Below are 116,535 nucleotides of genomic sequence, written 5' to 3'. Positions count from 1 at the left end.
GGTTCCATTCCCAGCTTTCCAAGAAATCTCCATACTGCTTTCCAAATTGGCTGCACCAATTTGCAGTCCCACCAGCAATGAACAAGAGTGCCCTTTTCCCCGCATCCTCTCCAGCACTTATTGTTGTTTGACTTCCTAATGGCTGCCAGTCTTACTGGAGTGAGATGGTATCTTAGGGTAGTTTTGATTTGCATTTCTCTGACTACTAGCGATGGTGAGCATTTTTTCATGTACTTGCTGATTGATTGTATGTCCTCCTCTGAGAAGTGTCTGTTCAGGTCCTTGGCCCATTTATTGATTGGGTTATTTGTTATCTTATTGTCTAATTTTTTGAGTTCTTTGTATATTCTGGTTATTAGGGCTCTATCTGAAGTGTGTGGAGTAAAGATTTGTTCCCAGGATGTAGGCTCCCTGTTTATCTCTCTTATTGTTTCTTTTGCTGAGAAAAAACTTTTTAGTTTGAGTAAGTCCCATTTGTTGATTCTATTTGTTAACTCTAGTGCTATGGGTGTCCTATTGAGGAATTTGGAGCCCGATCCCACCGCGTGTAGATCATAACCAACTTTTTCTTCTATCAGATGCCATGTCTCTGATTTAATATCAAGCTCCTTGATCCATTTTGAGTTAACTTTTGTGCACGGCGAGAGATAGGGATTCAGATTCATTTTGGTACAAATGGATTTCCAGTTTTCCCAGCACCATTTGTTGAAGATGCTATCCTTCCTCCATTGCATGCTTTTAGCCCCTTTATCAAAAATAAGATAGTTGTAGTTTTGTGGATTGGTTACTGTGTCCTCTATTCTGTACCATTGGTCCACCCGCCTGTTTTGGTACCAGTACCATGCTGTTTTTGTTACTATTGCTCTGTAGTATAGTTTGAAGTCTGGTATCGCTATACCGCCTGATTCACACTTCCTGCTTAGTATTGTTTTTGCTATTCTGGGTCTCTTATTGTTCCATATGAATTTCATGATTCTTTTATCGATTTCTACAAGATATGCTGTTGGGATTTTGATTGGCATTGCATTGAACTTATATAGGACTTTTGGTAATATCGCCATTTTGATGATGTTAGTTCTGCCTATCCATGAGCAGGGTATATTTTTCCATCTTCTAAGGTCTTCTTCTATGTCTTTCTTTAGGGTTCTGTAATTTTCATTGTATAAATCTTTCACCTCTTTTGTTAGGTTGATTCCCAAGTATTTTATTTTTGGGGGGGATATTGTGAATGGAGTAGTTGTCCTCATTTCCGTTTCAGAGGCTCTGTCGCTGATATACAGGAACGCCTTTGATTTATGCGTGTTGATCTTATATCCTGCCACTTTGCTGAATTCATTTATTAGCTCTAATAGCTTCTTTGTAGACCCTTTTGGGTCTGCTAGGTATAGAATCATATCATCTGCAAATAGTGATAATTTAAATTCTTCTTTTCCTATTTTTATGCCTTTAATTTCTTTCGTCTGCCTAATTGCTCTGGCCAGTATTTCGAGGACTATGTTGAACAGAAGTGGTGAGAGAGGGCATCCCTGTCTTGTACCAGATCTTAGAGGGAATGCCTTCAATTTTTCTCCATTCAGAATGATGCTGGCCTGTGGCTTATCATAGATTGCTTTTACAATGTTGAGGTATGATCCAGTTATCCCTAATTTTTCTAGAGTTTTGAACATAAAGGGATGCTGTACTTTGTCGAAAGCTTTTTCTGCATCTATCGATATGATCATATGGTTCTTATTTTTAAGTCTATTGATGTGGTGGATAACATTTATTGTTTTCCGTATATTGAACCAACCTTGCATACCAGGGATGAATCCTACTTGATCATGGTGTATAATTTTTTTGATATGTATTTGAATCCGATTCGCCAGAATTTTATTGAGGATTTTTGCATCAAGGTTCATTAGAGATATTGGTCTGTAGTTTTCTTTCTTTGAAGTGTCTTTGTCTGGTTTCGGAATCAGGGTGATGTTGGCCTCGTAGAACGAATTTGGAAGTTCTCCCTCCTTTTCTATTTCCTGAAATAGCTTGAAAAGTATTGGTGTTAGTTCCTCTTTAAAGGTTTTGTAAAACTCTGCTGTATATCCATCCGGTCCTGGGCTTTTCTTAGTTGGTAGTCTTTTGATGGTTTCTTCTATTTCCTCTATTGTTATTGGTCTGTTTAGGTTGTCTATATCCTCCTGGCTCAATCTAGGCAGATCATAAGACTCAAGGAATTTATCTATGCCTTCACTATCTTCTATTTTATTGGAGTATAAGGATTCAAAGTAGTTTCTGATTATCTTCTGTATTTCTGAAGTGTCTGTTGTGATATTGCCTTTTTCATCCCGTATGCTAGTAATTTGGGTTCTCTCTCTTCTTCTCTTCGTTAGCATGGCTAAGGGTCTGTCAATTTTATTTATTTTTTCAAAGAACCAGCTTTTAGTTTTGTCAATTTTTTCAATTGTTTCTTTTGTTTCAATTTCATTAATTTCAGCTCTGATTTTAATTATTTCTTGCCTTCTACTTCTTTTGCTGTTGTTTTGCTCTTCTTTTTCTAGGATTTTGAGATGAAGTATGAGATCATTTATTTGTTGGTTTTTTTCTTTTTTTGAGGAATGAACTCCAAGCAATGAATTTTCCTCTTAGAACTGCTTTCAATGTGTCCCATAGATTCCGATATGTTGTGTCTGTGTTTTCATTTAACTCTAGGAATTTTTTAATTTCCTCCTTGATGTCTTCTAAAACCCATTGATCACTCAGCAACCTATTGTTCATTCTCCAGGTGATGTTTGATTTTTCCTTTCTTCTTTTATCATTGATTTTCAGTTTCATTCCATTATGATCAGACAAGATGCATGGTATTATCTCTACCTCTTTGTATTGTCTAAGAGTTGCCCTGTGACATAGTATATGGTCTATTTTTGAGAAGGTTCCATGTGCTGCTGAGAAAAAAGTGTAGCTACTTGATGTTGGGTGGTATAGTCTATATATGTCAATTAAGTCTAGGTTGTTAATTGTGTTATTGAGTTCTATAGTTTCCTTATTTAACTTTTGTTTGGAAGATCTGTCCAGTGGTGAGAGAGGTGTGTTGAAGTCTCCCATGATTACTGTATGGTGGTCTATTAGACTCTTGAACTTGAGAAGAGTTTGCTTGATGAACATGGCTGCTCCATTATTTGGGGCATATATATTTATGATTGTTATGTCTTGTTGGTGTATGGTTCCCTTGAGCAGTATGAAGTGTCCTTCTTTATCCCTTTTGATTAGCTTTGGCTTGAAATCTATTTTATTAGATATGAGTATGGACACTCCTGCTTGTTTCCGTGGTCCATATGAGTGATATGATTTTTCCCAACCTTTCACCTTCAGTCTATGTACATCTTTTCCTATCAAATGCGTCTCCTGTAGACAGCATATTGTTGGGTCTTGTTTTGTGATCCATTCTACTAGCCTGTGTCTCTTAATTGGTGAGTTTAAGCCATTAACATTTAGGGTTATTATTGAGATATGGTTTGTTCTTCTATCCATATTTGTTTATTGATGTTACTAAACCTGATTTGTTATCCTCTTTGACTACTTTCCCCCCTTTACTGTCCTACCTCCCATTGTTGGTTATCAATGTTATTTTCCATTTCCTCTTCCTGTAATGTTTTGCCAAGGATTTTTTGAAGAGATGGTTTTCTAGCTGCGAATTCTTTTAACTTTTGTTTATCGTGGAAGGTTTTAATTTCATCTTCTAACCTGAAGCTTAATTTCGCCGGATACAAGATTCTTGGTTGGAATCCATTTTCTTTAAGCGTTTGAAATATGTTATTCCAGGATCTTCTAGCTTTTAGAGTCTGTGTTGAGAGATCAGCTGTTATTCTGATTGGTTTACCCCTAAATGTAATCTGCTTCCTTTCCCTTGTAGCTTTTAAAATTCTCTCCTTGTTCTGTATGTTGGACATCTTCATTATAATGTGTCTTGGTGTGGATCTCTTATGATTTTGCACATTCGGCGTCCTGTAGGCTTCTAGGATTTGGGATTCTGTCTCATTCTTCAAGTCTGGGAAGTTTTCTTGTATTATTTCACTGAATAGATTGCTTAATCCTTTGGTTTGGAGCTCTGTGCCTTCCTGTATCCCAATGACTCTTAAGTTAGGTCTTTTGATATTATCCCATAGCTCTTGAATGTTCTGCTCATGGTTTCTTAGTAGACTTGCTGAGCTATCTATGTTCTTTTCAAGTTGAAATACTCTGTCTTCATTATCTGATGTTCTATCTTCTAAGTGATCCACTCTGCTGGTAGTATTCTCAATTGAGTTTTTAAGTTGGTTTATTGTTTCCTGCATTCCTAGTATTTCTATTTGTTTGTTTTTTATTACCTCTATCTCCCTGTGAAATTGATCTTTAACTTCCTGGATTTGTTTGTCAATGTGATCTTTCATTATCTGATTTTGCTGTCTCATGTCTTCCTTGAGACTCCAGATCATCTGAAGCATGTATGTCCTGAGCTCTCTATCTGACATTCCATCTGTTGCAGCTATTACCTCTTCTAAAGTTGAGTTGACCTGCATTGCCTGTGGTCCTTTCTTTCCTTGTCGTTTCATACTGCTGGCGTTTCTTCCTGCTTGGTGAAATTGTTGTGTCTTTGATATTTTCCCCCTCTATTTATTTATATTGCTCTTGTATAGTTGAAAAATCACCCTTGCAGGGCAGGTAGTGGCTGTGATCCTCCTCCAATTAGTGTGATCCGTCTACCATGCTGGCAGGCCCTAGGTCTGCTTTGCTGGTCGGTCAAAGGTCTACCTACCCAGCAGGCGCCAGGGGCACCTGTGTCACTCCATAGGTTGCTGGGCCTAACCTCCCGATGGGTTGCAGGTTCGCCTCGCTTGCAGGCACTGGGGGAGAGGCCGGTTCCGCCCCTCAGCAGGCTTTGGGCCCGCTCTGCTCCTGTTCACAGTCCCGCCTACCTGCAGACACTGGGGGAGGGGACGGGCCTAGCCCTCAGCCGTCCGCCGCCGGACCTGTCCTAGTGGGTCCGGTCCGCGTTCCCCGCCGGCACGTGTAGCTGCAGTCCCTTGGCTGGTTGCTGGGCCTGACCCGCCCGCCCGTGGCTTGCAGGTGCGCCTCGCTTGCAGGCACTGGGGGAGGGGCCGGTTCCGCCCCTCAGCAGGCTTTGGGCTGGCTCTGCTGCTGTTCTCAATCCCTCCTACCTGCAGACACTGGGGGAGGGGACGGGCCTAGCCCTCAGCTGTCCGCCGCCGGACCTGTCCTAGTGGGTCCGGTCCGCGTTCCCCGCCGGCGCGTGTAGCTGCAGTCCCTTGGCTGGTTGCTGGGCCTGACCCGCCCGCCCGTGGCTTGCAGGTGCGCCTCGCTTGCAGGCACTGGGGGAGGGGCCGGTTCCGCCCCTCAGCAGGCTTTGGGCTGGCTCTGCTGCTGTTCTCAGTCCCTCCTACCTGCAGACACTGGGGGAGGGGACGGGCCTAGCCCTCAGCTGTCCGCCGCCGGACCTGTCCTAGTGGGTCCGGTCCGCGTTCCCCGCCGGCGCGTGTAGCTGCAGTCCCTTGGCTGGTTGCTGGGCCTGACCCGCCCGCCCGTGGCTTGCAGGTGCGCCTCGCTTGCAGGCACTGGGGGAGGGGCCGGTTCCGCCCCTCAGCAGGCTTTGGGCTGGCTCTGCTGCTGTTCTCAATCCCTCCTACCTGCAGACACTGGGGGAGGGGACGGGCCTAGCCCTCAGCCGTCCGCCGCCGGACCTGTCCTAGTGGGTCCGGTCCGCGTTCCCCGCCGGCGCGTGTAGCTGCAGTCCCTTGGCTGGTTGCTGGGCCTGACCCGCCCGCCCGTGGCTTGCAGGTGCGCCTCGCTTGCAGGCACTGGGGGAGGGGCCGGTTCCGCCCCTCAGCAGGCTTTGGGCTGGCTCTGCTGCTGTTCTCAGTCCCTCCTACCTGCAGACACTGGGGGAGGGGACGGGCCTAGCCCTCAGCCGTCCGCCGCCGGACCTGTCCTAGTGGGTCCGGTCCGCGTTCCCCGCCGGCGCGTGTAGCTGCAGTCCCTTGGCTGGTTGCTGGGCTTGACCCGCCCGCCCGTGGCTTGCAGGTGCGCCTCGCTTGCAGGCACTGGGGGAGGGGCCGGTTCCGCCCCTCAGCAGGCTTTGGGCTGGCTCTGCTGCTGTTCTCAGTCCCTCCTACCTGCAGACACTGGGGGAGGGGACGGGCCTAGCCCTCAGCTGTCCGCCGCCGGACCTGTCCTAGTGGGTCCGGTCCGCGTTCCCCGCCGGCGCCTGAAGCTGCAGTCCCTTGGCTGGTTGCTGGGCCTGACCCGCCCGCCCGTGGCTTGCAGGTGCGCCTCGCTTGCAGGCACTCGATTAAAGATTCTTATAGTGCTATTTTTTTAAAAACCTGTATTCCATGCTCTCTTTTAATAAGTGTAATCATCTCCTGAATGTTTGATGTCTAACAAAATCACTTTCTACATCAACCTTACTTTCCCTTGGCTTTAAACCCAAACAAAATTCTTTGACCCAGAAACTCCTGCTTTTCACAATGGCCTGAAAGACATTCTATAGAGCTTTAAACCCAAACAAAATTCCAATAGGGCCCAGACTGACTTTCAAGCCACAGATTTACAGAAATATTCTACGTTGAATTTTTAACGAGTCTTTTTAAATTTAAAAAGTCCTATATGCTATTAAGTAAAATAACTAAAACAAATATAATGATCAAAAATGAAAGAGAAATGTCTGTTGGACTTACTCTCCATTATTAAGTATTTATTTTATCCCTTCCTAGAAATGAATATCCTAAACATACATATATGAACATAAACATCCTACATACATGTTCATGTATTGCTTGACAATAGGAGTACATCCTAAGAGATGTGTCATTAGATGGTTTTGTTATATCATAGAGTTAATTTACATAAGATGGCTATGACATCAGTAGGTGTTAAAATCTTTTGGGACCACTATCATGTATACTGTTTGTCATTAACCAAAACACCCTATGTAGCAAATGACTATATAAGCATGAACATATAAACACAATCAAGCACATCTCTAATCTCTGATTATTTCTTTCTCACTCAAGATATATATGAACATATGTTAAACATTTACGGTATGTCAAGCACCATTCTGTTTTTTTATTAAATCATTTCACCTAAACATCAACTCTGTTAGTCCTATTATTTATTTCACTGTCCAAACGAGAATGCTAAGGTATGGAATGGTCAATGAATTGCCAAGATCATGACCAGTAGGTGATGCTGCTGGCATTTGAACCAGACAATCTGCTCACTTATCCATAATGCCATTGCCCCTTCAAACTGCTGTATTCTTTTACCTAATACATAATGTAATATATGAATTCCTTTACCTATTGGTTCATATGCAAAAAAGTTTTACTACAGAAGGGTAAGAACTTACTACCAATAAACACCATTCATGTCCGTTAGCGAGAGTTAACTGTACTTGGTGAGAAAAGTCTATTCATTTCAACAAATATTGCCAGACTGCCTGGGCCTCAGCTCGGTTGAGCAATTGGTTTTTACTCTAGCCTCATGCTGCATTATTGTAATGATTACATAATATTCTAATAAATGTATATAATGTAACGTTGTATAATATATTGACAAATAGCTTGCTTCCAGTTGCAAAATCAATCTTATATGCCTTTGTTAGGAGGAGTTTCTGGGTCAAAGAACAAGTAGAGCATATATTAACACGATACTTTTGTTCCTAGAGAGTTGCATTCATCTATAGTCCCATCCACAGTCTAAAAACAAATATAAAACTATTTCTCCATAATGTCATTAACACAGGGTATTAACAAACCTTTTTTTGTTTGGCTATTAGGTTTAAAAAAAGTCTCTTTTAATTTGAAATTCTCTGATTGAGATTCTACATATTTTTTGTGTCCTTATTAGCTCTGCTGATTTATTTTTCTACAAAGTATCTCTGTCTGATGCATTTTTTTTTCTCCCTATGGAGCTGCTTAAAATTTTCCTAATGATTTTTAAGAACATTTTGTCCAATAAGATACTTAATTTTGGTTAAAATGTGTCCCAATATATATATATATATTTTGCCTATTATCTAACTTGTAATGGTATTTTGGTATGCTTAATATTTTTTTAAAATGTAGATACTTAGTTTATCCTCTATGGCTCCTAGAACTATTCATATGTATTCTTTCACCTGCTTTTCACAATGGCCTGGAAGACATTCATTATTATCCCATTTCACCTTGGAGTTAACTAAGGCTCAAAGGGGTTAAGGGACTTGACCCAAATGACACAACAAATAATGTGTGACACTTGAGGTTCCCCAATTCTTTATCCAGGCCCTCCTCAGAAGCGGCAGCCCTTCAGGTCTTCCAAACTGTTCTTTCAAACCTTAAAAAATGAGTATGCAATAAAGAAAAATAACATAAATAGGTCTCAGTGATAGTGCTAGTTATCTGTGACAGTTCTCTGAACAATAGAGAAGCACACAGAGACTTTGCCTGGGAGGGAGAGGGAGGGCCATAACTGGTATATGAAGAAGCAAGGCGTTCTGCCCTTTCTATAATTTCCTAGGCTTCCTTTGTTCTCCTGCTCTCTTCCTCTTATCTCTCTCCTTCCTGCATAGGTGACTAGGCCCAGGAATTCTTGTGGGAGGGCCAAAAGGTGGGAAACAGGTGGGTGAAGGGGGAAGGGCGGGATGGAGCAGCCCAGAACACATTAATTAACAACCTTATAGCTCCCTGTAGGGAGGGGAAATTTCTGGGACAGGGAGGTTGGAGCAGGGGCAGGTTCTTGATGAGAGTGGAGGAAGGGCTCTGAAGGAATTGACATTTCAATCCCTCAGGAGACAGTCTCCAACTTCTCAGACTCACTCAAAATTGACCTCCTTGATCTGACCTGACTCGATTTACCTCTCTATACTGACTGCCTGTATAATTCTGGCTTCATCAGCAACAACCTTTTAAAAAATTTAGTTGGACATAACCTTGAGGAAGAAACAGGTTGCCCTTTTAGTTCTCCCTGTGGGGCTGTGACTCCAACCCAACCTCAGACCTCACTCCCAGTGCCTCCTTGCCCCCTGGCCAGGCCACCTGGATGCAAAAATTCCTGATAAGATCCCTTATATAAAGCCAGAGCCTCTCTCACATGACAGCACATCACATCACACTAGATATCTCCATTCAGAGGCCCCTCCGGCATCTAAACATGTCCAGAACTAATTTCACCATCTTCTTCCTAGAGTCTACCTCTTTCCCCATGTCACTTAAGCCACCAGCTATGCAAGCCAAGTGGGAATTGTGATGCTTCTTCCTTTTTCCCCATCCCTCACAATCATGATTAATAAGGTTAATCATCTCCTGAATGTTTGATGTCTAACAAAATCACTTTCTACATCAACCTTACTTTTCCTTGGCTTTAAACCCAAACAAAATTCTTTGACCCAGAAACTCCTGCTTTTCACAATGGCCTGAAAGACATTCCATAGAGCTTTAAACCCAAACAAAACTCTAATAGGGCCCAGACTGACTTTCAAGCCACAGATTTATAGAAATATTCTACATTGAATTTTTAATCAGTGGCAGAGAGCTCTATATTGTACCTCCTAATCACTTCAACCTGGATCGGTCTTCTTTTCTGCACCTCCTGCTCCTGACTCCTACCCGGCCCTCCTCACTCTTCTCCAGACCCTGCTCCAGGCCACTAATTTTCTTTCACCTTCTCGGCTGCTCCTTAAAGGGCCTCCAAGCCTCCAGGCATATTCCCTCTCCCTCCCTTAGAGCAGTACCCGGAACACCCTTGTTAAACCACCCTAGGAGTTTGTCCAGACTTGGCCATCATCGACCTCTTCTGGTGCGGGTGCTACTGGGCGCAACACAGCGCCCCAACCGCACCAAGGCTCTGGGCGGGTCTGCAAAACTGCGGAACCAGCCCGGGAGTGGTGAGCCCACCCAGGCGGTGGTGCGACCTGCGGCGCCTGGCCGTCAGTCTCCCGACCTGCCAATCTCGGTGTGGGGCGTGATCTTCTGTGGGTCCGGACCAATCCTGGAGCAGGAGGCCGGAGGCGGGGCTCCAAGCTCCGCCTAGGGCTTGGCTTCCGGCCTCCCAATCAGGGCACCACCCTTCTCGCTTCACGTCTCTGGTGGTGATGGACCCGGCCGAAGCTGCTCACGTGAGCGAGACCGTGGCAGAGAAGGTGCTCCAGTACCGGCGAGACGCCTCGGGCTGGAAGATTTGCCGGGAGAGCGTGAGTGAAAAGCTGGGCGGCAAGGGGTCGCGGAGACTGCTCCCTGGGGCCTGGACCCCAGAGTCCCCAGACTCCTCTCCCGGTTGCTTATCGCACTCCAAGCCCCCGTGGCAGGATTGAGGGGGATCCCTTAGGGGGTTGTTTCCTTAATAAATAGTGGACTTGTGCTCACAATGACTCTAGAAAGCAAGAATCTGCCCCTTTTTCTGAGTGACTTACCCAAGGTCACCCTAAATGGTGGTTAGATTTGGAACCCGAAACTCCAAGCTCTAAGCCTTTATTCCGTTTTTTAGCATGAGCATCTTTGTCCCAGAGGTGGTATGGGAATCGTTTTTCTTACTTAACACTTGTGAATTTTAACAAACACCCCCAAATTACTTACTTAAAAGCATTTAAGATGATTTGAAAACCACCCTCAGCATTTAAGACTTCCCTCCCCATCCCCTGCGGTGGGGACAGCTTTACTAGTCTCAACTCTGCCTGAATGGGTTGGGTCACCTTGGAGAGTACATCCCCTCTTCTAAAGAACATGGGACCGAGCCAGGTGTTCTTCCAGAGCCCTTCTAGCTCTAAAATTCTATGATTCTGTGCCTTTTCACAGAATGGAGTGTCAGTTTCCTGGAGGCCATCTGTGGAGTTTCCAGGGAACCTGTAAGTGCACACTTGCTCAAAGCTTGTCAGAGAGTTTGCTTCTCAAAAGATTCCAATCGACCCTAACACACTGTGATCAACTAACCAATTATCTTCCCCAAAAGCACTAGCTTCTGTTTATATCTAAATAATTTCCAGCAAGCCACATTCCTGTACAACAAAATAAAAACAAAAACACAGCACCTGTTTCTGCAGGCCAAAGGGGGGGTGGGCTAACATATTTCAGCCCCTTCTCTGCCAGCCTGTCCTAAGGAAATATGATGGCTTTGGCATGGTCCACCTTCCATTCCTTAAATATAATCCCAAGATAAACAAGTTTGATTGATGCTTTGGGATCAAATTCCTTTTTGTGCTTCAGGTATCGAGGAGAAGGGATTCTGTGTGCGACACCAGAGGAAGTATGGGACTGTGTAAAGCCAGCTGCTGGGGGCCTTCGAGAGAAGTGGGATGAGAATGTGACCAGTTTTGAAATAATCCAAAGCATCACGGATGTAAGTTTTTCCAAACATGTTATCCATTGACATTGTCTGGGCCCTGCTGCAGTAACCTGGCCCCATCTCCTCTGGAGGGTGTCTGTGACACTTTTTGGTAAAGAGCATGTTCTGTACATACTGGCTGCCCACTGCTTGAAACACTCTAAGCCAGCCTTGGCCCAGATATAGGGAGGAAACCATGACTTTGAGAGGCAGAGAAGACCTTAACAGAACCAAGAAAATATAGATGGCAGTAGTTGATGAAGTACCAAATGAGTCTAGGCTCCAAGGACACCAAGGCAGTGCCTGGATTTGTTAGTTTGCAATAGTGCCCCTTGATGGGGCCAAGAGAATGAGTGGAGAGACCTTTGGCATGGAGTCAGAATTCTCTGCCAGCTGTGGAGCTGTGCCAAGTGGCAGTTTCTGGATTACAGTCTTTCCTTTAGGAATATGTATACCATTCAGATTAGCCCTGCCTAGTAGAACTTTCTACAACGATAGAAATATTCTGTAATCCACTTTGCCCAATAAGTTATTCACAAGTCCCCTGTGGCCACAGAGAATTAGAAGGTGGCTAGTTTGAGAAAATGAATTAAGTTTATTTAATTAATCTTAATGTAAGCTTAAATAGCCACATGGAGCTGGTGGCTATCAGAGTAGAATTCAGATGTTGATAAGTCTGCCCTGTGTTGTGTTAATTCTGCCTTGTGTTAATTCTTCTTTAATTTTAATCTCTTTGATGATTTAAAGGGGACTGTCTCTGGTGCTGATGTGCCCTTGAAACCTGTGTCACATTTGTTGATCTCCTTTATAACAATATAGATAGCTGGTCCCAGGGTCAGAATTACCAACTTTGCATTGCTTTTCATTTATAGCAAGTGTTTTTTTTTTTTTTTTTCATTTCTGATAACTTCCTTTTAAAATCAAGTGATCTAAGTTTTTAAAAGGCAGCACATTTAGACAGCAATATTAAGTGAATTAACATGATGGGTGATACCAGAAATAGCAAAAAAATTAAGAGAGTATTCAAATAATCATGCAAATGATTGAAGCTGAGGAAACTTGTGTTAATGTCCTTTAAAGAATAATACAACTGGGCATGATGGTGCATGCCTGTAATCCCAGCAACTCAAGAGGCTGAGGCAGGAGGCTAGCAAGTTTGAATCCAGCCTGGGCAACTTAATGAGACTCTGTTTCAAAATTTTTAAAAAATGGTAATTATTTTAAGAAGGGCTGAGGATGTAGCTCAGTGGTAAAATGGGACAGGGTTCAGTCCCCAGTAAAAAAAAAAAAAAAAAAAAGTAATATATGGAATTTTTTTAAAAAATAGTTTTTATATTATATATTTTATATATTTTTAAATATTTTTTATATTTTTAGCATGTTTGCAGTTCTTTGGCTTCACACAGTGACTGGTGGGAGTGAGAATAAAAGGCTTCAAAAGTTAGAGGATAATACTAAAATGCCATAACAATGATTAAAGGCTAAGCTGTCATTTACAAACTCAGAGTGCTTTAACTGAAACCTTGAAGAAGGGAAATAGTTTGACAGAGGTAAAGAGAAGCACCCAAGTTCACACAGATAAGAAGCTGACCTGGGACCTGAGAGCCACCTGATAGCTCCAGCTTTCCTGCCTCTCAGCCACCACAGGTGCCAACTATCTTCCAGAGGAGCCCAAGAACCTCTTTCTACCCCACTGCCTTTTCCCCAGCTCCAGTTCTGGGTTCTGGTGACCTCATCCCTCAGAGGCCCACAGAGTTCTGTTTTCCTCATTGTTATTACACTGTAAGCTCCTTACTTTTCCCATCTTGCCAGAACCATACAAGATAGCCAGCTGTTCACCTATGCTGAATTCTACATTGGTGCAAGTTGCTATTGCCTTCTTGATCATCTTGCTAATGGGTCATGCTGGCAGGTCTTCCTGCTCCTCTTGTACCCTGGTTTGTGCCTGTGATGCCTGCTTCCCGATATGGGGCTGCTGCTCCAGGCAACACAGGGCACTTCATCCCTGGCTGGGCCACAATTTGCCCATGTATCCTGCCTGATCCCAGTTAGTCTCTGATGCAAGGGTCTTCAACTTTTTTGCTTACATACCTCTGACAAATTTTTGAGAAATTTTTCATGACCCCACAAATCTAGTTGACAGCTAAATTTTTGTAAGTTGCAAAGCCTGGCATTTCTGACATATTAATAAGTTTGTCAATTTTGAACAAAGTATTGGTATCATTCTTTTAGTTGTATCTAAATAGCATATGAATTTGTATTTACTGTCACCCATTTTAAAAATATGAGTAAGTTTTTCTTTAAATAGTCAGAAATCGTATATAATTGTTTTCCTTGAACTCAAATTTCCATTTCATGCAACTCAATGAATTTTATCTTAATATACTGCATGTTATTCTTGGAAGTCATCATCTTACATCATAGATACGCATATAAGTTGAAATTATTTTTTAATTGTATCTTTCCTTTGACTATAAGACTAATTGTATTTTTTTAATCTGGATTGAGGTATGAGTATAATTTATTAAAATGACAAGATTACATTACAACTTTTGATGGGGAATTATTAAACACACACAAAAAAATATTGTGCATCTCTGGATGAGATAAATGGAATTCTTTGTTTTAATTAATTCATGTGTCCATGAAAAGATATAATTTCTTGCCAGAGAGATACAGTCTTCAGTAGACATTAACTGAAAATAGCAGAGGCTACTACATGCTACTGGTTTACAAATAAGCAGAGAAGAGCTGACAATTGGTAGCTCTTAACAATTTAGTGAAAATAACAAAATATGGAGAAAAGGCCCTTTCTTATAGATTGGCATTTCTTGGCATCATTTTGACAAATTTTAAATGTTCTAATTCTGAAATAGACATCAGATCAATGGATGGGTTGAAGAAACATACCATGAATATGTTGACATCTGTGACTTGCTATGGACCTCGTCTTGGTCTCCAGACACTTTCTCTCAGAAATGATATATTTGAGACTAATAATCAGAAGTATATAATTATTTTCCTTGAACTCAAATTTCCATTTCATGCAACTCAATGAATTGCATGGAAGCAGTGAGGCTATTTTTTAAAAAAGTATTGAATTATATTGTTATATTGTGTGTATGTACAAGTATGTAACAACCAATCCTACTATTATGTATAATTATAATGCACCAATTTAAAAAAAAAAAAAAAAACTCTTTTGCTATTCTTTTCTTCTATGAAATACCAGAATTCAGAAATATCGAAATCGCCTTGTTTCTGACCCCACACTTTCAACTATGTTTAAGAAAGGGAAAAACATGAAATTCTAACCCCAGTGTATATGACACCTTGATTAAATATTTAAATCAGTGTTCCTGATTGTCTTTGGTACCCTAGGGATACACCCAGAGAGAATTCATGATAGGGTGATTCTACGTGAGGGAAGATGGGAGAATGCTCTTTTTGTGTGTGGGGGGGTGGGTTTTTTGTTTGTTTGTTTGTTTGTTTGTTTTTAAGCAGGAAAAGAGACCCTATCTGCAGATGCAGCCAATTTAGGAAGTGAAGTCATCTGGAAGTTCATCCCCAGTATACCTAGTGGAAAGTTCTTTAGCATCACCAGGGCCTCCCTCTGGGCCCTCATGTGCACAGTGCCATGCTTTCCTTTTCCCCAGACCCTGGTAGACAGGGGAGAGCTAGGAGAAGATCTCTGACCTTCAGACACAGCTAGGCTCCCTTTTTCTTTGGCAGACACTTTGCATAAGCAGAACCTCCACCCCCTCAGCTGCCATGAAGCTCATTTCTCCCAGGGACTTTGTGGACTTGGTGCTAGTCAAGAGATATGAGGATGGGACCATCAGTTCCAATGGTGAGTGACAACCAGGTGCTGTCAGGCCTGCCCAGGAGGCTGGGCTCTCTCCTCCACTCCTCAGATTCTTAAGGAAAGCCAAGCAGCTGGAAACCAAGCAGTAGCGGGGTATGACCATCCCTACTGCACATTCTAAACAATGATCATCTCAATAACAGTATGTGCCTTGCCTTCACAGTTTGGGGGGATTCCATGCCATGAGGGTCTGAGGTGGGATAATCCTTGTGCCAGTAATTTTATTTATATAGATATATTTATTTAGTCCCAGATCTTGTCAGCACCCCTTCTTGTTCCTGCTGAGACTCGTAGTTTGAGCTGTGGACATGCAGGTTACAGTTGGGTATCACAAAACCTTGATATGCAGTGACTCACTGAGTTCATGGATGTGTCCTCCTGAGAGGGTTGGGCACAGTCCACTCCCTTCCTGCTCAACAAAGAGCAGAGCTGCTACCACACAGCCCATACTGTTCCTCTGAATCTGCCTCATGGAGGAGATTATAGATACATCCCCGCTTCTGTCAGCTGAGATTTAAGAAAGGCACCTTCCTCCTTCCACCCCCAAACCTTGTATTATAGAATATTCTTTGTTCCAATATTCTTATCGGCTTGGGGAAGCTGCATGTGGGAGTGTAATATTTGTGTGTGTGGATTTGCGTGTGTGCGCATGTACGGGAATGTAAGTGGGTGTACAGGGTGGGGAAGAAATTTGAGGCCATGTAGCAAGAGTCTCTTGCCCTCTCGCCAGCTCTCAGTAACTGGTTCTGCTCACATTGTAGCACTTAAGTGGCTAGGTCTGACTGAAGCTGTAGATCACTGTTTGTCTGAACTGTCTTCCAGCTACCCATGTGGAACATCCACTATGCCCCCCGAAGCCAGGTTTTGTGAGAGGATTCAACCATCCTTGTGGTTGCTTCTGTGAACCTCTGCCAGGGTAAGAATAATGAAGAGGGAGGCCATGTTTCAGACCTGACTGACTTCACTCTGGACACTCTAAGAATAGGTACTTTGACTAGGATTCATAAGAACAAAATGTCTTAGGCTCTTTAGGCTTTGATGTTACAAAGCACTATTACACACAAACACATGAGTGACATAATATGCTAAAGCATCTCATACATGGGGGATGCTGTTATAATTTAAATTTTTGATATGTAAAATCCTTACTCCCACCCATAAGTCAGGTTGAATAAATGCCATGGTCCCATTTAGAAGATGAAACAGTTTTGGGTGGTTAAGTATGTATCTATGATCAGTCTAGGAGGTTGGCAGAGTCTGAGCTCTGGCAAATTTCTCCTGCACTCCCTGGGAACCATCCACCAGCCTGGAGCAGCTGGGAGTATGACCATCCCTACTGCACATTCTAAACAATGATCATCTCAACAAGGATTGGGGTGGTCTTGGGAGCTGAAGGGCAATCAGAGACCACACTGTGAGTCAATCACGGAACTGAGCCCGGGATCCCTTCCTGTTTACCCACAGCTCACAAGGCCAGATTTTTACAAGGAACTTTATATGTAATGAATAACCTGAAGGTCACTAGTGTATTCTGGGTGCCACCCAAATTGACAATAAAAGAGATTACACCTGCCAGTGTGTTCTTGTGTTCCTGTAGACTCCAAGAGGGGAGGGGCTTGAGCTTTCTCAGCCCCAGGAGGCAGGCCTGATGCCATAGGACCTTACTAGAAACCAGACCTGGACCTCCACCTAACACTGTTTGCTAAGCTGGCTTTTCAAACATCTTTCAAAGGACTTTTCTTAAATGTAACAACATTTTAAGTCTGAAAATAGCATAGCCATGCTTTAACACACACTAGGATTTTTAGTCCCCTCAGTACAGAGGTGCCCTAGATCCAGGGCTCTAACCTCTGCTTCATTTCCTTATTGTCCCCACTTGGCTGTCAGTGCTGAGAACTACCTTTCCATGGTGCCGTGTCTGCTGGAAAGGAATTTTTCAGAGTAAGAGTCCTCATATAAGATAGCAAAGGTTATTGCACAAATTTTGCAGATGGCCTGGTTGGGACCAGAAAGTCCCCACAAAACCCAGCTAGTATGCAGGTTTTAAACCAAGCATTGACTTGCCCAGCTCTTGTCCACTCAACAAAGTTCTGAGTTTTCAATTCTGCTATTATTTCAATGAAACTGACAAAGGTACATTGAGGTGGGTTGGAAGTCATAATATAGAGCTTGTTATATAATTTATCATTTATTTAATAATTGAGTGATTAATAAGTTATTTGATCAATTATTATGAAACTTACTGTATTAATGAAAATCATCACTAATCATTCACCTATTATTTTTTCAAAAGAATAGAACTCTAAAAACAAATTATTTCATTTACTGCAAGTGTTTTGTTGCTCAATTGTTTCATCAATGGGATGATGGGACATAATGTGTTAAAGATGCAAGTGTGAAAAGGGCAAATCATATATTTGTATTGTTATGAAAACAGTTTTGACCTTGTAAACCCCTGGAAAGGGTGCCATGGTCCCCCAGGAGCTCCTGACGTTTTGAGAATTGCCGCCTGAGCAGAGAGACAAAACCAGCTTCTGTGTTCACTCCTCCCAGGGCCTCAAACAGAGAAGGTTCTTGAAAGCATCTACAAACAAATCTGTCAGAGGGAATCTCTCTTCTTAGAAAGGAGGGACCCCCCCCACACCCATCAACCCCCGAGGGCCTGATGGGACTATAGGATATGTTCACTAGAGGCCATGTTCCCATCTTAAACAAGAAAGTACAAAGTGGCCCCCTGGGCAGTGAATCCTGCAAGGGATTGAATGTGGTCGCTGTGTAACAGCCGTTTCTGCTGGGCCAGGCTCTCTTTGCCTGATCTGGTACTGTGCCAGCCCCTCTGTGACAGATGCCTAACACAGCTCTGCTGTTGCTTTCACAGAGAGCCCAATAAGACCAACCTGGTCACATTCTTCCAGACTGACCTCAGCGGTTACCTCCCACAGAGTGTAGTGGACTCCTTCTTCCCTCGGAGCATGACCAGTTTTTATGCCAACCTTCAGAAAGCAGTGAAGAAATTCCATGACTGATGCCCTCAGTTGTTGGCAAAGAACATCTGTGACTCATTGAGGAGCTCCACTTGCTGGAATACCTCAGATCTAGGAGAACCCAAGCCTGCTTTTACTCTTGGGCAGTGAGTCTCTAAGAATGCCAGCCAAGGGCGATAGCCCTCCCACTCCTACTTCCTCTGCCCTCTCAGGATTGGCAGGAGAGGAACCATTCACATACTTGTAATTCTACCTGTGATCCAAACTCACTTGAGGCAGGGTGGACCCAAACTTCTGGCTACCTGACAAGAACTCAGCTCAGCACTGTGTGATGCACTGTGGTTCCAATCCTGTATGTACCTCACTGTCAGAGGCCATGTCTCCATGTTTGTCCTAGAGAATCATGATGAACACTGAAACCAAGTCCTGAGTGCATTTTTTGGAAACCCTCATACATGTTTTGACACCATGTAAGATTTTCCCCTTAAAAACATGTCAACTTGGAAAAATAATTGTTTTGAACAATTGAATAAGCCTTAAGAAAAAATTCTTTCCATTTGGATCAATACTTTCCGTGGTTCTTCTGTTGGAATTCGTCTTCTGCCTTCTTTCCTTTGAGTGAGTTATATCACCAGTAACACCAGGGAGTTTGAATCTGCCCCAAACCAAATCTGCAGTCTTTGAGATTAGTTTTCTTTGAGAGTGACTCTAAATGAAGTAAACTTCTCCTGTCTGTGAGTAGAACTCTGGGGATAAGCGTCTCCTTCCCTAGGGTATCTACCTCTTCTTGCCCTCTATTAAGAAGGTCATAGCTGGAGTGCTCTGGCCTCCAGGGCCCCATCAGGTCACACTGCTACCGAGAAGGAGGGCAGAGCAGGCCTCCCTCTAGCATCCCTGGCTGGAATCTTTCCTCTAAGAGTCTGCTACTGGACTGTACAACCCTGCAGTGTCCATACCCACCTGTACATCTTCAGAGCCAGGGAGCACAGCTTTATCACCCAGAGAGACTCAGCAGGAAGTCAACGCACAACTTCTTTTACCTGTGTCCAGTCAAGGCTTCACAGCCAGAGTGATCCTCTAGCATTCCTTTGAAACCATGTCTGGCTTCCACCTTTGTAAGGAAGACCCCTCCTTTGTCTGATCAGAGGCCCTTCATGTGGCAGCTTCTGTTACTATTGCCCATGCAGGAAATTTCCATGGCATTCCACCTTTGCTACTCCAAACATAAGTCACTAAGTCTTGGATGACCAGTCACTTAAGGACTTGTCTCTGGCCCATATGATATTCTGTGCTGACCTTACATGATTCATTTGGCATCAGGTTAAACTGGTTTGAGCCCAGAAGACTCAGAACAACTGTTACAGAAAACATCACCATGCCACATGATGAGATTGTGCAGGCACAGGGAGTGTGCGCAGGCCCACAGGAAGACCCGGGGGAGAAAGTAGGTCTGCTTTGACTTTCTAATGTATGGAGGCATACTGCTTCTTGAATTTTGACACAGTGAGATAATGTATTAACCAGTAAAATGCCATACAAAGCAAAGAACTAGGACTGCCAGGGAGGGGCCCTTGAGAGGATTCCTTCTCATGGAGAGTACTAGGTCCAGGATTATTAACTGTAATGTCTGCAGTGTTGGAGAGTAACTGGAAATATTGTTTCTAAGCCACTGTTTTCCAAGCCTCTGTCAGCTGGCCAAGGACAGTGAAACCTCATAATGAAATCCTCACACGATGGAACTCAGATGGATGAGCTTTAGTTTCAGGGCCCTCTTGCCCATAACTGCCCTGAATTCTCTTGACTTGGAGACCAGGAACCTGAGCAAGAGAAGGGGACCTTCTAAAAGAGGGCAGAGACAGAAGGAGTACTGGGAGAGCCATGAACTCACCATATTCATGCCCTTGTCCTCAGACAACCTCTTCCTACCCACCTGCTTGCTTTGCCCCATTTCCAAGGAGTCTCAGGATCACAGGCCCATAATAGCTCCATGCTCCTACCTTTCCCCACCTTCCTTTCTCTTTCCCTGGGCTGGTCCCACTATCACTTGGCTGCTTGAGAAGACTCAGAACAATTCCCGGTCACATGGGTGCCCAGATGATGAGATTGTGCAGGCAGGGAGTGTGGCCTCATTGCCCGGTCCTGGGCAGGCACACAGTAAGACCCTGGGGAGTGGGCATTGTATTGAGATACACTTTCATCAAGTTTACCTCCAGTGTTCCTATTAAATCTAAAACCTGATAACATGATATTTCAAATTTCTTATCTACTTGCTTGAAGAAATTTAGGATGGGGTGAGCAAGACAACGTGCAAGAAACAAACTAAGCCCATTATTTCTCTGAATAATAAAACACAATCAGCTGATGCCAACTGTGACAAGAACACTAAAGGGGTTTACATGAAGAGTAGGAACCCAGCTGGGTTTTCTGAGTCCAGTCTTCTGAAAGATTCTTGGCTTCCTGTGGACCCTGGAGAAGCCATCAATTACATTAGCATGGTCCCATGGATTATGGCCTGGGAATAAACTACTTTGTGTTTTATCTGTGATCCTTGTCAGGCCTTCCCCCACACATTCAGTGTGTAGGAGCAGAAGCTCAGGAGGAGCTGGTATTCTGGACTAGACCTGGTCAAAGTATGCTGGGTGATGCTAATTCAAAGTTTCATTGACTTGTCCTGAATTTGGCAATCAGGTGCTCAGCGATGACCAAAGGTAATACCCATTGGTCGGGTATTCAGAGGTATTTTCCCAAACTTACAGAAATTTTGGCCTCAAAAATCTAAGAGCCTATTATTTATCTCTCCCAAACCACCGGAGGACTCAAATCTCTCTCTGATCACTTCACAGCTGGGCAAGTTACTTACTATCCCTGAGTCTCAGTGCCCTCATCAATAGAGTGGCACAGAACCACATGCTATACAAGGTGCTGTGATTACTAAACACCATTTCATATCAAACACAGTGCTTGGCATATGATAGGAAGGTGGTAGCCATTTTTATCTTATGCTTACATACATGGTGGTACATCCTGTTGATGCACCTCTCCACACCATGAGTTTCACCTTTGCTCTGCTCACTGGCTCTATCACCTGACACCTTCCTTGCCTAGGATCACTTATTCAAAAACAAATGTTTTGTGTGAAAGACTTTATTTTCCAAATGTGGCCTTGGCCATATTTTCATATCCTATAAATCTGAGTGGATTTGTGCTAGTTCTGACAGATTACAAAGAAAGCAATGCTACGGGACTCCTGAAATGAGGGCATAAAAAAGATGCTGCTTCTACCTGGCTCTTGCACTCCCGGGATGCTCACCCAAAGAGTTCAGAAGCTGTGTTATAAGGAAGCCCAAGCCACAGGCGTTGGCCACCTGTAGATGTTCAGGCCAAAGCCCATCTGCATCCCCAGGCAGACAACTCCGAGATGTATTATGAAATGATCCTTCACACGGTCAAAGACTTCCAGCCTTTGAGTTGCTGCAGTTGATGCCAAGTGGGAGTAGGGAGAGGTGAGCTCTCTGGCCAAGGCCTGCCCACACTTCAGAATCATGATAAAAACAAATGTTGCTATTATGGGGCAGGTTGTCACAGTTATAATACTCATATAAGATTTTGCATAGCAGGACATGGGTTTCAGATCAAACTGTAATATATCCATTTTATTATGGCACCACAACATTATCATTAAACTTCATATATATACAGTATACAGTTTGTATTAGCCACCCCAGCGTGACTCTGCCTTATTTTGATGACAGTCCTCTTGCTGGATTGTTTTCCAGAAGGTCTGGACCTGAGCAGCAATCCCCAGGAAGCACACCTGTGCTTTCCCTGATCTGGGTGGGGTGGGCAGCAGAGACCCTGAGAATCAGCAGTTATGGGAGCTGTGTGCTCATGGCTTTGGCTTCAGAGTTGGTGCCCTGTCTAGGGGTCTCCAGTGGCTGTGGTCCCCTTGGACTGCAGGCTTTTCCGTTTGATAACAATAGTGACAGGTCCATCAGGCAGTGCCTTGATGACATTCCAGGCTTCAAACCGTGTGAGACCCTGCATAGCAGTGCCAGCCAGATGCAAGATTTCATCTCCTGGCTGGACCATCTCACTTTGTTCTGCAGCTGCCCCTGAAACAAGGGAGAAGAACATTATAATGGGCTCGACTGGTGATAGGACAAAACGAGAAGTTACTTCTACCCGTGATCTCCAAGGAGCCGGGACAGCTGAGAAGAGAATGACACACCCATTTCTTGGAAGTTTGGTGGTGGTTCCAAAATGAGGAATATTATAAAATGGTGGCTCAGCACTTAGACACCAGGCTCCAGCTCTCTGTGACCTTTGGAAAACTGCAGCCCTTGCTATTCCCAGAGGAAGGAGATTCTAGGCAGCGCCAAGCCAGAGCCCGGTTAGTGAGACTTCTACAGTTCACAGAAGACTCTAGGGTGCTAAGTCCTCCTCAATGCCTCCCTTGAACACTGAGCCAATATCCCACCCCCTTGCTTTTGGTCTCCCTTTCTTAGGAGAACAGTACTGGGCGGTACAGGAACAGAGCTGGTGAGATTTTCATGAGGTAGTCTTCATAGGCTTTTGGCTCTGAGCAGCATGGAGAAGGCCTCTGTGCCCATGTAAGAAAGACATAATTCTGTATGGTACCCACTTTTCAAAAGCTGCATGTGGAAACATGACTTTTTATACAGTTTATAAATTTCCCAGTTGACACCATGACCTTCACAAATAATGAAAAATAATACAAAATAATAAAATAGCTAAATTATTTTGGTTAATTGTTATGATGGGCATTGTGCTAATGGTTTGCATTGGTGACAGTAATCCTATGAGGTATATGCCTTTAGTATTCCCTTTTTATAGGTGAAGAAATCAAAGACTAAAGTGCTTCTTTCAGAGCTTCAAAACTGCTAAAGTGGTTGAACCTGCATTGAAGCCCAGAACTTCTGGCTCCAGCATCCACATCCCTTAGTACCTTGCAGCTGGTTAGTTATCCCCATAGGAGCAAATGGGGCCAGGATGGTGAATTGACTTGCTCAAGCTCATCCTACTCTAAGGAGGAGAATTAGCATTGGAACCAAGTTCATGGGTCCAAGTCTTTTGACTCTGTTGACTTTGGACCCCATGATAATTCCAAATTGACCTTTGAAAAAGTTCAAATTATCTTTCTCAAAATTGGAATTAACATGGATTCTGGGGGAATCATCATATACACCTCAGCCTACTCTCTGGGTTTTCATAGCTGCCACAGAGATTCCTCTAACAAAACCAGTTGGCCACAGGGATCCAAGTAGGACAGAGAGCAGAGTTGGATGCCTTAGGGTGCCAGTTCTAAGAGCTCTCAGACACATACCTCTACCTGTACCTCTTTGCCTCTTTTATTTTTTTTTTTCCTTTGGATGAGAAGAAGTGGTCACCCAGCAACTCAGAGGCAGAGCTGGAACTAGCTCCCAGACATCTTAGCATCCTTTCCTGTGGTCAGGTCTCACAACATCTTGCCCTGTGGTGCATAGGCTTCCAGTTGAAGAGTAGCAAAGAATTCAGGGAAGATTTATATGGCAGCTTTAGGTCATTCATGATTTTCACAGGAAAACCCAAACCCAGTGACCCCCACGTCAAATACTCTTTCACCCCCTCCCCTTGGCTTCCCCACCCTGACTTTAAGCCATCAGAGAGCACCGTCCCTGCAAGGGCATCCCTTTGTGGAAAGCCAATGCTGGGGCTGGAGACAGAGGCCGAGGCTACAGGAATGTATGGGATATTTAGTCCTCCCCAATCTATGGTGAAGAAAATATCAAAATTGTAAGTAAAAGTGGGAGCTGATGAGTTAGGACTAGGGTAAGGCCAGTAAGGTCAAGTGGAGCAGGTTCAAAGCCAGACTTTGATTGTATTTTGTTCAACATGAATTTTTTTAAATTATTTTGATTTTAAAAATATTTATATATTGCACTGAAGGCTGGGGATATAGCTCAATGACAGAGCACTTGTCTAGCATGCTCAGGGCCCTAGGTTTAATTCCCAAAGATTGCAAAATTAATTAATTAATTGAAATTTTGCATTGAGCTGGGTTTGGTGATATAGAAGGCCGAGGCACAAAGGATCATAACTTTAAGGCCGACCTCAGCAACTTAGGGAGACCCTGTCTCAAAAAGGGCCAAGAGTATAGCTCAGTGACAGAGGGTGTTTGGGTTCAATCCCCAGTACCCCAGGAAGGAAGAAAGGAAAGAAGGGAGGGAGGGAGGGAGGGAGGAAGGAAGAAAGGAAGGACTGAAATTGTATTGATCTTGATTACTGTGTATTTTGGTGCCCCATTAAATTTTGAACCTCAGGCCAGGGTTTTACCTGCCTCAGTCTAGTCTTGGCTCTGCTAAGCTGAACCAAGCCCAGGGCTCAGTTGCAAGAGGACTTTTATGGTTTAGATTTGGTATCCCCAAAAAACTCACAGGTAAGACAATGCAAAAAGATTTGGAGAAGAAGTTATTGAGTTATAACCTTAACCTAATCAGTGATCAATCTGCGATGGGATTACTGAGTGGCAACTTAAGGCAGATGTGGTGTGGCTGGAGGAAGTGGTTCATTAATGATGTGATTATGGGGTATATATTTTGTATCTGGAGAGTGGAGTCTCTTTCTTCCTCTGTTTCCTGATCATCATGTGAGCCACTTCCCTTCCGTCATACTCTTCTGCCATGTTGTTCTGTCTCACCTTGAGCCCTGAGGAATGGAGTCAGCTGTCTATGGACTGAGACATCTAAAATGGTGAGCCCTCAAATAAACTTTTCCTCCTTTAAAATCGTTCTGGTCTGATCTTTTAGTCACAGCTGTGAGAAAGTTGACTAAAACAAGGACCTAGTAAAACAGAGGGGTTAAGGGGCTATCTGAGCAAAGGGGTAAAGGTTGAAAAGCAGAACTGAGCCCTAAATGGACCTGCATGCCTCTCAAGAGGACATGGGGTTATGGGAAACCAATGTCACCAGAAAGTGCCCATGAAACTGGAGAGCATTCAAAAAGCCCATACCACACCTTTGAAAATCCTGTTGATGGTGAGAGGTTTGTCTCCATGCAGGGAGCCCTTCCCTCCTTCCAGGCTGAAGCCCAACCCTGCAGAGGTCTTCTCCAGTGTCACCGTGCAGACTGTTGCCTCTGCTGCTGAGGAAGATGCAGGGACTTGTTAGAGGCTGCTCTACTCCCAAGCTGAGGATGACCCAGCTGGTGCTGTGTTCACACACTCGTGAACACAAGACACACATCTCCACAAGATACTAGGCAGGTCACATGTGGTTGGGGCCACAAATTGCTAAGCATCCCCACCTAGACTGGCCCCAAGTGGCCAGAGGCAATATGGTCCATAAAGCTTCCACTGAGTGGGGAGAACTTACTGGATTCTACAGAAACGTCACTGGCTGCAGAAGCTGAGGCTGCAGAGTCAGTGGAGGAGTTCAAATCCAGGGTGGCCTCCAGAGTTGACCTCCTTGTGACAATCACAGCTTGCCTTGGGTCCCGAGCTTGGCGGAGGATGGCCAGAGCATCATTGTGGGTGGCCCCTTTGAGGGACTTTCCATTGATGGAAAGAACCTCATTGCCCTTCTGAATGGTCCCTTCCTGGGAGGCCAACCCGTTTGGAAACACTCTGTGAACCTGAGTAAATGAAAGGAAATCAGGAAGTCAGATCCATATTGATAGAGGATCTGAACTTGTCAGGCAGTCAACTCTATAGGGATTTTTGACGCCAAAGAAAACTAAGATAATTGTGTCCTAGATCAGAGCTACTGGCACAGGGGCTAGCTTCCCTTTGTCCTCTACCCATAGCAGAGATCACCTGCAATAACGTCCAGGTGAGCCTTCAGAATTCTTCTCAGAACCATGCCATGGACCACATCACTACAATCTTCATGGACATTCCCGGGGAAATCTTCTGCCTTACCTGTCCTAGATCAGCATTTCCCAAACTACTTCCCTTGAATTCTGATTCTATGGCATGTTAATAGGTGATGAGTAAGAAAGGGTCTCTAAGATCAAAGAAACTTGAAAAATACTGAATTAAGCAAAAAATTAAAAAAAACAACTCTGAAAACGTCTATTTCTCTAAAGGCATTAGAAATACTACAATGCAAATTTGCATAGATCTCTAAGAACAGGCAATATGATATGGTGATTGCCCAAAGTGTTCCAACAAAGAACCCTTTCTCCATAGAGAAATGCTCTCTCTGGTCCCATCTTCTGCAGGATATATTTGATATACACCATCGTAGGCAGTCTAGACATTAGTCACTTCTTGATCACTTTCAGCAAAAATATGCAGGATTAAAACAAAATGTCTTTGCCTTGCCCTCTTTAATGATGTAAATTATAATTAAAAGGACTTATGGGCACTCACTTAAAGGAGCTTCAGATTGTTTTACTTTTTATGATGTGAACAAGCACTTTAGTCTCTGAAGTGGTTTTGGTGTTAGAAAATTCTATTATGTGGTCAGATAATGCCAGAATTCGTAGGCTGTGAGCCCCCAGCATGAAGCAGAACTTCTGCTGTGAGGTTCCTCCTCTATAAAACAACTATTCAACCCAAGATGTGGGAAGATTAATTTAGACAAGAGGTCACTGAGGTGGTGAGCACACTGAGGTCACTGGGCATGCTGCTTGGTCACGCATGGTCTCATACTTGGTTCTCTTTTTACAAATCTATAAATGAAGAGAACTGTTAAACGCAGAAGGAGAAAGAGGAAATTTTGCTCACATGCTCACTCAGCGTGCTGAATTTGAGTGCTCAGGGGTGGCTAGCCAAATGGAGTGAAAAGAAATTGCTACTCAAGGACAGAGAAAAAGATCCAAAGTGCTATTTCCACAGGCAGGCTCTATTCAAACACAAGAGAGCCTTCTCTATAAATTGAAAGGGAACTAACTACAGAATCAGGAACCTGTTTATAGTGTTCAGCCAAGTGCTTAATAACAGAAATAGGTACTTTTTAGTTTTATGTGCTTTTTTGTGGTAAAGAACTTATAAATAAATCAAGGAAGTCATTGCTCACTCAGGACCAACTGAAGTAACAAATAAATGTACTACATCACCATTGCAAGGGGATATGGTGTGTTTAAAGGTGGCCGGTGCTATGGACTGGAAGATTTATTGCAGCTGGGCAAAGACATTCAAATGAGCCCACCACCATCCACATACCCTGAGACAACACAGCTGTGAGATGACAACTATATGTGCTCAGCTTTAGAGAGACACAGCAGCTATGTCATTGCCTGGTCCATGAAGATAGGAGGATCAGAAATCATCTGGGTCAAGCACACTTGGTCTGGAGCAGTGGGCTGATCAGATTGCCCAGGCCAGAATCATGGGGTCCACTGATGTGTTGCTCTCTCAGCACCATCCAGGCTTTAGCAGTTCCTCTGTGAACAGGGGCTGGACCATGGGATCTGAAGTCCTGGGATGTGCACTGCCATTTACATGCATGCACAGTAACTGTTCTTTCCTCCAGCTGTGGCCCGTTGTGCTCAACTAACCATCAGATTGGCTTCTCAGCTGCCTAAGTGAACAGTCTCACCCTCTGAGTGGGCAAAAGCAGGAAAGCCACTGTTTTTACAGGGCTCTGCCTTTTGTTCCTTCCTATGAGGTGATCTGTGTTGTACCTCAGGCCAGGTCTTCAATCCTGACTGTACAGCCTTCTAAAAAGGTGCCTGTGCTCATAAACTGAGAAACTGATGTGACTCCATTTTTGAAAAAGTAGATAACAGCAGCTTCTACCTCAAAGCCTGTCCAAGGAAGGGGGCGTGACCCTTGTCCTTGGAAAAAACCACAGAGCACTCTTAGGCACATATCCACCCTGCTGAATTGTTTGTCTGCAAACAGGAGAGATCTGCAGGGGCCAGGTGTCCCTGACTCAGTTAGGCTAGGTGAGGACCCATAGCAACCCCCTAGCAACCACCAATCAGCATGGGACAGGGAGAATACCTGGGATGCCAGATGACCCCCCCCCAATATCTGGGTGGTTGATAACATGTTAGGAAACCATGTAGTTCAACACATACACCCCTTGTGGATTAAACCAATCAGTTCAAAAGAATCCCCCTCTTACACTAACCAATCACTCCTACCCAACTTGTTCCTGCCAGTGAATGTGCTAATCAATGTTAAGAATTGTTGTTGACTTTCCCATGGTGTGAAATGATTTGCTGTGTGATGTTGTGATGCATAGAATATCCCCCAAAAAACTATAAGTCCTCACTGAACTAAGGGCCCGGCTCCCTCCTCGGGACTTCTGCGTCGAAAACGGTTGTGAGTCCAGGCTCAAGCTTGCAATAAAGACTCTTGTATGATTGCATCGGATTCGGCTCCTGGTGGTCTATTGGGGTTCCACGAATCTGGCATTACAAAACGACTCTTATCTAAATCTTAGTGATTACTAGGACTATATTTCCAAAGGAAGAGACATGACATTGAATAAAATGTAGTTTCAGTTTTTAAAGTGTCCTCTGGAACCTTAAAAAATGTAGGCAATAGAGCTTCAATCCTGCAAAATTCTGATTCAGATGTTCTGGTGTGAAAATCATAAACACACACACATACACACACACGTTTTTGAAGCTCCACAAGTGATTCAGTTTCATTTGGGTACATTGAAGTTGTTTTGGGTACCCAGAGACCTTCTTTATTAAAGTGAGGATTAGGATGAGGGTTAAATATGAAGTCCCACACAAGTAATCCGTCTGTGGTTCTTGAAAAGGAGGGTCCTGTTGGCTCTCCTTTAAGATCCTGTCCTAACTGCCTGCCCAGTGACCTGGTGTCATGCATTCCTCTGTTCCCCAGCACAGGGTCCCAACCTGGCAAGTTTGCTTCTCCCCCCAGAGACATCCCCTCAGGCTCTGAAACGCCCCCCATCTTTGGCCCACTTACCGTAATCACCTTGTTTTCTAGATCTGCTCCTCCTGCCAAGCTGAAGCCAAGGCCAACGCCTTCCTCCTTGTGTAAGATGGTGACGTGGATGCTGTCTAATTGCTGCAAATGAAAACACATCAACGCCTCAGGGCAGCAGCATGAACAATTCAATAAATGCTTTAACATCAGACTGATTTATTTTATCAAGCTCAGCTGGGCCAGGCTCCAAGTTCTGTCACTTCCTCAAACCTCACTTTCAGTTTCATCATCTATAGAGAAGACTGTATTTTCAGAGGAAGTTTAGAAGTAGAAAAAGATGTATGTAAAGCAGCAAGCACAATTCTTTTCCTCCTTTCCTTACCCCATCTGTACCCGCACTAATACATGCTGGGCTAGCTGCTGTGGAGTTAGCTAAAATCCCAGCATGATAGATAATGAAGCTCTACCATGTCTCATAGGACAAGGACTTTGGGTCAGAAAGCCCAAGATTCAGTACTGTTTTACAGAAGCTGGTTGCTCCCTCTTTCTCCCTTCTCCTCTGTGGGACACAGTAGCAGCAGTCTGGGGGCCCAGGTGACCTCTCTCTCTAGAATACATGCATAACCAGACATGTACACAAATGCAGGTACACACACAGCATTTCCCAGACTGGAAATGGGCTCCCACAGAGCCAGGACAACCTCCCTGTATAGACCAAAGCCAGCAACCCCTATTCTGGTCTAGAATTGCAGTCTTAAGCTCCGGCTCCTACAGAGGCCAGCAGGTCACTTAAATGAGCAAAATGGGTAGATGAAGGAATCACAGCCAACAAATATTTATTTCCTGCTCTAAAGGGTTGGCTACTACGTAGGAAGACAGACCCAATGCTACTAGATCATTCCCTTTAAAGAATAGAGTTAGAAATCCAGATATTGATTTAGGTTTTGTAATATCTAGAATTCAATAACAAAAAAATCATCATACAGACGAAATAAAATACACCTTCAGGTCCCAGAGCTCGGCAGTCACTGTTTTGCAACCTGTGCTAGGGAGTGAATTTATATCAACGAATTCACTTGCTCCAAGCACCATCAGAGTCCCTGACTTGCAGCTGGCTCTGTGATCCTTTGATTTGGAATCTCCAAGACCAGACATGATGAAAGGATAGTGTCCCTTACTGCTCCAGTGCCAGCCCAAATCTCTCCCCCTGGGATGCCCTATAGGTTCTTGCCAGGTTAGAATACAAATACCCTCCCAATAGCACCCTAGGTGGGACTGCTCTTTGTATTTTATGCACTTTTGCAACTACGAGCTGACTTCTCTAGCCTCAAGACCCATGGAACTTCATGAGCTGCTTCCCCTTTGTCCAAACTGTGGTAACCAAACAACCCACAATAACCTCTTGCCACTGTAAATACTTACAAAAGAAACCTACCTTTAATGTTGCTTCATCCAGAACTCTCACTTCCTCAATGAGTTTTTTTAATTCTTCTGAACTGAGCAGGGAGATGACTGACTGACCAGACTGAGAGGAACAATGGTCCCTGTCATCAGCTTCCTTGGGCTCAGTGAGACCTTCTGTATATTCTCTCAGCTCTGAAAGGCTTTCATAAGAAGAAAGAGCACAGTGCATGAATAGCAATATTATGAAGAGCTAATATTTATTGCATAATTACTCTATTTCAGGCATGATGCTAAATACTTTGGGGCATTTTAAAATTTGATGTAGCATAAGAACAATAAATAACACAAACAAATGCAGAACTGCACTGATTAAAGAGGGAGGACCAAGCTCCAGCTCTGAAGAAGCCCCCAAAATACTTCTGCCCAATTCACATTTCTGTGAAGCAGGTCTTCTCCTTCGCCTCTCAATTTCAGCTGAAGTAGAAACTAAGGATAAGCGTTGAAGGAACCTGCTCATGGTCAGGGGGTCTGTACCTGAACTGGGGCCAGAACCCAGGTGTCCTAACTTCCTGTCCAAGGGTCTGAGCCCAGGAGTAGAGTACAAGTGAATTCCTTTTGGGGAGCAGCAGGAACTCCCAAGGGATAATCTCTTAGCTTCATCTGAGTTAAGAATGGGACCTTTCAGATGTGTGCCTACCTTCCAGAATCATGGATAATCTGCCAGGGAGCCATTCTTGTGCTCCACTTTCTGAGGCTAGGTGTTGTGAAACCTTCTCCTTAATATGGAAGGGAGAGGTGTGGCACGCACATGTGCACATGTGAGCACATGCACACAAAGAGGTACTGGAGAATGAAAAAGGCTGAATTATATTATATTCATGTACAAATATGTAACAAGGAATCCCACTATTATATTTAATTATAATGTACCAACTTAAATTTTCAAAGAAGGAGGAGGAAGAGGCAGAGGCAGAGGAGGAACAGCAGCAGAAGAGGAGGAACAATTTTAAACTAATACATCTGATAGTAAATCTGAGTAATTTTTTGAAGTGGTATAGGCCAGGAGGCTAGCACATGCATGTAATACCAGCGACTCAGGAGGTTGAGGCAGTAGGCCTGCAAGTTCAAGACCAGCCTCAACAATTGAGACCTTGTCTCAAAATAAAAAAATAAAAGGACTAGGGATAATGCTTAGTGAGACAGCATCCCTGGGCTCAATCTTTGGTACCATAAAAATAAAACTAAGTAGTAAATAGAACTTTAAAAGAAAGAAAAATGAGAAAGGAAAGAAAGGTGAGGACAGTGAGAAAAACCCTGGTGTAGACACTCACTTGAGAGAAAACCCCAGGTCTGAGGAGGCTGGCTCGGAACTATTTGTAGCTGCATCTTCATTGGAGGATGACTTTGAAGATGCCCCTTCCTTGGGGATGCAGGTGGTCTGGCCACAGGAGATTGAAGATGGAAGGCACAGCAAGGACTTCATGACAGCCGAGGACACCTGGCTGCTGATGGAGTAGAGCTTACTGGTCCTTTCATCAAATGGCTTAGTCTCACAAGATTGGGTCCTGGTCAGGGGGAAGCTGCGTGCCCGCTGGCTTGGCATCTTGAGGACTGGGCCTTGAGAGTCCTTAATTTGTGTGGACAGCAGCCTTGAGAGCGGGTCAGGGTCAGGGGAGAAGGTTTTCTGATGGGGCCACTGCCCTGGGGGAGGAGACTCCGACACACCTGCATCACTGACCTTGGAGGCGGCAGGGACACCTGAGGGCAGCTGCTCCTGCTCTGGATACCTGTGCTCCACAGAGAATGGAGCCCCTCGCCCTGAGAGGCCAGGAAGCCGTCCTCCCTCTTGCTTTGCAGGAGGTTTGGAGGCTTCCCCAGAGGAGGGCTGAAGGCCTAGTCTCTGGGCTCCTCTGTCAGGCAGTTGAGAGGAGCCAAAGGTTTCAAAGGAGCTGATTCTCTGCTTAATGGAGGAGGAGGTGGCCCTTGGGTGTGGCCCCAGGGGCTCCCTGGAAGCAGGTGTTGGCTGCAGGGATGAGGCCGGATCAGGCAGCCTTCTTGGGTCTGGAGCTTGATTCCTTAGACCTTTTAAACTCTGACGAAACCAGGCTGGCTTAGGGGCCACAGGGGGCCCTTTCTTCACAGTGCTGCTGTCCACTGACTTGTAAACTTTGTGAGCACCATTGGCAGTGTCCAGCTTTGGTGAGGCCCCATCTGGGTGTCCCTGTGCCCCGTCTTCTTCACCCAGACTGACATTGTGTTGCAGTGGTACATGGCCATGGTTTTCACTCATAATGGGGCTAAATAAGTTTTTGATGCAGTCAGAAATTCTGACCCAAGGGTCTTCAGCTGTGATATCAAAGCTATAGTCCATCCGAGCCTGCCTCTTAAGCAGCGGGTGTTTAATTGGGGATGCTCGGGTCACTAGGGAGGAGAAACAAAGCCAGAGCTGGGCATTAATCTTATTATGACTTTTCTTCCTAAATTCTAGTTTCAAAGCTGAGCAGCAAAAGAGCTCTGGAGAAGATGAGCGGAAGTGGTGGACACCGAGATGGGCCAGCTCCAGTTGCTGTCACTTGACTGAGGTGCAGGACAGGAGAACCAGAAAGGGGAGTTAACTTCCTGGCATCCTAATGTTCCAGCATTGAAGATGTTCTCAAGAAATATCTGGTCTAATCTCTGGCATTTTGCACTTGAGGACTGCAGCGTTCAAGAAGAGCAAGGGGCCATCCAGTGGCAGAGCAAGGACAAGACCCCTCCCCTCCTATCTCCTCACTCACATGCCCTTTCCACTGCCCAAAGTAACCCATTTCCCAGATAACCCATTAAAGTAAAGGCCAAACTAATTTTCTTCCCTTTTGAACTTTTAGGCCAAATTGGCTCCCACATTTGGTTTGGACTGCTTATGTCCAGTGTGAATGTGCACACCTTTAAGAGCTGATCACAATGTTCCAGGTAGACAAAAACTCAGTGACACTGATTCTCAACCTTGGCTACATGTTCAGATCTAAGGGTCCACCCCTAAGTTCTGAGTTAATACAGCTGGGATGCACCCTGGGTGTTGGGGACGCAATAAACCCTACTGGGGATTTCAAAGTAACACCTGCCCTGTGCCAGCAGGGACCTGGGGCATGCCCTGACATGGTCAGCCCTTTGATCTAGGAGGCAGTGAGCATGGCACTGGCATCCCATCTACATGGGCACAGAAGACTTTGCCCCTGGCTGTCTTTCCCAGGGATAGGAGAAAGTTGGCCCCTGAGTTCTGATGGCAGGAAGTAAGTCGACATGTGGCCCTGCCATGTCTCCCACACATGCTAGATTTCTGTGGTTAAGCACATGATGCTTTGGCTGTGTGCTTCCAAGGGAGATATTTGATGCCAGAATGCAAACCAGCTTAAGAAACACTGTCCCACCCTATCCCTTGTCTTAATGCCAGATCACAAGAGCAATAATCTATGTAGAGGGCAGAACTTTGATGATATCAAGGAGAAGCTCTGCTCAATTCGGACAATCTGGGTGGGAATGAATGACCCCAGGACTTGGGCAAGTGAGTCCAGCTCTCTTGTTCTGTTTCTGCATTTATAAATTGTTCAGCAGTTAGGGGCTCTTGTGTTGAGATGTGGCAGTCAGAGGTTCTCGAGGCAAGCCCTCTTCAAGCTGGGCAGGACTAACAGTCCCCTGGTGTGTTCCTCAATTGGGATGACTAAGGGAAGGGAGTGTGGACGGGTGAAGCCTCCGTGGGCTGGGCACCTGTCTGTCTGAGATGTGCTGGATCTTTCCATTCATAATGTTCCTTAACTCTCCAGGAGCCTGTCATCTGCTTTTTTTGCAGTGTTTCTCAACCAGGCATATGGTTTATAGCCTACATGTTTATTTCTCTGTCATAACTGGCAGCTCCTTATGGCAGGAACTGGCCTGTTTCATCCTTTTCCCTATCTCTCCTCCAGCACCAAATATAGGGCCTTTGAATCCAGCACTTAGTGTGTGCTTGCTGAATTGAATCATGTATTGGGGTTCTCTGATGATGAGCCAATTGAGGCTCTCAAAGGCAAACGAGGCTATCCAGAATCACAGATAATGATGGATGATTCAGTATTTCCCAACACCAAATCCTAAGTTCTTTCTAGCAAGTCACTGAGTACTAAAGTCATGTCTTAATACTGCTCAATGTACCACGGGGGACACAAACTTGCTATCCACCTCATGGATGTGGTGACCACCAGCAAAATGATACTTATGCTTCCCTGACACTACATTCTCAGATTTGGAAAGACTGAATGCAGTACGCTAGATGTTAGCATCCCACAGGCAGCTGCTCCCATGATGGTTGAGTGAGTGTGCCTTTGGACTGCTTCCCAAAGACCCCATTCTCCTGTTGCCTTCCTGGACTGGCCTGCATTCCCACCACAATCACTACAGCATCACTGATACAATCTGGAGATTTCCTAGCCTGGACAGCACCCACTGTTCTGCTGTCCCAGAGCCCCAGACTTCTGATGGCTCATCAGCCTGAGCTACCAAACACATCAATGCAGAACACTGATCCTCAGACTAAACTCGGGCCCTTACCTTATCACTGGACCTTTCTCTACGGGGCCCTTTCACCTTCTAGAAGATCTCCATGAAAGCTTACCTGGGCTGGCTCTTCTCCTCCCTGACTCGCCCTCTGTGGAGGTCGTGATCGGAGGGTTGACTCCAGGTCCTGAGCGGCAGGCACCAGCACCCTGGGTTCTCCCCGCTGCGTCTTCCTGTGGAGGCAGTGGTGGCAGCAGCTCTCTGACTTCCTGTGGTGTAAACAGGAAGCGAGACTGTGTCAAAACGGTAGCCTTCAGCTGTGAGAAGGCAAGGCGCACTTTGATTAGGACAGGAGAGCGGATATTGAGACGCCTTTAATGGAAAATTCATCAGCAGCCTTGTAAAGAGAGTTCTTTCCTCCAAGGGGCCATCAGGGCAAAAACAGCACTGCCTGGAGGCCCCAGACAACCCTTGGCTTCCAATAACCTGGTGTCCAGAACACGGCTGTGGAAGCAGGGGTCACCAGCTCCCTTCTACTGGGGAGGAGGCTGTGCCAGAGAGGTGCTTTTAGTCTCATTCTTGAAAAAAGAGTACAATTTTACAGAGAAGCCAAATAAGAGTGTTCTGTAGAAAAAGGCCAATCCAAGAAGGCAAAGTCTCACTAAGTTGCTTAGAGCCATAAAAAAAAAAAAAAAAAGAATGAGAAGGCAGACATCATCAGAATGATTCTCCTTATATTGGTTGGTGGTGACCTCTGCATGGTTCTGGTTCCAGAGTCATGTAACAGTGGGCCATTTGACAAGGCTCCAGGCCTCCCTACAGAGAGGAAGGAAGGAAGCAGGAGCACATGCATGCATCCTTTGGGACCATAGGTGGCCCCCCATCTGAGATGTAGTATCCACATACAAAAGAAACATTTGGGGGGAAGGAAAGTTGTACTGAAGTTACAAACGTGTTCACAAGTTATTGCATCAATGTAAGTTCCTACTGTAAAACCGAGCTTAAAGGGAGCATTTTGGAAATGTCAAGTGATTAACCAATCTAAAGGAATTGTTGGGCTTCTTAAACTAGTCATCTAAAAAAGCACGGCTTGGCCATGGCATTAAACACTTAAAATATTAACCTGAAGGTCTCTAAGACTTTTGTTACTCAGGATATTTTATTCCACCCCATTCCAAGTTCTGTAAAGTGACATCTCTCCATATCCATGAATTGTTGGCACTTGTATAGGCAAATATGGTTTCTAGAAAGTACAGTCATCAAAGTAGCTTTATTTATTTATTTATTTATTTGTGGTACTGGGGATTGAACCCAGGGGTGCTTTACTACTGAGTCACATCCCCAGCCTTTTTTATTTTTTATTTTAAGACAAAGTCTCACGAAGTTGCTTAGAGCCTGAGTTGTTGAGGCTGACCTTCAATTTGTGATCGCCACCCTCAGCCTGGGATTACAAGTGGCTGGGATTATAGGCGTGCATCACCTTGCCTGGCTCATCAAAGTAGCCTGACATCTTGGAACAGACACAGATGTGTTTCGTTTGATGTTGCATCCTCTTCATGGGAGGTTTTTCAAATTAGTTTCTGAAATAAGTTTAATTGTATACAAATTATTTTTCTGACAAAAGTTTTCTGGTACAGTGCTTGGTGGATGAGGGAGGGAGAAGGAAAAGAAAGAAAAAGGTCTAGAGAGATAGAGACGGATTTAAGAAAGAAAGTAATTGTTGTTGTTGTTGTTGTTTTAACACAGATTATAATTTGTGCTGATTTTCTAAAAAGAGAAGAATTGATGTTTTTTTGAGGAAAAGATCCTGATGATCATTTTGGTTGTGGAAGTTAAGTCCCCTTGAGTTATAGTAGAAAAGAAAGATTTGGAGGATATCCACAGGTACTTGAGGAGGGCCTTGGGACTATGAATAAAAAAATCCACAAAGGGGAGTAAGGAAAGGAGGGATGGAAAAAGAAGTAGAAGGGAGAGGAAGGGAGGGAGGGAGAGATATTGTACACTGGAGCCACAGAATAACGTCCAATAAGAAGTGACCAGGATTCGTCACGACAATTTTAAGAGGATCCAAGTCAAGTAGATTGTTTCCTGTATCCTGTTGGGCTATAGTCCTTTCTTTATTAACCCCAATACCCAGCACAAGCTTGTTGTGCATGGTGGAATAGATTACAGGAGAAGACCCGGTGGGAAAACACAGAGGGGACAGAGAAGAGCAGCTACAGAATTGTATCTGTGCTGCCGGGGACGGTGCTGCTGACAGAGCTTTCAGGAAGGTGTGGTATACTGACGAGGTACCAAAGATGAGGGAACCTGCTTGTGAGAAAGCTCCTTGTGTCAGCTCTTTGCCCAGAAACCCTGCCTTCTCCTCCTGGGGCTAATCCCTGCCCTGTATATGGTCCCACCTGAGAAGGTAGCCCATGGGCATCACCCGGGCCACTATCCTCCTTCATTCCAGGAAGAGGATAAAATCATGGCCTCTCAGCCAGCCTGTTTCCAATCTGTCCTTCTCAGGCCCAAAGGAAAATGAGTTATTTGCTGAAAGGATGAAGGTGGAGGTTCAGATCTACACTGACAACTCCATCATGTGTTGGTAGCTAGCCACATCCTCCTGCTGTCTGCAAAAGAGCGCTTCCTCTTTAGCAACCCAGCCTCATTCTACCCTTCTCCACTGACTCTCTCCATCTAGATCATCTGCCTCCACCTCTACCACTAATTGGGATTTCTTATACCCTGAAGTTCATCAACCCTCATTGTAGCTCATTGTAGGGACCTTCTGAGGCTTCCTTCTACCTGCCCAGAGGAGCAACTACCTGGAGAAGACTTGTGGCACAATGGTTAACAGGGACCCACTGGCAATATGAACTTGAGCAAGTTTCTCATTTCTGTCTTCACATAACTGGGACCCTTACCCTCAGGGTGTTACAAGCAAGAGCTGAGACAATATACATGAAAGTATTTAGCATACTACCTGCACATAAAAATGATTCCCGATATAGCTGCTTCCTGTCTGTCCGTTAGTCTTCCTTTAAGGAGGTGGATGGGACTATGAGGAAGAAGGTCTCTAGGGGTATGATGGGGGAATGATCACAGCAAGGAGCTCACTGTGTCTGAGACTGTGCTAGACACTTCACTTAACTGGTAACATTGAATCCTAACAGTAGCTCTTTGAGAAAGAAACACTAAATGCAATCTCAAGCAGCAGATAAGGAAACCTAGGCTTAGAGAAGTTGAGATTTCTCCAAGGATCTCCACCTTGGAAGTCTAAGTTAACTGGGGGAGAAATAGAAGCCAATTTCTCATAATCACATCTAGCTACTTACTTAAAAAAAAAAGAGGGTAATTAACTCTTGTCCCCTTTTAGCTATTTAGGCAACTACGATCCTTGCAAGCAGAGCACCTGAGAATTTCTGTGCAGTGACCTCTGCCTCCCGCATCAGGGAGTGGCCCTCCTGAACATCTGCTTTTTGTCCATCACGAAGGGTGTAACCAACGACCCACACACAGGGAACTCAAATTCCACTGGGTTATGGATGGGAAGCCAAGAGCCAGTGCACAGGACTGGGGCTTCCAGTTTGGGTCAGCCAAGCTTCAAACTTATCTTCGCACAGTGAGACTTCACTTGACTCCTGAGCATCAGCCTTTCACTGCTGGAGCAGGAAACTGTATTGTGCCATGGCTGCTGCTTCTGCTGATACTCAGGAATTCCTGTGTATGACATCAACCAGAAGACATCCAGCCCATCCCCAGGTCCTCTTACCTGACTGCAGCTGGGCAAGGTGTGCCCAGGAGGGCATAAGGAGCTCTCTTTCCCTTCCAGACTCTGCTGAGGCTCACTGTCACTTTTAAAGTACTTTCTGGGTGGAGGCTTGGGCTTGGAGGACGTAGGTTTTCTCACCAAGATCTCGAAGGATTTCTTCAGTCTCAGAGGTGGATGGCCATCCAAGCTCTCCGGGAGGGGCGGGCTCTCCTGGGGTGGCCTGGATGAGGCCATTGGAAGCACCCCTGACTCCCTCCCCAGGGGTAGGCTGGGGCTGTGGGTGCAGCTTTCTCGGTCAGAGGGCTGCTTCTCAGCACTGCCACTGCAGGGACTGCCCCCTGGGGACCCAGACATGTAGCTGCTGTCACTGCTGGATCGGACCATGACCTTCTGAGCCCTGCGATGTGGGGGCGCTGAGTTTTTCTCTCTCTCTTTCTCCAAGGTAGGCCGCCCGTGCCAGCTGCTCTCCAGCCTTTTGACTCCTGGAAGGGAAGCACAAGGGAACCTCCACAGCTGAGCTTTGGAAGTCAGCAAACACTCCAGCCTTGCCCTGACCTCTCCAGACAGCACACGGGACTCCAGACGTCCGCTGCTCAGCCAAGACCACTTTGTACTTAGAGCCCAGCAGCCTCTGGTTTGGTCCCCAAAGAGCTGTATGCCTTTGGGTTGAGGAAATTCTGAACTGGTGATGGATACAAAGTTGTGCTGCTCAGATTACCTATCAAAAAGGACTCGGAATCCCTCTTGTGCGGTGACTGGTGGCAGGTGGCTTTCAAACATCTGTTCCTCCGGGAACTGCCTCAGCTTCAGAGAGCTGCCTTGCCAAGGGGGTGGCCTAGTTCCAGTGACTGATGGAGATGGGTGAGAATAGTCCTGCCATTGCTGCCAACACAGGCCCACCTTATTTTAGCTCTAGATTTCCAGGGGTTGGTCCATCTCAGCTCCTCTCTCCCTCTGCCCAACCCCACTTTCTCTCCTCCCTTCCACAGGTTTCAATCCTAGGAAACCCTACTAAAAATATCTTGCATGCTAAATTCTATCTCAGGATCAGCTTCCTGGGGAAACTCAGCCCACCACACTCAATTTCTGCATCTCTAAAATAGGGATGATAATTGCAAGGTTGCTAGGCTTCTTTTGAGGTTCACTATCAAAGAAAGAGAATGCAAGGAAGGCACTTTGAAACTTATATCAACAGGTTACAATTTTTTTTCCAGCTAAAGAAGTTAGCTCAGAAAACCAGTTTCTTGCTGTGGTCCTCTCTTCCCTGCCCTTTTCAGCCCAGCTACTCCTTCTAGTCCTCAAACGGCACCCCTGCCACCATAGTTTCCCGCACTAGAGCCACCCACACATCCTTGAGAGGCCCTTCTCTCTAGTGGTGAGCTGTCAAAGAGGCTACTTTCCTAGAATCACAGCTAAAGCAGGTAGATTGAAGCCTGGTTTCTTGCTCAAACCCCCACCCATTCTGTGAGGCTGAGAGAGCCAAGTTAGCCCCATGGGAGGGCACTTGAGGCTTTAGGAGAGAACCAACACCAGCCAAGCTCATAATTCAAATCCTTTTTTTAAGTTTTCTTTTTCTTTCTTTCTTTCTTTCTTTCTTTCTTTCTTTCTTTCTTTCTTTCTTTCTTTCTTTCTTTCTTCCTTCCTTCCTTCCTTCCTTCCTTCCTTTCTTTCCTTCTTCTTGTATACAAAGTAATGCATCCTCACTTAAGAAAAACCAGCCACAAAAAGAGTAAAAGATGGAAGAAAGTAAACACTCTCTTGTGTTCCAATCATCCAGAGATTACCGTGGTTAAAACGTTGGTGAATTTTTCAGGCACCTTCCCCATAGCATATATGTATCTGGGGTGGATGGAAATATTAGAACACAGTTGAAATACAATTCTGTGTCCTGTTCTTTTCTCTCATTGTTTCTTGTACCATTTATTCCCTTTCTCAACATCAGTGCTGCACATGAATGTTCCATGATGAGCTCCCTAATGTTCAACAGCTGGGCTAGGGAGTCAGCCAGCTGGGTCACTGACCCAGATCCTCTGCACAATAGCACTATGCCTTTGGGTAAGGGAGCCCCTCAGGGCCTCACTTGTTTTCTGTAAAATGTGCACAAAATTTAGATATGAAGATTCAGTAAAATAATGCATGAATTAGCACAGTGTCTGATATTATAAAAATCCAATTAGTGCTAGGTATTGTATTATTAGATATTACAGTTTCTCAAGATTTCATTATTAAAGAATAGTGGCTGCAAAATTCAATGTGTATGGGGAAATGTGTGAGAAAAGCAAACTGGCAGAAAAAAACGGAAATGGTGGGGACCACAGAGAACTGGAGAGTGCCTGCCACATTTAAAATAATTCAAATTCAGATGATTACAAAATCTTGCACTTTCCAAACAAAGCAAAAGTGTGAGCCATGTTTAGCAAGTGGAATCCTGACTTTCAGTGCTTGCCTGTGCATCACGCCTTTCTGTGATGACTGTTCTTACATATTCTTATGATAGAGGGCCATACCCTGAATTTCAAAGGAGAAGATATTTTAAATCAAAGTCCACTATTTTCCTTACCTTCCAAGCTCCATTGATGCCTCTCTTTTCCAAACTTGATGTTTTCCATAGCCTGAGTCACAGCTTCTTTGAGTTGCTGCTCAGAGACCTAGAAAACATTGGTCCCATTCTCAAACAGTGGAAACCCCTGCCCTAGGCTCCAAGTGCTGAACCAGCTGTGCCCCTGTATTCTAGCATCTTTTCTTCTAGTCCAATCTGCAAACAGTTGACAATCCCACTTCCAGAAATATCCTGGGGGTTAGTGATTCTCCAGAATCTCCCAGATTATGTCCAAAGTCTGCCGATAAAGGAGTTGGGTGGGCCCACTTGTCTCTCCAAACTTCTGCCCACTTCTTGCTGTGAAACTTAAAGCAAAGTCACTATTTCACAGTCTACCCCTGCAAGCAACTCCCTTCTTGGAGACGCTGTCATGACATTACCATCATCATTATCACCACCACCAACATTATCACCATTACCACCATCATCATCATCATTGTCACCACCACCATCACCACCACATCATCACCACTACTATCATAATCACCATCACCATGATCATCATCACCATCACCATGATCATCATCACCATCACCACCAACATCATCACCATCACCACTGTCACTCTCCCCATCATCATCACCACCCCACCATAATTGTACTCTCTGTTGTTGCCTCACAGGTCACTAATCACTTTACAGTAAAGTTAAGAATATGAATTTTGGAGTCAAACAGACTTTTTTCCATACAAGCTGAGTCTCAATGTCTTCTTCTGTAAAGTAATAACTATAATAGAACCTGCTTCACAGTATGGACAGAGATATTTAAGAAACCATTTGAAAGAAAAAGTATAGCAAACAAAGGAAAGATAAATTGGAGTATTTATCTAATTTTAGTATTATCTATTTTTTAGTATTTTTATAAAGTAAAAATTTAAAACTTCTGAGCATCACAGAACACTGATCAAGAGAATGAAAAGACAATTCACAGAATAGGAGAAATACTTGAAAATTATATATTTGATAAAGGGCTAAAATCCAGAAAATACACACACACACACACACACACACACACACACACACACACACAAAACGCACACAATTTAACAATGGTCAAATATAATTCAATTTGAAAATAGGCAAAGAAAAAGAAACAGACACTTCTCTGAAGATCTACAAATGTCCAACAAACACCTTAAAAATGTGCTAATCATTTGGAAATGCAAATTATAACTATGATGTATTATCACTCCATACTTATTAGGATGGCTACTATAAAAAAATAGAAAATAACAAGTCTTGGCAAAGATGTGGAGAAACTGGGACCTTTATACAATGTTGATGGGAATATAAAATAGTGCAGCCTCTATAGAAAACATTATGAAGTTCCTTTAAAAACTTAAAAAGAGAATTGCCACATGATCCAGCAACTCCACTTCTGGGAACATATCCAAAAGAATTAAAATCAGTGTCTCAAAGCTATATCTAAGTTCAAATCCATTGCAGCATTATCAGAGTAGTTGAAAGGTACAAGTGACCTAATTATCCATCAACAGATGAATGAATAAACACCATGTAGTACACACATAAAATGGAATCTTATTTAACCTTCAAAAAGGAAGAAAATTTTGACACAGGCTACAACATGGATGCACCTTGAAGACATCATGCTAAATGAAATAAGCCAGTCGTGAAAGGACAAACACTGTGTGGTTCCATTTACATGAGGAATGCAGAATAGTCAAAATCATGGAAACGAAAGTAGAAGGGTGGCTACCAAGGGAGGGGAAGTAGGGATTTCTTGTTTCTAGGGTACAGAGCTTCAGTTTTGCAAGATGAAACTTGGTGGTGATGTTTGCACAACAATATTGAATGTACTTAATGTCACTAAACTGTGAGCTTAAAATGTAAGTTTTGCATCGTGTGTATGACTTCCTCACTCCCAAGGCCCTCACCTCCTGTGAGATCTTGAGTGTTTGCCCCAGGTCTCCAGCCATATCTCTCAGCTTCCCTCAACCAGAGCCACAGCATCAGCCCCACATCCTGGCCCTGTCCCACAGTTCTTCCTTCACAGTCCTCAGGCAGCAAGAGGCATCATAAACTAATTGAGACTCCTTTCTTTTCTTTTATGTCCCAAAGATTTAGGTCAATTATTTGTTTATTAAGTAAGAAGTCTGATTTTCCCTGGTATGCAGTGGTAGCTTTGGTATGCAGTGGTCAAAGGGGACCAAGTTTGAACCTGCTCTACACTGTGTATGTTGATCTTCCCCATTATACCACTACCTGTCCTATTTTCACCGAGTTTGGGGATCAATTAATTAAGAGCATGGGCTTTGGTGAGTTTAAATCCTAGCTCCTCCACTTAGTAGCTCCACCATTGGTCCAGTCCCTTTTCCTTGCGGTGAGTTGGGGTGGGGGAAGCATACCAACTGCAGAGGGTGGTACAACTAAATGCAGTTGTGTGTGTCACATCTTCGACCATTAAGACTGGCACACAATAAGGATTAAATAAAAGGTGTCAGTGATCATTACCAGGTTCCCCAAAGTGATCTCACCAGGGCCATGGCTTCAACTAACTCCAACCTGAATCTCATTTACTGCCACTGTCAGCCCCAGATTTGATGTCTACTGGGCATCTCCCTCTGAACATCCCCCAGGCAACTCAACCTCAATATGTCCCGCCCTAAAGTCATTTTCTTCTCTCCCAAGCCCACTCCCCAGCCAATCGATATCATTGATTGTTCCCAAGCTTTGCCACTTGTTGCCCCCTTTACTCTAATCTCTTCCCATGTCTACTGTTCCATTTGGGCCCTCAACATCTGTGTCCACCCTCCTACAAATTTCACACACAACCCACTTTATACTGAAAAAAAATCTGAACACGTTACATCTATAGCTATCTAGCTTCTATAGCATCTCGCTACACATGGGATAAAATACAGACTCTTTGGCAATCTAATGACTTTACAAGATAACCCTAGTGCCTCACCAGCCACCCATGGTTCTTGATCACTCATGCCTAGCACACTACATCCCAGCCCCACCAAAACTGCCTACCATATTGTTTCCATGATAAGTTCTTTCATGACTCTGAACTTTGCATTCCTGCTACCTGGAATGATCTCCTTCAAATTTTTTGGAGAAAACTAGCTTCTAGGATTTCTTGCTTCACAAACCCATCTCTTCAACTTAGTACTTACCCCTCTGTATCGCACTTATTTCTCTATCAGTCTCTTTATTGAAACTGTGGGCTTCTGCTGGACTATGTACTGTGAACTTGTACAGAGTTCTGTCCTTGGTGCCGGGCTCCAGACACGCCCATAATGGGTATCTACTAGATGCATGAGGAAATGAATCTCTTGCATATACTAGCTGGGACCCCAGGTCTCTATCTTCTTGCCTCACAGCTTGTAACTCAGTTGCAAGACGTTTCCTATGTTGAAGCCATTTGCTCCTGATGTCCAGGATGTTATTAATGGACCTCTGATAAAACTATTTGGTTTACCACAGAAAGTTGGAATGGATTCTTGAAGATTCAGTTCAAACCATAGCCAGTAATGTTCTGTTTTCATTTATTTCTTGTTCCAACTTGGTACTAGAAGAGTGAGCGTGAGAAGAAGAACATAACCCAGTGGGATGTTACCTGTGGGTCTGGATGTCGGCTAACGATGATGGGCACTGGACCAGGATTACAGTGACTCAGGATCGCATAGACTTCATTGAGTGTCATGCAGTGCACAGGGGAATCATTGATTTCTACGATCTCATCACCACACCTGCAAAAGCAACAACAGGAAACCATCAGAAAGCTAATGAATATTGACATCTGGAAGGTCGCTTCTCTGGGAGACCTAAACATCATATCAATAAGTAGACCTCCCTGACTGCTTGACCAAAACTCAGAACAAGGTGGACCAAAGCACAACCACAGAGTACCCAATATTTCATACCCAGAGAGCTCCAACATGAACAAAGTTTCATCTGTAACTTTGTTCCTTCTTTTCCCATTTAATTACACTCAATAAGGATGAGGGCAGGGGTTATCTGAACTAACTGATGGACTGGTCAACCATGATGTAACCCATTGCATCTCCTCCTTGGACCTTAGTGTTCTCACACGTAGAATGATTACGAGGAAAGATTGGACAGGATGTGCTGAAGAGCAAAGAAGAAATAACTGGGTAGGAGATCAGTCAAAGTTCTTTCAAAAAAAAAATCTAAAAAGCAGGTGCTGGAACTCATGTTTAGCTTTAAGGTGGGACAGGAGTTACCAGCAACTGTTCTGGTTTAGATACGTGTCCCCCAAATGTCCTTATGGTAAAGTCTTGATCCTCAGCCTGGTGATATTGGGAGGTGATAGAACCCTTGAGAAGTGGGACGAAGTGAGAGGCCTTCTGGTTACAGGGAAGGGAAGGCAATTCCCTTCCCTGTAACCAGATGACACCCTCCCATTCCTTTCTCTCTTTTTCAAATCTCCATCCTGAGGTGAACGGTTTGCTCCACCTCATGGTCCCTGCCATGATGGGCTGCCTCACTACAGGCTCAAAAGCAATGGGGCCAATCAGACATGAACTGGAACCTCCAAACTATGAGCCAAAATAAACCTTTGCTCTTATAAATTGATTATCTCAGGCATTAGTTATAGTAACAAAAAGCTGACTAACACAGCTACCTAAACAGAAAAAGAAATGAGGTAGGAAAGATAGGGGTCATTGATTCATGGAAGATTTATGCAATCTACCTTCTTTCCCCATCATAGATGACACAGAATGTGAAATAGTCTCTGATACATCCTAGCTGGGAAATTTATACTTTATTTTTTAAATAAAGCAGCAAAGAGTGAATCCTTTAGGCTTCACAGGCCCTTCCATCTGTGTTACAGTGATACAGCTGCGCTATTGTAGGATGATAGCTGCAGCTATAGACAATTTGTAGACATATGTTTATGGCTTTCTTTCAATAAAACTTTATTTAAAAATCAAGAGGTCTGCAATTTGCATTCTCCTGGCCTCATTCCTGGACCAGGATGAGAACACAGGTTCCTGTGCTGATTTTCCTATTCCCCCTGTTGTGGTCTGCTGCTTCCTTCTCCTATATTTCTGCTGAGCAGGTGTGCTTTCACCCTTGCTAAGAAAGCACACAATTTATTTATGTGACTAAAAATTACTGTCATAGAGCCCCAAATGCCAAGGAAAATAGAAGTTTCCTGAATAATTCCACTGTAGGCCTAGGAGGGAGATACTCTCTGTTAGAGGGTATTAGGACAAAGGCTATCACCCTGACTCTGCTATTATGCCCCGTGCACCAGCACGAAGGCTCAGCAAATCAGCTGTCACCCTCCAACAGTAGCAGTGTGTCTCTAATTAGAAGTTCCATCAAGGACTTGCCTGTATACTGCAATTCTAAGAAAACTTTAAAAATAGGGCAGAAATCTCTTGATTTAGCAAAATACAAATGCAATGAAAGAAAATGTACTATATACAAATATTAGAGTGTGTATGAAGTATTATAACAAGTTGAATGAAGATCAAATATTTTGAGAAAAATCAGGTTACTTATTGAAAAGAAAATTTAGATTTATATTTCTCTTAGAATTTATCTGTTAAAAAATATGCCTGGAGTGCCTGAAAATATTTTGTTTATGCCAGCAAGAAACCATATTTATGCAACTGATTTGCTCAGAGAACTGCTTTTTCTATATAGAGTTCATGGGCAAACCTTGGAAGCTCCTATTTATGACACTATGATTTCTATGCTAGTTGAATCTGAGTTAAAGTGTGTTTAGTGCACTTTCTGTTGCAGACTGATATTCTCTGAGGTTGGCTTCTTAAACTGTCACATGCATACAAATCCCAGGGGGTCTTGTTAAAATGTAGATTGAGTCAGCTGGTTCGCTCTCTCGCTCGCTCTCTCTCTCTCTCTCTCTCTCTCTCTCTCTCTCATGCTGAGGATTGAACCCAGGGCCCAGATGATGTCTATGTCATGCTGCTGGTCCAGCCACTTTGAGAGCCATCTCTGGGCCATTCCTATATCATTCTAAGCATCAATCTCCAAATCCATCTCCTGACATTCCTAAGTAGTTCTTCCCTCTGCTGTAAGTCAGGGAGCTATTCAAAAACAGAAGTGAGGACATACCGCAGTCGTCCATCCAGATGTGCCACAGATCCTGGCGAGAGAGTGTGAACAAAAATACCCGAGATGCACTGGAAGTAGGGGACACTGCACAGGCCGATGCCCAGGCCAACGCCAGCCTCTGCAAGGCAGAACGGGGTGAGAGGCGGGAGACCGTGAGCTTCCCCAGGGCTGCACCCGTCTGTTAGGGGCCACCAGCACTGTCTGCCAGGGTCCCTTATTTATCGTGGCATCCATTCCACCCACATTTGTGGTGCATCCACTAGGAATAGGTACTGCTTAAGGTTCTAAAGTGACCAACAGCAATTTCAAGTGGAGAAACTCTAAACAGAAAGGAGGGAATGAAAAAGAAAGGGAGAAGGAAGGAAAGGAGGGAGGGAGGTATCCAATAGTGAGGAGTATTATGCAGAGAATCAATGGGGAATATGCTATAAGGTATCAGGATGGTTACTATGGGCCTCAGAGGAGACAATGTCGTTTAGGCTAAAATGTGGATGACAAGAAAGAGCTAGGAATGAGGAGACAGAGCAGAGCCTTCCAGCAAGAGAAACAGCCAATGCAAAGGGCAAAGGGTGAGAAAAAGCATGCCATGTTGCAAGTTCAGGAAGGGCATGGTCAGTCACAGGAGCGAGGCATGAGATGATGAATGACAGAATCAAGGACTGGATTAAACAAGGCTTTGTAAGCAAGGGCATCACTGAAACAATGCTACTCCATACTGCAAAGACACGCCATGGGAGAGCTGTGAGCAAGGAAGTGTCGTGACTAACGTCTTCTGTTGCAAATGTTGGAGAAAGAACTATGGTGTTCAAGAGGGGGAAACATGGAGGCCAGTGGAGTGGCACTGCTGAGCAAGACAACAGTGGCTTTGACTTCACCACTAATGAAGAAACAGAAATCTATGTGTGTGAAATATCCGTTGAAGACAAGACTTGCTGAGGGGTTTTATAAATAAAAATCAAAATAACTGAATAGATGATGATGCTGTTTTACCACAACAGGGAAGTCCAGGGAGGACAGCAATGATGAGGATGAGGACCCAGTGTTCAGTTACACCCAAGTTGCACTTGTGATGCCAGGAGGTATCTGAGCCAACCTGTGCAGCAGAGAGTGGCCCAAAACCCAGGCAGAAAGAGGGACTAAAGTTAAAAGTTTGTAGCAGCATATAGGTGGTATTAGGGCCATGGGGATCCTACAGAATACAGAAGGGGAAAAATGAGGTGGTTGCTGGAAGGTGACAGGATGGCCACTTCAGGTCTCACAGCAAAGACCTGGAGAATGAGAAGCAGTCAGCAGGAGGACTCGATGGAGTGGTCACAGAGTGGAAGGAAGACCTCCTCAGTGGTTTTTCTCATGTTTTACAAAGCACTTTCATGAATATTTTTACCTTTTTGATTCTGGTTCTCCCAAAAAGCCACCTGAAGGATGTCATGGGCCATTGTTAGTGACCCTGTTCTACAGGTAAAGAATTTGGGCTGTGACATGAGCCACCAACACAGGTCAGAACCCTGGATGAGCTTCCTGACTCCAGCAAGAGTTCTTCAGCTTAGTGGGCATCAGAATCACCTGGAGTCCTTATTTAAAATACAGATTTCTGAGCCTCAGCCCAAACATGGCTGCATCAAAATCTGTTGAGGTAGAGTCTAAGAATAAGAGGCGGCTTATTTAAATCAAGAAGGCAAAGACCCTCCATACAGGTGCTTCTGATACCAATAATCAGAGGAAACACCACTCTGAGGCCATGCCTACTCAGAAAACTCGCTGCATGAACCCTATTCACAGCACATCTGCACACACCCATATGCACCTTGCACTGATCTACAACACCGCGCCAGGCCTCGGCACACAGAGATGTCTGAGTCTTCCAGGAGCTCCCAGTACAGCAGGGGAACTAAGACATACATCAGGCAAACTCCTGTGCCATGAATTAATTCCACACCCTCTTCTCCTCTCTCTACAATTCACCTCAACCCATCTACTTCTCTCCAAAGCATTATTCCTATGCTCAGACCCAAATGGCTGGATGCCAAGTACTCTAATGTCATCACTCACTCCGTTCACCTTGCTTTGGCCATGCAGACCCTCTCTCTGTTCCTAGAACACATGACCCCTCTGCTGGAGCTCAACTCTGTGACTAGCTGCCTCCTCTCCATGATTCTGGTCTCAGCACAGTTGAACTTTGGTAGAAAGGGCTTCCTGGGCCCTCTGGGGTTTGCTAGCCATGGGCCTGTGGTGACACAATGAATGGCTGTGACTCTCAAATGTCACAACTTCAATTCTCTTGTCTGGGTAAGAAAACAGGGGCCCAGAGAGATTAAGTGACCTGCCCAAGGACACTGAAGATATTAGCTGCACGGCTACAAAGCCTGGTCCCTTATATCCATTTCCTTCCCACCACTTATCTATGTTTGTCTTATTTTCTTTCCACCACTGCAGGACACATTGCCTGGAATTGGACAGTTTGTCTTGAGCTTCTAGAAGCAGATAACTCAGCCTCCTACTCAGCCCAGCCCAGCAACAGCCATGGGGTCTTCTAGTGGAGAGCATCCTGCCCACCCTGAGCTGATTCCAACAGGGAAGCCTGAAACTCAGCCAGGTAGGGAAACCTGGAAGGAGGCTGGGCGACGCTGGCAGAGCCTCCAGGGGGCTGCACTCCTACCTTTCTTCAGGGAAACCTCCACCATGACTCTGTAGTTGGGTTTGGCAATGCTGGCAGGAGACGCAGGGCTTTCCAGGGCAAAGAGGCTGCTGTCCTTGGCGACACACGTGCTGGAGCTCAGGGAGCGGCACAGGGGTGGAGACAGGTGGCTGCCCAGGGCAGGGGGCGCTGTCAGGCGGGTCCTCACGGTTAGGGTGAGGAGCCCTTTCTTGGCTTGCTGAAAGAAAAGGGAGAGTATGATGATACCCTGCAGCAATGCCGGGGTGGGTGAGGCAAACTGTCCTTCATGAGTGACAGTAATAAAATACTTTATAAAGGAAATGCAGCTCAGTGTGTGTGTCATATACAAACGTGTATTATTCATATATGTGACATATATGACACACACACAAAAGTACTATATCACATACCATACATTATAGGCTACATATAATATAAAACATCATGTATGATATTGCATTATAGCATTGTATATAATATTTATGACATACCCAGTATTATATATTATATGTAATATATAATAAATGTCATATACCAGATATACATGCATGAGTACTACATATTATATATTATGTCCAGTGTTTATTATGCTATATATTACATAGCATATAAGCAGACACATAAGTACTATATATGTGTGTGTGTATATATATTCACACATAGATATGTATGTGTATACAAAGTAGTCTTAAGTTGAACCAACTGGATGGAGACTCAAAAATATCTTTAAGTGATGTTTTAAAACCCCCAAACATATTTTTAAATATATGAGTCTAAATACATAGAGTATTATGCATACTGTTCTAACATAGCTTTCTACATTTTAAGTAGTTCAGATATTCCCCCAAAACAATCCTGATTACATTCTGATTTTCTGAGTAATGACATTTTAACACTGTGCTCAAGAGCAGCATCAGCTGGGGACCCTTCATGTCAAGCGGGGAGCAGATGATGCAGTTGCCTGAAGGCCCTGGGGTTTGACCAGATGTTAATTAGAAACAATCACCTTGAACTTCTGCAAAGCATCCTGATGTGTTAATCCAGCCATTGATTCGCCATTGAGCTCCAGAATTTCATCACCTGTTGAGATAAGCGGAATAATTTTGTCAATCGCAGTTCAAAGTTCTTACTTTGAACTCTGGTCTTACCACTGAGAGGCAGGATCAGCAGTGGCCTAATCAGGTCTCCTTGCTTCATATTCACCCTCCCGGCCTCCCTGACTCCCACACCTCTGCTCCCATGTATCATTTTCAATATGATCTTAATTTTCACAATGGTCTATGCAGTTAAATGCCTGGCCCATGCCATTTTCTCAACTAAAATGTACTTTTCTTACCTTCTGCACCCAACTCTCTCTTCACCTTTCAGCCCCTGTCACCTTTATCCTTTTTTTGTGTTTTGATTTTTGTTTTTGTTTTCATAATGCTCGTGGCACCCTGTACCTACCACATCATAGCACTTGTCACCCTGTGTGGTAATCAGTAACCTGCAAAAATCATTCCCTGGCCAGGGTGACAGGTCTTTGAGGAGAGGGACTTCTCCATATTAGATGACAACCCAGAGCCAATTGTGGGGAAGGTCAACAGAATGCTCAATAGATACGGGTTAGATGTGGTATTTCCAGAATGCAGTGTGGGCCCCACTTACAGAGGAAAAAACAGCTCAGAGAAATCCCAAGTCACAAAGTAAAGAGAATTAGGACTTGGATCTTTCAACTTCAAGGATTTTCTTCCTAACAGTATACCCCTAGGATAATATTTTTTTCTCTATCCAGAAGTCTATTTTTATGTGAATGAAAACCACTTTCTCCCTTTCATTCAATTTATTCAACAAACAAGGAACACTTTCTCTTAATTCCACACTGTGCTGAGCAATTCAAATGCAAAGGCCATTTTTATACTGACTTTGCTTATCACCAGTTATGGTTCCAGTGTATATAATCTATACATTTGCTCTCATTGTTTTAAAGATTTTTTTCCTTTGTCTTTGATATTCTGCAGTTTCATTATGATGTCCTAGAGCAGAAGAAAATCCTCTTCTTCCTCAAGCTATAGTTTCATGTATTAAATAAATTCTGGAAAATTTACTCTCTTTGGGTATTATTCTTCTCTTTTCACTGTTTTTTTTTTCTAAGATTTCTATTGGATATATTTTAGACCTTTTGCTGTGTTCTCCCTGTCTCTTTAATGCTCTTCTTTGTTGCTCTGTGTAGTCTCCTGGATAATTTCTACTTCACTAATTTTTCTTACAGCTGCATTGAATCTGTTGCCTCACCAATCCATTGATACTTTATTGAAATTACTATGCTTTAAAAAAGAAATCCAGAAACCACTTTTTTCACATTAATTTATTTTTATTTGTGTTCTGTTTATTCCTTCCAGTTTATATTCCTTCTTTTATCACTTAAAAATCCTTTAAACACAGTAGTTCTATTGCCTCTTTTATATTATTATATTTTTGAGGGCCAATATTCCTCTGTGTTATTTCTTCTGATCCTTCTGATGAAATATGTAATCCTTATTGTAAATTTATTTTTCAGAGTGTTTCTGTTGTCCTGTGGGATTCCCATATACCTCAGGTCACCAGTTTTTCCTTTATTTCTACGAGGAACCCCTAGGGAAAACAATTTAATATTGATTTCCCAGATTGGGGATTTATGTTCTCCACAGAGACTATAAATATGATCTTCAAGACCACATATGATACAGGCATTGATGTTTATTTCCTTGTGAGAGATGTTTTCCCCACTCAAGTGTCTTGGGCAACCAGATGTGGTGGTGGATACCAGAGACTCAGAAGGCTGAGGCAGGAAGCTCATAAGTTTTAGGCCAGCCTGGGCAACTCAGTGAGGCTCTGTCTCAAAACATAGAAGAGGTTGGGGATGTAGCTCAGTGGTCGAGCATCCATGGGTTCAATGCCCAGTACCATTTAAAAAAAAATCATGAGCAAAGTCAAGTTTCCTTATTGCTTCCCTGGGGCCTGTTGGCCTTTCATGAGTCATATCTCTTTTAGTCTCAGGGCTTGGTGCAGATTCTCAGAGCCTCACATGGACCCAAGGACTCAAATGGGAACAGAGGACACGTCCCTTAGGGTCTGTAACAGTCCAGCAGCCCTCTGGTCCACCACATCATCAACTCTTGAGTTTGCCTTGTTTGGATCTAAAGCTGCTCTTTGCCTTCTGGCAGCTTGTCATTCCCACCTCTTTCCTTTGAGTGCAGATGTATTATTTCATCCAACATGTCTATGTGTGGCCATAGAGGGTGGAGGCACAGTGGAAAGTACTGGTTTTGGGGGATTGGCTTACTTCGTTTAGCATGATATTATCCAACGCCATCCATCAGCTCAGCATGGCAGGTCGTTGGAACCAGAGTAAAAAAAAAAAAATAGAATGACCCAGCCCTTATCCTTGTGAGTCTTCAAATCCAGGAGTGACAACAGACACATTTAAAAAAATGTTCAAAAGTCATTGTGTGCTGAAAAAAATGTTAGACATAAGAAAAAACTGCAGCATGTCCATTCTTAATTATGTAAGGGGCTGAACCCAACACGGTCATGTAGCCCAGTTCTGTACTCTTCTGTCCTTTTCTTATTGGGACATGTCCAGTGAGAATTGATCTGCCTTGATTTTGCCAAATACATCTTACACAATCATTTTTTGGAGTGGGTATACGGGCTGTTGTACAGCCCTGATCTTTACAACAAACTTTTGTCCCCACCAGTGTATCCCTCCCCCATGGACTCAAGAGTAGATTTGGAAACTTCACTGCTGAAAAAAAGACCACAAAAGGCAATTGGGCCAATTACTTGAGGCTTGAACCAGGGACTGCACACTATCAGAATGTCTCGGCTCATTGAAATTCTTCATTTTTTATCATTGCCATTAACTATGGGAGACAAATACCCAGGAAAATATAAGGACCTTGGATTTGGGCAGGCTTGCACTCAGGGAAGAAAAGAAAATACAAAACCGTCTTTTCTTGTGACCTCAACTTCTCCCTGGTACTATGCTTAAACCCAAACAAGTAAGGAAATAAAACAAATAAGGCCATCCTCTCCAGATTCTGATTCCACTTTTCTTACTTTCTCTCATTGGCTCCTATTGTCTGCCTACTCTTTTTTTTAATGTTAATTATATATTTATTCTAATTAGGTATATATGGCATCAGGATGCATTTTGATTCATTGTATGCAATTGCAACACAACTTTTCATTTCTCTGGTTGTACATGTTGTAGTGTCACACCATATGTGCAATCACACATGTACCTAGGGTAATGATGTCCATCTCATTCCACCATCTTTCCTACCCCCATGTCCCTTCCCCTCCCTTCTCTTCCTTTTGCCCAATCATAGTTCCTCCATTTTCCTCATGTTCCCTGCCCCATTATGGATCAGTATCCACTTATCAGAGAGAACATTTGACCTTTGGTATTGGGGGATTGGCTTACTTCACTTAGCACGATATTATCCAACTCCATCCATTTACCTGCAAATGCCATAATTTTATTCTCTTTTAATGCTGAGTAATATTCCATTGTGTATATATACCCCAGTTTCTTTATCCAGTCATCTATTGAAGGGCATCTAGGTTGGTTCCACAGTTTAGCTATTGTGAATTGAGCTGCTATAAACATGGTTGTGGCTGCGTTACTAATAGTTATGCTGTTTTAAAGTCCTTTAAAACAAGAGTGGGATAGCTGGATCAAATGGTGGTTACATTCCAAGTTTTCTAAGGAATCTCCATACTGCTTTCCAGATTGGGTGCACCAATTTGCAGTCCTACCAGCAGTGTATGAGTGTGCCTTTCCCCCACATCCTCAACAACACATATTGTTGTTTGTATCTTCATAACTACCATTCTGACTGGCATGAGATGAAAGCTCAGTGTAGTTTTGATTTGCATTTCTCTAATTACTAAAGATGTTGAATGTTTTTTCATATAATGATTGATTGTATATCTTCTTCTGAGACATGTCTATTCAGCTCCTTAGCCCATTTATTAATTGGGTTTTGGGGGTTTATAGCATTAAGTTTTTTGAGTTCTTTATATATCCTGGAGATTAGTGCTCTATCTGATGTATGTGTGGCAAAAATTTGCTCCCCCAAAAATGTATGGTCTCTCTTTACCTCATTGATTGTTTCTTTTGCTGAGAAGAGGCTTTTTAGTTTGAATCCATTGCATTTATTGATTCTTGATTTTATTTCTTGCACTTTAGGAATCTTGTTAAGGAAGTCAGAGCCTAATCAGATGTGATGAAGATTTGGGCCTACTTTTTCCTCTATTAGGCACAGGGTTTCTGGTCTAATTCTTAGGTCCTTGATCCACTTTGAGTTGAGTTTTGTGCATGGTGAGAGATAGGGGTTTTGTTTCATTTTGCTGTATATGACTTTCCAAGATTTTAACTGGAATTGCATTGAATCTGTATAGTACTTTGGGTAGTATGGCCATTTTGACAATATTTATTTTGCCTACCCAAGAGCATGGGAGATCTTTCCATCTTCTAAGTTCTTCTTCAATTTCTTTCTGTAGTGTTCTGTAGTTTTCATTTTAGAGGTCTTTCACCTATTTTGTTAAATTGATCCCCAACTATTTTATTTTATTTTTAGACTACTGAGAATGGGGTAGTTTTTCTAATTTCTCTTTCAGAGGATTCATCACTGATACATAGAAATGAATTTGATTTAGGGGTATTGATTTTATATCCTACTACTTTGCTGAATTCATTTATTAATTCTAGATGTTTTCTGGTGGAGTTTTTTGGATCCTCTAAGCATAGAATCATATTGTCAGCAAATAATAATAGTTTTGAGTTCTTGTTTTCCTATCCATATCCCTTTAATTTATTTCATCTGTCTAATTACTCTGGCTAGAGTTTCAAGAACTATGTTGAATAGAAGTGGTGAAAGAGGACATCCCTGTCTTGTTCCAGTTTTTAGAGGGAATGCTTCCAGTTTTTCTACACTTAAATGATGTTGGCCTTAGGTTTAGCATGGATAGCTTTTACAGTGTTGAGGTATGTTCCTACTATCCCTAATTTTTCTAGTGTTTTGAACATGAAAGGGTGTTGTATTTTGTTAAATGCTTTCTCTGAATCAATGGATATAATTATATGATTCTTATCCTCAAGTCTATTGATGTGATGAATTACATTTATTGATTTCCATATGTTGAACCAACCTTGCACCCTGAAATGAACACCACTTGATCATGCTGCACTATTTTTTAAATAAGTTTTTGTATTCTATTTGCTGGAATTTTATTGAGAATTTTTACATCCACATTCACCAGGGATATTGGTCTGAAATTTTCTTTCCTTGATATGTCTCTGCCTAGTTTTGGTATGCAGATGATACTAGCTTCATAGAATGTGTTTGGAAGGGTTCCTTCCTTTTCTATTTCATGGAATAATTTGAGAAATATTCATATTAATTCTTCTTTGTAGGTCTTGTAGAACACAGCTGTGAATCTGGTTCTCAGCTTTTCTTGGTTGGTAGGCATTTGATGACATCTTTTATTTCCTTGCTTGAAATTGATATGTTTAAATTGCGTATGATCTCTTGACTCAGTTTGGGGTGATCATATGCCTCTAAAACTTATCAATATCTTCAAGGTTTTCTATTTTACTGGAGTATACATTTTCAAAGTAGTTTCTAATTGTCTTCTGTATTTCAATAGTGTTTGTCATGATACTTTCTTTATCATCATGAATTTTAGTAATTTGAGATTTTTCTCTCCTTCTTTTCATTAGGGTGGCTAAGGGTTTGTCAATTTAGTCAAAGAACCAGCTTTTTGTTTTGTCAATTTATTTATTTTTTTAAAGAGAGGAGAGAGAGAGAGAGAGAGAATTTTTAATATTTATTTTTTAGTTTTCTGTGGACACAATATCTTTATTTTATTTTTATGTGATGCTGAGGATCGAACCCAGCGCTCCGCGCATGTCAGGCGAGCGCACTACCGCTTGAGCCACATCCCCAGCCCATCAATTTCTTAAATTGTTTATTTTATTTCAATTTTGTTGATTTTTGCCCTGATTTTAATTATTTCCTATCTTCTTCTACTTTTGGCGTTGGCTTGTTCTCTTTTTTCTATGGCTTTGAAATGTAATGTCAGGCTTTTTATTTGTTGACTTTTTCTTCTTTTAATGAATGAGCATTAATGAATTCATTAATGCAATGAATCTTTCTCTTAGCACTGCCTTCATAGGGTCCCAGAGATTTTTATAAGTTGTATCAGAGTTCTCATTGACCCCTAAAATTAATTTTTTTAATCTCCTCCGTGATGTCTTTGTTATTTAAGCAGCATTCAATAGTATATTATTTAGTCTCCAGGTACTGGAGTAGCTTCTATTTTTCATTTTACCATTGATTTCTAATTTTATTCCATTATGGTCAGATAAAATGCAGGGTAGTATCTCTACTTTTTTGTATTTGCTAAGAATTGCTTTAAGTCATATGGTATATTTTGGAGAAGGACCCATGTGTTGCTGAGAAGAAATTGTGTTTGTTCATTGATGGATGGAATATTCTATATATGTATGTTAAGTATAAATTATTGATTGCTTTATAGAGTTCTATAGTTTCTTTATTTAGTTTTTGTTTGGAAGATCTATCCAGTGGTGAGAGAGGTGTATTAAAGTCACCCAGTATTAGTGTGTTGTGGTCTATTTGATTCTTGTAGTTAAGATGGGTTTGTTTGATATACATAGGTGCTCAGTTGTTTGGGGCATAGATATTTATGATTGTTATGTCTTGTTGATGTATGAATCCCTTAATCAGTATGAAATGTCCTTCTTTATCCTTTTTCACTAACTTTGGTTTGAAGTTCACTTTATCTAATATGAGGATGGAAACCCCTGCTTGTTTACGCAGTCCATGTGAATAGTATGCTTTTTCCCACCCTTTAACCTTCAGTCTGTGGATGTCTTTTCCTGTGAAATGAGTCTCTTGAAGGCAGAATATTGTTGGGTCTTTTTTAAAAAAAATCCAATCTGCCAGTCTATGTCTTTTAATTGATGAGTTTAGGCCATTCACATTCAGGGTTATTACTGTAATATGATTTGTATTCCTGGTCATTTGGGTTTATTTTTGGCTTTTAACTTGACTTGGTTTCTCCTCTGATTGGCCTTTCTTTTATTGTAGTTCCTCCCTTTGCTGATTTTCATTGTTGTTTTTCATTTCGTCCTCCTGGAATATTTTGCTGAGAATGCTCTGTATACTGGCTTTCTTGCTGTAAATTCTTCTAACTTTTGTTTAGCACGAAAGATTTTTATTTTGTCATTAAATCTAAAACTTAATCTTGCTGGATATTAGATTCTTAGTTGGCATCCATTTTCTTTCAGAGCTTGGTATATGTTGTTCCAGGATTTCCTGCCTTTGAAAGTTTGGGTTTTAAAATCGGCTTAGATCCAAATTGGTCTCCTCCTTTATGTAATTTGATTCCTCTCTCATGGATTTTAAGATTCTATCCTTATTCTGTATGCTAGGCATTTTCCTTATAATGTGCCTTGGTGTAGATCTGTTGTAATTTTGAACATTTGGTGTCCTATAAGCCTCTTATATTTGAATTTCCAATTCATTCTTCATGTTTGGGAAATTTTCTGATATTATTTCATTGAAGAGATTGTGCATTCCTTTGGTTTGAATCTCTGTGCCTTCATCTAACCCAATAAATTTTCAGGATTGTATATTTTGTCTTCATTATCTGACATTCTGTCTTCCAAGTGATCTAGTCTACTGGTGATACTTTCTTTTGAGGTTTTTATTTGGTTTATTGTTTCCTTCATTTCAAGGATTTCTGATTGATTTTTTTCCCCAAATCTCTCTTTCTTGAAGTAATCTTTTGCCACCTGTATTTGCTCCCTTTACCCTTTGTCGGTGTGATCAATGAATGCCTACATTTGCTCTTTATTTCTTTGTCAGAGTAATTAAATTTTGCCTGTCTTTTCTCTTTTATGTCATTCTTCAATTCACAGATCATTTTAATTATGTACATTCTGAACTCCTTCTCTGACATTTCATCAACTCTTCTGTCAATGGATTCTACTGTTGTAGTATCCTGGTTTGTTTGGGGAACTTTCTTCCTTTGTTTTATTTTCCGTGTTGTCTATGTGTCGTCCTTTCTTGCAGTGCAGATCTGAGATATTACAGTTTCTAACCCACAATCTGGTAGTGTCCATGCAGATTACCTGTACCTCACTTTGGTATTGTGCTTCCAGTCCCCAGCCCATGTCCCCAGATGGATGCTACTGAAACTATAGGTGGTGGCAGCAATAGCAGGGGTAACTCAAGATGGCAGTGGGGGTGTCCCAAGATGGATGCAACCACTTCCAGAGATGGGGCCTAGCCTTCTGAGTGATTTGGCTGGTGGGTGGTCCTGGACCTGGGCTCCCTCACAGGTCCATAGGGACAGTCCTAGGCCAGGGCCTGGGCTCCAACATGGGTTTCTGTCTGCGAGGGTGGTCCTGGGCCTGACCTGGGCCTGGGCTCCCGTCTACCTACTCTTGATGTAGCTATTTTTCTAGAATTGTGACCTGTCTGTATCTCCTCTCTCTTTTCCACTCATTTTTTGCTGCTTTCACTCACTGTGTAACTTCAGTTATTTCCAAAATTTTGATGACCCTCAAATTCAAATTCAATTCGAATCCTTCCTGAGCAGTAGCCCAAATTTTCATTGGCCTAATAGACAGCGCCACCGTGTGGTCACCTGGGCACATCGGTCTTCTCTCTGCAGTTTGGACCTAAACATCTTCCCACTGCCTCCTCTTCCTCTTCCTCTTTCTCCAGTTGACTGAGACCAGAAACCTTCAAGTTTCCCCTAACCCATCCTTCACTTATTGCCTCTCTTGTCAGGCGCTGTCACTTCTCTCATCTGTCCCTGCCTCTTCACAGGGTTACTGCCTTTGCGCAGCCCGTAGGAGCTGAGCCTGGCTCCCCCACTGGCCTCTTGGCTGCTCTTCCCACTTCTGGTCTCCTGCCAGCGCACTGCATCCTACAGTCTGAGAAGTGAATCATCCAAAACCTCTGTAGCTGATCCCTCTCAAATGATAGAAAGCCTTCAAAGGCTTCCACTGCCCACACAATGAAACCCGTATGCCTAATGCTGCATCATGTTGGGGTTGGCAAACATTTTCTGTACAGAGAGAAACAGTAAATATTTTCATCTTTGTGAACCATACAGTCCCTGTTAAAGCTACTCCATGCTGCCCTTATAGCACAGTGGAAGCCAGAAACGGTGGGTAACTGAAGGGACATGACTGTGTTAAATGAAATTTATATTTTATATTATCCTGAAATTTATATTTCATTTCATTTTCATAGGTCACAAAAGGATCAAAAGCAGTTTTGAATTTTTTAACCATTTAGAAATGTGGAAATATTCTTTGCTCGTGATGTTTTGGCCAATGGGCTACAGCACACTACAGTGTGCATGCCCTGCTTTAAACAAGTCAGGCTATTCAAGATGGTTAGGCTGCCCACACAGCCTGCAGACACTGACCTTACAGGGAAAAGTGATTCTGTGAAGTCACTTCTCTTCAGATCCCCAATAGGTAAACCAGTCCCTGGCTTGCAGTGGCTCAGTCTGCTCCATGGCTTCATACCCTGAACTTTGCCTCCTAGTGAGATCCAGAGAGCTCCTTTGGTCAAGCCTATTGCCTAATAATCCAAATATGACTATGGGTAGAGGTGGAATGCTGTTTCTGCCCTCTGGGACAAGAAGACAGACAGCTTTGTTCCCCAGGTTGCTCACTCTGGGATGGCTGGGAGCTTTTGTTCCATGGAGATAAGAAGGAGTTGGGAGGAGACAGTTGGGGGGCATAAGGGTGGTCGGAGGGGGTGGTTGCCACATGGTAGACTATGAGCCCTTCAAAAGAGGGCCCGTGTTTATTACTTTTATGTATTCTTAGAACCCAGTACTCTGGAAGCTCTCAGAGAATATTTACCCAACTCATCTGTTAGGAAGAATTGAACCTGGTTTTTCCATACTCATAGGTTAGGGAGTAAGAAGGGAAGGAAGGGGATGGCAGTGAATCCCAGCAATTAAGAAAGAACCTTGGAAAGAGAGGGAAGGCAGCACAGAGCAAGGTAAGGAAGGGGAGGGAGAAGACCAGCCTTTGGTCCCAAGCTGGCAACAGGACCAGCTGGGAGGTGATGGTGCCAGGGCTGATGGGCCCATCGTGATGGAGTTCTTGGGGGAGAGTCCCCACTACCAGCAGAACCTGGCATCCACAGAAGCCGGGTTCTGAGTGCTCAAGACACGTTTTGCATCTCCAGTGTCTTCTGTAACTTTAACGATTCTGGATTCTGCTTTTGATTTCTCAACCAGGGTCTCATAAGGGATAGGAAATCTACCTTCCTGTAGCCTTCCATCAGCCGCTGCAGCTCCCCCTGCAAAGATGGTTTTGACATAAATCCCAATGGGGCCATAAATGCTGTCCTTTCCCCCAACGATGCTGAAGCCGAGGCCCTGGGGAAAGAAGAGGAGAAGGTGGGATTCAGGAGGGTTTATGCTGCTCCCTGGGCAGATGTTTCTAGAGAACAAGCCTTGGCCTCAACCAAGGAGTCAGAAAGGGAGGAGGCACCTTGAGTCTCATATATCTTTGGGATTAACAAAGGAATGGGAGGCTCAGTAGCATGCCATCCAGCTGGCCTGAATGGTGTCTGAAGTTCTCACATGAATCTGATGCTTCTGACACTAAAGGAGGCTGGGTGGGGATTAGACCCTAGCTCTCTACCTTTCCATTTGGTGACTGAGGTCATATCACTTCCTGCTTGTCAGTCTCAATTTCCTTTTCTTTTTAAATTTTATATTAGAGCATTATAATTATACATAATAGTGGAATTTGTTGTGGCATTCATCCATGCACACAACATACTTTGGTCAATTTCATTCCCCAGAACCTTCCTTTTCTTCCTTTCCTCCTTACTCCTACTCCTTTCTCTTCTATTGGTCTCCCCATCTTTTTTCATGAAATTCCTTCCTCTCCTCTTTTTTTCTCCTCCTGCTTTCACATAAGAAAAAAAAAATATGTGTCCCTTGACTTTCTGAGTCTGGCTTGTTTTGTTTAAACACAATGCTTTCAAGTTCCACCCATTTTCCTGCAAATGACATAATTTCATTCTTCTTTACTGAACCTGAAGTTCCCTGTTGTAAAATGATGATGATGTTACCTAACCCACAGGTAGGTAATTCAAGCACAATGTGCTTCAAACAACATGCCTGGAAACAACATTGAAGACATCAAGGACAATAGCAATAGCAGCAACTTACAATGGGAAAATTGTCCCTTCTCCTACCAAAGGCCCCCTTGTCCCCTTTCTGTTCTGCCTCCCACCCCTCTGCCTCTCAAGGACATCACTTCAGTCATGTGTTCTCCTGCCTGAACCTACACTGCTGTCTGCAGGTCATTCCCACAAGTTGACAAATACATCCTGGGATGTGCAGGTGGCTCTGGGAGGAACCTGTGGCCTAGCAGACATCTTCTGGGAGGCAGTGCAGAGAAGGTCAGGTGTAGGAGAAAGAAGGAGGGAATGAGGTCTACAGGAGGAAGAGAAAGGAGAGAAGGTTTGGCTTCCCCTACAGACCCACCAGGGAGGTAACCAAAAGACTAGGACAGACCCAGGGAGCAGCAAAGGAAATTCAAGCACAATGTGCTTCACTTTGCTGAAGAAAACTTCTTGGGCAGGCTTAGCTGATCCTCGAGGTACTTGTTTCCAGACTATGAACAATCTGAAGGCATAAAGTGAAGCTTATTTGTCAGTGTCTGGCTTCCGGCAAGTGATCGAAACACACATCTTGAGGAATAAAGCCAGGTCTTTGGGTTCAACTCACCAGGGTACCAGGTCATGGCCAGTAGCTTGGCTCCTAGACACACTCAAAGTGAATGGAATAGCAGCACTGCTATTGGCAATTTATCTCTGTCCAGCAGCTGCTGGGAACTGATTAGTAGCATTCCTCCTGGACCATGGTGACGGTGGCCTGTTAACCATCTTCAAGATGCCACAGGCCATGAGGTGAGCCTGTACTTTCCAGGAAGGCCATTGGTCAGGGTGCTGTTTGAAGCTTCTGGTGAAGGTGATATGTGTTTCAGGATGACAGGGATAAATATTACCTGGAGTAGCACAGCTGACCCCAGCTTGATCCTGGTTGAAATTATTGCTCTGGACAGGATAATGGTGAGAATGGGACCCAGGGGTCAGGGAGTCCAGGGCTATTGTCTGGGTCAGTTGCTTGCTAACCATGTGACCCTTGGACAGGCCCCACAACCTACCAGACCCTTAGTCTCCACTTCTATAAAAGGGAGATGCTAATGGGGTTGTTGTGTGGAGTCATGGGGTTCCCTCACAAAGTACTGAGCACAAGGCCTGGGTTTGGGTAGCTGGTTTTATTGTCTGACTTGATTCTGTCTCTGCCTCCATCACCTACCTGTCTTTCTAGCTCTGATTCCTCCTCTCCTGATCTCAACTCCAGCCTCACCCCTACCTGCCATCCTTGCTATTGATGAGGTCATAGGTGGGTAGACTGTATAGCTGGACATGGTAGGTCTCCCTCATTTCTGAATGTATTTCCTCTGCTTTGTTTTCCAGGTGTCTGACACCAAATAACATAATCTTATTTCATCCTGTGGCTCCATAAAGATCATTTATTGAATGTTATTATACACCAGGATCATCTAAACCACTTTTGGTCATCTTTTAATGAGTTTAAATACCCTTTTCCATTTTGCTTTCTTTTGAGCCTTACAAAAAAAATTAAAAATCAACTTTTCAAAAAGTACTTCTCTCTAAATTCAAGGAGAGAAGGTGTTGTGATTGACTAATCAGAAGGTGAGGCTGTTCAGAGAAAACCATAGAGGAGACAGTTACTCCCTGGTGATCTGAGGGGCACTCATTCCAGCATTCCTCACATCTGGACCTTTTTGTTATTCTCTAAGCTCCCAGGAGTGAGAAGAAACTGGAGACAGAGGGAAAGAGGAGTCCAGGTGTGTGGTGGAGCCCTGCCCTTGAAAGACCATAAGTACTGCTTAAATCCCTTCCTCCCACCACACACCAAAACCATATTAGATGGACTAAAGAAACCAGGCTTTCATTAGATCAGCACCTGGGCATCTTGGGTTAGTCCGAGAACTTTTATGCCTCTTCTAGTTATTTTAGAAACATGTCAACCCCATGCATGAGTATGTTTGGGGTCAGCACAAAGGAACATTTAGGATGCTCCTCCACCACCAATACTTCTGTTTCCCCTTTGATATTCCTCAATTATAGGGCAGAAATCAGCATGATGTCTCAGCATTGATGGAGAGCTAAAGTCATTTTGGATTCTCAGGAAGCTCCCACTAATAGCAAAAAGCACTATAGACCGTGGAATTATCCACACATAGCTGGTGGTATACATATTTTTAAACTTGTATATGAGCCCAACTTTCTTCTTCCAACATCTGAATTGTAGAGGTGAAATTAGGACCCATAAATCTATGTAAAGGATTTGGGTTTATGCAACAGATAAAAAGAGGCCTGAAAAATATCATGCCAGGAATGAATTAGGGAATAAGCTTTGAAAGTGATAAGGCAGTGGGTGGAGAATGGTGTCCTCAATGAGAAAAAAATGATCACTTCGTCTAATGAGAAGAATGTGTGTTGCTTGAAACTCAGCTGGCTCTGAGTTCAAAAGACAATTTTTCTGACTCATGGGGATGCCTGATTTGCCTGTTCCCATCCTTCCCTTGATGTAGGAGGTGCTGCTCCGGGACTCCCTGTTGGTAGTGGTCGTTGCTCACCTTGGCCTGGCCCTTCATCAGCACGATGTTGGAGATGACCGAAGCCTGGAGGCCCCCAGATGGCTGCCCAAGCTGAGCTGTGCTCAGTGATCGTGTTGGTCTTGAAGCGCTCTGCAACAAGGAACCAGGGCAGGCAGAGATGAACCATGTGGAACAACGGCACACACCTCCCAGGGAAGGCAGAAGACCCAGCCAGGGACAGGAGCCAAATCCCCTCTCTCCCCAGAGCCCACTGCACAAGAACTAGAGCATGGTTAATGGAATCTTGCACTCTGGTGGGCAGGGGCTGGTTCCAGGAGCCCCAGGAGCCAGCGGTGCTCAGCCTGTCTCCCAACAGCAAAGGCTTAAGGTCACAGATCACACTGCCCCAGGACAAGTCCCCAAAGCCAAGGTCCAATTGTCAGGGATGAGCTCTACAAATGGAATTCAATTCAAGAAACATTTACAGTAGGTACTGGGTAGTGGCCCAGAATGCAGAAACCCAAAGATTTATAAAGTTGGAATTTAAATTCTGGGGGAGGAAGACAGGTGGTTAGCTATGTGCACAGGAGAAGCAAAGGATGCTACATAGAGGCATATTGTGCCCCAGGGAGCTGCCCCAGAGAAGGCAGTACAGCTCGGTGATTAAGAGGGTGCCCTGGAACCTCCTTGCCTGCATTCTTTTCACGGCTCAGTCAGTTATCAGCTGGTGACCCTAAGGAAGTAGCTTAGGCAACTGTCCTTCAGTTTCCTCCACTGTAAGATCATGGTTCTGACAGGGCCTGCCTAAAGGTGTTGTTTTGGAGACTAGTTCTAGAAAGTGCTTAGAACGTGCTTCAGTGATGCTTCTTATTGCTACTGGCTTCTTTTAACCTTCTATGACCTAGAAAGACTCTTTGGGGCTTCCTTTGGGGCTTCGACCAAAGTGAACACAAGTTGCAAATATACCAGTTAAATGGTTCCTACTCACTGAGCTCTGGGATGCTGCAAGGTAGGACCAGGAGCCTAGGCTGCTGACTCCTGGGCAGAATCTGTCCCCAGGGTACCTGGGCAGAGGAGGCAGGAGAGCCATGGAGGAGAGCATGGCCTCTGAATCTGCCTGTCTTCACATCCTGCTGCTCCCCCACCTACTGATTAGGTCACCTAGGAACACCACTTAATTTCTCTGAGCCTTGGTTTTGTCACCTATAAATGATGGATATTAAAAGTACTGACCGGGGCTGGGGTTGTTGCTCCGTGGTAGAGCATTGCCTGGCATGTGTGAGGTCCTGGGTTTGATCCTCAGCACCACATAAAAATAAATAAATAAACAAATAAATAAATAAAAATAAAAGTCCTTTGACAAGGAAAAAAATATAAAAAAAAAAACTGCTGACCTATTTGGGTTGTACTCTCTTGGTTTTATACCTCTCTGGATGACAATTAAATAAAAGAATCTACATAAAACATGACTGACAGGTAGCAAACCTAGGATGCAGGTTTGCTCATTACTGTCACTGCCTGGACAACCGGCTCATCTTCTCTCAGTGCTCTTCCTCTTGCTGACTTGCAGCTGCCCATATCTAGTTAGGTGAGCTCCCAAAAGGGAACCACCAAATAAGTCCTGTAGCCCTAAGCTCCTCCCAAGGCTGTGGGCCCCACTTTCCCTCCCTCCTTTCTAGAAGCAGCTCCTCTCCTCTCCATTGCCCTTGCAGTGCTGGTTTGAAGACAAATGAACTGCACGTGGGCATCTGTAAAGGCTAATTTTATGTGCTAACTTGACAAGGCCATGAGTTTCCCAGATATTTAGTCAAACATTCTTTTTTTTTTTTTTTCAGTGCTGTGGATCAAACCTAGGGCCTCACACATGCTAGACATGTATTCTACAATGACGCTACATCCCCAGCCCTTTTAAATCTTATTTTGAACCAGAGTCTCAATAAGTTGCTGAACTAATCTCAAACTTAAAATCCTCCTGCCTCAGTCTTTCAAGTAGCTGGGATTTCAGGTCTATGCCACCATATCTGGATTGTTCTGTATGTTTTCAGGAGTGCTTTTGAATGAGATTGACATTTAAATCAGTAGACAAAGTAAATTACCTTTCCTGATGTGGATGGGCCTCAGCCAGTTAGTTGAAGGCCTGAAGAGAACAGAAGTCTGACACTCCCTGAAGTAAGAGAATCCATCCTGCCTGACCACCTACAACCTGTGGCAGCTCTCCTCCTGCCCTTGGACTCCAGCTGAAATATTGGTTCTTCCTGGGTCTTAAACCTCCAGAACTTCAGTCAGAAACTATACCATGAGCCCTCCTGGGTCTCAGATAGATGGCTGACAGGGCCCCTTGATGCTTTGGATTAAACATTAAGGGGTTGGATGTGGCCCTTTTGATGCTCTTCAACACATCCTTCCAGACAGCTTCTACCAACTGACCTGTAGCCCGTCCATACTGGCCAGATGAGCCTCCTGTTTCCAGAGGCTGGAACCCTAAAGTACGAGCCATCAAAGATAAGAGGCCAACTTCTCAGGAAGTGCCTCCCTATCAGTATCCTAAGCCTTAAGGATGAGTACTGGCTGCAGATGTTAGATTTTAGATGGCTCCAATGGGCTTCCAGAAACCCAGGGGTTGAGAGAGATCTCAGCTCAGGGAGTCACTTTGAAAGCTATCTTCTTCTGACACTGGGACACCAACATGGCCAGTTTGCAAGTGAAAAATAATGATCTAAGGAAGGGAAGGGAAAATAGAAATAAAATTTACTGAGCATCTACCATGTACCATGCCAGGAATCAAACAAATTGGACTTTGGAGCCCATCTTTGGAGAGCCCATGGTCAGTTGGGAGGTCAGGCACTAAAACAAATGGCACTAACAAGCCAAGCTGGTAAACACTGTGAGAGAGATACAGGCACCTCTTGATGAGCATTTAAAAAGATCATGAGGCCCATGCAGCTGGGGGTACCTGGAATGCTTCCAGGCAGGGTAGGTGTTGGGAAGGTTTGGGGGCACTATTTCTAGTAACAGAGATGAGAGAAGGGACAAGACACTACAGACAGAGGACACTGTGTGATATGAGTGGCAGCATGAGTCACTGAGAAAATGCTCAGGGAAAGGACAGGAGGGGGCGTCACAGGCAGGAAGGAGTGACATGTGCAGAGGACACTGTGCTTTGTGTCTGTTCAGCTCCCAATCTGCAAGCTGATGTCCTGTAGATGAGAAGGACATGGACTGCCACACCTGTTTGCACACTGTGAAATGGGTCTAATCCTGTGTTCCTTTCTCAGCTTGTTTTAAGAATAGTGACAATGTTTATAAGGTAATCCTAATTATAGGATGCATAGGCTTTGGAGTCATAAAGCTGACTTCAATCCCAGCCTTGTTACTTATTAGCAATGTGAACTTGCATAAATTCCTTAACCTGTCCAAGATGCAGTTCCCTGGCCTACCGCTGCGGATTATTGTGCAGATGAAACAAAGGGGTCCACATAATGCCTTATGAGCTTGCACATAAGGAATTTTACTACCTATTGCTTCCTAATTGCATAGAAGTGGCTGCAGTTACAAGTTCTTGGCACGAGAGGGCGCTCAATAGATGTCCATTCCTAGTGTGGTTCTTTGCCTAATGTGATTCAAGACCCTCTTCTGGGCAGGACACAGGACACAGGACTATTGGGAAAATTTCTTCAGCCACTACTAACATTGGCCCCTCCCTTTCCTCCCAATTCCCCAGCTTCCCCTCCCTTTCTTCTTACCGCAGCCTTTCCTGCTGGACAGTCCAGTTGTTGAGAGAGGGATTTCCGGTTACTACACAGAGAATAAGGCTGTCTGTCAGTGGAAGCTGCAGATTTCTTGGTCATTGGAAAATCAATTTCTCCTGTGCAATAGGGATTAACACCTAAACCAAGAGAGGAAAAGCAGGCAGAGATCATTTGTGTTCTCAAGATGAAAAGCTCCATAAGGAACAAAATCAGCCCCCACTGAACCCTCATTAGCCAGGGCTGATGCAAACACAAACCCTTTAGCATCCAGTAACCGGTGCACGATGGGGAGAGATGGCTGTTGAAGACCTGGGTGGCATTTTTATTCTCTCTGTTCATGCATCCCTTATTGCAGGGTGCAGTGAAAGATCAACTCAGCAAGAGTTCACATGCATCTCCTGCATGTCAAGCAGCAAGGAGAGAGAGGGAAAAGGCCCCAAGTGTCCCCAGGACAGGTGGAACTGAACCAAGGGTGACAAAGGGGAAGACCAGGCAGGGACGGGGAGGATCAGGGGATCCTCCAACCTCCCAAACAAGTCATCTACTTCTGTACACGAATTCACACACAGGCATGTGCACACCTCCCACAAAGAGACGACTCAAATCTTTGGGATCTAAGAAAATGCAAAGAATTCCGCTTCTTCTTCTTCGTGGGAATTCCAGACTTCATTTCGCCCAACCAGGAACTCACTGCATACAACTGCATACAGTTGGAAAACCCTCACAGACTATCTGATTTAACTCACAATTGTCTGAAGCAGCATTTCCCAGCTGAAATACAATTGGAATTTTTCTAGCAGCCATATTTTTAAAAGTGAACAGAAACAGGGGCTGGGGATGTGGCTCAAGTGGTAGCACGCTCGCCTGGCATGCTTGCGGCCCGGGTTCGATCCTCAGCACCACATACCAACAAAGATGTTGTGTCCACCGAGAACTAAAAAATAAATATTAAAAATTCTCTCTCTCTCTCTCACTCTCTCTCCTCTCTCACTCTCTCTTTAAAAAAAAAAAAAAAAAAAAAAAAGAGAAAAAAAAAAAAGTGAACAGAAACAGGTGATGCTAGGCACAGTGACACACTCCTGTAATCATAACAATTTGGGAGGCTGAGGCAGGAGGATTGCAAGTTTGAGTTCACCCTCAGCAACTCAAAATTTGAACAATTTTTAAAAAGGGCTAAAAAAAGTCAGCGGACAGGCCTATGTGGAAAATTCCCCCAAGGAAAAAATGAGATAAATTGGTAGTTCAGAGAAAATAAAGAATGGACCAAGGTTTGGGGTTTGCTTTTATTTTTAGGATAGGAAAGACTTTAGGTTGCGTATAAGCTGAAGAGAGGAAGCCACTAGCCAGGGTAGGTTGAGAAAAAAAGAGGAGCCAATGAGTGTGACAGAATGTGAGATGCCAAAAGGGAAGTGACAAAAGGGACGGAGGAGTGATGGAAAAGGGAGAGCGGTGGTCCATCGGGGCTCCAAGAGTGACGGAGGAAACATTTCCCAGCCAGGACAGCGCCTCCCAGCAGCGGCTTCAGTACAGGTAGGTGGTCCTCTCCAACAAGGACCAGTGTATCCCAGTGGACCAAGAGAGAGAAGAAGCCAGAGGATTTAGAAAATCACACTCTGGCAAGGGAAACACATCGTTATGGGTCAGAGTTGGGAGGAGAGCCTGGGGACCTAATCCAATCTTCCTGTGCGTCATATTTTTCTGGGTGTTTAATAAGAAGGCAGATTTCAGTTCCCGACTCAACCTACTGAGTCCATTCTCCACACTGCCATGGTCAGGGGCAACCTGTATGTTTGTCAGGCTCTCCAGCTGAGGCAGACAGCCATCATTAGTTTTGGGGGGAACCTGGTGGAGTTTCCTCTCTTATGTATTAGTGAGGAAATGGAAGCTCAGAGGGCTTCAGAGCAGCAAACAAAGAAGTCTGGATCATAACCCAGGCCTCCAGGATCCCAGTCACTCCATTTTCTGACCATGGCCGTGCCATGTTGACCTGCAGTTTGAAGAAGGACAGCACTGCACGGTTTGGGTTCAGAGGAAATAAGGACATGCAAACAGGCTGCAACTTTGGAATGGCTCACAGAGTCAGTCAACTGCAGAGTGATGGGCAAATCCAGCACCAAGATGTCAGGCCACACCCACCTCTGCTTAGGCCCTCTATGATCTAGGCAACCCTCATGCATGGGGGGTGGGGGCTCCTGTTCCTGCTACGGGTTCAGATCTGCAGAGAAGCTTTCACATCAAAAAAAAAAAAAGATCAAAAAATTTGATGATATAAAGGTTAAGATATCTTAGGTTAAAAAAATTAAAATAACAACAAATTTGAAAAATATTACTCAAAAACATATGGTATATATGTTATAAATATATGAAGAAGGTTTCGACCTCACCTGTGTGTGGAGGACCTCTTTTTGGTTTACTTTATAAAGCAGTGCATCAGTCATGGTTTGAGCAAGATGCAAAAGTCACACTGGGCTTGGATTTTGAGAATTGAACAGAGGGGCACTTTACAGGGGTGGGCAGAGTTAGGAGACTAGCAAGGCCTCCTTAGGTACTGGAAGCTGTCAAGCCAGAGGACAGGAAAGAAATACCCCAGCAGCTCTCTTCCACCACCAGTATCCTGTGGAAGTCTCCCAGTGACTGAACTCAACCAGAAATCAGAGGGTGACTCTGTAGGAAGGGGTCAGGTCCCAGGGTACAAGCAGAGCTGGCTTAATGGGCATGTAGCCTATGAGGCCACCAGGGTTGTAACTGGAAAAGTCCCAGCTTGGTTTAACACCAGGCTGCTGACATTTGGAAATTCTTAATTGTTCTGAACAGGGCTCCCACATTATCTTTTTATACAGAGCCCCACAAATTATATAACTGGTCCTGGGTGCAAAGCAAGACAGACAGAAACCCAAAATCGGTGGGGAGAAATGGGGACTAGAGAAGAATCTGCATTACAATTATTTTCAAAAATTACACTCCAGTGTGGCCTGTGATTGAAGAAATAGGTATTCACATATATTGCTGAAGGAATATTAGTTACTAAAATTTGGCCATACAGATCTCAAGCTTAAAGCTACACCTATCTTTTGACCGTAAATTTCATTTCTAGGAAATTATACTAAAGGGGGGGGAAAAGTTAAAGTTTATAACTTAAAAAGTTTAAAACAGGATGTTATTAATTTAAGAATGTTGCACCCTACTGCAGAACAATATGAGATATGTTAGTCAGCTTCTCATTGTACATTACTATTTCATTCAGTAATCAAAGTGCCTGAGAAGAACAATTTAGAGGAGGCCTCACAGTTCAGAGGTTCAGGCCATGGCTGGTCACTCCAGGGCTCTGGGCCTGAAGTGGTGAAGGAGCATCATGGCAGAGGGCACGGAAGGGGAAAGCTGCTGAGATCATGGCAGCCAGGACACAGTAGAGAAAGCCCAAGGAACCAGGGACAAAAGACAAACCCCAAAGGATGAAATATAAACCCCAGGGACCTTCATCCTCCAGTTATGTTTCTCCTGTCTACAATTATTTTTTTTGTTTTAATTAGTTACACATGACCGTACAATAACCTTGACATATCATACATTTGAATCACATGGGATACAATATCTCATTTTTCTGAGTGTACAGGTTACAGAATCACATTGGTCATGCAGTCACATATATACACACAGTAAAAATAAAAATGTCTGCTTCATTCTACTATCCTTCCTAACTCCCCAACCTCTCCCCTCCCATCACTTCTCTCTACCTAATCTAAGGTACTGCTATTCTTTTTGTTCTCCTCACATCTTCTTACGTGTATTTTGTATAACAATGAGGATCTCCTTCCACCATCCATGCAATTCCCTTTCTCCCTTCCCTTTCCCTCCCAACCCTCTTCCCTATGTAGAGGTAATCTTCTTCCCATGTTCTTCCTGTCTTCCCAATTTTGAGTCACCCCCCTTATATCAGAGAAGACATTCAGCATTTGTTGTTTGGGGATTGGCTAACTTCACTTAGCATAACCTGCTCTAATGCCATCCATTTCCCTGCAAATGCCATGATCTTATTATTTTTAGTGCTAATATTCCATTGTGTATATATGCCACATTTTTTTATCCATTCATCCATTGAAAGGAATCTAGGTTGGCTCCACAGTCTAGCTATTGTGATTTGTGCTGCTATAAATATTGATGTGGCTGTATCCCTGTAGTGTGTTGTTTTCAGGTCTTTTGGGTATAGACCGAGAAGAGGAACAGCTGGGTCAAATGGTGGCTCCATTCCCAGCTTTCCAAAGAATCTCCATACTGCTTTCCAAATTGGCTGCACCAGTTTGCAGTCCCACCAGCAATGTATGAATGTACCTTTTTCCCTGCATCCTCACCAGCACTTGTTGTTGTTTGACTTCATAATGGCTGCCATTCTTACTGGAGTGAGATGGTATCTTAGAGTAGTTTTAATTTGTATTTCTCTGATTGCTAGAGATGGTGAACATTTTTTCATATATTTGTTGATTGATTGTATATCCTCTTCTGAGAAGTGTATGTTCAGGTCCTTGGCTCATTTGTTGATTGGGTTATTTGTTTTTTTTGGTGTTTAGCTTTTTGAGTTCTATGTATACCCTAGAGATTAGAGCTCTATCTGATGTGTGAGGAGTAAAAATTTGTTCCTAGGATGTAGGCTCCCTATTCACCTCACAGATTATTTCTCTTGCTGAGAAAAAACTTTTTAGTTTGAATTCATCCCATTTGTTGATTCTTGGTTTTAATTCTCGTGCTGTAGGTGTCTTATTAAGGAAATTGAGGCCTAGCCCCATGTGATGGATATTAGGGCCTACTTTTTTCTTCTATTAGACACAGAGTCTCTGGTTTGATTCCTAGATCCTTGATCCATTTGAGTTAACTTTTGTGCATGGTAAGAGAAAGGGATTCAATTTCATTTTGTTGATATGGATTTCCAGTTTTCCCAGCACCATTTATTGAAGATGTTATCCTTTCTCCAGTGCATGCTTTTAGCACCTTTGTCTAATATAAGGTAGTTGTAGTTTTGTGGTTAGTCTCTGTGTCCTCTATCCTGTACCATTGGTCCACCAGCCTGTTTTGGTGCCAATACCATGGTGTTTTGTTACTATTGCTCTGTAGTACAGTTTAAGATGTGGTATAGTGATGCCACCTGCTTCACTCTTCCTGCTTAGAATTGCTTTAGCTATTCTGGGTCTCTAATTTTTTCAGATGAATTTCATAATTGCTTTTTCTATTTCTGTGAGGAATTCCATTGGGATTTTGATTGGAATTGCGTTGAATCTGTATAGTGGTTTTGGTAATATGGTCATTTTAATAATATTAATTTTGCCAATCCATGAGCAAGGTAGATCTTTTCATCTTCTAAGGTCTTCTTCTATTTCTCTTTAGGGTTCTATAGTTTTCATTATATAGATCTTTCACCTCTTTTGTTGATTCCCAAGTTTTTTTTTTTAGGATATTGTGAATGGGGTAGTTTCCTAATAGTTTCCTTTTCAGAGGATTTTTCACTGATATACAGGAATGCCTTTGATTTATGGGTGTTGGTTTTATATCCTGCCACTTTGCTGAATTCATTTAATAGTTCTAGAAGTTTCTTGGTAGAGTTTTTTGGGTCTTCTAGATACAGAATCATATCATTAGCAAATAGTGCTAGTTTAAGTTCTTCTTTTCCTATATGTATCCTTTCATTTCTTTCATCTGTGTAATTGCTCCAGCCAGTGTTTCAAGAACTATGTTAAATAGCAGTGGTGAAAGAGGGCATCCCTGTCTTGTTCCAGATTTTAGAAGGAATGCTTTCAATTTTTCTCCATTTAGAATGATGCTGGCCTGAGGCTTAGCATAGATAGCTTTTACAATGTTGAGGTAAGTTCCTGTTATCCCTAGTTTTTCTAGTGTTTTTGAACATAAAGGGGTGCTGTATTTTGTCAAATGCTTTTTCTGCATCTATCGAGATGATCATATGGTTCTTATCTGTAAGTCTATTGATGTGATGAATTACATTTATTGATTTCCATATGTTGAACCAAACTTGCATCCTGGGGATGAAGCCCACTTGATCATGGTGCACAATCTTTTTGATATTTTTTTTTTATCCAATTTGCCAGAATTTTATTGAAGATTTCTCTATATTCATTAGAGATATTGGTCTGAAGTTTTCTTTCTTTAAAGTATCTTTGTCTGGTTTTGGAATCAGGGTAATATTGGCCTCATAGAATGAATTTGGAAGTACTCCCTCTTTTTCTATTTCCTGAAATAGATTGAAGAGTATTGGTATTAGTTCTTCTCTAAAGGTCTTGTAAAACTCGGCTGTATATCCATCTGGTCCTGGGCTTTTCTTGGTTGGTAATCTTTTGATGGCTTCTTCTATTTCCTCACTTGATATTGGTCTAAGTTGTGTGTATCATCCTGACTCAATCTGGGCAGATCATATGACTTAAGGAATTTATCGATGCCTTCACTATCTTCTATTTTATTGGAGTATAAGGTTTCAAAATAATTTCTAATTATCTTCTGTATTGTCTGCTGAGAGCCACAGCCAAGTCGGACTGGCTCCTGGCATTTTGCCAACAGTATTGGTTGACAGGTGAGGCATTACTATCCGCCTCAGCCACTACTTCGGAGTTCTCCTGGGGATTCCCGGGGATTCCCTGAGAGTTCCCATTGGTTGGGGAAGTGCAGGAGGAGGGATTTCCGGAGGAGATATTTCCGGTTTCTGGTTCCTGGATGAGTCACGTGGTGCGGGAGAGTTCCCGGGGAGTGTGTGTGGAATGTGCTGGTGGAGTTCAGAAATAAAGTTTGTTCCTGCTTCAGTGGCTCATGATTTGTGCCCAGCCAGACTATGGCAAGTGTCTGTTGTGATATTGCCTTTTTTATCCCATATGTTAGTAATTTGGGTTTTCTCTCTCTCCTTCTCTTCATTGGCATGGCTAAGGGTCTGTCAATCTTATTTATTTTTTCAAAGAACCAACTTTTGGTTTTGTCAATTGTTTCTTTTGTTTCAATTTCATTGATTTCAGATCTCACTTTAATTATTTCTTGCCTTCTACTGCATTTGCTGTTGATTTGTTCTCTTTTTCTATGGCTTTAAGATGTAGGGTGAGGTCATTTATTTGTTGGCTTTTTCTTCTTTTAAGGAATGAACTCCATGCAATGAATTTTCCTCTTAGTACTGCTTTCATAGTGTCCCAGAGATTTTAATATGTTGTGTCTGTGTCTTCATTTACTTCTAAGATTTTTTTAATCTCCTCCTTGATGTCTTCTGTAACCCAAAGTTCATTCAGTAGCATATTGTTCATTCTCCAAGTGATGTAGGAATTTTTCTTCCTTATATTATCATTGATTTTCAATTTCATTCCATTATGATTGGTTAAAATGCATGGTAATATCTCTATTCCTTTGTATTTGCTAAGAGGTGCCCTATGGCATAATATATGGTCTATTTTTGAGAAGGATCCTTGTGCTGCTGAGAAAAAAGTATATCAGCTTGATGTTGGTTGATATGTTCTATATATGTCAATTAAGTCTAAGTTATTAATTGTGTTTTTGTGTTCTATAGTTTCTTTATTTAATTTTTGTTTGGAAGATCTGTCCAGTGGTAAGAGAGGTGTGTTAAAATCACCCATGATTATTGTGTTGTGGTCTATTTGTCTCTTGAACTTGAGAAGAGTTTGATTGATGAACATAGCTGCACCATTGTTTGGGGCATATATATTAATGATTGTTATGTCTTGTTGGTGAATGGTTCCCTTTAGCAGTATGTAGTGTCCTTCTTTATCCCTTTTGATTAACTTTGGCTTGAAGTCTATTTTATTTGATGTGAGTACGGACACCCCTGTTTGCTTTCGAGGTTCATGTGAGTGGTATGATTTTTCCCAACCTTTCACCTTCAGTCTGTGTATGTCTTTTCTTATCAGATGAGTCTCCTGTAGGCAGCATATTGTTGGATCTTTTTTAAAAAATCCAGTCTGCCAGTCTATGTCTTTTGATTGGTGAGTTTAAGTCATTAACATTTAGGGTTACTATTGAGATATGGTTTATACTTTCAGCCATGTTTGTTTATTTTTATTATTTAACTTGATTTGTTTTTCCTCTATGATTAGTTTTTCCTGTACTGTATTACCTCCCACTGTTGATTTTCTTTGTTATTTTTCATTTCTTCTTCATATAATGTTTTGCCAATGATGCTTTGAAACTCTGGTTTTCTAGCTGCAAATTCATTTAATTTCTGTTTATTATGGAAGGTTTTTATTTCATCTTCAAACCTGAAGCTTAATTTTGCTGGATACAAGATTCTTGGTTGGAACCCATTATCTTTCAGCGATCTGTTCCAGGATCTTCTAGCTTTCAGAGTCTGTGTTGAAAAATCCACCGTTAACTTAATTGGTTTACCCCAAATGTAATCTGCTTCTTTTCTCTTGTGGATTTTAAAATTCTCTCCTTGTTCTGTATGTTGGGAATTTTCATTATAATGTGTCTTGGTGTGGGTCTCTTGTGGTTTTGTACATTTGGCATCCTGTAGGCTTCTAGGATTTGGGTTTCCATTTCATTCTTCATGTCTGGAGAATTTTCTAAAATTATTTCATTGAAGAGGTTGCTCATTCCTTTGGTTTGGACCTCTATACCTTCCTGTATCCCAATAACTCTTAAATTTGGTCTCTTTATGTTATCCCAAATTTCTTGGATGTTCTGCTCATGGTTTTTTATCATCTTTTCTGAGCTGTCTACGATCTTTTCTAGATGATGTACTTTGTCTTCGTTCTCTGGTGTTCTGACTTCTAAGTGTTCTACCCTGCTGGTAATACTCTCATTTGAGTTTTTAATTTGTTTTATTATTTCCTTCATTTCCAGGATTTCTGTTTGTTTGTTTGTTTTGTTTTGTTTTTGTATAACTTCTATCTCCCTGTAGAGTTGATCTTTTGCTTCTTGGATTTGTTTATGTAATTCATTGTCAAAGTGATCTTTCATTGTATGCATTTGCTGTCTAAAGTCCTCCCTAAGACTCCAGATCATCTGACCATGTATATCTTGAAATCTTTATCTGATATTTTTTCTGCTGAAGCTATTATCTCCTCTATTTTTTTAGTTGACCTGCATTGTTTGTGGCCCTTTATTTCCTTGTTTTTTTCATGTTTCTCACATTTCTTTCCAGCTGTGACTGTTTTTTTTATTATTTTTCTCCTATAAATTAGTATTGCTCTTGTATAGTTCCAAGATCTCTCCTTTGTGATGGGAGACAATGTCTAGAGATTTGGATTTAATTATAGTTTAAACTATATTCATTAGCTTCATCAAAGGCATACAGATTCTGGTGTCATACAGAGAACTGAGGTTCGGGTGTAGGACTTTATGTTTAGGGAGAAAGATGTGGGGTATGGGGGTTAATATATCAGCTACTTTGGAGGAGAACTCGAATGAAGGGGGTTATTAACAGGAGATAGACAGGAGTTATTTTAGGGTGGCTAAATGCATGAGAGGACAATAAGAAGCATAGAAAGAATTACCTATTTGCATTTAGTAATTTACACGTAGTAGAAATAGTAACACTTGGGAGGTTGGGAGAGGAAGAGAAGGAGGGAGAAAAGTGAAAAGAAGAAGAAAAAAGAGAGGTGAAGAGATAGAGAAAAGGGAATGAAAAATGAGAGAGGAAAAGAGAGAAGAGAAAGATAAAAAGAAAAAAGGAAAGAAGGAAAAAAAATACACTCTTAGAATTCTACTTTCTTCTTTTCCATTAGGTGGCCGTTGTGTATTCCAGGTTGAGTCACTACCCTCAGGGTGGGGGAAGCAATCAGTGTGAGGCAGCTCTCCCTCCCCTGCCGAGTGCCTCTTTGATCCCAGTCTCTTTGGGTCGCTCCCAGTCTCTATCCCCCTCACTTCTCCTGCCCATCAGGCCCCAGTTACTGGGACTCTTCTCCACAGCCCCGGGTTCACTCTGGGCATGCGGCGCCCTGGCCGCCCTGCACTCCTCATCAACTGAGCGCTGCCTCTGTGTTGGGTAGTCACCAGGTCAACACAGCTGTGGAGAGGGGCAATTGGAAACCAGCAACCTGTTCTGTCTGTATTCCTTCTGATAGCCACACCCACAGAGAGAGCTGGCGAGAAAGGTTTTGGGTTATCACAGCTGGGGGAGTGGGAGTTGGAGATCAGACACCTTTTTAGTTTCACTGGGCTCTGCTATTCACGCCCACCAGGAGAGCTGGTGTGAAAGGTTTTGAGTTATCACAGCTGGGTGTGGGGACTGGGGCTCACACACCTGTTCTAGTGCCAATCTCACTGTCTGCTACGTCCGCCAAAAGCTGATGTGGTAGATTTTCCAAGATGGTGACCACCCGATTCCGCGCCCGGGTGTCTGGTGAGGTGGAGGGGGCTAGGCTGTTCGTCCACTGTGTCGCGAGTGTGGTCCTCGGTCTGGTGCCCTGCAGTGACCTGGGTCGTAGTCTGGCGCGCTCTAATCTTAGAGGATCTGTAAGCCTGCATCTCTTCGCTGCCAGGTCTCCGTGGTGCTCAACGCCACCTGTCTGCAGCGGGTTCCCAGGCTCTATTTTGACATTTCTTGTGCAGTGTTCAGAGCTTGGTTTGGTGACCCACAAGTAAGGCCTCTGCCTTCTACGCTGCCTTCCGACTGCGACAACTAGGCCGCAAGTGGGGACCCCACCTGTCTACAATTAACACTTAGTGCTGTAGTCCATTCAAATTATTAGTCCATCAAATGGATTAACCCACTGATTAGATTGCAGCTCTCATAATCTAATTTCACCTCTGAACATTTCTTCACTGTCTCACACACAAGCTCTTCAGGACACCTGGTATTCAAGCCATAGCAAGAGGTTCAGAGATTTTAAAGGACTTGTCCAAAGTCACATCAATACTTAGTTCTAGGAGCAGAATTCAAATTCAAGTGCGTTGTTTCTCAGATGTGAGCCCTTAACCACCATACACCAGTCCACTATCTCGTTTATAGTTATTCTAAATCCATATGGATTGGTCCCAGAATCCCCATGGATACCAAAATCTATGAATGTGTTTCTATCCTTTGCATAAAATAGGGTAGTATCTCCATATAACCTGCACAATCTTTCTGTATACTTTAAATAATCTCTAGATTATTCATGATACAATGTAAATACAATGTAAATGCTATGTCAATCCTTTTTAGGGAACAATAACAAGAAAAAATTCTACATATTTCAGTGCAGATGTAACTTTTTTTCAAATAATTTCTATCTACGAATAGGGTGGCACACTGTATTTCCTTTAAGATGTTACAACTTCAAACAAAATTTCACTTACAAACTCAGCAATGTGGATTATGTTAGCAAAACACTGAGAATAACTTAGATATCTAGTAAGAGTAGATTGTTCATACAATGAAATGACATACGTCTACTAAAAATAGTGTTTACAACAGATTTCCCAATGACATGAGATATAGATATAGATGCATGTGCCTAATTTTCCTATAGGCATATATAGGAATAACTGAGAAATAATTGAAAGTGTCAGTATAGATTATTTCTAATATTATAATTTGATGTGATTTTAACTTCTTCAAACTTTCATGCATTCTTCACATTTTCCTGACTTTTATATAAATGCTATTCTATTTGCAGCAACAAAGAATCATGAAGTCTTCAAGCTTCAACCCCCATCATGTTACAGATGGGGTGACAGAAGCCCAGGGAGACAGAGTGGCTTACTCAGGATTAAGGAAATGTCAGAAATCAGAATAAGAGTAACCCTTTTTCTCTTATCCTCCAGGCCAAATCTTTTCAGCAAGGCAGTAGGAGCCTAGCTAGAAGACGAGTTTACCACAGAAAACTCAAAAAGCCAATGCAGAGCCCTCTAGCTGGCCAGGACCAGCACAAGCCAAAAAGAATGCTCTCAGAGAGGCAAGCAGGCTGCCATCTTGGTTTGGTCCAACTGGATCAGAAGAGATCCACCCATCCCAAACCTCCCCTCATCATTGATATTCCTGATATTCAAAAGCACTTAGGCCCTGTTCCTGAAGATGTTTTGATGAGACACTTACTGGTGGAGTTGCTTCGTGTCCTTTGGTGGCAGGCTTTAGGAAACAGGAAGTTACTACTTTGTGCTTCTACTTTTCCAGGCTTTTCTTTAGATGAAGTTGTGGAAGATTCCTGCAAAACAATACCTGTCTTTTATTCAGCAGGTTAAAATTAAAAAGGTTGATTAGCAAAATAGGGTTTCAATATTAATCATGGAAGTACTGGTTGGGTGGTCTGTCTCCCTTACTAAATTACAGGCAATACAAGGGCAGGGATTCAGGATTACTGTCATCCTTCCATTCATAGAAATGCACTCATTCATTTAACAGGCAATATTGAATGAATAGATATTACATAAATATTTAATTAATGCAATAAATATTGAGTAAATTTGTCACCCATTAGGTGACAACTTCTTTGTTAGACGTGGGAGATGTTCAGAGAGCTGAATGAAGGCTCATTTGCCTGCCATCTACTACACAGCAAGGAAAAGCCTGGACATGAACAAGAGAGACAAGAACATTGACCTTAGAGAAATGGCATTTTAGCAAAGGAAGACAGACAGTAAACAAGGAAACAACTAAAGGTGAAAGATAATTGCAGAAAATGATAATTGCAATAAGAAAAGAACTAGAGAGTTACATGAACAAGGTGACTGGGATCTATGGATTAGAAATGATGAGGAGTATGTTAGATTATTCTGAGATTTAATAATAGTCATTCACAAAATACCTGCTAACTGAATGTTATAGAAATAGACTTTAAAATATTGAATGTCCAAGTATACTTATGAGTATTATGATTTTACTATATTGCTAATTTATATCTGCAAGGATTTAATCTGTTGTTTAAAATTTATTTATTTATGCATTACAATTCTTAATACACCATTATATCATAATTTATCGTGTCTCTGATTATATATAAGGAAAGATTTAATTTAAAACTTTAAAAAAAATCAATGTTCCTAGCCTGGCATGGTGGTGCTCATTTGTAATCCCAGCAACATGGGAGGACAAGGCGGGAGGATTTCAAGGTGGAGGCCAGTCTTAGCAATTTAGCAAGGCCCTAAGCAAATTACTGAGACCCTGTATCAGAAAGAAAACTAAAAATGGGCTGGGGATGTATCTCAGTAGTAAAGCACCTCCGAGTTCAAACCCCAGTATCAATGTTTTTTTAAAAAAATGTAATTAGATTAAATTTGCTATTTCTCTTATACTTTTTTCACCATATCAAATTGAACAAATTTTCTTCACTTCTTTCTTTCTATACTAATAATCCTGTACTAATAAGTGATTAAGCAATATATTAAACAACATTATGGGACTCATTTCTGTACTGTGGTCAATAACCAAATAGAAAACATCACTTTTCCTTCTGCAAGATGAGAACCTGAGACAATGTCACTCTCTTCCCTCTCCTCCTCCCAGGATTTTAGGAACAGAGAGTAATATGGATAAAGGTTGATACTGAGGGCAGTGGGATTAATTTTCTTCTCTTCGTGGTGCGGTTATTCTAATATATCTTTACTAGGTACAAAGACAGTCTAATTTTTGAGTTATATTGGTTTCATTACTTGCTGCCACAATCCTTAAATGCTGGATGTGTTTTCTTTGGGGAAAGCTACATGGATGGAAAGTTCTCCGAATATTTGCACGCCTGAGAATGTCTTTATGTGGTTGTCACATTTGAATGATTGGCTGAATTTAGAATCTTCAGGGATTAATTATTGGGCTTGGAAACAGTGGATGGCTCAAATGCTTTCTGATATTTAGTGGTCCAGTGGGAAGTCTGTTGGGGGTACATGACTTCACTTTCTAACTTACCGGACCCCTTTCTTGGAAGGCAGGCATAACGGGCCTGAATTTCATGTGCCAAGTGAGTGCAGTTGCCAACATCTGGTGCAGTTTCCAAAGCAGAGGGAAGATCCACTTTCACCTCTCCCTAAGTGACCCATAACCCATCCTCACCTCCACCTCCTGCCACTGTGAGCTGGTAGGTATTGGGGTCTGCCAACATCCGCCTCACTCCTTTCCCATGCTTTCCCTTCCTGTGTGGTAGATGAGCCTTTCTTCAGTCTCACCTGCACTAGGTCAGACAGAAAATTTCAGAATGTGGCCCCTTTATATCGTTTCCTGTTCCGATAAGCATTTCTCCCTATTTGTGTATTCCTTTTGAATTTTGATAGGAATTTCTAATAGATGGTTGAGTTAATCAAGCGTATGCTGTAGCAATCTGGAGTTAGAAGTCAGCTAAAGCTTTTCCCCAGTTCTGACACCAGGGAATCCTGCAAGAAACCACGTATCAATTCCCTTTCATCTCTTATAGAAGTCAGCATTTAAAATCAGAGAAGTCATCCTAGCCTACTCCTACATGCTCATTTTTCCTTTTAGCACCAGATGGCGCTGTATTAACCTGAACAAAAATCACATCTTTAAACTGAATATTAAACCAGGGAATTGTTGAAAAGGAGAGAAAACTGGGATTACATATAAGAAAATGCTTTAATTGAATTGAATTCTCAAGACTCTGTATTTCCAGAATTTAACATAATAGCTACTTCTTTGAGTTAATTTCTTCATACAAGATATTCAAAAGCTATTTTTTAATTACAAGAGTCTGATGAGGTCATGTCCTGATTCTAATTTCAAGACTTCCCTCTGGCATTATTTCCTCATGCACTCCAGTGTGAGACTCTGGAACTAAATAATAGAATGTGATTTCAGGAACTTTTTAGGTTCCACTGAACATGGCTGGGCCTAGTACAGCAGCCAATTGATCTACTTATCTAAAGGCAAGCCTTATTCACAAAGTGCTTTTTTAAAATTAAGTTATTTATTTATTCTAATTTCTTATACACATTGGCAGAATTCAATTAATTTCACAAAGTACTTTTGAAATGTATATTTCCACAAAATATTTAGTAATATAAAAGTAAATAAGTAAATGAGGTTCATACAAGATAAAGATACTAAGTATCTTTAAGAATAGTATTTATAAAGAACTTTTATGGCATCAGCATATCTGTGTTATCATGGTAAGTTAAAAAAGATATGTTATTAATGGGGTCTACTATAATCATGTAAAACAGAGATTTAAAAAGACTGGAAATAAATGCACCAAAGTATTAGCAAATGTTTATTAAGCACTTACTAAATTCTAAGCAAGATTCAGTCAACAAATATTTATTAAGCACTTACTACATACTAAGCATGATTCCTACTACTAAGGATATGGCAGTATGCAAGAAACACAGGATTCTGCTTTCTTGAATTAGCAAGAGTGTGTTTGGGTGATGAGATTATGGCTGCTTTTTAAAAACACCTTTCTGTATTTCCCATGTTTTCTATGGTGAGCATGTATGAATTTTACATTTGTTTCTATTGTCTCATTTGTAGACATAATATTATTTATTGTTAAATTTCTTTCTTTTCCTCATTACAGAGTCCCATGTCCAAAACATAATTTAAAAATTGCTTGATGGGTAAAAACTAATTGATGTCAAGAGAATCGTAGGAAAAAGAGCCCCTCCCCCCGCCCATCTTCCCCCAAAATAAAGTGGAAAAGTTTAATTCCACTTTCAGAGGAGGAAGTCTTTCTTTGGGGGGTTTTAATGTTGACTGGAGAAGGCCTTGCCCAAAAGAAACTGAGTCAACTGGACTCACCGTGGGGCCCCATATCATCTTCTTGCCCTGGTGACCAGGAGCAGCGGCTTCGTCCCACGTGCAGAGCAGGGGTGCTCTTGTGTGCACACAGGCTGCGTAGAGGAGCCCTGCTCCTTCCCCAGACATGCATCCTCTCACCAAAGCTGTCTCTGACAGAGATCACGCAGCAGCTGGTCCTTTCACTCTGTCATGGAGCCAGTCTCTGAACTAGCTGGGGGCTCCAGTAAGTTGTGTGAAGTTGACATGCATCACACAGACATGCAGTTGTGTGGACTGGCTCACTAGATGACTATTACAGGGAAGAATGGAAATGTGCTAGCATGGCACAGGATGAGAGAGCTAAGGAGCAATTTTCTATCAAACATGAAATACCACATGATTCCTAAGCGTCCCTGACATAGAGACAATGCACAAGGCTTTGGTCCTTCTTTCTATTTCCAGGGCACCAACAAGGGGTCAGGTACTTATCCATGCTTTGGTACCATCTCAGGGTATTGTTCATTCTTAAAATATCAAGCTTAATGATTTCTTCACCAGAAATTAACAGTGGGATGAAAGAGAGAGTCATGAGACCAGCACCATTGAATCCCTCATGACTTACTTTGAACCTTTCAGTGGTTGGTCTTAGTTTCCTGTTCTGTAAGCTGAGGGGGCACATTAAACAGTCTTTATAACCACATCCAGCTCTATGCTTTTGAATATAACTGATGTTTAAAGGGCCACAGGGCGACGGTTCACTCTGAAATGGTCACATGTCAGAGGATCATTCACAAGGAAAAAAAATGACTTTCCTTGGCTCCCAGGGGAGCCTGGTCACTCTCGGGCAAGTCTGTCCTGGGTGGAGTGGTTTTTCATCAAAGGCATCTCTGTGGAGCCCGTGGACGTCTGCACACTAGGACTCCCTCCCCAGCTCACGGAACAGAGCTCTTCTGTTCTTGCTCCTAAGGTGGGGCTGCTCTCGAAGCTGGGAATGTGACTGAGGTCAGGGGGCTGGCAAAGTCACTTCTGAACACATTTCTCTTATTCCCCTCAGAGACTGCGGCCCTGGGCAGCTGTTCTGTGGGTCACGTACCCCATCATTACCTGGTCGCAGTCCACATTTACCAGTCCCAATGGCGACCGAGTGGGGTTTGGGGTCAACTGTCCAGAGAGCTCTTCAAAGCATTTTTCCTGAAGTCAGGATTAATCATACAGCTCTCAGGGCTGAATAGCTTACCCCAAGAAATGGAAAACCCACAATCCCCATGAAACAGGGAATGAATCCAGAATGAAGATGTAGAATTCTGGGGCATCATGTCCTACACACAAGATAATTCTGGATCTTAAACTTCTCCCCAAGAATTAGAAGATCCCTGTTAGAGGTGCTCCTCTTGTACTCGGACCCCTGGCTGTCATTACAGACAGAAGCTGGATTCTTCTGGAGTTTGCTGACTACATTTCTCTCTGATACAAACCTTTCCATTTTCTCTTTGAACGGAGATACTATATCTGCTCTAATCTGAAAGAACCACAAAATATAATTCAACTTTCCTGAGTGGGGCTTATTTCCTGTGGTTGAACTGCTCATGCAGTAATAGGCTTTGATCTTCAAATCATGAGCACAAACAAGCAGATAGGTTCTGAAATGGCCACATGATCATGTGGGATGATGAAGCCATGTACCCTCTGGTATGAAGGACAAGGCAGGGACCAGAACCTAGGACTCAAGTCCTCCTGCTTCTCACCCACTGCAAGATCACAGTCCCCAAATTCTTATAATCCCACCTCCCAAACTTCCCCAGCACACCCAGTCTCATTGCCTGAGCCACTGTTCAAGATAGTCCTTCTTTGTTGGACTATGACACTGAACCAGGGGATCCAAACATGTTTCAAAGATTAATTTTCAATAACTGATGCAGAGACAATCAGATATTCACATGCAAAAGGATGAAGTTGAAGGGCTGCGGTTGTGGCTCAGTGTTAGAGTGCTTTCCTAGCACGTGTGAGGCACTGGGTTCAATCCTCAGCACCACATAAAAAATATATAATCAAATAAAGTTTAAAAAATCATTTTAAAAAAAGGGATGAAGTTAGACTCCTTTCTTTTTCACACTATACATAAGAAGTAACTTACAGGGGGTCATGTACTGATAGGTAAGAGCTAAAATTTTAGAAGAAAATGCAGTAAATCATCGTGACCTTGGGTTAGAGAAAGCCACCTTCCATATAGTAATAAAAGCATGAGTGACAAAATAACAAATAGATAAATGGGATTCATCAAAATTTAAAACTTTTGCACTACAAACAACAGCATAAGAAAAGTGAAAAAGCAACCTACACTATTGAAAGAAATATTCACAAATCATATATCTGAAAATGGGTTTGCATATCTAGAACATATAAAGAACTCTTAAAAATCAATAACAAAATGCCAGTAGTCTGATTTTTTTATTGGCACTTTATACATAGTAGTTGGGTTCATCCTGATAAACTCATAGTAATCTGATTTTTTAGCTCAATTTTTTTAATTGACAAAAGATTTAACTATAGGAATTTTTTCCCAAGAAGATGTACAAGAAGCCTGGAGGAACATGAAAAAATAAAACAACATCATGAGTCATCAAAGAAATGGAAATTAAAACCACAGTGAGATTCTACTTCACATCAAGTAGGATGGTTATGATCACATCTACTCCAGACTCACCGGCATAGGGAAGACAGACTAGAACAACCCTACACTTATAGCTGAAACATACATCCACATGAAAACTTATATGAAAATGTTCAAAATGTTCATAACTGTCAAAAAGTAGAAACAAACTCAAATGCCCATCAACTGATAAAGGGAAGATACGATGTGTTATTCCATACAGTGGAACGCCATTCGGCAACCAGAAGAGGTGAAGTAGTAATCCGTGTGACCAAACAGTTACAGTAATTTATATTAAAGTTACACTAAGTGAAAGATGCCAGTTACAGAAGGCCATGTATTGCATGACCCCAACTATATGAGACGTGCAGAGCAGGGGATATACAGAAACAGAAAGTGGGTAAGTGTGGGGCTTAGGGAGTGACTGCTACAGGGGACCAGGTTTCTTTCTTTTTGATGAAAATGTTCTAAGATTCTAAAACTAATAGTTGTGGAACTATGGAAATATACTAAAACCATTTTATATTGAACTTTAAGTGGTTGAATTGTATGATATGTGAGTTGTGTCTTAATAAAACCATTAAAAATGGACTGTTCATCCGTCCATTCCTAATGTCCCTGTCTCCAGTCTTTTCTCCTTTAAATCCTTCTGAACCCTGCTGCCAATATGATTTTATAAAAATGAAAAGGAAACCCAGCAGATTGCTTAGTTAAATCCCTGATGGATCCATTTCCAAAGAATTCAAAAACAAACCCAAATGTCCTGGCATGTCATGCAAGGTCCTTTCTCCTCTGACACTGCCCAGATTGACCCAAGCCTCCCTTGTTCCCAGTCACACTTCCTATGAGTGGATCCTTATGTGATCTGCCCTGTGTGGTAACCTGTCCTGGCTCCTTTTATCCCTTCAGAATAATGTAGGTGTCAGCACCTCGGGAGTGATGGTCCCAGGCAATAGCCGCCTCCTGAGCAAACCATGGACTCTCTCCACCAGATAGGCCAAGGAAGCCTTAGAATATCATTGGCTGTCTACAGTTGTTTTAATATCTGATAGGATCAGATTCTCTTTGTTCTTCTTCCTGGTTATTTTTATAGACTATTTTATTCAAACAATTATAGGATTATGTTATCTGTTTGTTTTTTAAATTATTTCTCTTAATAATTTTGGAGACCCTCTCTTAAATTTAAAAACAATTCTAGATAATATTACTTAAAACATATAGGCTCTCTTTCTCCCAAAATGTGCCTGTGTTTCTATTTATTTAATAGAAATGCCTTTCAGTGGGGTTTTTAATCATGTTAGGACCAGTGGAACATTTGGAAGAGTAAATGAATGATACCAAGAATACACACAATCCAATTGGTCTACAGGCGGTGCCAACCTATCCCCAAAATATTCTCAACTCTGTCTCATTTTATATTCTAAACATTTATTGTGAGAAATAACTGGGCAAAATTCATCAAGTTGTTTGTGCAAAGACGTTCATCATCACACTGTAGCAGGAAACACAGTGGGATGCAGACCACTCTGATAGGGGAGCGGTAACAGGAGATCTTCTTTCTGGTCGTATGACGCTAATTACATTGATCCTTCTGCTAAAAACAAGTACCTGTGTTGGATGGGATAAAACTCTATTAATGAAATAACACATGAGTAAGGAAAATGGAGAGGCCCCAAAATAAATATATAAAAGGCTGTACCACATCTTTCCCGAGGGGGAACAAAAATGCAAAGCTCAAAAGCAGACTAATGCTCTGAGATGATGGATGACCTGGCTGAATTTGAATTCTGCCTCCCACAGACTCAACAGGAGCAAAAGAGAAGTCTCAGCTCCTTCCTAAGATGGGAAGTTGAATAGGATGTTTTTGCACAAAGAGGAAGCCCCACAGGACTATATCCTCATTTTAAGTGTGAACTGGAAATAAATGCATGCCACCCCTCAGGAAATGAATGAAAATTATCAGTCTGGCAATGGCCCTGAATAGAAAGGGGAAAACCCCCCCCCCGAGAATTAATAATTACCAGCTGGCTCTCACAAGAGTGGGCAACCCTAATTCATACCACATGGAATTCTTAAAAAACATCTAGACAAGAATTCAGCTAAAAAGGCTCCAGGCTGGTGGTGCCCCTACTACCTGGCAGAGGCCTACTGAGTCTCCTGTGGGAAAGCCAGCTGGGACTCGGGTCATGAAGATTCCCACAGAGGCAGTGACAGGACGTGTGAGTTATCAGAGAAAAAGCAGCCACATTGAAACAGGCACCATAGGAGCCAGAACCACAAGGAATCACACATACCAAAATCAGACCTGCAGAGACTGCAACTGCAGAGCAGATGCAAAATGCAAAATTCAAATGATATTTGAAAGAGTGACTGCAAAATTGTAGGAGAAGCTACCAAGTTTTCCCGGCAGACCTGGAAAAAGAACCGAGACATTTTAAAATAGAATTATTAATATTCAGAAGTAAATACATTGAAGAAAGTATTAGATAAGACTGAAGACACAAGAATTAGAATGGAGATCTGGAAAAAAAAAAAAACCCAGATGGCAACACAAACAGATGAGAAATAGGAAAGAGAGGTTAAGAAACATGTTAGAGACACAAAGCCTAACATCTAATCAGAATTCCAGAAAGGGGAATAGAAATAATGAGGAAGAGACATAGATCATGTACAATTTCTGAGAATTTTCCAGTCCTGGAACTCTAAATCGATCCTAAAATTCATCAAGCTCAACAAATCCTAAGTAAGATAAATATGAAGTAAAGCTTACTTAGAAAGTTCCTAGTAAAACTTCAAAACACCAAGACATACCTGCAGCCAGAGAGAAATGAGAGGTGGCCTTTAAATGGGAACAAATAACTTAGTCACTTCACAACAGAAAGCCAAACAGTATGTTAAATTAATAACTAATTATTTAAAATAATTAAAAATAACGTATATGTATGTGTGATTGAGAATGAAAGAATAAAAAGTAGAAGATATGGGGGCTGGGACTGGGGCTCAGCGGTAGCGCCCTTGCCTGGCATGTGTGAGGCATTGGGTTCGATTCTCAGCACCACATACAAATAAATAAAATAAATCATATCAACAACTAAAACAATATTTTTAAAAATAACAAGATATGAGTGAATCTGACAGATGCTATTCAAAATGGTGGTGTGCTTTATAGACAAAGTAGATTAAACAAAAAAAATGCATAAAGATTATGTGACTGTATAATAACTGCTTTAAATCATGAAGGAGATACAACAATCCTAAACCTGCTACACTTTGTAATGTAGCTTCATGAAGCAATGACATAGCTAAAAAGAAACTGGAGCATGAGATATTTTAAAATTCGCTCCTATAAGAAATTGACAGATCCAATGGACAAAAGTCAGTAAGTATAAGAGCAGAATATAATGTCTTTTCAAACATAAACAAAATACTTATAAAGCTGAGCATGGTGGCACATGCCTGTAATCCCAGTGGCTCGGGAGGCTGAGGCAGGAGGATCGTGGGTTCAAAGCCAGCTTCAGCAATTCAGCTAGGTGCTAAGCAACTCAGTGAGACCCTGTCTCTAATAAAATACAAAAAGGGCTAGGATGTGGATCAGTGGTCAAGGGCCCCTGAGTTCAATCCCCAATACCCAAAAAAGAAAAAAAAATTAAAATTAAAAATCACGTATATGTATGTGTGATTGAGAATGAAAGAATAAAAAATAGAAGATATGGAGGCTGTGGCTGGGTCATCAAACAATTCTGAACAATTACAAACAACTGTAGTGACACACACCACATTTTATGACAAAACATAATTTACTCTAAAGCACTGAAAAAGTTTACTGGAGAGATAGATAACAGATGATTTGCTAGGGACTAGGGATGGTGGGTGGAGGTTGGCTGTGCCTATGCAGGGAGAGCAGGAGGAGACCTTGTGGGGATGGTGCACTTCTGTGTCTTGGTCCAGGTGGAGCATGCGCCTGATAAACAGCACAGAACCATTGTAGTAATATCAAGTTTATGGTTTTGATGTTGCCCTGTAGATATGCCCACGGGGTAAAGCTAAGCAAAGTGTATATGTGTCCTGTCTGTATTATCTTTGGAACTTCTTATGGATCTATAGTTATCTCAAAATAAAAAGGTAATTTTAAAGATAACTCATATATACCTGAAAATGTAGAAATAAAATATGCTTCCAAATAACTCCTGGGTCGAAGAAGAAATCATGTTAGAAATTTAAAAGCATTTAGTACTGAATGATAATAAACATCTATATACTAAATCTGTGAAATGCAGCTAAGATAATGCAGTACTTATAGGAAAAGTTAAACTCTTAAATTAATATATTAACAAAGAAGAGAAGTGGGTTAGAGATATAGCTCAGTGGTAGAACACTTGCCTAGCATGCTCAAGATCCGGGGTTCAATCACCAGCACCAAAAGAAGAATGAGGAGGAGGTGAAAGAGAAGAGGAGTTGAAAATAACTAATGAGATAATCATCAAAGAAAACAGAGAAAATAATAAAAGAACAAAACAAAATTTATGAAATAAAAATGAACATATAATGGGAATTGACAAAATTAAAACTTGGAGTTGGTTGCAGTGGCACACATCTGCAATCCCAGTGGCTTGGGAGACTGAAGCAAGAGGACTGCAAGTTTAAGGCCAATCTCAGCAACTTTGTAAGACCCTGTCTCAAAACAATAAAAAATATAAAATAAAATGGTCTGGAGATGTGGCTTAATGATGAAGTGCCTCTGAGTTCAATTCCCAGTACCAAAAATGTGTGTGTGTGTGTGTGTGTGTGTGTGTGTGTGCGTGTGTTTATACATAAATAACTTGGTCTGTAGAGAAGTTTTTAAATGCTGATGTTTAAGATTATTCAGGATAAAAAGAAAACAGAAATAATATAAGGTATAAAAAGTAAACACAATTACAGATGCAGTTAAGATTTTAAAATTGATAAGGAGACATTTTAAACCACTTTATAGAATATATTTAAGCAATTAGATAAAATAAGAAAACTCGGAGGAAAATAGACGTTATCAACATCAATTCAAAAAAAAAAAAAAGACTGGAAACCTTTCTATGCCTACACAAATTAAAGAAACTGAGTGGTTTTGTCTTTCCACAAGGAAAACATTAGTGCCAGACAGTTGTAAACAGAGAGTTCTACAAATCATTCAAAACATAAATAATTTCCTGCCAAGCATGGTGGTGCATGCCTGTAATTCCAGCAGCTCAGGAGGATGAGACAGGAGGATTGTGAGTTCAAGGCCAGTCTCAGCAACTTAATATGATTCTGTCTTGAAATAAAAAATAAAAAGCACTGAATACATGGCTTTGTGGTAGAGTACCTGGGGTTCAAACTCTAGAACAAACAAACAATCGACCCCTAAAAAGATAAACCATTCCAAAGTGTAAGCACCCATCTCACATTTTTTAAGACCAGAAAGATTTAGAGACCTGATGAGGAGAAGACCTCAAGGCCAGTGAAAGAGATGAACAAAGAAATTCTGCTACCAGCATGAGGTTGGCCCAATCTTGAAACCAGTGTAGGAAACACAATTACAGAACAATCACACACAAAAAAATAAAAATCATCAGACAGTAGTCAACTGCATCCAGGGATCAAAAGAATGTTTTATCGTTGGAAAAATAAACAATCAAATAATCTACCACTTTAACAAACTAAAGAAAAAAAATGCTTGGAAAGGTTAGATAGTGTTTGGATTCACTGTATATGCCATTCTGGAAATGGCAGGACTGTAAGGGCAGAGAGGAGATCCGTGGTTGCCAGGAACTCAGGGTGGAGTAAAGACTCTACTACAGAAGGGGCGTATAGAACTCTTCTGTGTCCTGTTGTGGTGGTGACTTCATGAAACACACATCTGTGGAAACCTTCCACAGTGACTGCACCAATTTACAGTCCTGGTTGTGGTGATGACTTCATATAAACATACGTTAAGACTCATAGAACTCTACACCAAAAAAACTAAGTTTTTTTTCAGTATGTTAACTTAAACTTTAAAACAAACAACAACACAACAAAAAAGAGAAACAAAGCAAAAAAAATCATTATTCATAGATGATATTATCATCTATGTGGAGAAAAAAACAAAATATACGAATAAAATATTTTACTCTTAAGAACGAGAAGTAGAATATAAGATCGATGTACAAAAATACTTTGCCATTCCACTCTAGGGAAATGAAGCAGGCCTGATTTTTCCTAATTCTCCCACTAGGTACAATGAAAAATTCTGGAAATTTCATATAAGACAAGTGCAAGAAGATTTTGTTCTTTTAGAGAAAAGAATATAGACCAAATAGAAATTTTGGCCCAAGAAATGACAAGAAGGTGAGTTCCCTGAGAATTCTTTTTGTCTCATACATCTCAGAATCGCAGCTGGCAACCTGAAATTTCCAGCAGGTACAGATGTGGGGGGGGGGGAGCCACAACACAAGTCTGATCTTTCAATTCAAAAAACTTAACACCAGGGGCTGGGGTTGTGGCTCAGTGGTAGAGTACTTGCCCGGTATGTGTGAGGCACTGGGTTTGGTCCTCAGCACCACATAAAAATGAATAAAATAAAGGTATGGTGTCCATCTACAACTAAAAAATAAAAATAAAACTTAACACCAAAAAAAAAAAAAACCCAATCAACAAATGGGCAAAGGAACTGAACGGACACTTCCCAGAAGAAGAAATACAAGTGATTAACAAATACATGAAAAAATGTTCGACATCTCTAGTATTTAGTAAAATGCAAAACTACACTGAGATTTCATCTCACTACCATCAGAATGGCAATCATCAAGAATACAAGCAACAATAAATTTTAGCAAGGATGTGGGGCGTGGGAAGGTACACTCCTACATTGCTGGTTGGACTGTAAATTGGTGCAATCACTGTGGAAAGCAATATGGAGAATCTTCAGAAAGCTTGGAATGGAATCACCATTTGACCCAGTCATCCCACTCCTAGGTTTATACCAAAGGACTTAAAATCAACATACTACAGTGACACAGACATCAATGTTTATAGCAGCTCAATTCACAATAGCTAAACTATAAAGCCAACCTAGGTGCCCTTCAACACATGAATGAATAAAGAAAATATGATATATATACACAATGGAATATTACTCGGCCTTAAAGAAGAATGAAATCATGGCATTTGCCAGTATGTAAATGGATGGAACTGAAAAATATTATGCTAAGTGAAATAAGCCAATCCCAAAGAACCAAAGGCTGATTGTTTTCTCTGATATGCAGATACTAATTCACAATCAGGGCAGTGGTGAAAAGAGGTATTTTGGACTGGACTAGACAGAGGTTGAGTGGAGAAAGTGGAGGGGGCATAGGGGTAGGAAGGATAGTAGAATGAATCAGACACTGTCACCCTATGTGGCTACAGGACCTTTGTAACTCTATGTCTTGTACAACCAGACAACTGAGAAGCTAGACTCCATTTATGTATGATGTGTCAAAATGCATTCTGCTGTCATGTGTAACTAATTAGAAAAAAAAATTTAAAAGAAAAAGGAAGTCTGATCTTTCTAGTCAAAGGACCAGGAATGGGGATGGTCCACAGGGTAGCAAACTTCAGATGAAAACTACTTTTCATCAAAGAAATCCGGCACACCCATCCCGTCCCTGGTGGCAATGGCTAAGTGGGAAATCTGCAATTCCACCCTTGCCGGGCTGTAAAGGAAGGCTCTGAACTCACTGCCAGGAAGGCAACAGAGAGAGCTAAGTGAAACGCTGGGGACTTCCACCTGCCGTCTGGGAAGGGGACCCTTCACCCACAGTCTATCACTCACTCCTCTTCCAGCAGCGATGAGAAGCCCCTCACCCTGAATGTCATGGAGGCCAAGTGGGGAACCTGTAGTAACAAGGTGGTGACTCCTCTGCCTTCCTCTGCAAGAACAGTCAAAGAAAGAGAGTTCAAACAGAAGGTTTAAATGAGATCCAGGAGCTCATAACATAAAGTAAAAACGTCCAGGATTCAATTGAAAATTATTCATCGTATCAAAAACCAGAAGGATTTCAAACTCTATAGTGACACGGCCACATCAATGTTTATAGCAGCTCAATTTACAATAGCTAAGCTATGGAATCAACCTAGGTGCCCTTCAACAGATGAACGGATAAAGAAAGTGTGATGTATAAACACAATGGAGTATTACTCAACCATAAAGAAGAGTGAAATTCAGGCATTTCCCTGCAAATGGATGGAACTGGAGAATATCATGCTACATGAAAAATCAATCCCAAAAAAACCAAAGGTCAAATGTTTTCTCTGATATATGGATGCTAATACCAAAAAATGGGGATGATGGAAGAAATTAATTGGATTAGACAAAAGGGAATAAAGGTAAGGGAGGAAAGATAGGAATAAAAAATACAATAGAATGAATTAGACATAAATTTCCCATGTCCATATATGAATATACAACCAGTGTAACTCTACATCATGTATAGCCACAAGAATGGGAAGTTGTACTCTATGTATGTATAATATTTCAAAATACATTATAGTGTCATACATAACTAAAATGGAGCAAGTAAAAAAGAAAAGAAAAAAAGATTTCAAATTAGGTAGGAAAAACAATAATCAACAGAATGCCAAATTGAGGTAACAGAATATTAGAGTTAACTGTCAAAGATTTTAAAGTAGTAATTATAAAACATTTCAATAAATAATCATGAACATGCTTAAAACAAATGAAAAACAGGAAGTTTCAGCAAAGATATAGAAGTAATAAAACATCAAATACAAATCTTAGAACTAAAAACCAAAAAAAAAAAAACTTTAGCGTATGGGTTCAGGAGATAGAGGAAAGAATCAATAAATTAGAAGATGGAACAACAAAAATTACCCATTCTGTGCAAGAGAAAAATAAACTGGAATAAAAATGAATAAAGCCTCAGGAATCTGTGGGACTATAATAAAAGATCTAACATTCATGTCAGCAGTGTTGAGGAAGGAGAAAGAGAATGAGGTTTAAAAAAGCAATTGAAAAATTAATGGCCGAACACATTCCCAATTTATCAAAAGACATCAAAGATTGAAGACACTGAGAGAAACTGAAACAGGATAAACCCAAAGACACCAACACAGAGACACATCATAATTAAATATTAAATGTTTAATTAGACAGATCAAACAAATAATACTACCAATATTTTATGGTCAAAGCAAAAATTGTAATCCTGTGATGTGCTTCCAAATGCGTGTAGAAGAAATATCTAAGACAATTATAAGCAAGAGAGGGTAAAGGGAGATAAATCTTTATGCTTCACCTGAACTGTTAAAATGATTGCTAATAGACTATACTAAGTTATGTATACATAATGGCCTTCATGCAACTAAAAATTGAGATACACTTGAAAAAATTCTAAATAAATCACATTGGAATTCTAAAACATATTCAAGTAACTCACTAGAATGCAGAAGAAAACAGAAAAAAAGAACAACAGAAATCAAATATAAAAATGACATATCTAGTTCTTAATATATAATAATTACAATAAATAATAATGGTCAAAATACACCAATTAAAAGAGATTGACAGAGTATATTTTAAAACATGATCCATCTATATTATGTCTATAAGAAATTCATGGAAAATATAATGATACAGGCAGATGGTAAAAGGATAAAAAACATATTTAATAATAAATATTAATCACAAAGGAGCAGAAGTTGTAACTATATCAGCATCAGATGAATTAGACTTCAAAACAAAGAAAATTAACTGAGCTGCAGGGTCATAAAGAAACAATCCTAAACCATACAGGTACCAAACAGCAGAGTTATAAGATAGGTGAAGGAAAAACTGAGAGAATGGAGAAGAGAAGTAAATAAATCCAGAGTTACAGCTGGAGGCTTCAGAATCCCTGCCTCAATAATTGATAGAATAAATAGAAAATCAGCATGGATATAGAGGAAAGCAGCACTATCAACCAACAGAATCTAATCAACATTTATAGAACCACTAGCGGGCATGAATTCTTATCAAGTGCCCACAAAACACATTTTGAGATAGACTATATCCTGGGTCAGAAAACAAGCCTTAACAAATTTAAAATCATTTAGAGTGGGTCCTTCTACCATAATGAAATTAACCTGGAAATCAATAACAGAACATACCAGGAAAATCTTCAAACACTTGGAAATGAAACAACACACTTCTAAATAATTCAGAGGGCAAACAAGAAGCCTTCGGGGAAATAAGTGCATTGAACTGAATAAAGATAAAAAAATAAAATATACTTAAATTTATGAGACATCACTAATGCAGTAGTGAGAGGATGATTTATAATGCAGACATTAGAGAAACCAATAATGCAAGTTCACAGCTCAAAAACCTAGAAAAAGAAGAATGCAATAAAGCCAACGCCGAAGGAAATAATAAAATTAGAGCAGAGATCAATAAAATTAAAAACATAAAAAATTAATGAAACAAACCTTTGTCTAGCAAAACTGATGAAATAAAAAAGACACAAATTACCACTGTCTGTAATGAAACAGAGGATAGCACTACAAATGATAAAGATGTCAAAAGGACAAGAAGGGACTATGACAAACAGCTGTACACACATAAATATGATTATTAGATGAAATTGACCAATTTGTCCTCAAAAAGCACAAACTACCACAACTCAATTTTAAGAGTCCTGTAACTATTAGGGACATTGAATTTGTAACTTTAAAACTCCCAAGAAATCTCTCTAGGGCCAGAGAGATTGCATATACTGGAGAATTCTGCCAATTTAAAGAAGAATTGATATCAATTGTACACAATATTTTCCAGAAAACAGGAAAGAAGACATTCTAATTTATTTTATGAAATCTGTACTACTCTGACACCAAAACCATACAAAGGCAGTACAAAGAACAACAAAACAAACAAACAAACAAAAAACTACCCACCAATATCCTTCATGAATAATAGATACAAAAATCTTATAGAAATATTATGGAGTAGATCTCAGCAATATATAAAAAGAATCAGATATGACAACCAAGTGGGATTCCAGGTATTCACAAATGATTAAATATTCAAAACTCAATTGATGTTATCTACTCTAATAACACAGTAAAGAAAAATCACATGATGAATCAATGAAGAAAGACATCTTACAAAATTAAACACTCAACATGATTAAAAATTCCCAGTACACTAGAGCCAGAGGAAAACATCCTCAACTTCATTTTTAAAATCTCCAAAAATCTGTAGCAACATAATTAATTAGGAAAAATGAATGCTTTCCTGCTAAGATTGGGAATAAGGCAAGAATGCCCCAATCTCAACACTCTTATGCAACATGGTACTGGAAATTCTACCCATTGCAATAAAGACACAAAACTGTTCTTGTTTATAGAAGTGGTTGTCGACATAGAAATTTCCAGTTCCTAGAACTAAAAAGTTTCAACAATTCACGATATATAACATAAATATGTAAAAATCAAACACCTTTCCATCTACCAGCAGTGAATACACAGACAGCCTTCTTAAAATGCATATAATTTATACTCATCAAAGAAAAGGAGAAATGTTGGGGTTGGGGATTTAGCTCAGTGGAAAAGCACTTGTCAATATGCTCAAGGCCCTAGGGTTGATCCTTAGAATGGGGCAAGGTGGGGGGAGGAATTAAAAAGAGAGAAAACTATTTATGCATAAATGTAGCAAAAATATACAAGATTAATATGCTACAAACTGTGAAAATGCTACTGAAAGAAATAAAAAATTTGTCCAAATATAGACACATATACATGTCATATTCATAGACTGAAAAAAAATAGCATAGTAAATATCAATTCTCCCCAATGTAATGTATTTCCTACTAAAATCTCTTTAAGAATCTTTGTAAATATAGATGGTTATACTAAAATTTGCATGGAAATACAAAAGGCCTACTATAGCTAAAATGACTTTTTAAAAGTGGGTGGAATCACCCTCCCCAATTTCAAGACTCATTACTCAGCTAGAATAATCCACACTGTGGTATTGAAAGATGGATAGACACACAGAATAGAGAACCCAGAACTAAGCCCACACGAATATGCCCAGCAACAGTGCAAGAGCATTTCAGGGAAGGAAAGATAGCCTTTCAATATATGCTGCTAAATAATTGGACATTCACAGGGGAGAAAAGGAAGCTTGGCCTAAACCTCACCTCACATAAAAAATTAACTTAAATGGACTTACGTATACAATTTAAAACTACAACACTTTTAGAAAAAATAAGAAAAGAGGTAGAGGTGAGGGTCAAAGGGAAGTGAAAGGGCAACCTGAGGGATCCTGATGATGGAAATATTTTCTCTCTTGACTGCATTGACTTGAACAAATTAACTGAAGTATTATGCTACAGTATTGTTACTTTATTATAACTTTTTGAGAATTAATGTAAAAATAAAGGCACTGAGTAAGATTGATCAAACTATGTTATGCTGCATCTGTGAATATGGCATAATGAATTCCACTATTATGTGTAATTATAACACACATATTTAAAAAGATTTATTTAATAAAAAGAGCAATTCTGGAAAAGTTAAAATTAAAAGTTAAAAACAATTTTAAAATTGTATATCAGCATATAGCAGTGAGAAAACAAAATATTAAAAAGTCAACATGTAGTTAAATCAGACAATAAAGAATGTCTAGGAACATACCTAAGCAAAAGGTATGTAAGTTCTTTCTGGGAAAAATTATAAATCTTACTAAAAGACATTCTGTTATGAATAATGGAGATTTTTATGTACTATGTTTGTGAAAATGGAAGACTGTCAATTCTCCTCCCAATTTATCTATAAATTTCATATTGTAGTAAACAAAATTTCAAGTGTTTTTTAGAGCATCACATTCCTATCCTTAATTTTTATAAAAACTCAAATGGCCTCAAATAAAAATAAGCATACCTAAATAAGCACAGAAGTGACAAATCTTCATACAAGAGAATAACAGTTATTTTTTAAATATAGCAATTAAGGCAGTAGCATTTTGGCATAAGGACCAAAAATTGACCCATAGAATACAACAATCTGTAATCTGAATGCAGTCAAGAACATGTCTAGGAGAAATTTTAAATTCTGACAGAATTGACACTTTGGCTACAGGGAAAAGGATTAAAAGTGCAATAGAGAGCATTGGGACAACTGGTCTACCATGAGGAAAAAAATGACCACACACAACTATTCCTCAAAATCTTCAATTCCAGGTGTATTAAAAACATAATACAAGTGGCAAAATTATCAGGTGTCCAGAATACAACAAAATAGATAGTATAATGGAATATGTTTATAACTTTAGAAAAGGATAACATTTAAAAATAAGATGCAAAAAGTACAAACTATAAAGGAAATCATCAATAGTTTTACATTAAAATTAAGTATTTCTATTCATCAACTGGAATGAAATGACAAGTTAAAAGCTGGGAGAAGAAAGAAAAAGGTTAGCACTCCAAAAAGATAAGTACAAAAACATTTGAATGGGCATAACATATAGGAGGAAATTAAAACATCCCATAAACATATGAAAATCTGTGCAACCTTATCAACAATCAGGGAAATGCAAGTTAAAAACAAAATAAGAAACCAGGTAATAGCCCCCAGACTAGAAAATGTTTTAAATATGATGGTATCAAGAACTGAGGAGGATGTAGAGAAAGGAAGAATTTTATACCTGCTGATGGAAGAATAGATTGGCACTTCAGAAAATAGTTTGGCAATTTCTAACATAATAGAAGATACCCATACCCTATGACTCACCAATTCCCACCTAGATTTACAGCCCTTAAAACTTGTACTGAGGCATGCACAGGAATTTGAGTGGCAGTATAGTCTCTAATTTAAACGAGAAAAAAGGGAGATGTTCCAAATGTCCATCAAGAGCAGAATGGATAAATAAACTGTGTGGAGAATTCCATGGAACAGTGAAAATCAATGAAGCACAATAAAATGAAATAACATGAAAGGATTTCTGGAATATACTGTTGAGTAACAGAAGCAAATCCAGCAAAGAGGAATTGTTGTGCAACTGTGTTTATGTCACATTCAAAACTTCAAGGAACTGAACTTTCCAGGTCAAAGACAAAACAGCATGGGCTTACTCCCCCTCTGCTCTGACAAAATACCCTGGAAATTATTAGACAATGATAAAAGGATTCTAAAAGTCAGAAAGAGGTGGATAGGGACCTCGGGATGTAAGGAACAATGTGGTGAGTTCCCTGGGTTGTCTTTCTGTTTAGTCTATCTCCCAGAGTAGGAACTGGAGAGTCCGCAACCCAGAACTGTCAACAGGCAAAGACAAGAAAAGCAAGCAAGCAAATAAATTAGAAACACCTGTTCCCTCTGGCCTGGCTAAAACACCAGGAAAGAGGAACGTTCAGCAGAGACCTAGTGGAGAGCCACGGCCTCAGCTCCATGGTCATGGCACCAACTTGTGGTCTAATATGTTGTATTGGCACCAACAAATCCAAGAATAATGCAGCCCCCACTTTATCTCTGGGACATATGCAGGTGTCCCAGTGCATCTGAAGAGAGAGTATCCACTAAGTGCTTCCTTTCTTACACTCCACCTAAAAGGGTGGCATAAAAGCCCCAGCCCTCCAGCTTCTCCCAACCTCCACCCAGAGCAACACATGGTCACCTGGTGATACCAGGGAGCCCAGAAAAGCCCTTTGCATCTCTAGGAAAAAGTGCACATGTTGAGCAAGTGCTCCATAGTGCCAAAAAAAAAAAATGAAATGAACCAGAATAGCAAGGGCTCTGAAAACTACAGTGCCATTTCAACAAAGGACTACAGGAGTAGCTGAAAACTGCATGCTACACCTACACACAGTGGCTGCCTGCTCAAACAGAAGATTAGAATCAGATCAAGAGTCTCCTAACATAATAATCAAAATATCCAAGAGGCAATTGAAAACCAAGATAATCAACTGGTGCTAATGTTGAGAAGAGTTGGATATTGGAATTATTTGACAAGGATCTTAAAGAAGGCATCATAAAATGCTTCATTAATCATTCACAAATTCTCTAGAAGCAAATGAAAAATTAGAAAATACCAACAAATAGAAGTTTTTAAAAATAAACAATTGGAGGTGATAGAACCAAATACAACAAGCCCAAATAAGTCAATATCCAGATACCTCATAACCAAAGAAAGAAAGAAAAAAATTCTTCAAAACTTTAACCAGAGAGAAATGATGTATTACCTACAATGAAACACCTGTTCAAATGACAGTACATTTCACATCATGGAAGGCAAAAAAAAAAAAACATATTTTTCAAGTGCAGAAAAATTTGTGTCAATTATAAATTCTACATCTTCTAAAACTACCTTTAGGCAAAATAAGAATATTCTCAGATGAATGAAAATTAATGGAATGTGTTTCCAGATGATCTACCCTTAAAAGGTGGCTAAAGAAAGCCATCTAAATAGAAACAAAATGATAAACAGCTAGAACCTTCAGAAAGGGAAACAGGACCAGTAGAAGGGGTGAAAATAGAAGTAAACATAATATATCATCTTCCCCAGAGAGTTTCTTTAATTAATTTTTATGGTTAAAGGAAAAGTTATCTTATTATCTTAAGTATTGCTTAATAGATACAAATAAATAAATAAATACTTAAGACAATGCTGTCTAAGAAATGAGGAGGGCAAAGGGATCTAAGTTTAAGCTGGGTTTCTACACATTACTCAAAATGATAGAATGTCAGTACCAATAGTTGACATGGTAAGATGTGTGTGTGTGTGTGGTAATACATGCAGCAGGCACTAGGAAAACTGTAGACATGGTATAATAAAAGCATTACAAATAACTGAAGTGAACTCTTTAAAATAAAATTTCAAGTAATCTACAGAATGTCAAGGGAAAATAATGGAGGGTTAAAAACCAGAAAAAAAATAATAAAATGAAAAACACAAGCCCTAACATACCATTTATCACTTTAAATGTAACTGGTCAAAATACATCAATCCAGAGATTGGCAGAGATGTGGTCATTTTAAATGATCTAACCAGGCTCTTCGTAAGAAACTCATGTGAAACTTAATAACACAGACAGGATGAAAGTAAAAGGATAAAAACATTCCCTGAAAACATGAAATCAGAAATAAAGAGACCTGGGCTGGGATTGTGGCTCAGCGGTAGAGCGCTCGCCTAGCACAGGCGGGACCCGGGTTTAGTCCTCAGCACCACATAAAAATAAAGGCATTATGTTGTGTCCATCTACACCTAAAAAATAAATATTGAAATAAAGAGAACTAAACAAATATCATCAGGGTATACAAAGAGATACAGTAAACTATACAGGAAAGCAAAGGAACGATACACTCAAAATGAAGAACAGTGGGTACCTCTGAGAGGAGTGAGAATGGATGTAAGGACACACAAGGACCTCAAAGTTAGTTACCACTGACGTTTCAAGGTTTGTTTCTTAAACTTCATGACTAATATAAAAGTAAATGAGACACTTATATTTTAGAGTATGTATACATTTTATAACCTTATTTTTATATGCTCTATATTTAAGAAAATAGTTTTGAAGATTTTAAAACAATATTGTGATGCATCCATGTGATAGAGTCTCATGGAGACTTAAGCATTTTTTGAGACATTCTCCTATACTGGTAGTGTAATCGCAGATTGATAGAGTCAATTCTTCCTGTCTACAGATGGCACCCAGAATATTCTTTGGTGGGAAGACGTAAAGTTTTTTTTTAATATTTAATTTTTAGTTACAGGTGGACATAATATCTTTATTTTACTTTTATGTGGTGCTGAGGATTGAACCCAGTGCCTCATGCATGGGAGGTGAGCATTCTACCTCTGAGCTCCACACATAGGTTTTTGTTTGCTGTTTCAAGTAGGAATCATAGGAAACCAGGGGCACAGGATAAGGGAGGAGGTCAGATAAAACTTTATGACATCTGTTCTATTGAAAAGGATGACTAAGATTTGGGATGATTCAGAGAGTGAGAAAAGTATTTCAGCCAGAGGCAGCAGCAAGAGCTGCTCTGGTCTTGCTGTCTTTGAGACCGTCTAAGGGGTTATGTGCAAAGACAGTGTTTGTTCGTCAGCTTTTCATCACTATGACCAATACCTGAGGAAAGATTTATTTTGGATCATGGTTTCAGTCCAGGGTCAGCTTGTTCCAAAACAGAACCAGCACGGTGAAAGAAAGCTATCGGCTCATGGCAACTGGAGGAAGGGACCAGAGATAAAGTATAGTCCCCAAGGACAGGAACCAAGGACCCTCTCCTTCAACTAGGCCCCACCTCTCACCACCTCCACCATCTCTCAGGAGTCCATTCAGTTATCAATGGATTAATTTATCAGAGCCCTCGTGATATAATCACCTCCCAAAAGCCTCACCTCTGAATATTGCTGCACTGTGGACCAAGGATTCAACACATGGGTCTTTAGGGAACATTCACATCCAAACCATAACTGACAGGGAGGAACCTAGCTAGGATGTAATGCATATATGAAGGGCAAGATTGAGAAATAGAGTTGGAAAGGTAGATGGTTTACTAACTCTTCCCAATTTCCTTTCTTCTTCTTCTTTCCATCAAACTCCTCTTCACTAAACAAATAGTATCGTGCCAGAACCAATGAGATTCAAATACCAATCAATCAAATTAGCTTCTAGGAAAATAGCTCCAAATGTCTTCTGGCATTGGAAAAAGTGACTAGAAATAACATGGAATTCGGGAGTCATAAAGAAGTGAACATTAATCATACCTGGGTGCAGCCCCTCCCTGCTTCCTGTACATGGACCACCCTTGCCTCCTTCCCCACCCTCCAGCACATTCAGGGATGTGGCCAGCTCCGTGGGAGTCCTGAATGCCCAAGCTTCTCTCCCAGTGGCTGCTCTCAGCATCCACAAGCTGCTCTTCTGTGGCAGAAAAAGGCAAGCAGCCAAAGGATTGGGTTTCCCACTTGCCAAGGAAGCCTGGGCCTCAAAGCCACAGGCTGAGCTCCTCACAAGCAGCAAAATGAAGGGACTCGTCTGTTCTGGTGGGGCCTTGACCACCCTCTGTCCACCCACAGCATAAGCCAGAGGTTCAGACGGCTGATCTGACTTCATCGCATCCTGAGTCACACTGCATGAGTGGTGACTTGGCCTAACCAATATTTTGAATTTTTAAAGAAAAGCAGCATTTTCCATGCTAGGGAGGCCATTCCCATGTGGATCAAAGCATTTTATATCCTTTCAGATGGGCATCTCCAGAGGAGAGGGCCTCCCACACGTCTGGTCTCATCTGTTGCTGTCCTTCTTCCAGATCAATACCCAGTGACTCCAGATCCCAGTTGATGGAAATGCATAAAGCCATGTCCAATATAAACCTATGTGTTGGCTCAAAAAGAACTGATGCAAATCCAGACCATGTATAGACTTTCTGACCTTAAGAGTGGCCTAATTATACCCATTTATGCAACCATCCTTTCCACAAATATTTATATCTATATTGGCAATTACTATTTGTCAGTTCCCAGTCTCATTGAGTTCTGCATCCCACAGTATTTAAGAGTTCCAGCTCCAGAGTAGGTAAACATAGAACTAACTGCAGGCTGTTTGGTGACCTGCTCACAGTCAGCTCGAGAGAAACTGAAAAACAATATAGATGGGAGGCATCAGATTCCATCAGGAGAGCTCATGCTTCAACTTCTGGTTCTATACCATCAAGAGCAAATCACAACACTGGTGTGTGTAACTCTAGGCTGCAAGGGTGACAAGGTGGCTGTTTGCTAAGGGAAAGCAGTGACTAGAGAATTGCAGGCTTCCACATGTTCACCTGTAAGGCCCCTCATGGTGATGAACAGTGCTGAGAGTGGTTAAGAGAAAGAAGGGCATGGTCAACAGCTAAAAGCCATGGTCAACAGCTAAGAACCAGGAAAGGGATCTTCTTGTGCCACCGTCTTCCAGGGCATATCTCTGATGAGTCCAAGAATCTAATTGGACTTGGCCATACAAGTCCTTATGAAGGTATGCTTGTCAAGCATGGAGGATAGGACACATATTTTAAGCATCCTTTTACCTTGATTTATAACTTTTAAATATTCAGACATTTGGCATGTAGAGCTCATTGTACTCTCAGCCCAGGTCCTGCCCAGGTTGGAAGCAAGTTTGCTTTAGGCAAAAGGAAACAATCTCAGTAAGAAAGACAGAAATGCAAGAAGAAATGAAGAATGATGGAAAGGTTAAACATATGAATTAATATAGATGAATACTGACTGCATTGAATAATAAAGATATATTTTGGAGTTTTAAACATAGGTTGAATTAAAATTAATGACAGAAAAGTGGAAAAAAGATGGGCTATTGTAAATAGAGTTATGTGTTCTAACTTCTTAGCACTGTCTGAGAACTGACACAAAATACTAATTTACATGAGACTAATCTGTTCAGTGTGTTTTTATATTTTAATAAAAATCATCATAGAAAAATTAGAATGAATAAGGAAATCAAAAGGGAAATGGAATAAAATTATTAATTCAAAAGGTAGCAGAAAGAGAGAGAAAATAGAATATAAAACACTTTGGACAATTAGAAAACAGGTAATAGAGTAGCCATCTGATCAAAACATATCTGAAATTGCATAAAATATAAATAGTGTCAAAAGCCACAAAATAAGACAAAGATTACAAGATGGAAGAAAAAACAACTTCAATATGTGCTGCTTACATAATAGGAACCTTAAATACATAAACACAGATTGAAAGCAAAAAGACGAAAAAGGATATACCAGGCAAATATTAGCCAAAAATTAGTAGGCGAAACTATGCCAATATCAGATAATTTTTCAGCAAAAATAATAATCCCTAGGCAAAAGAGAGACCTTTCAAAACTGTAGGAGTATTAATCCACCAGGAAAATATTTAAAAAGTTATAAAAGTCTATACATATAAAAATAAAGTTTCAAAATAAATAAAGCAAAAATTAACAGAACTGAAAGAATTAAATAAAATCTACAATCATAATGGGAAATTTTAATTTACTTCTTTCAGTAAGTAATAGAGATGGGATTGAGAAAGATAAAAAAAACTGGAAAAAATGGCTATCAAACTTGAACTAAAGACAAATATGGACTACTGCATCCAACAACACCTATACACATATATATTTTGCCTCACAAATTCTCAATGATTGGGATCATTTATAATATATTCTCTTCTTTTTTATAAATTACTCATACAGAATAATTAATCTCAGAATTAATCAAGACACATAGAAGAATATATGCTAGAAAATTTTCAACTTCCTGAAATTTAAGCAATGCATTTCTAAATAAACCATGAATCATACAATAAATCACAATAGATAAAAATTTATCTATATCTGTCTATATAAAATATGACACATCAAAATTTGTGGATCAAACTACAAAGCATAGGATATTTATACCCCTAAGTGCATTCATTAGAAAGTAGGAAAATCTGTTATCCAACTTTCCATCTCAAAAAGTTAGATTAAAAACAGAAAATTAGACTCAGAGAATACAGAAGAAAGAAGATAATGAAAAGAGTAAAGATTGATTAGGTAGAGGACACAGGACAGGGAAAATTCAATAAACTCACAAAAAAATTATTTGAGAAGACAAAATTTCTCTATCTAATGACAGATTAAGAAAGAAATAGAAGCAAGACATCAAGTACCAACGTTGGGAATGAAAATTTGGCCTCAAGACAGTTCCTATCCATATCTAAAAGGTAATACACACACACACACACACACACACAGTACACACAAATGTGTATGAGTTAAGCTGGGAAAATCCAATAAGATCAAAGAACTGTATCACCATCATTATGCTGGCTTAGATATTATATCAGAGTTTTGTGAAATAGTACCTATTACCTATGGAGGACTTGGGAAAGGGTACAGAGGATTGTAACTTCAGGTAAGTATGCAATAATCTCATCAAAACTTCAATAAAATATAATAAGAATTTATAAACTTTATTCTAATAAGTATGAAAATTCAGAAAACTTCCAGGAACAAAAATGCATCCTATAAAAACTGATAACAAAAGACTGAAAATCTGAATAACCTTGTATTTATTAAATACATTTAACCAATTTTCTTTTTTTCTTTCTTTTTTTTTAGGTACTTGACCACTGAATCCATCTCCAGCCCTATTTTGTATTTTATATAGAGACAGGGTCTCACTGAGTTGCTTAGCACCTCACTTTTGCTGAGGCTGGCTTTGAACTTACGATCCTTCTGCCTCAGCCTCCTGAGCCGCTGGGATTACAGGAGTGCACCACCACGCCCGGCTTAATGAAAATTTTTAAAACGCTTCTACAAAATAATCTCTATTTTGATGGCTCATAGGAGAATTATTCCAACCATTTTTAAAAGTAAAACACCAATATTAGCTAAGAAATCCTAGAGAATGGAGAGATGAATATACCAATATTATGAGAAATCACACAGGGCATTACCAGAAAAGAAAATTTTAGGTTAATCTTTCTCACAAACACAAAAGGCAGCAATCAAAATATTAGCATATCAAATCTAGAGTTATATTGGATGATCATATGATGATTAAGTTGAGTTTTTTCCAGGAATGCAAAAATGTTTTAACATTCAAAACAGTCATCTGACATAATTTACAAATTAACAAGAATAAAGTAGAAAAATCCATATGATCATCTCAATAAATGCAGAAAATAATTTCATAAAATTCAACAACAATTCATAGTGAGCAGAGGGGAAGAAAACCTATCTGCCAACTGTGAATAGAGGGAAATTTCTTTAATCCAATAACAAAATAAAATAGTAAATTTTTAAAATCATACCTAGTGACATAGTAAAAAATGAAATTTTGCTCTTGAGATCAATGAGAAAACAAAAAGTCCTGCTCTCACCACTTCTACTCAACACTGTGCTATAGGCTATAGACAACGAAACAAAAGGTAGAAGAGTATAAAATTTGGCAAGGGAGAAATAGAACTATAATTATTCAAAAATGTCAGATAAGGAATTTAAAAAAACTTTTTTTTAGTTGTTGATAGACCTTATTTTATTCATTTATTTATGTGCGGTGCTGAGAATCAAACCCAGTTCCTTACACAGGTGAGGCAAGTGCTCTATCACTGAGCCACAGCCCCAGCTCAGATAAGGATTTGGCTTGCTGAAAATAAACCAAAAGAATCTATAGCAAATTTTTGGAGAAAAAAAAAAATCACGTACATGGATTTAAATTGGGCCATTGAGTCGGTGCAATTCCAATAAAGTTCCCAACAGAATAACCAAGTTCGGTTTGAAAAGTAAAGACTCACATGGCCAGATATCAAAAAACCTTACTATAAAGCTCCAATAATTAAAACTATGTGCTCTTAGTGTAAGGATAGAACAAAGAAAAGATGAATGGATAAGAATGGAGAAACTGGAGACCAACCCATGTACCGGGGGTCCTTGATTGTTGAGACAAGGCTGCCGTACAATGGTGGCAGACAGCTTTCCCAACACTGGGCCTGGGCAGTGGGCTACCCACACGGGATAAAAGCCCCTACCCCTCAACATGTGCACAATTTGATTTCATGTGAATTAAAGATCCAAATGTGGAAGATCAAACAGCAATTCTTCAAGAAGCACAAGAAAATGTCTTTCTGAAAACTCCTTTCAAAAGGATCCTTTGTAATCTGGGGCAGGCTTGATTTGTGGCAGAGCATAGATGAGCCCCCCTCTCACTCCTGCAGCCCATTGTCTCCCCTCCCCTGACCTTAACCCTCTCTATCTGCACCTCCGTCCTGCCTGCTGCGTATCCCACTGCCCTGGCTCTCTCCTGCCTCTCTAGGGAAGCACTCCCTCTGTCCTTCCTCCATGCACACTGAGCTTCCTGGAGATGTGAACAGGAAATTTTCAGCTGGACCTCAGTTATTGGCTTGTTTCTGAGATTGCCTAGCTTTCACAGAAAGTTAACTGGACTCTCATTTTCCTTTGAGGAAATTCCATAATGAGGGGCTTACTGTTCAGTGCCTTAGTGAACTTAATGGTAAATGCTATGGTCTGAATGTGTCCCCCAAAAGTTGATGAACTAGAACCTTAATTCCCAGTGCAGTGGTGTTAGGAGGTGGGACCTAGCCAGAGGGTTTTGGGCCACTGGGCTGAGGCTGCCAGGAGTGGATTAATGTTATCGCTAGAAGCGTGTTGGTTATTTGCCACCAGAGGAGGTCATCCTAAAGTGAGTGTGCTCTTTTGCAGACACTTGCTCCTTCACTTTATGCCTTGTTATGATGCAGCACGAAAGCCCTTGCCTAATCTAGATGCCACATCCTTGGAATTCCCAGGTTCCAGAACGGCAAACAAAACTTCTTTCTTTATAAATCACCCAGTCTGTAGCATTTTATTCTAGTACCAGAAAGCAAACTAGTTGGAGGCCTAGCAATCTCATTTTAGGATGTGATTTCCCTACCACTCAGCCTCTGCATAAGATCTGTCATTAAGAAAACTGAATGAGCGAAGCTCTAGGTTGAAGGAGGAGACGGAGACAGGATTAATCATGCTTACACACAAGTTCCCTGAGGGTGCAGCATCAAATTGTTTATTTATCCCTAGAGGGCAGCTCAAAGCAGGTGCTTTACAATGTTTGAAGAGACTGGGGGGGGGAAAGGAATAAAAGATAAAGGGGAAGAAAGAGAGGAAAGAGAACAGAGAGGCAGAGTATGGGGAGCTTCAGTTCAACCTGGCTGAGTTTCTCTCTTTGCTTAAAGGGCATTTGAAAATACTCTTTCCACTTGAAAAAAAAGACAGTGGGTTTGGTGTAGCCAGCGAGTCTGCTATTCCCTCCTTTCAAAGGACTAGGCTTAATCTATTGAATTTGTGTGTGCTAGTTAATTAGAAAACCTGGTATTTAGCATTCTACCATGTGAATCCATGGGGGAAGGGGGTGGTCTAGAAGCTCCCCAGGGACAAGCCCATCAGTCTCTTAATACATAACACAGGCTCGAATGCTTGCTCTGAATTCCTCTCGTCTGTGCCAGCCTTGGCATGCCCCCCGGGCAGTAATCTGCTCGGCCCTGGCTGTGCCAAACACAAGCCATCCAAAAAGGACTTTTCCCCCGAGTTGGCTGTTTATACAACTTCCTCTTCTTTAATTTTCATCTTAGGCGTTTCTAGAGGAGAAGCTGATGTCACGGGGTCTCATTCCAGATGTTGTTTTGAAGTCACTGTAACCATGGCACTGCTGGAAGCTGGGGAGGGCATTTGGGCCAACTGAGTCACCCTGAGCGCTGGGCTGCTCTGGTGAGGGGACGCAGGGAGGGAGGCCGCCGGGGCAGGGACACTAGAAGGGAGCGAGTGGCTGTGAGTTACTTTGTGACACCCTCATAAAGGGTATGGGGACCAGCTGTCACCTCTCACCTTTCTGCCCTGCCACCTGTGATTATGACACCTGCTCAGATGACTGGACTCTCAATTGCTTAGAATTCATTAGTAGATCCTTAAGAATCGTCTGCGCTCCTTTAAAATGAGCAGGAGGTCTCAGGCTCCAAGATGGACCATACCCCTCCCTCCCGACCCTGTTCCTCCATACCTCAACCTCCACTCTACCCTGCAGGGCCCCTCCACCACCCCAGTCAACTCTTTCTGGCCTCTGAGCCCAGCTCATGTTCCTTTGCACAGATTTTCTCCTATACATAAATACCTCTAGCTTTATATTCTTTAGACCCATATGAGTTATAGGCTATCAGCAACTTCAATGTGATTAAGGCACACAGGTAAAGTGAATTGTAATTGAGACACAGAGAGGTCAAGTGAATTGTCCAGGATCACACAGACAGTAAGTGGCAAGTTAGATTCCAACCCAGGCAACCAGAGTCATGAGCCCACATCCCTGATCCCAGTGCCATACTGCGTCCAAGAAATAATACTACTATAAGATTGCTGTGACCACCATCTTCCCAAGGTTTTGGAGAATAAAGACAATGACCCCAGGGCAGTGAATTGCTTTGTAAACAAAAATATGCAGCATGTGAGAATTACAAAAAGCCGAAAAAGGTGAGGTCCCCAGTCCCCTCCCCTTGGCCTCTCCTACCGCTTGTTGATGACTTTCCCCAGGTGTGCAACCTCCTGCTGCTGAACAAGGGCAAGAACTGAGCCCCAGACACACTTGCCTGGGCCGGGTGGTCCAGACACAGCACTGAGCCTTCCTCTCTACCTCTTTGCTTCTGCAATTTCCTCTCCCACCCACCCTTGCTTAGTAAAATTGAAGTCTTTCAAGGAACAACTCTTCATTTCTTTGTCATTTTTCCAGCCCCCACTGTTTTTTCCTCCACTTTAGGACAGGGCACCTCTTTTCCTCCCACCCCGAGTTGCTCGGACCTCAGTTCGCAGCCAAGGTTGATCCCTCTCATTCTTTCATGCTCTGTGTTCTTCCAACAACAAATCCTGTTGCCTCTGCATAGAAAATGAATCCCTACCTGGACCATTCTCAGTGCCTTTGCCACTGGCAAGCTAGGCCATCCCTGGCCTGGGTCCTTGCTGTCTGCACCCCAACAGGTCCTCCTGCACACCGCTCTCAGTCAGACATGTCACTCCCCTGGTGTCCATCCTTCTTAGGATAAAAGTCCAGACTCTTGCCATCTGCTCAGGCCCCTGTTCCACCTCAACTCCATTTCCTGCCTTCTCCCCTTTCTCCCTATCTTCCGTGTTCTGCTCCTTGGTGCTTCTTGAGTACAGGCCTTCTTCCTGCCTGCACTGGCTGTCCCCTCTTGGTGCCCCTCCTCCCACAGTCACTGGACTCTCTCCTCCACTTCAGAAACTTAACCGAAAGTCATGTGGTTAGAAAAGGCTTTGCCACCACCTTTTTCAAAAGGACAGCAATACCTCTCATTCTCTAACCCCTTATCTTCCTTACTACGTCTTCATAACCTTCATTGTATAATAATATACACCTATATTTAAGTAACTGACAACTGTGTCCCCTGCACCAGGGTAGGGACCGAGTCTGTCTCACTCACTCCCTACAACAGTGCCTGGCCCAGACAGGTGCTCCTTAAATATTTACTGAAAGAAGGAAAGACAGATGCCTCCTCAGAGCTGTGGTCCCTTCTTCCTTTGAGACTTTAACAGGCCCCCTGTGTCTCCTGCAGTGTAAATTTTACTCAAAGCAAGTTCTTGGAGGTCAGAGTCTGAATCCCCACAGTGCCGGGGGCACTTAGTAGGTGCTCAGTAAATGCCTATGCAATTAATCAGAAGCAAGCGAATAATCTATTCCCCTCTGGATTCTTTCATATCATCATTAGTAGATATAGCATTTGGTTGGTGGACTGTATATTTTTCTCATCATTTATGACAAACTGGAAGGTTCTCCTTCTCCCCATCAGGTGAGTTCAGGACATGTCAACAGAAGTCATGAGTGATGGCACGGCCTGGACCGGGGGCTCTTTGTGTCTGGAGATCATCAGGGCTGTTCCTGCTGCATACTATGGGACGTAACCTGAGGTCATTTGTCATATAAGTGTTAAGCAGTCACTTCCCTCGTGAGGGAGGTTAACTGAGCTGTATGAAAGTGCTAGACCCTTCCCAGGCACTGGAATGACTTCCTTTGGTGGCTCAAGGTTGGTGACTCCCTAGGGTTTCTTGGCAGTAGTCTGCCGGGAAGCCCCCTGGGGCAGGCCTGTCACTGAGGGAGCAGCACTGACTCCAAGGTCCAGGCCACTTGGACCCTGGAGAAATCCCTCCATCAACAGAAGGCACTAAGGCACAGGACTCGAGAGGGGATAACAGGACAAAATCCAATCAGCCCAGATCCCATGGTACCCTGCAATTCCCACCTCATTATGATGGCAAAACACTGAAATGTGCTCTAACAGAAAACATTATGAATTTTGGCCAAGTCCCCAAACACTACTTAACCACCCCTCCCCAATTTATAGCTTCATTTGTCACCGTCAGCGCTCCACCGAGGTTGAAATTGGCAGAGCACCCTGGAAAATGTTCACAGTCAGCATTTGGGGAGCTGACTTCCTCACCTGAGCTCCTTCCTCTGCTTGCCCACGGCCTCCTCCTGTGTCCAAGTCCTCAGCCTCTGCCTCTGCGTGCCTACATGACGGTGTGATCTGACATGCCTATGATAGGCCCCAAGGAGACTGCAGATGACAACTTACAGGAGTACTGACTGTCACACCTGCCACTTTCCATCAGGGATCTAGGCCCCGATCTTGGACTGACAGAGTGTCTCACTGAACCTCTGAAGCGGGAGTGTCAGCTGGGCCTGATTCACACCACGCTCATGGCTGCAGTTCCAGGGGGCCCTGCCTCAACTTTTTTCTTGCTTTTGCTCACAATTAGAACTCTGAAAAATGAATCCCAAGACTTTATTCTAGCCCCCACGCTACGAGGCTCCACCAGCACCCAGCCCTGGGCATACCTTCATGAAGAACATCCTCCTGTAGTTCTTGCCGCGATCACTCCCAGCTGCTTGAAGTTGAGCGGCCTCTGAGGCCAACGCCAGATCAGGAATGCTGCTGAGCCTGGCCTCGGACGTGTCTGCCAGCTGGACGGACGAGTGGGAAATGCCCTCCTTGCCCTGACCCAGCGGACTCTCGAAGGGATCCGGGTACTTCTCATCAGGGCTGGATCCATCATCGCTAGTCTTGGCATTGCAGAGGATCAGGGATCGGGAAAGGGACCGGAATTTCATGGACTTTCGGCTCTTTGCAGAACAGCTGTGTGGCTCCATCCTCAGAGAGGACGGAAAGCTGCCTTTCTTCCTTTCCTGGTCTCTGGCCCCCGGTTGATGGGTGGCAACTGAACTGGGCTTAGCCACCACTTCATGAGTCCCTGGAGGAAAGAGGAAATGGGAAGAAGCCACGTGACCTGCTGCTGACAAGTGGAGATGGAACCGAGCCACCATGCCCAGTGCCCGGGACACAGGGCAGATGGGCAGGTCATCCTTCAGGGTCACTGGCCCTTCCCTTTGCCAGCCAAATGGGGCTCATTTAGCCCAGTGGTTAACACCCCTCCACTAGCAGACTCCCAGAGACCTTATCCCAGAGCTTCTCTTGTGCACAGCCTCATCCAACAGGCAGAGAAATTGAGGAAAGACAGGAAAAGTGCAAACCCAAGGTCCCGGGAGAGAGTTTAGGTAACATAGAGACCAGCACTTTTAAACTTGGAAACCAAAAAACAAATAAACTTGGAAACCAATCTTCAAAATAAAAGTTTATAAGGGAACTCCAGTCTTTAGAGCAGACTGACTAGGGAACCAGGGAGGACTAAGCCCACCACCTGCCTGACCCTTTGACTATCCTTGGGGACTCCCATAGCATCTTGAAGGAAACCCCGGAATCCAGGGAGCTCAAATCCAAGACCATTAATGTGTCGCCGGGTGTGGTGGCATATGCCTGTAATCCCAGTTACTCAGGAGGCTGAGGCAGGAGGATCCCAAGTTTGAGGTCAGCCTCAGCAATTTAGCGAGAACTTGTCTCAAAATTAAAAGGACTGGAGATGTCACTCAGTAGTAAAAATTCTTGGGTTCAATACCCAGTACCAAAATAAAAATGAAAAAGGAAGGGCTCGTGACTAAGAGGGTCAGGAGCCCCACCCAACACTGTGCAGCCAGGCCAACAGGCGTAAACAGAGGTGAGGCTCGGGCAGCGTCTGCCAAAGGGCTCAGCACATGACCAGCTCTTGGCGAACATGTATGCCTTCTCCTGGGCCCAGGTCACACGCTGGTGGCAATCAAACAGACACCATAGTTCCTGCTCCATCACCTGTCACCCCTGGGTCAAGGACCAGAGACCGGCTCCCCACCCCAGGCCCACAGCGTGGCCCTTCAGCAAGTCACACCTCCCCTAGGTTGAGGCTCCATGAGGAGCCCTGACTCAGGCCCAGCCACAGACCTGCTGTAGAACGGCACAGGGTGGGAGGTGCTTGACCCACTGGGACTGCTGTTCACATTCCTCCTGGGCAGAATAAGGGAAAGCAGCAACCTCCCAGCATTTCCTCACGTCAAAACCGTCAAAACCCTTTCGCACACCCCCCACGTCAAAGGGAATTCCTTCTTGAAAGAAGACGGTGTGTGCAGCACCTACTTCACACAAGTTTATTCTTCTCTGTGTTCACCCTTTACATTTTTTTTTTCTTGGTGGTGAGGATCAAACCCAGGGGCCCTCAGCCACTGAGCTACATCTCCAGGACTTTGACATTTTAATTTGAGGCAGGTCTTGCTAAGTTGCCCAGGCTGGCCTTCAACTTGCCATCCTCCCACCTCAGCCTCCTGAGTGGCTGGGATTGCATGTGTGTCTGGCAAACCTTTGCTTTTACCAGTTTATTCACCAGCCATCAACAGCAACTAGAAGCAGTGAATTCAGATGAATGAATGAATACATGGCAGCCCACTTGGCAGCAGGCCCGGATGCTTCAGGGTGAGGCATCTCAGTGCCGGCCCATTTCACCAAGCACTCTCTTTCCAGCCTCCCAAAGTCCCACTAACTCTGTTCCTCCATCTTAATTGAGTGAAACCCCAAACACAGGTGGGTCCACCATGCCTGGTCACAGATTTCTTGCTCACACCCTCTTGAGCAAATTGGTACCAGGAAACGTTCACGGCCACCCGGTGGGACCTCCAGTTTTGGTCAACAATGGTGCCGTGTTTCCATGATCACCTTGATCACACATTCACAATGACTCTTTCAAAACTTCCCTCTGCTGGAGCAGTGTTCCACACAGTGTTCTACGTTGTCCTCATGAAACCTACTGTAGGCTCCTCAATTACCTCATTTTGAAGA

General features: G+C 41.9%; 2 protein-coding genes across 5 annotated transcripts; one reads left to right on the top strand and one right to left on the bottom strand.

Annotated features, from left to right (window-relative positions):
- The first annotated feature begins 10,070 nt into the window (after window positions 1-10,070).
- On the top strand, window positions 10,071-18,664 carry Stard5 (StAR related lipid transfer domain containing 5). Its single transcript, XM_026388177.1, has 6 exons — window positions 10,071-10,204; window positions 10,806-10,855; window positions 11,214-11,346; window positions 15,064-15,181; window positions 16,019-16,112; window positions 18,075-18,664. Exons 1-6 carry the CDS (start codon window positions 10,106-10,108, stop codon window positions 18,220-18,222), a joined length of 642 nt encoding a protein of 213 aa, XP_026243962.1. The 5' UTR covers window positions 10,071-10,105; the 3' UTR covers window positions 18,223-18,664.
- Window positions 18,665-21,805: 3,141 nt separating this feature from the next.
- On the bottom strand, window positions 21,806-114,500 carry Il16 (interleukin 16). 4 transcript variants are annotated; one of them, XM_026388174.2, is made up of 18 exons: window positions 114,174-114,500; window positions 80,528-80,636; window positions 68,509-68,651; window positions 64,805-64,915; window positions 61,380-61,494; window positions 51,038-51,111; window positions 50,032-50,248; window positions 47,376-47,493; window positions 44,884-45,016; window positions 41,263-41,350; window positions 38,703-39,184; window positions 35,064-35,214; window positions 31,765-32,854; window positions 30,465-30,633; window positions 29,069-29,170; window positions 25,551-25,809; window positions 25,195-25,320; window positions 21,806-22,292 (listed from the first exon to the last, which is right to left on the bottom strand). In XM_026388174.2, exons 1-18 carry the CDS (start codon window positions 114,483-114,485, stop codon window positions 22,099-22,101), a joined length of 3,993 nt encoding a protein of 1,330 aa, XP_026243959.2. In that variant the 5' UTR covers window positions 114,486-114,500; the 3' UTR covers window positions 21,806-22,098. The 4 variants fall into 4 exon arrangements, with proteins under 4 accessions (XP_026243959.2, XP_026243960.2, XP_026243961.2 ...); XM_026388175.2 differs by having other exon boundaries at window positions 25,195-25,317; XM_026388176.2 differs by having other exon boundaries at window positions 21,806-22,286; window positions 25,195-25,317; window positions 114,174-114,485.
- Between the last annotated feature and the right edge of the window lie 2,035 nt (window positions 114,501-116,535).

Source organism: Urocitellus parryii, chromosome 6, assembly GCF_045843805.1.
Source record: "Urocitellus parryii isolate mUroPar1 chromosome 6, mUroPar1.hap1, whole genome shotgun sequence".
Taxonomy (NCBI): Eukaryota; Metazoa; Chordata; class Mammalia; order Rodentia; family Sciuridae; genus Urocitellus; species Urocitellus parryii.
Note: the sequence above shows the minus strand (reverse complement) of the source record. Positions and strands in the feature narration are given on the sequence as shown.

Coding starts and splice junctions, on each gene's coding strand:
- Stard5 (XM_026388177.1), top strand. CDS start 10,106: ATGGACCCGGCCGAAGCTGCTCACGTGAGCGAGACCGTGGCAGAGAAG. Junction 10,205..10,805: donor GGAAGATTTGCCGGGAGAGC/GTGAGTGAAAAG, acceptor GCCTTTTCACAG/AATGGAGTGTCAGTTTCCTG. Junction 16,113..18,074: donor TTCTGTGAACCTCTGCCAGG/GTAAGAATAATG, acceptor TTGCTTTCACAG/AGAGCCCAATAAGACCAACC.
- Il16 (XM_026388174.2), bottom strand. CDS start 114,485: ATGGAGCCACACAGCTGTTCTGCAAAGAGCCGAAAGTCCATGAAATTC. Junction 51,112..61,379: donor TGATGGAAGGCTACAGGAAG/GTAGATTTCCTA, acceptor TTATCTCAACAG/GTGATGAAATTCTGGAGCTC. Junction 35,215..38,702: donor CCTTGCCCAGCTGCAGTCAG/GTAAGAGGACCT, acceptor TTTACACCACAG/GAAGTCAGAGAGCTGCTGCC.